This window comes from Anas acuta, chromosome 13 (assembly GCF_963932015.1).
Source record: "Anas acuta chromosome 13, bAnaAcu1.1, whole genome shotgun sequence".
NCBI classification, from domain to species: Eukaryota; Metazoa; Chordata; class Aves; order Anseriformes; family Anatidae; genus Anas; species Anas acuta.
Genome location: NC_088991.1, coordinates 2,258,967 through 2,403,145, shown reverse-complemented (window position 1 = coordinate 2,403,145; position 144,179 = coordinate 2,258,967). Strand labels below are relative to the sequence as shown.

Here is a 144,179-nt window from a genome sequence, read left to right as displayed (position 1 = left end):
TTCCCAATATGCCTATACATATTCATAACCTGTCCTTGCTTCATATTAAAATTAGTTCTAAGGAGTCATTTCCATAAACTCCTCCCATCTGCGCTTGCGCAGTGTATTCTGGTGGTGGTCGTTGGGGGTCGTGGGGATGAAGGCTGATGACTCTTCCTCGTCACTGCTAGTTGACCTCTTGTCTGCACAGACTGTCGCTCCTGGGCTCTTGTCCAAACGCAGGACTAGGACCAGTTTCTGCCAGTTTCTTAAGACAGGCTCACACTCTTATTAGGAGACTGACCTTGGTAAGGGGCCCAAGGCTTCTTGCTTTAGTTAATTTGCACAATGCACCATAGTTAGCAAAGACACTAAGTAGCATCCTAGTTTAATGCCATCAGCACTTTATCTCTATTTGATAAGATTCTCCTGACTCCCTCTCTCACATAAACATAGTAAAGTTTTCTGAATAAAGTATTATTATTAAAGTATTACATATATAATATTAAAGTATTATTATATTATTCCTAATAAGTATTCTGAATTTCTGAGAATAAGCTGTAAGGTTACCAGGACAGTCTTTGTTTCTAAGGATGTATGATTCCCCATAATGCGTAACTGCTTACCAGTGAGGGGCAGTTGCGTGCGCAGTTCTGCTTCTCTCAGCTTGAGCTTCTTCCCAGCTCCGGTGTGCCTATCTATTTCCAGCGACTTTCAGTACAAGCTTCTCTGAGCGGTTTGCTGAGTCTGGCTGAACCTATCTTCATGAGGCAATCAATGTACCTGTTCCCATCCTGGTCTCCCTTCTGCTAGCCTGTCCCTACTCATCTATTCATTCCTTTTTTTTTTTTTTTTGTCCCAGTTCTTTTAGTCTGTCCCTGTTCCTGTTCTTTTGTTCTTCATGTCCCTGTTTGTTTGTCATGTCCCTTGTTTGTCAAGTCGCTGCTCAGGGCACCATTTGTGGCATAATGACGACACGGACACCAGGGTTCTTTTAGTAACTGCTGCTCCTTTATTGATGACACAACTTCATTATGTATCTCCCTTATTGAGGACAGACTCCCTTCTTATACCCTTCTCTCCACAGCAGTTCTTTTCCACTAACTATTCATTGGTCACGAACTCTGCCTGGCTACCGCAAACACCCAGCAACTTCCATGCCTTAACGGCTGGAGAACAAGCAACCCCAGTTGTCAGGGCGTCTCCTCAGTCACCCTTCTTTGTTCCCTCTAAACTCTTTATATTCTTGATGGCCTCATCATTAAGAGTCCAATGTTATCACCAACCATGAGGCTTGTCGACCCTCACGGCCACACTCCCACAAGTGACAACTTGTTTTTGTGTTTGGAGTCTGAGGGTGGGAAGTGATGGGAGGGGAAGTAGCCTGCCAAAGCTGCAACCTGGGGAGAAGCACTGGTAGGGGTCCCATGGTTCAGAGCAAGCAACAGGCTGCAGTTACTAGAGCTTCCTTTCCTTTTTGGAGGCTTTCCTGATTTTCCTCAAATTGCTGGTATCAGACGGGAAACTGATTTAGGGCCATCTCTGAGGGTCTGTCACAGACCTTGGGTGAGAGAGTGTGTGGGTACTGCTGTCTCTTTTGTCTTTGGGTTATTGGAAGTACAAACATGGTACCAGCATAACCTGATCTAGTGGGTGGAATCACTGCATGCTACAGGGAGTAGAACTAGATGGTCTTCAATGCCCCTTCTGACAGCTTCTACATTGGCATGATGGGGAAAAACAATCCTCTTATCTGACTGTAGTTGCTTAACTAGATGCTTTGAGCCCATACTTTGCCCATCCTCACATTAATTTTCACTGATAAGAGGAGCAAAAGGGTTGGGTCTGGCCTGGGCCCATGTTGTAAGTATGCAGGCTTGCTGCAGTGTGCTTATATTAGGTTCCTTGCAGTGCTGTTAGCAAAATTATCCCATGGGCATATATTTTTTTTCTTGCATAAACAACTATTCCTTCCTTTGATTTACCCACTAATACAAAGGTTTTATTGTTGATTTTCTCCTGGAAAAGTAGCCCTTTTATTTTCCTTTTACATTGCAAAAATATTCATATTGCAGCTCTGTGTCCCCTTCACCTGGGGGACAATCCCTGCTACCAATTTCCGCTACCTTGCTGGCATTTGATATAAATAGATTCTGAAGTGAGGCAGCTTCAGCAGCTGGAGATAAGGACAAGGAAGGGAACTCAGCCAGCATGAAATGATGTTACATGGCTGAGAATTTCTTGGTGAAGCAGTTATTGAATATGAAATGGTGAGAGTTGACAGGTACTGCATGACATCTCTTATAGAGGAGATTTCCTAGAGATCTTTGGGCAGGTTTGAGACTTTGCACTTTGCTTTTCACTACCTGTTTAGGTAAAGAGAACTTGAAAATGGAGAAATGGAATAACTAAACTGATAGTTTAACTTTTTACTGAGTACTGTAGATGAACTGTTACATTCATTTCACTGGGAGGAGAAATAGGCAATTGTTTTGGGCCAGTGTGCGGCTTTAATACTATTTTCTGATGTTAATACTATTTTCTGATGTTTACCTTGTAGTCTTAAATTTTCATTTAGGTTTATATGAATATGTGGCAATTCCTTCTTGATTGCTTTGCATGGAAAATACAGCATCTATGCACGTATTGGAAGGATAAAATGAAGGAAGGTGCACCTTCTAGTTACAGGGGAGTAGTAATAAAAGTGAGCATACCAAATGCTACCTTTATTTTCAGATCCATGGTGGGGCATAAATATTTCCATGCCAGTCTTATTTTCCATTGAGCACAGTAGTTTATCTCTAGGTATCTTCTTTTGGGCACTGTCAGAGAAAGAATAAACAGAATAAAGCAAATATGCTCCAGTCTTTTGCCTACATCAAATACTCTCAGGAATCGGTAGTTTAAGATTTTTGACCCTCTGGGAAAGCAGAGATTCCTTAATATATCTTAAGGAACCTGACAGGTTAAATCATGCTTTGGTTCCCTGTCAGATGATTATGCTGGGGAGTGAGCTATTTAATTAGAAAATGGGCTCTCAGAAGCAATATTAGGAGTTGCAAAACTCTCAGTCAAAGCCGAGGGTGCAAACTAGTATTTTGGCAGATGAGGATGACAGATAAACACTAGCTGAGATCTTTAGAAATGAAAAATTTAGAAGCACCTATCAAGAGACTGGGTGGCTTGGGCTGGTAATAAATAATGTGCCATTTGCCTGTTCAGATTCAGTATAGACTTGCAAGAACACTGCTTTCTCTGCTGACAACTGTAATACATGTATATCTGATAATGCTACTGGACTCTGGTACTGTGTATAGCTGTGCTGCATATTCATTTGTTTTGTGTATGAATGAGTCTTCTACTTTGTTAGAATGATGGATTATACTCGGTGCAGATGGGACTGGTGTTGGCTGGAGTCTCCTCTCATTAACTTAGTGAGGAAATTCCTCTCGATTGCAGTGGGAGCACACTTATGCCAGTGCTGGAGGGCTTTTGAAAGCTGGCTTTGGCCCATGGCCACTCGCAGAGCAAAGGTAGACTTTTGTGGCAAGGCAGCAACATGTTAAATATTTGTACTGTTTGTTTGCAGATGAGGCATGGGTGCAAAGATACAAACCCTCAGTTCTTGTTAAATGTAATTTTTCACCCATGACACCAGAATTTGACACTCTTTCATCCTCTTCAAATGCTCTTGCAAGTGCATGGCATTGCACAGACTGGGAAGTTAGTTACTCCTGGTAGTGTAAAGAATATTGGTGACAGTAAGCTCTGTTTTTTAATTCATTTAAAAAAATAAAAATCTTTGCTGTAGAACAGTTTCTGGATAGCATTGCTTGAAAACATCTTAAAACATTCTAAAAAGAGAAGAGGAGCTGAATTTCTGGGGAATTTGCTAATGAGCACTGTGGTCTTTATCTGTTTTGTGCTCTGTGCAGCTACCCTTTACTAAATCTGTGCAGCTAAAACAGCCAAGATCTGCATCAACTTCCCCAAACCAAATTAAGGTCTTGATTTAGCTGTTTAAGTACTTAGGAATGAGCCGTGAACTTCCCAGATACTGGTTTATGATGTGTGAAGCTTTAATTTGAGCCCCCAGTCATGTTAGAATCATCAAGTTAGAGTACTTGAATATTTCATGTGCGTTTTTTCCATGGAGGTACAGTCAGATGTTCTCTTCTCGCTCAGGTGCCTGGGGAGTCAGCCTCTTTGGACTCTCACTACAAATCCCAAGCACTTCCTTCCTGACATTCACTGAGAATCGATTTTGTAAGTCTTTGGTAGATGATAAACATATTTTGAAGGCTCACAGCTGAGATCAAGACAGTAAGATTCCTTCCCCATCTGATTTCAGTCTTCTCCACTTCATGTCAGCTTGTGGAGTCCCTGGCTGAGTTCCTGGCTGAGACTAACATTCTCTCCTATACAAGTAAGTGTACAAAAAAACCTGGAAGAGGACAGAAAATGTATTCAGATCTTGCCTTCTGCTCCTCTCCCTGCTCTGTACTGTTTCAAGAGGTGCATGCAACCCAGTACTGTTGTCTAGAAGCATGTGAATTCTTTTTGCTATATTCTTTCTACTTTCAGCCAACACTTTTGGGGGTCAGGTGAATCTCAGTGTGGTGAGTATTCTTGAAATGACAGGTATTTCATTTAGGTGGCAGGCCAACTGGTTCTTTACATGCTTGTAGAAGCTTGTCAGCAGTGATTTTGCTCTTGGTTTTGTTCCCAAGCGTTTGGCTCATCTGAGATTTAAGTGGGCATGCAATCCTGAGTGGCAGCCACCAGTTCCTCACAGCTTGGAGTGGACTGTGTTAAACGAAGAATCGAGTTTCTTTCAGTGATGAAAGGATTGATTTTTCTGTAGAAGATGAAATGTCACTGCAGAACTTGGTTTGCATATCCCAGTATGTCAGATGTTTGTGTAGCAACACATAAGGAAAAGAAGTATTTCTATAGGTTGCTGAAGTTATTCTCTAAGTTGTTTCTGGAGAAGGAAAATACTTGGTGGAATATGGGGCATGCTGAGTTGGTAAAGAACCAAAAGCTCATATCTCTATTTCCTAGCCTTTTGCATTCCAGATACCTGAGCTTGGTCTGAATAGATGAATCTCAGAGCTTATGACTCAACACCATCGTTTCAGCTTCAAAGAAGCATGTTCCAAAAATACATTGAAAAATAAAGCTGTTTGCCTGGTCTTTTCTAGCAGTAGAAAATGAAGCTTCATGTGATATAGCACAAGTTATTGTATAGTGATTTAGTAAGCATTTTAAGAATCCATTTATTCAGGGCTAGAGTTACACATTTATGTCCTGAGCAGCATCTTATTTCGTTAAATCGAGGTGCTGCTGACAGCAGGAAGGTACTTAAAAGTGGGATGACTAATTCAGAGGTTTTATGTTAACAGTAAACATTTTTGCTTCAGCATTCGTAGGGAAGGTCATATAGATGTATATTGCTAATTCTAGTAATAATTTTTATTCATTAGCTGGTCAGCAGTGATCTATGTCTCTCCCAATTTACCTGAGCCTTTTACGAGCAGCTCTGACTGACATCTGTGGCTCTTGCCTACCCAGGGCTGAGCTTCTTTGTCACTTGCTGTGTTTTAGTGAATCACTCTGCTGAGGAGCTTTCTGCAGACCTCTGCTTCTTAGCAAATTGCCTTCTGAGCCATGGCACTGAAACGCAATTGGTTATGCTTCATTATCTCATTCAATAGAAATTCAGTCTCCTGAAGACTGCAATTAAGTTTCCTCTTTGTCTGAAAGACACAGAATTTAACTGCAATCTCATTGGTCTTCTCTGAAGCAGGGAATGGAAGACAAGGCAGAAAAATACAGAACCAAACCAGAGGCAAAATGCTTTGGCAGACTATTTGGTAGCTTCTCTCCACTGTATAACTTACATGTGGAAGCTGTAAGGGCTCTGAGTGAGACAGCTTGCAGCCAGAAGGTGTTGGTGGTGGCTTTAGGCCATGCCGTTATCTTCAAGGCCTGATGCTCATGCCACCTCCAAATTCTCTGTTTGAGAAGATCCCTTGTATTTATCATGCATTAACTTTATTAGAAGAGCTACAGGTTCTATGTTCTCTGCTCAGCAAGGATAGTTGTAAACTAGTTGTAAACTACAAAAGTAGGTCAGCTGGTCATAACTGGAGGTAGTTGTTGCCCAAATTGAGGGTAAATAGTTTACTGACAGCAAAAGGAATCCCTACTCCACTGTCCTTAATCCCTGTTCCTGTCTTAAGGGGAGCTTGTGGGAATAGAAATGTTGTTTTTACAGAGTTACAGAGGAACAGGCAGGAGACACTCTGCTCGGCTGCAGGATCGACTGCGGAGTGGACGCCCCTAGGTGCACCCCAAGTATTTTGCTTGGAGGAGACTCCACTCTCAGCCGCTCACTGCAGGAGCGGACACGGACCTCCTGAAGCTGCAGACAAATGGTATGTTTTACAGTACAGGAAGGGCCTGTAAGTCATACGCATCTCCAGGGCAGCTGGTAAATGGCACAGAGACATCTGGCGTGCAGCATAGTCCCTGTAAGGGAGGAGGGTACCCTACAGGCTGACCGACAGAGCAGTCAAGGGGGATTTACTGGCTGATTTGTGGCTGCTAGCGATCTTGGGAGCAGATCGAGCAAATCTGAGGTTACTGCTGCATCCCGGTTTCGGGTGCCAGGATGGACCTGCTAATGACTATAAGAATCAGGAGAAGGGTAAGTGGGCCTCTCGCAATTGTGACAAGGTTACCTGGGAAATATTTTCAGCTGCTGGAGGGATACTAACTGGAGTGTTAATAATTGTATGTCTTATTCTTAAATGTCCAGGTATTTTGTGTTGAAAGTATTTGTGTGAGTGTATGTGTTGAAACAAAGTGGAATGAATCACTCCATGAAGAACACAGTCAGAGACAATGCTTGTTTGGTTGGTTATCATTCTAATTTATATATCTTGTGGTATTGTAAGGAAGGTTCCAGCATTTCGTGTCAATAGCGGGTTTGAAGGGTAAACCTTGAGTCTCTGATATCCGGGGATAAAAGAACAAAGGGGTTTCAGTATAACTGCTAACTATTGTGACTATTGCACTGGATGCTGTGCAAGTCTCTGATATCTGGCCAAGAGATTAAGGAGAAAAGGGAAGCTGAAGGACAAAGCCTGGGAGGAAGACTACGAGCCTTCAGCACGAGTAACCTCCAGAAGGACCACTGGAGACTGATACACATGTGCCAGTTGGAGGGTTTGGATTCCGGGAATTAATTATAATAACCCTGCCTTTTCTAGAAGTAGTAATGAATATGTATTGGCCTAGGAGCATAAAAAACAGCTGCCTGATGTAATGTGTGTGCGTGTTGGAGGAGCCCAGACTCCCTGCACACCCAGTGTTGTTTACTTGCCTTTTATTAACTCCATAAATAAACCTTATAAAGCTAAATTGAATCAGAATTTATAACAGTACTAATGAGATGTGCTAGGGGCTTCTCTGTGTGATTGCGTGATTGTGCCGTGTGAGTGAGACGCAGCATCCCTGCAAACCGAGCACGCAGTTCCAATCCGCGGTTCCGTATTCTCCGTGAGGGGAGTGCCGGAGAGGAATGAAATGCATGACAGACCAAAAAGAAGTGCTGTTTTATCAAGTTTTGATTGGTGGTGCCCAATATATGGGCCTGGCGGAGTATCTTGTCATCCTATTTTTGATCTTAAATGCTTTGAGTGTGTCAATGTTAAATATGGAGTGGTAATTTGTGTCGAGAAAATGGTTGACATTAATAAAGAAGGGGGAGATTTGAGAGTGTGGACATGGGGGTCAGCAAGCCCCATGGTTGATGATAACATCACACTCTTAACGATGAGGCCATCAGCAATGTAAAAGAGTTTAGAGGGAACAAGGAAGGGTGATTCAGGAGATTCCATGCAGTCTCATAGCTTGTTCTCCAGCCATTAAGGCATGGAAGTTTCTGGGTGTTTGCCGTTGCTGTTAGTTGCAAAGTTGTGTGACCAATGAAAAGTTGTTTTTTGAAAAGGACTGCTGTGGGGAGAACGGTATAAGAGGGGAGCCTGCCCTCGAGATAAAAAAGGCAGCACGATGAAGTTACGTCATCAATAAAGAAGCAGTAAAAAGGAGTGAAGAGGAACAGCTGGCAGAATGGAGACCAGGACAGGAACAGGCACTCTGATCTCTTAATGAAGATGGGTTTGGCCAAACTCAGCAAACTGCTCAGAGAAGCTCATACAGAAAGTCGCTGGAAATGGGCACACTGGAGCTGGAGAGAAGCTCGAGCTGAGAAAAACGGACCAGCGCACACAACTGCCCCTCGCTGGTAAGCAGTTGCACATTATGGGGACTCATACGTCCTTGGAAACAAAGACTGTCCTGGTAACCTTACAGCTCATTCTCCTTATTAACAATTGGCCAGTTTATGAGCCTGAAATATGGGACCAAACTGAGGTCAAGGTGTGGGACTCTGCGACTAAAAATGACAAGGTTGCAGTGGGATTGCTCGGCACCTGGTGAGCAATCTCTGAGGCCTTAAAGAGCCATGTGGGACCACAGTCAGAAAAGTGTGGTTTGCCAGACAGTGAGGTGACTGCGGGCTCCTTTACTGATCCGACTGCTACGCCATGGACCCCTCTGCTGCTACAGCCATCGAAGGCTTTTGCTGTTACGTTCCCTGCTGACCTGGACATGCCTTTTGACCCAGGCCTATATGCCTTGAAAAGGAGATGGATATGCTTTTCTTTGATCCTTCGATCCGGGAAGAATGGGATACAGAAGACAAAGTTGATGACTTAAAGCGAGACATATTGTTCAAAAGGAATGGAAAATGGAGACTTGTTTGTAATCAAGAAAAGGAATGGAAAATGGAGACTGTTAAGTCATGGAACTTTAAGGATTGTTTGTTACCTTTCCTGATTGTATGTATGTATAGGCATACTCGGGTTTATTATGTAAAAGCAATGTTCTATATATTTAGAATGTTTAATGTTTGTGTGTGAGTGTTGGTGGAGCATAGACTCCCTGCACACCCAGCACTGTTTACTTGACTTTTATACCTTTTATACGTTTTATAAATATTCTTTTATGAATATTACAAAATTCACATTGAGTTGAGAGTTCATTTATAACAATACTGATATGTTGTTTCAGTATCTTGGAGGGAAAAGACATGGAACTAAGTTGGCCCCTCACTGAGCCTTTGGTGCTGGCATTAGAAAAGTACAGGCTGGAGAAAGATAAGGGAAGTGTTAAAAGGGTTGTTGAAGGTGCTAAAGGTGTGGCATGTAGTATTTGACAAAGCTGTTTGAAGCTGAATGGGCAGGGAAAGAGGATGTAATTAATAATAGTTAATAGTTCCACCTCAACCTGAGGCTGAGATCTCAAAATCACGGGTGTGGGTGTGAGCCCTTGGCAGAGGGGCCATGATGGGTCTGAGAGAGTTGTCATGGAAACAAAAAAGCAGCTAACTCTTAAAACAACCTGAGTTCATGTGTGAAGCTCAGATTGCCAATGGAACCCCTAAGGGAACTGTAAAGGATTGCATTCCCCTGACCAACCCCTCTCTAATTTCTAACCTCATGTTTCAGAAGCAACAATACAGATGGATGGTTTTACAGGGGTTTACAGGGCCACCAATTTATTTGGGCAAGTTCTAGAGCAGATTTTGGAGCAATTCCAACCTCCTGAGGAGGTTTTACTGTTACAAATATGTGGATGATTTTTATTGTCAGAACAGGAGAAAACAGTTGTGAAGGAAGCTACTAACAAGCTATTCAACTTTCTGGGAAGGCAGGGCTTGGGAGTATTAAAAGATAAATTACAATATGTAGAAATAGAAGTAACGTATTTAAGGCATTTAATATCTGAAGGAAAACGATGAATAAATCCAGAGAGGATACAGGGAATTGTTGAAAACTAAGAAAGAACTAAAAAGTTTTAAGAGAAAGATTTTTTTAAGGAATCAGGAGCCATGAAGTCTGAAGGAAAATGGATACTTCCTGATAGGAGAGAAATGCTGAATAAAGCACCAATGAGGCAAATAGTAATTGTTTTACATCAAAAGAGTATTTGGGAGGTGCAAGCAATGTGTGATGTTGTGCTAAGGAAGTATGTCTGTGTAGGAATATACACTTAAGCAAAGCAAATATGCAGAGGATGTACCATAAGTCAAAAGGTAAATAAAAAGGTCATTAGTAACCCACCTAGAGGGGGACAGGAGCCAGGAATTTGACTTTCTCAAAGTATTGATATAGTATAAACTCACTTTAGGATAGAATAAAACTTGTGGTTAAAAGTTAGCAAGGACAAAGTAAACGACATCTTGTTATCTGTAGACCTTTTGTTATGTTTAAGCATCTTGTTATTTGAAAACATCCCAGTATCTGTTAACCTTTAGTCAGGCTGAGACTTGAGATAACTTGAGTCAATTGTCTTGTCTTGTTAACTGAGACTTCCTGTTATCTGCGGACCCTCAGTTAAACTGAAAGCCAACTCAGCATTTTTACAGCTTGGAAAACAACTGATTAAGCAAAGGTGAAAAGTGCATTACGAGGAAGACCTACGGCCTTCCTCCCAAAGACCACTGCCCACATCCTGGAGACCCCGGCCCACAATTCTTGGAAGGCTTTGCGCAAGTGCATGGACTGATAAGCTAATTAGCATACGAAGCGAGGGTGGGAGGGGTTAGGTAATGAATATGTATGGGTGCTAATTGAATATTAATTGCTTCGCTGTATAAATATGAGATATTTTGTCACTTCGAACATGCACGATAGGCGGAAGGATCCCCCGTGCATCCAGCACTGCAATAAAGAATATACCACTTAAGGAAATTTCGTCTTTGATCTTTAAATCAGTATACTGGTAGTCTTTACTGAATTACTTGTTTGCGCTAATTGACCATGTGACTGGATGGGTGTAAGCTTTACTGCAAGGGTTAAAGCAGGCCTTAGAGATTGAGTGGGATTTTCACACCCCCTGGCACCCCTCCTCCTCTGGGAAGGTGGAACGAATGAACCAGATATTAAAGAAACAATTAACTAAATCAGTGTTAGAAACCCAAGTTTCTTGGGCAAAATGCTTACTCCTTGAGGTTAAAACAGCACCAAGAAAGGATATAGGAATTTCACCATATGAAATGCTGTTCAGATTGCCCTATCTGGGCAGAAGGGATGAGATACCACAATTCCAAACGAGAGCGTTTTCTTCAGAACTGTATTCTGGGGTTGTCTTCTTCTTTGTCATCTCTCAGGACCCGTGGACTGTTGGCTCAAACCCCACCTTTGGAATTCCCCATTCACAACCATCACCCAAGGAAATTGGGTCCTGATTCAGACCTAGAAAGAATCAACTCCGGCCTTGTTGAGGGATTTCTTGAAACAGCAAAAATCCTATGGCTTGCTGTAGCTGAGCAAACCAAGCTACCAGGGCAACTATGAGAAGTTCCCATGACAGTGTTCCCACATCGCCCAATTGAGGAATTCAGAAAAATATTGTTACCAGTAGCTGGCTTCAAGGGCAAGGTCTATGTGACTGCTAATAACAAGGGGGTTGTTTTCTTGCAGGTGGGGTTGTTTTCTTGCAGTTGTTTGTCTGAGTGCTTTTGACCAATAATCTTGTGTGAAACACTGTCCACCCCTGTTAAGTTCTCTATAAAAGTTAGGCTATTCGGGCAATAAAATGGAGCATGATCTGACTCTACTGGGTGTCTGTCGTGCTTTTGGCCGTGTTTCCTGCAACATATGGCGCCCGAACAGGCTGAGACCTGAACAGGGCCTGAACAGGACATCGCAGCGGAAGACCTGAACAGGACCTGAACAGACATCGCACCGGAGCAGGACATCGCAGCACCGGAGCAGACATCGCAGCCGAGCACGGACATCGCAGCGGCGCCGGGGCACACATCGCAGCGCAGCGGGACACCAGCGGCGCCGGCACATCCGAACGCAGGTAGACCAGGAGACCAGCGGCGCCGGGACCGGCGGCGCCGGGACCAGCGGCGCCGCGATCTCGCCGCGCCGTCGGGACTTCGGAGCGCCCATCCGACCGGCGCTTGAGCAGACCGGACACCGGCCCGGAAACACGGTACACAGGCCTCACGGTGAGACGCGGTACTCCCGTTGAGAGACGCGGAAAACGGTGGGAAACGGGGTTTCGCGGCGGGACGTGGAATTGCGGAGGGCCGCGGGAAACGGAGTTGCGGCGGGACGTGGAATTGCGGAGGGCCGCGGGAAATAGAGTTGTGGCGGGACGTGGAATTGCGGAGGGCCGCGGGAAATAGAGTTGCGGCGGGACGTGGAATTGCGGAGGGCCGCGGGAAACGGAGTTGCGGCGAGACGTGGAATTGCGGAGGGCCGCGGGAAACGGAGTTGCGGCGGGACGTGGAATTGCGGAGGGCCGCGGGAAATAGAGTTGCGGCGGGACGTGGAATTGCGGAGGGCCGCGGGAAATAGAGTTGCGGCGGGACGTGGAATTGCGGAGGGCCGCGGGAAATAGAGTTGCGGCGAGACGTGGAATTGCGGAGGGCCGCGGGTAAACGGAGTCGCGGCGGGACGTGGAATTGCGGAGGGCCGCGGGAAACGGAGTTGCGGCGGGACGTGGAATTGCGGAGGGCCGCGGGAAATTGACGTGATCACGGTGCGATGCGGGACATCCGAGATCGAGCTGCTACGGGAGACCAGAGGCATCAGTGGACAACGGCAGCCGACTCTCACCGTGTGGCGAGTTGGCACAGAGCAGAGGGGCGGACATCAGGACCCTGCAGCCTGTCTGACGTAACCATGGAGGCAGCAGCAGCGGCTGTGCTGCTTCTCTTTGGCATTCTTTTTATAAGAGGTTTATCTTGCAATGCAAAAAAGACTATTCGTCCCCAGATCGGTGTTATAACTTGGTTTCTGGATAACATTCCGTGGGGTTGCCTCATTCTACGGACTATTAATGACGATTTAGCTCTAATGCAGGGCAGGAGTGCAGAGACGCAGATTACACTGCCAAATGACCACCGGCAGGCTCGTTCACAAACAGCTTCTAGGATTGCAGCTGGCACTGCCTGCAGCCGTATAGCAGACGTTACACTCTCTTTCCTAACTAGTAATCATGTGTCTTATCCATTTGTGGTGAATGGTCAGTGGCAAAAAGAAAAGGGGGAGAGTAAGGGGCGGCAAAGACAGAAACGGTACCAGGAGGATGCCACTGACACTACTAGCACGGGTAATAGGAGTAGTATAAGTGACATAGGTGCAGGGCGGCGGCAGGCACTGCCGCGCTGTGGGGCATTCTGCCTGCTGCTCGCCCTCACCTGCCTGTGCACTGCTGCCGACAGTGCTAGAGCAAAATGTGAAGACTGCTCAGACGGCAGTGATGAGAGTGCTTGTGTGAAGAAGACGTGTGCTGAATCTGACTTTGTGTGCAACAGTGGTCAGTGTGTGCCAAATAGATGGCCGTGTGATGGGGATCCGGACTGTGAAAATGGGTCTGATGAGAATGCTGATCTGTGTTATATGAGAACATGCCAGGTAAATGAAATCAGCTGTGGTCCTCAGTCAACCCAGTGTATCCTGGTGTCCTGGAAATGTGATGGTGAAAAAGACTGTAACAGAGATCCTGATTGCAAGGATGGAAGTGATGAAATTAACTGCCCTTCTCAGACCTGCAGGCCAGACCAGTTCAGATGTGTAGATGGGAACTGTGTCCACGGAAGAAGGCAGTGCAGTGGTGTGAGAGACTGTCTGGATGGCACTGATGAAGCAAACTGTAACAATGTTATTCAGTGCTCAGGACCTGGCAAATTCAAGTGCAGAAGTGGAGAATGCATAGATACCAATAAAGTGTGTAACCAGCAGAGAGACTGCAAGGACTGGGGTGATGAGCCCCTGAAGGAATGCAACATAAATGAATGTGACTGTCCAGCTGGGTTTGACTTTGTAGAAAAGAGAAACTGTGGAACTGATGAATGTCAAAACCCTGGTATCTGTAGTCAAATCTGTATCAACCTGAAAGGTGGCTACAAATGTGAACGTAGCCGTGGCTATCAGATGAATCCTGCTACAGGAACTGGGAAAGGGCCATACCGGTACAAAAACACAAATAACACCTGTGATTACAATGACGCTGCTAAGCAGGGTTTAGGAGTTTATAGCATGGAGACAAAGGGTAACAACTACAGTGTTTGGAACAATTGTACAGCTTTGGCCTTACCTCCTGATGTGCTTCTGATTTGTGGGGATGGGGCCTGGCATGGTATCCCTGCAAATGCTGTCAGATGTCCATGTTACTTAGATAAACTCATTGTATTTGCTCCTAGCTTGCTACAGTTGCGTGAGATCACCAGACATAAATGGGCATTGCTTGCATCGGATTGCAATGATAATGTTGAATTGTGTGGGGTTGCAGCTAGAGCGGCATTAGCAATTTCAGGGCCTGGAGTGGCATCTGCGGCCGCACGTAACAACTTAGAAAAATTGGAATGCTGGGCCGAGAGGCAAGCCTATGCCACGACAGAGATACTTGAGGAGATGTTACCAGATCAAAATAGTCTGAGACATCTGCTTTTACAGGATCAAGCTGCTATTGACATCTTGCTTTTGGCTCAAAGGAATGGGTGTGAGGACTTTAAGGGAATGTACTGTTTAAACCGTTCTGATCATAATGAGTCAATTCACAAATCCATTACTTTCCTGAAAGAGCATATGAGAAAAATTCAGTATGGTATCAATCCTTTCAATCAATGGTTCACTGACTTGTTTGAAACAAGGTCTAGATGGTTGCTGGGTTTAGTCACAAGGGGATTAAGGATTTGGGTTATGGTGGTGGTAATCATCGTTGTGTGTTGTAAGTATAGCTAAAGAGTCACTTGTAAAACTGCTGTGTCGGGCTTGGTTTGCTCAAAAGAAGAAGGGGGAATTGTTGAGGGATTTCTTGAAACAGCAAAAATCCTATGGCTTGCTGTAGCTGAGCAAACCAAGCTACCAGGGCAACTATGAGAAGTTCCCATGACAGTGTTCCCACATCGCCCAATTGAGGAATTCAGAAAAATATTGTTACCAGTAGCTGGCTTCAAGGGCAAGGTCTATGTGACTGCTAATAACAAGGGGGTTGTTTTCTTGCAGGTGGGGTTGTTTTCTTGCAGTTGTTTGTCTGAGTGCTTTTGACCAATAATCTTGTGTGAAACACTGTCCACCCCTGTTAAGTTCTCTATAAAAGTTAGGCTATTCGGGCAATAAAATGGAGCATGATCTGACTCTACTGGGTGTCTGTCGTGCTTTCGGCCGTGTTTCCTGCAACACGGCCTGAATGGGAAGGACCATTCCACGTAATACTAACCACTGAAGCAGCTGTAAGAACTGCAGAAAAAGGTTGGACTCACTATATTGGAGCGAAGGCATCTGTCGACTGTAGTACCTGGGAAGTTGTACCTACAGAAGACTTGCTGGAAGTTGAAATTGAAGAGAAAAATCTCATAGTGGACTCTGAGCAGGATAAGAGCTTACAATTGTAAACTAACCTTTTATTTTCACAGGTAACTAATGAGTGTGGCTTGCGAGTGAGAGAAAGGACTGGCCTATAGCAAATTGAAGTGCTCCCAAGGGGTTTTTGTTCTAGTAGTACATATATCTTATTCTTTGTATTGATAGTTATTTGGAAACCTACAGGTTAAAAATAATGACAGGGAAAATTCAACTCTTAATTTTGTTTTTAGTAATTATAGGCCTTAGAGAAGGCCTGGGTAAATTGGGAACTTGGAAAAGGCATGACCAGATAACAGGAGGATGGGATACCCCATCAAAATATGGGTGACTGTAACAGAGGGTTATGTACCACAATCTGTCACGTTTGATGCTTGTGAGGTGTTAGCTTGTGGAGATTAAAATGCCCAACGACAATTGAGCAGAGAGAACAAATAACTGGGAGAGACCCAACAGCCAGATTGAGAATAGCTGTATGGAAACAATACTCTGCCATCAGATAAAGAGAGAAACTCAAGGAGAAATCAGGAGGCCCTCTTTGAAATGCAGTAGTTCAAACATTTGAGATTGAAACAGGGTATGGAGATGTGAATGCCTGGATAGAATGGGTCAAATCTACTGTCCAGAGTCTCAACCATTGCTATTGCTATGCTTGTGCTTTGGGAGGACCGATTGCCCAGATAGTGCCCTTCCCATGGGGATGGACCAAGGATTCCCAGGAGATGTGATGTATGATTGCCGTGTACCAAGAAAAGACTGCCTGGGGAAATGAGGCCTGTAAGTCTCTCTCTTTGCTGTTCCTTGTGTAATAGCAATATCACGGTTCCCCCTGTATTCTCTACAGCTATAGGTAACCATACAGCTTGCCTCTCACGGCAGGGTGTGAGTGCTACCCAGCATCTAGGAGAATTTGCCTTGTGCTACCAAGGACTTGATGGGAAACTGCTCAAGACTTGGGATCCCCAGGGTAGATCTCTGGTGGTACTGTGAAGATTTTACAGTCCACCCTACCATCTAATTGGGGATGCACTTGTGCACTTGTTCAATTAGCTATACCCTTCACCCTGGCATTTGAAAGAGAAACATCACAAATACCCAGACGAAGTAAAAGAAGCTTAGGAGTATCATTCAATGATAGAGTATACATAGATTCTATTGGGGTGCCTAGAGGAGTTCCTGATGAACATAAAGCCAGGAATCAAATTGCTGCAGGGTTTGAGTCTCTGTTCTGGTAACAATCAATAGAAATGTGGATTGGATTAATTATATCTATTATGATCAGCAAAGATTCATAAACTATACAAGGGATGGAATAAGAGGAATCGCTGAACAACTAGATGGCACCAGCAAAATGGCTTGGGAAAACAGAATAGCATTATATATTGTGCTCGTGGAGAAAGGCAGTGTGTGCATGATGCTGGGCAACCATTGTTGTACTTTTATCCCTAACAATACTGCCCTGGATGGCACAGTAATTAGAGCATTGCAAGGGCTTACCACCCGTGCTAGTGAATTGGCAGAAAACTTAGGAACAGACGCTTCCACCACCAGACAGTTGAAATCTTGGCTTGGTAAATGGAAAGGGAAGGTAGTGTCCATATTTACATCCTTGATCGTAGTTGTAGGAGTTTTGACAGCCATTGGTTGTTGCATTATCCCCCGTGTAAGGGGACGGACTAGAACAATGGTTAATTGAAACTGCACTACTGAAACAAATGACCATGGAGCCACCACCTTACTCAGATAAAACAATGATATAAGATGAAATGGAAAGCAAAGAAAGTGAAGAAGAGGAAGATATCTACCAAATTACACCTTAGAGAAAAGTTTTGCAAAAATCAAGTTAAAGAAGAAAAGGGGGGAATTGTGGAAATAGAAATGTTGTTTTTGCAGAGTTATTGTTTAAGGGTAAGGAATCTGGTATTGAGATATGCTTGCAGTGATAAGAAAACTTAGCAGGTGACCTTGTAAAATGCAGACAACCAGTCTCCTTTAAGTAATTAGGTGAAAATCAAGGTGTCAAGTCAAGTCAGATAAGTGAAGAAACATTACCACTTCAAGCAGTAAAAATGTCAAAAGAAATTTGAAATTTAACAGGCCAGCAACTGAAGGCCATGCATTGTCTGTGAAGCACCAGATAGATTGTGAACCTGGATTACCCACTCAGTGGTGAAACAGGGGAGGGTCCTGTCATCAAAAGATATATAAACTGTGTTTTAGAACTAGTAGGCGCACTCTCCTGTTTGTGGGGCACCCACCATTGCAATCACGAAAAATTACTACTTCACTGAGATCCTCACCTGAGCCTAAGTTATTGGCTACAGAGTGTTTCTCACAAGCTGAATGCATGAGAGACTTTTAGCCTAAATTTCTGGAGCTCGAACTCCTGCTGAGACTAGGGATATGATTTGACGAAATATTAGGCTAATTTTTTTTTTTTTTTCCCTGTGTGGAAGAGGAGGAGGTGTGGTGCTTTGTTCTGTGTAAACCCAGTGTTGCTGTTCTGCACAACTCCTAGATCCCAGGCCTGTAAGTTTTAGCTGCTCCCAGTCCAAACCACTGTCCTCTCCTTGTTCTCCTCTTTTCAGGCCTGCCTCTTTCTGCCTGCTGTCCTCAGTCTTGCTGAGTTTTTCCATGCCATTGTTGTAAACTCAGAGGATTTTTCAAAATGATGGCTTTATTCTTCTCTGCTCTTCGTAGTCCTGCCAGACTGCCCTGCAGCAAAATGCATTTCAAGTATGAGCTCTCACCAGTCCCTCTAGGAATAAGTCACTGCTTCATTTCTCATCCATAAAAGGGAAGCGATTGCTTCTACTATCTCATGTGATATAACAATAGAAAGTTCATTTGTAGGTATGGGATGTTGGGACTCTGTAGACACGAGGCTGTTCAAGCTTTTAGGGGAGTTGTAGATGTTTTTCAAGGCTTTTCCCTTCCCTTTTGCTTTATTTATGTAGGAAAGTACTGTAAAAAATCATTCATTAGCATACTATTTTGGATCAGAAGAAACACATTGTTCTTCAGAGAAGATAAGCAGTGTTATAAATGAAGATACAACTCAATCTGAGTTTAGTAATATTTATAAAAGACAAGTAAACAGTGCTGGGTGTGCAGGGAGTCTATGCTCCACCAACACGCACACACAAACATTAAACATTCTAAATATATAGAACATTGCTTTTACATAATAAACCCGAGTATGCCTATACATACATACAATCAGGAAAGGTAACAAACAATCCTTAAAGTTCCATGACTTAACAGTCTCCATTTTCCATTCCTTTTCTTGATTACAAACAAGTCTCCATTTTCCATTCCTTTTGAACAATATGTCTCGCTTTAAGTTGTCAAGCAACTTGGCCTTCGGGCCTTATTTATCCCGTCCTTCCTGGATCAAAGAAAAGCATATCCATCTCCTTTTCAAGGCATATAGGCCTGGGTCAAAAGGCATGTCCAGGTCAGCAGGGAACGTAACAGCAAAAGCCTTCGATGGCTGTAGCAGCAGAGGGGTCCACGGCGTAGCAGTCGGATCAGTAAAGGAGCCCGCAGTCACCTCACTGTCTGGCAAACCACACTTTTCTGACTGTGGTCCCACATGGCTCTTTAAGGCCTCAGAGATTGCTCACCAGGTGCCGAGCAATCCCACTGCAACCTTGTCATTTTTAGTCGCAGAGTCCCACACCTTGACCTCAGTTTGGTCCCATATTTCAGGCTCATAAACTGGCCAATTGTTAATAAGGAGAATGAGCTGTAAGGTTACCAGGACAGTCTTTGTTTCCAAGGACGTATGAGTCCCCATAATGTGCAACTGCTTACCAGCGAGGGGCAGTTGTGTGCGCTGGTCCGTTTTTCTCAGCTCGAGCTTCTCTCCAGCTCCAGTGTGCCCATTTCCAGCGACTTTTTGTATGAGCTTCTCTGAGCAGTTTGCTGAGTTTGGCCAAACCCATCTTCATTAAGAGATCAAAGTGCCTGTTCCTGTCCTGGTCTCCATTCTGCCAGCCTGTTCCTCTTCACTCCTTTTTACTGCTTCTTTATTGATGATGTAACTTTTTTTTTTTTTTTTTTTTTTTTTTTTTATCTTGAAGGCAGGTTCCCCTCTTATACCCTTCTCCCCAAAGCATTTTTTTCAAAACAGCTTTTTATTGGTCAAACACCCAGAAACATCCATGCCTTAATGGCTAGAGAACAAGAAACCAGTTGGAGAACAAGAAACCGGAGACTGCATGGAGTCTCCTGAATCACCCTTCTTTGTTCCCTCTAAGCTCTTTTATATTCCTGATGGCCTCATCATTAAGAGTCTAATGTTATCTCAACCATGGGGCTTTCCAACCCCCATGTCCATGTTCCCAAATCTCCCCCTTCTTTATTAATACCATCCATTTTCTTGACATGAATTACCACTCCATATATAACATTAACAAACAATCCTTTTTGGGGCTCTGCTACTAAAAACGACAAGGTTGTGTTTTGATTGCTTGGCACCTGGCGAGCAGTCTCTGAGGCTTTGAAGAGCCATGTGGGACCATAGAAAAATGTGGTTTGCCAGACAGTGAGGGAGCTGTGGGCTCATCCACTGATCCTTCTGCTACACCATCGTCCCCCCCACCGCTACTGCCATCACAGGCCTTTGCTGTCTTTCCCCCTGGTGACCTAGACGTTCCTTTTGACCCAGGCCCTATTGGCCTTGAAAAGGAGACAGAATCACAGAATCACAGAATTTCTAGGTTGGAGGAGACCTCAAGATCGTCAAGTCCAACCTCTAACCTAACACTAACAGTCCCCACTAAACCATATCCCTAAGCTCTACATCTAAACGTCTTTTGAAGACTTCCAGGGATGGTGACTCCACCACTTCCCTGGGCAGCCTGTTCCAGTGTCTAACAACCCTTTCAGTAAAGAAGTTCTTCCTAACACCTAACCTAAAACTCCCCTGGTGCAACTTAAGCCCATTCCCCCTCATCCTGTCACCAGGCACGTGGGAGAACAGGCCAACGCCCACCTCACTACAGCCTCCTTTAAGGTATCTGTAGAGAGCGATAAGGTCGCCCCTGAGCCTCCTCTTCTCCAGGCTGAACAAGCCCAGCTCCTTCAGCCGCTCCTCGTAGGACTTGTTCTCCAGGCCCCTCACCAGCTTCGTCGCCCTTCTCTGGACCCACTCAAGCACCTCGATGTCCTTCTTGTAGCGAGGGGCCCAAAACTGAACACAGTACTTTGGGGTGCGGCCTCACCAGAGCCGAGTACAGGGGGACGATCACCTCCCTAGCCCTGCTGGTCACACTGTTTCTGATACAAGCCAGGATGCCGTTGGCTTTCTTGGCCCCCTGAGCACACTGCTGGCTCATATTCAGCCGACTGTCCACCATCACTCCCAGGTCCTTCTCTGCCTGGCAGCTCTCCAACCACTCATCTCCCAGCCTGTAGCTCTGCTTGGGGTTATTGCGCCCCAGGTGCAGGACCCGGCACTTGGCCTTGTTGAACTTCATGCAGTTGACTCAGCCCATCGGTGCAGCATACCCAGATCCTCCTGCAGAGCTTTCCTACCCTCGAGCAGATCGACACATGCGCATAGCCTGGTGTCATCTGCAAACTTACTGAGGGTGCACTCAATGCCCTCGTCCAGATCATTGATGAAGATATTTTCCTTCGATCCAGGAAGAATGGGATTTATAAGGCCCAAAGGCCGAGTTGCTTGACAGCTTAAAGCGAGATGTATTGTTCCCACAACTAGCCCTGGAATTCTCCGGTGCTTGTAATCAAGAAAAGGAATGGAAAATTGAGACTGTTATATGATCTGAGAAAAATTAATGAAGTCATGGAAGATATGGGAGCACTCCAACCAGGATTACCAACTCCAACTATGCTCCCCCAGTCATGGACATTTATAGTAATAGACTTGAAGGATTGTTCGTTAAACACTTGCCTTTTAAAACTTTGCCATGTTTATGTTTCAACTGATACATTTTGTGATTGTACATATGTATAGATGCACTTGGGTTTAATATGTAAAAGCAATGTTATGTTTTTTTAGAAAGTTCATTGTTCATGTGTGTGCATTGGCAGAGCGTAGACTCCATGTGCACTCAGCGCTGTTTACTTGCCTTTTATAAATATTATTAAATCAGATTGAGTTGAGACTTCATTTATAACTTGACTGTAACTGACAACAGTAATATCACCTGACAGGTTTCATCACTGCTAAGTGGTTCCCTTTAGACTTGGCTTTTGTAGCCACCTCGGGTTGTGACATACCTTTGGGTGGGTCCCTGGGGAAAAAAAAAATCTCAACTGTAGTAAACCATCTTGTCTCTTATGTGGCTTGTTTCCACTGCCAGAAGTATCATCTCCCTGAAGACAGAACATCACAGATCTGAATTTCTTAATTCAGACATCTTGAAGTGAAACAACAAATCGGTTTTAATTGGCAGAATGCTTATGTATGCCAGCATCAAGTGGTATCTCTTGCCTTTCTTAGTTTATTTTCCAAAGCTTCTCCCATTGTTAAGTGACTGTTGGTGAAGAACATAGGAAAGCCCATCTTTTGAACCTTGGAGCCCTGAATGCATAGTAAGCCTCAGTCATCTGTTACTGTTTGTCTGAACACCCTCACCCTTTCTGCAGTCTCTCCATATTACCTGACCCTTTCATAGAGAAGGGTATGAATATAGAGAGAATTTGTGAGGCACTCAAGGCCTCCATTTCAGGAGATTTGAAAGGGACTTAGATGTCTGAATCCAATGCAAGACTGTTCTGAGATGACTTCAGTGCTTTGCAGAGATCTGTGTTGGTGCAGGGCATTAAACAAGTCCATACTGGTAGCGTCATGGTGGATCATCCTCCCTGATAAAGATAAGACTACTCAGTCATGCAGGCTGTCTCTGGCCCTTGATGAGCTGCCTTCTATATTGACTTTGCTTCTTCTTGCCAAGCCAATTTTTGAGTCTCTGGTAATAAAGCTTTTGTTACTGCCTGCCCTCTGCCCTGGTTAAATTGCTGATGCATCAGGCTTATGGAAGGGGTTGGAAAGCTCTTCTGTCCCATTGTGTTATGCTGTGATATAGAATGGACTACTTCCAGTTACAGATAGCTGATTGTAGACATTATTCTTGCATGCGCATTAAATGGTTGAGTTTGCATGTAGAGGAGAGCTGGGTTAAAGGGAGTTCACCTTTAAGAGTAGTGATAACTCAGGATGTTTTCTTGCAATATTTTCCTTGCTTTTCTGTTAGATTCCTCTGGATTTCTGTCAGTAACAGCATGCCCCTGGTTCTCATTGTCTGCTTTCATTAATGTATCTTTATTCATTTTTCTAGATTACACCTTACCCCAGTGTGCTCTTCCTCAATAGATCGGGCCTTTATCTTGTGATGCTATCTTTTTTAATAATGTTACAAAAAAACTGTTGATAATCTAATGTCCCAGCTGTTCTTGGTTTTGAGAGTAAAATTTGAGAGATATTATGCAGAAAGCAAATATATTCCAGCTGTTTTTGTAATAATAAACAAGTACTTTTGTGAATAGCAGAACTAATGAAAACTGGTTTACTGTGGCTTTGTGCCTCATGGTTGATTGGCTTTTTAACTAAATTATTCTAAAGCTATAGTAGTGAGGTGGAGCTTTATAAGCCATTAGAGAATTCACAACAAATGGAGATGAGTTCAGGGGAGAGAATATTTTGGTCAGTGGAAGAGCTTTAACAAAGTTTATAACTAAGAGTGAGCTCTGGAGGATTCGTGGTAGTGTACAAAAAAAATAAAAGGTGGAATTTCTCACATCTAATACCTGAAAAATTTGAGAGGAATTTTCTGCAATTAGTGCACACAAAATGAGTTTTTGCCATGAAGGTTTCTTGATTATTGGTAAGGGTTGAGCTCACAATGAGGTCTTAAAATTATGTTCACCATAACATTTTTTCTCCTTTACCTGTCTATTTTTCTTGAAGTTTGAAGGATGTAATACCCTTGAAGACCTCTATCCAAATGTAATGCCATGAGCAAATAGGTTTGCATGTGACCATCACAGCAGGCAGAGAGAGTTTCATGGACAAAGATGGAACTGTCAAATAAAGCCCCAAACCAACCTGGCATAATTTAAAGGAAGTTTCCATGGTCTTTCCTAGAAATGCAACAAAGCAGGCTTTTCTGGGAAGTATATGTGTCAGGTTACTCAAGACCTGCATCTGTCCTGACACCCTGATGATCTCAGCATTTGCTGTTGAGACAGGGAGTCAGGAGAATCTTATCAAATAGAGATAAAGCGCTGATGGCATTAAACTAGGATGCTACTTAGTGTCTTTGCTAACTATGGTGCATTGTGCAAATTAACTAAAGCAAGAAGCCTTGGGCCCCTTACCAAGGTCAGTCTCCTAATAAGAGTGTGAGCCTATCTTAAGAAACTGGAAGAAGCTGGTCCTGCGTTTGGACAAGAGCCAAGGAGCAACTGAGTCTGCGCAGAGACAAGAGGTCAACTAGCAGTGACAAGGAAGAGTCATCAATCTTCATCCCCACAATCCCCAATGACCACCACCAGAATACACTGCTTAAGCATAGGTGGGAGGAGTTTATGGAAATGACTCCTTGGAACTAATTTTAATATGAAGCAGGGACATGTTATGAATATGCATAGGCATAGTGTGAAACTTCATGCATATGTAACTCTTTACTGCATATAACCATGGCAAGTTGCCACGTCAGGTGTGCATGACTTTGGTGGGACTACCCCCTGTGCTGCCCAGCACTGAATAAACAGACCTACTTTACAATCTTACTGAGTATGGAGTCCGTTTTCCACAAGTCACTGTTACTTTTCAATGGTTACTCTGCTTGTCTTTCCAAACTTCTGCTTGGGCACTGTTTCCTTATTCTTTGTACAATCCTTCCATTTCAGCTCCTCCACTCACATTATAGCTGTTTGGAATAAGTATGTGCTAGTTGTGAATGTAGTTAGAAAGGTTGTTCAGTGGTACTGTATCCTGTGGACTGAGGTTCCATGTAAAAGTTGTATTATGAGGAGGTCTTTGGTTTACTGAAATACTGGGGCATTAACTGAACACTTCATATTTCAGGTATAAAATGAAGTCCACAACTAGGTTTTTGTTGGCTTTTTTCACCATTTTTTAGTATATTTGTCTAATACTTCACACTTCAAGACCATTTTTTTCCAAATACCTTTTGTTTTAGTTTTCCTTGGCTTTTCAGTGATATGTCAGCAGTGACATATGTGAAGAATTTTCTAGCTGAACTGCTATGAGTGATGAAAAGCATACTGGTTTGGTGAAAGAGCAGCTTAAGAAAAAAAAAAAAAAAGTGAAAATAGCGACGTAAAACATCTCAAAATCCTATCTGCTCCAGGAAGTGAAATGCTTTGAAATCCCAGGGAGAGGTAAAGTGCAGCACAAAATGTGTGAGAATTTTTTTTTTTTTTAACAGTAGGCAAGCTACTGACCAGTGATGCTGGCATTATTTTTATTCCCTCCAGCATTTTTTTTTTTCGTGTTCATCTTCTGAAAAGCATTAGTACTGGCTTTTTCTCCTACTACAAGACAGTGTGAAGTGTTGTATAAACATGTTGGAGTGCCTCTCTAGTATCTTCCTGAAAGGATTCTGGGATCCCTGGCAGACCTGCTTTAGAAGTCCAGCAGCACTTATTCAAGATAAAGAAATAGTTTCATGCAGTGTCCATTAAAACTTTTTTTTCCCGAATTATCATTATGTTATGCTTAGCCAGGTGAAAGCAGTAACTTTTTACAAAGCTATAGACAGTTACAGATGGATATGATGTTTCTAATATTGAACCAGACTATGGATAGTATGAGGAAGACTGTAGGCTGAGTCTCTGGCATTTCCAGCAGGATTTGGGCTGTTTAATGACATTACAGATAAAGCTTATACCTATATTTAAATGACTGATGGATACATTCTGTGATCTGTGCAGCCTTTAACTTAAAGTTGAATTATGTGGAGTCAGCCTCTCATAAATACCTGGAACTGCAAAGAGCACCAAAGCGATGCATTAAGCATTCAGCTCCACAGCTTAGCTCTTCAAAATCCCTGTCCAGCTCCTGCCTAACTGGGGAGGTTGCAGTGTTTTCTCACAAAGTTATTTTGGCTCTTAGTTTCTGATTTCCTACTGCCTGGGCTGGAATTAAGAACGTCTTGACACTGCTGCATGGTTAGGAACCCAACTGGCGTCTTAGTATGTGACAATCCAACCCAGGCTGGCTTGTATTTAGAGCTCAGGCTTCCCCCTACTTGCTAATACAGCTTCTTGTGCAGCAATGCTCCCTCTGTTGATGTCTCACTGTCCTGGTGATTATCTAATTATTGCATACAAAGTGGGACAGCTTTAGCACCTCAGATTGAGTGAGAGCGTGTCATATGGGCATTGCTATCAGAACTGTTCTGTGTCTACACACATCTTATTTTTAAGTTTGTTTTTAATCTGGTACCCTAGGTCACAGTAAGCAATCTGCTTTGGAACAAGAGGAGCTCCATCTTTAGAAAGTTTGTGGTCTTATTCCTAACTCTTTTTCTTCCTGGCAGCCTTCCAGCTCCTCTCCTACACTGCATTGCCTTGAGCTTGTCTTGTCTTGTCTCTGTACCTGTGTAAACCTCAGTGTGGTTTATTTTCAACAGTTGCCACCTGTTTGTATGAGTGCTTCCAAAGGCATCCTTTTTCTGATGACTGCTGGTGGTGAGTTCACATCTGATCTGTCAGCTTTGAGCCTCCCCCACTCAAAAACTCCTATGTGGATCTCTTCAGATGTCCTGGATATAATTACTCCTCAAGAGCTGTACCACCAGCCTCTTCTAGAGGAAATCGTTGTTGTCCTTTGTGGTAAGGAACATCTCTTCCTCTTGAGATATAAACAAGAAAGGGTCTCATAGATCATTAATGTCCACTGTCTTTCCTTACTTGTTTTGTTCCATGTCATACTGCCTGGATTCGCCAGGTATCAAAAAGATACCATGACAAAATGACTTGCTTCTTTGTAAGGGATTTCTGCTGCTTTTTCAGTCTTCAGAAGTACCTGGCTGACTTCACCACCTTCCTCATTTACCCGCTATATCCCCACAATGTCAAAGGACTGCAGTCAGTTCAGAGGTGGAGACTTGACCTATAAGACATACACACAGTTCTGTTCAATGCACTCATACTTTCCTATATGCACCAGTCAAATAGATCAATTTAACTCTTCCTTACTCCATCTTAATGTGGAAGACTGTGGAACAGTTTCAAGCAAAGCTTGCCAAATTAGGGGGTGGAATACTCCTCTTCTAGGTAATGTTGCCACGTTTTGGGAGCTAACACAGGCTTTAAGAAGAGCTGCTTTGTTCCTTAGATAATGAGATTTTTAACGGAAGCAAGTACTAGCTAATATCTTTATGGTACCCTCTCCAATGCTTGGTTTGTTCTTTATCTGTAGTGAAAATAGCTTTGTGAAGGGTGTTTAGTCATCAGTTACAGTGCTGAATCATGAATGATGAAGTTTTTGGCAAGCTGGAATGAGGGGCAACATCTGATACAGAGGAAGTGTTGTCATGGAACAGAACAGACATGTTAATTTTTGATTTACTCATAACCTGGGGGGGAGGGGGGAGGGGGAAAGGGGGGAGAGTAAATCTTTGCCAAATGGAAAGAATTCAATCAATAGGAAAAGACACTTGCTTTTCAAGCTAGTGAGAGGGTATTAAAACTGAGTTAAAAAAAAAATAATTAAAAATTAAAAGCCATAAAAATGTCTTGATGGTGTAATTTTAATCTTAAAATTGCCAAAGCATACAAGTGGATTATAACGTTTTGCAATAATGAAGAAATGATTGATGACTTGGATTTGGAGTGACTTTTTGATATAAAGCATAGAGAATAAGGTAAATACATTTTACAGTGGCAAAACATTACTTTCCTTTTTTATTTTCTTTATATTATAGCTGTACGGGATGTTTTTCTCCAAGGGAGAAAGACAGGTCAATGTTAGGCAAAGAGATAGAAAGAGCTTCATCAAAAGAATTTAAGCCCAGGGAAGCCAGAGAGAGAGGTTTATGTGAGGTTGAGAGAGACCCAGCAGAGCAGAAGAAAAAAAAAAAGATGAAGAGTCTATTCCAACAATCTGTGTTGTATGAAAAGTATTCCCGGTGGCTAATTTATCAATTTAATTATTGTATGCTAGGAGGTGGTCTAGAGGTATGTGGGCTATCCCGCATTATTCAGAGTCATAAGAAGTCTCTTCCTTTCTTGGAATCAGATCTCCTCAAAGAGAACAACAGAAAAAAGCTCTTTTTAGCAGCTTTGTGCTCATTTCCCTCCAGTATTCAGCACAGTACATGTGCTTTACAAGGGTTTGGATATACTGCTTCTTAATATCCCCGTGGATACTGTTCTGGGTTAGTTTCCCTTCTTCAATGTTTTTCCCTGCTGGCTACTAGAGGTAGTACTTAGAATTCCATTCCTCATACTCAGACATAATTTCTTGTGAAGTGTTCCTTAATTTTGAGGTACTAAATCGATTTATCCCTGGGTTCTTTATCAAGGGCACACCTAATTATGGAAAACAGACTAAATCCATCCCCTTGGTATGAGTTTGAAAAGAAAGAAATCTTTTCTTGCAAGATTTTCAGCTGTTTTCATATGGGCACAGCCTGGAAACACTTGGGCTATGTGGATGTTTCACCTGTTTCCTGCTGAGAGTCAATAAGCAATAGTCCTGCTGGCAGTAGCATCACCTGGTCTGCAGGAAGAAGGTACTAATGGTAGCCACCCCTCAAAAACCTGGGTAGAGCAGATGGATGTGATAGCCATTCATGTTTCAGGCTGAATGGATGAAGCCATCTCACCCTGCATGTGGTGGTGGAAATGGCAGGAAATCACTGTTTCAGGCCTTGGGATGTGTATGTGGCAAGACCAATTAAATTAAACAGCAGACTGATGGCAGCAGCCTAGGGACTGACTTGTGTAAAGTGTAAAACTGAAAAGATGAGGGGGCTCAGTGGGGTGAGCACAGACCTGGGAAGAAGTAGATACGGAGTTTCTCTAGGGCACTGGCTTGTGGCAAAGACCAAGTGAGACATCTGAGTTACGAGGGAGGTGGTTTCTCTTGTTTTTTGTCCAGGCAAATGGAATGTTGTAGGCTTTTTAATTGCAATGGTACTGAACGAAGCTTCTCATTCACATAATCTCTTTTCACACTGAAAAAGAGCACTCAAGAGTCTTAAGAGTTTTACCTAACTAATCAATTTCTTAGCTATTTGCATCTTGGAAATGATTTTACAGTCTAGGGCTCTCCATCTTTTTTTCAAGTACATAATGCTTTTTAAAGCTGCGTAGTGCATTCAGTGAAGAAAGGGGAGCTTGTGGTTGAGCTGGGAGGTATTTTTTATTTATTTTTTATCTTTTTACTTGGAGATATGGATAAGAGGAGGAAGGGGAAACTGTTCCATATAGGGGCTGAAAAATCACTATAATTACCTTCTTCTGGAGGTCTAAGTCCCACAGAGGTCTCTGCCTCTGGAAAGGAGAACAGACTTTCTCATATTCTTATATCTGTCTTTGCTGCCTCTCAAGCATCTTGGAATGGAGATTCAGGTCTTCAATGAGTTTGTAAAGCATCGCTTGTGTCTGGTGCTGCCCAGGTAAAACTAGCTGTGTGAATCACTATGAAATGAGCTTATCTCTGTTCTAGTGCTGAAAATTACTCAAATAACTTTTTATGTTTGATCCAAAGACCTAGAATGCTAATGGAAGTAGTAAGCTCCTGTAGGGGTTACAGTCTGTCCCCTGGAACCAATGTTTTCTGGATGAAATAAAACATTACATCCCATCTTTTTTCTCTTGTATACTATGATTTCCAAATGGATGGATAATTGCCAAAACTAGGGAGCCAGAAGATCAATAAGAAGCATGTGGTGAAAGTGCAAATAGAAAAATCTTGTATCATTACAATTTTATGTAGTTCTAGCGTTGATAGTCAGGTGACCTTTTAACACAGACTAGCTTTAAAAGCTTTTAATAATTTTAATCAATTTAATTTCTAAAGAGCACCATAGTCAAGAATAAGACTTTGCAGAGGATTGAAGCTGTTCAGAAGGTTTTGTCTTCCTTTAATTACTCTTGATAATGAGGCCTTATTTTAGAGGAAAGCTTAATTTAATGGTCTTGGTATTGAATGACCTTGATGTGGTTACGATGCTTGTCTATATGTGTGTGGGAAATGCAAATAATGGAGGCTCTTTTGGCTCCCAGCCCACGAGCCTCAATAAGGTACTGGATGTTACTTTCAATTTGTTTTGCAGGTCAGATTGAAGGATGCCTGAGATGAGCAGTAATTTTTTTTTTCCTGCTGTTGGTAGTTTGAACCTGCTGATTAATGTACCTCTCACTTTTTTTTTTTTTTTTTTTTTTTCCAATTGGTTGAATTTACCCTTCCTTTGAATTTCCTTTGTAGTGCTAAAGGCTTCCAAGATATTTTATTTTTGTAAATGCGTGCTAAATGAAGGCTCTGACTCATCAGGATCTGTAAGTGAATCCAAACTTGTAATTTATTTTAATTACAATAAGTTTGAATGTGCTGCGCAGAATTTCTGTAGCTGGTTGATCCTGCAAGTGCAATTCTGCTTGAAACAGGAAGGGCACTTGTTTGTCACCCTGCTTCATCCAGAGACCTGTATATATTACAGTATATAATATATAGGTACTTTTTATTACACCTTGAGCTCAAGATGTTTATTTTTGTACCTTTTTTTTTCTCTTAGATTTAAGATTTCAACTCACTTATTTTAGCATCTGTTATTTTTATATTATTTTATATTTTATATATATCTTAGTTTTTGGCCCTAAACTAGATCTTAAACAACATACATGAATTGCTTTCTCAAAGTTAGTGGAAGCCCAGGCTGGAGCATACAACAGCAGTGACTGGAACAAGTTTGAGTTGTAGAGGAAACTCATTATTGCTTTCTGACAGTTGGCTAAGTTGTGAGAACAGAAAGCAAGCTGCAGCTTTCCTGGGAGAACAGCGTGAGACCTAGTACATGGGGCACTGGGAACACCAGGCTTCTGTATCTAGTCTTGCTATTAGTTTGCTGGATGGTGCATGAGTCACTTTATTCTCCAGAATCTGTTTTCTCTTCTCTAAAAAAGGAGATGATGCAGATTGCCATGCTAAGTTTGGTGATCTACTGATGGAAAACTTTCTGTAAAAGCTATTATTACTGTATAAGTTAATTAGGTGTTATAATGCAAATGATAGGAAGGAAAATGTAAGTGACCTCCTAAAACTGAGCAAGAATAGTGATGATGTGGGTGTCTGCGTGGGAGTGAGATGGAAGAAGAGGAAGAAAACAAGTGGAACTCTAGATTGTTTCCCTAAAAGGCTGGATTACCAATTGGGGCCTTTTCTGTGTGACTGTGTGATGTGGCAATGTCTCAGATGCCTCTGATATCTGAGCCCTTACCATAATTCACTGCATCTTCCAAGTGCCTAATCATACATGTCACCCCAGAAGTTGCTGGGCAATGTAGTGTTAAATTTTGCCTGTTAGGATTAGTATCATGTCCCACTTCCTTAGATAGAAGGTGCTTTTCTGCCCCACTGAAGCATGGCTGATGTAGCTCTCAGCTGCTGGCACCCTGAGATGCTGTGCATAGACAGATGTAGCTGAGGAGCAGGGATGAAGTTTGGTTTAAAAAAAAAAAAAAAAAAAGTGATTTAAAATTGTGTCTAGGTTGTAGATGTTTTTTATTATGATTTTTTTTTTCTTTTTCTTTTTTTTTCTCCACACTGGTGTTGCTCTGTCTGCTTCTGTGCTTCCTGGCTGTGGATGAATGCTGATTAAGCTTTGGTCATGTATTTGAACATCATGTGTCTTGACAAGCTGTTGAGAAATGTACAGTTATGAAGGATATAATGTTGGCTTTTCACCAGCTGTGAATCAGGATAGGATCCTACATGTGCATTCATTCTTCCTGATTGTTCTTGAGGGGAAGAAGGGAGGAGGAAAAAAAACACAGAACAAGCCTTATGTAATGATCAACCAAATCAGAGCATGTGCTAGGCACTGCATATGTGCTGTGTGTCTGTTCTTGCAGCATCTCTCTTATTGATATGCACTAGGATGTTTAGATCACTGTCTTTGAACTTGTGCAGTGAAGCAACAGTAGTAAAATATTTTTACTTAGTGCTATTTTAGCATGCCATATATTTACTTCTGCTGTGGCGTGTTTTTGCTTATATTCTAAATATTGCAAAGTTAAATTAAATCTGTGTCCATGAATTATAGTGCTTAAATATTCAAAATTTTGGTCCCTGCATATCCATAGCCTTAAATTTACAAACCCATAAAACAATAGCTATATTCTTTGTGATTTGTATCTGACTGTGTTTTTTCAGACTTTATGCATAAATGGAGTACATTGTTCCCAAATGATTTCTCTGGAAACCCATAAAATCATCTTGTGTTTAACTGACAATTAACATCATTGACCTGTTTAAAACTAGAATTTTATGAAGATGACTAGGAAATGTATAGATTACATAAGGATTACATTACGCTGCTTTGGAGCTGCAGTGCAAGCTGTTTACAGCAGAAATGCAAATAGGTTGACAATCTTGAGCCTTCCAGTCTGCTCTTTGCTCTGTGGGTTACTGTGATGGTTCATTTATATTTACTTTGACAATGCTACCTGCCACTGATAGAGGTGAGTCTAGATTTGAGGGGAACCATTTAAATAACAGCATTATTGTATTTATAAAAATTGTCCCTTGGGGGCAGAGCGTGGCTACAAATGAGCAAAACCCATTTTCTTTCATGTAATCCATTACTGTTAATTTGTTACTCTGTTTAAGAGCCTTCAGCTGGCCAAGTGGGAAATTATTTCTTGCCTGTGTACAGAGCCCTCTGAACTCAGAAATGTCAAAGGAAAGAGTAAAAATGGAAGAGGGGGATGAAGAATCCAACCTTGCTTTTGTGAACTCTGCAGCTCAGCCTGGGTTTCAGAAGGGCAGATCTGGAGCTCCCACCTCCTGTCCATCTCAGTTAAGGAAAAATAATCTGTTAAAATGAAGCCATGACAAGATGTTAAGAATTCTCCTAAGCTTATGAGACAGTGAGACAGAGGAAGCCTTGATGAAGCTGATCATAGTGGAAGGCTCTGTCATAGGTCAGAGAGCTCAATCTAGAGGAAAGTAGGACAGTAAAGCTGGGGGAATGGATCGTGTAGCATTAGCAATAGCCCAGTCACAGTAATTGCTGCAAAGAAGGGAATTCAGAGTGCAGGAAATGGGAGAAAGAAAAACAGTCCATAAAAATCAAGGAGAAACCCTTAGTGGACGTATTGAATGTACAATAAACATGGCCTATACTTTGAAGATGATGGCTTCCCTCAGAATAGCAAAATAGGATTTGTGTTCATGATACCTTCATTCTCCTAAAACAAATATTCTGCTTGCACAGGAACTGATTAAAGGCTGCATTCCTAGTCATTTGGGACATAAGAGAAAAGTTAACCATCGTCCCGTGCACCCTGTCCATATACAGTCCATCTGGATAAAGCTGATTGCTCTCTTCAACCTACCTTGAGCTGATGCAGATGTCTTTACAGGACCATGATCCCGATGCTTCCTTACTGATTTCTTTCCTCTTGCATCTCCCTTCCAGTAACATGCTCCTTAGAGCAGGGGTCTGTAACCTTTGATGTTCTCCACTAAATGTCAACAGCTGATGTGTATAGAAGGGAGGCTGCATGCTGAGAAACTGGGAGATGATGGCAACATGATTTGCAGTAAAAAACAGCCATGGTAGAGCCCTCATGGGTTTATGGCTGTTAGCTTCTTACTGTCAGTAGTGTGGGTGGTCCAGGTCAACTGGGTTAGTAACAAGAACGTTGCTTGCTCTGTCTGATATGCAGTGCAAGGGGGGGAATAGAGCATAATACAGCTGTTAAAAGTTATGGGAGAATTAGTGTAGTGCCAGGACTTTGGAAAATAAGTTTGCTTGAAGCCAATTCTAGTGACTCATTTCCTGTCTCTTCAGCCTCCTGTAAGAGGCATGCTTACCTTGAACATGTGTTTTCCAACCACAACTGGCTTCCTCTGTAATGCTCTTAAAGCTTCACAAGTGTTTGATATTGTTTCTTTCAAGGATTCTGGCATATTTCAAAGTACTTTGTGGAGGTGAGATGAAAGCTTGCAGGATTTATTACCTTGTTTTACACGCGCTTGGGAAGAGCAGTACTTCCCTTCATGAAGGGATTCTTAGGCTGAGTGAGCCAGTGACAGATGGAATAGAAGCAAGATGATCTCTGTCACTTTTGGTATGTTTTAAACCACACACTATATAATATATAATTGCTTGGGACCATCTGATTGAACATCTTCTGTTGGTCCATCTGGTCTCTCTCTGCCTCATGATGGCCTGGTTGACACAGTCCTTAGATCAGTCCTTGCAGTGATCTCCTTATGTTCTGAGCACTTAAAAAGAACAACTATGTTGGTTTTATTTTTGATAATTTCGCACAACATTCAGCGTACATTCTTTTAGTCTGTAGTCTCTAATCTGAATTTCCTCTGCTTCATTTTAAGCCTATTTGTTTTTCTGAAATGATGGATAAACTGTTCATTATAGATTTTTCTTCTATGGAGTGATATTGTACCCATGACGTGACTGCTATTTTGTAGTTGCATAGGAATTAGAAAGTAAGTCATTTTTGCATTTCATGAGAAGGTTTAAATTCATAGTTTTTTTCCCCCATCTTTAACAAATGTTTTGTCATGAATTTGGTGATGCATTAAACAGCACATGCCCCTACCCTGACTGCAGGGTAGGCTGCAGTTTTCAAGGTTTCTTCTTGTGTGAATTCCTCTTTAAGTTCTCAAGTCTGAGAAGTCCTTGACTCATTTCCTTTGTATCTTGTTCTGCTGTAGGTGGGAGGCATCTGGTTAGAATGTGAGGCTTTCCAGATCAAGCAATGGGAGGCTGATGCAGGTGCGACACTTTGCGTGCTACGTGGATAGTCTTTCATGTTTAATTTATTGGAAAAGTGAAAACTGTGCAGGAGTGGAGTTTCCTCCTGCTGCATTTGCAGCAGTACAGGAGAGCAGGATCTCTGGTGGTGAGTTATCATAGTGGAGGGCAATTGTGTAGGTCAGGCACATGGGTTTGAGAATGATTTCAACCTTCCTCCCTAAACCCTAACACTTTCTTTTTAAGGAATTGCATCATAAGGAGACCAATGTGAACATAAGTATTTCAAAAACCAAAAATAAAGTCCACAAAAAACCTGTAGAAACTTGGGGTTAAGGCTTTTTGTTGATGACCTCTTCTCATTGATGCATGGGCATAACATGTTATAAATACAAATGCAGTGGTGTTTCACAAATAACATAGCTTTGTACTTTTGGGTTTCTGTTTGTTCTAGGTGCTTCGCCAATTCCATAAGAGTCATTTATATCTGCAGTGCGTAGAACTTGCCATCAATTAAACTGAACAAAGTATTTGCTGCCTTCTGCAAGGATAAAGCAAGCGTCTTGTGTTCTCAGCCAAATTAGCTTTAGAGTTTAACTTCCTTTTTTGGATTGAACCTTGCAAGCTGGCAAAATGAGTCAACAGAAAAAAAAAAAAAAGTGAGGTGTTCAGTGAGGTCTCTTCTTGGTATAATGGTTACAACTCTATCGTTAGTCAGCAGCACAGCCTTTAATCACCGAGCGTGCTCCGCTCATAGCCTGGCTGGGAGAGGGGTGCTGCATCTGAGTGCAATGGCACAATCTGTCACCATCGGCTGCTGCTTGCAAAGCTCTGCAGATGGTGTTTGTTTTCCCTGTCCCTCCCTTGTCTCACAGGGCTGGTAAGGAATGCTTAGAGTTGAGTGATGTTGAAAGAAGATGTCCTGTACCTCCTCAGGTAGGCATTTCTTCTTCATCTGTGTAAATAAAACAAGTGTTATTTTTTTTTTTCTTTTTTTTCCCCACTTCTGTCTGTCTATGGCAAGGCACAATGAGGTTCCTCAACTCCAAGGCTCCTCTGTTTCTGCTGTCAGGTAACAGCTACCACCATCAACAACTTCAGGTGCTCTTAGGTATGACCAAACTCTTACCTCAGGTGTGGGCTGGGCAAACACGTCCACTTGGGAGGACAGGAAAAACACTGTTACTAAATACCTATGTCAGGATCTGTAAGACTGGGACAGTCCTGGAGGAAGTGTTACCAATTTTTGTCCTGTTCTAACTTCACTGTGGCCTCTCCTTAGGGCTGCTGTTAGGACACAGGATTAATATTTTCCCTAACCCCATATGGCTGATCTCATGTAACTTCAAGTCTGAATCTGGCAGCAGGAAGCCTTGTCTGTTCCAGAAATCCAGGCATCCAGTGTGTTGTGGTGGCTTTTATTTCTCTCTTGGCTCTGTGTATGAGACCAACAGATTTATAGTAAGTGTGAGGTTGTAGACTGTTTGGAGTCTTGATAGCTGAATCAGCCCTGAAACAACACCTCTCAACAGACTTTTTCCTTCTGACTTCCTAGCCTGGTGCTGAATGAGTTCAGCAGACCCTCCTTGCCATTCATCAGTGCATTTCCTTTGGGAAGGAGCAGTGGTGCCTTGCTTTCATCTCTGTTTTTTTAGCTGAGCCCTCCCCAAATCTTCCTCTGCAAGTCTCAATGCACCTAGGCACCAAAACCTCCCAAAGCTGCTAAGGTCAGGTGTGACAGACCTCTCTGAGTCCTGACTGCCGGTAACAGAGATGAGCTGTCCTTGGTACTGCAGTGTCAATCTTTTTCAAATAAAAAGAATAGACTTTTAATTTTAATTAATTAATTATTTTTTTTCCTGCAGACAGAAATGTCCACGCTCTCCCCAGGGAGCTGCTCTTTTCCTGCAGGCTCCTCCCACCCCTAAAAGGTTTTGGCTGGTGCTTTTTCTCTGGGAGAGGAAGGCGCTTGTTCAAATAATCCTGCCTCTCCGGTGTGGTGTGGGCATTGTGGCCACTGTCGCAGGCTATTCTCCTCTGCAGTCCTAGCAGCAATAATGAGGGGCATGTGCTGTTTAATGCATTTTATCCCTCCTGTCTGCCCTGCCTGGGAGGCCATTTGTTGTGTTGCAGTGCCACTTTTACACAAGATATTGCATCAGGCAGCACAAGGGATGTGGTGCTGCATTTAAGCAGCTGGAGGTCATGCTGTGTGCTTTTCAGGGAGAGTGGAAATAGCCACTGGTTCTTTCCTCTTTTTCACTACAATTTTGTGCATCTGAAGTGTTATGGCTATTGTATATTTCCAGAGCAGGTTGCTGAGTTAGTAGCCAGGGTTTTTGGTGTGGTAGTTCACCTGTAAGCCTATCAGAGGTGTTTTTTGTCACCATGACAGCTCAATGCAGCTTTCAGTGGGACATATTTTACTCATTTGACATACTTGAACAGTCTGGTCATAGCTAGTTTTGATTGTTTTGCAAAGTCTGATAGAGAGCAAAGAAAAGTAGTGTAGGTTTTCTGCCTTTGGTGCACCACAGCCACACAGGGCAAGATTATGGTGTCATTTTCCTCTGCCCTCTGGAGGGAAGCAATGTTATGCCTTGTCACACTGGCAGAGCAGGGTTCACAGATGATTTCTCTGAGCTAACTTCCCCAGTGTGAGCCTGTGGAAGGAATCTTGGTGGACTACTGACTAGTGTGTGCAGGCATCATGTGTATCCCAGGTTTCTGAGGAAGTGAGGGATTGCCAGGGCTTTGCACAGATGGCTCTGCACGCCAAACAGTGGAACCAGCTTGTGTTGTAGCTCATCCCTTTCTAATGACTACTTGAAGCTTGTCTCAAAGCTGTTTGTTAGCATGCCCTTGTGTCTGGCATTTATACATATTTATCTCTTATCCTGTCAAATTCTTTTTTTTTTTTTTCTTCTTTTTTTTTTTTTTTTTTCTTGGTGGGCTGCTCTTCTTTTTTATTTCATAGCATATTTATTTTAAATTTTGTTTTACAGTCGATAGAGATGGTTTGCTTTAAAGTGACATGAATTGTGTTATCCTTATGCAGCAGGTTTACTTTCATACTAGATGTTTTTGGTGATGTTTGTAAACAAAATGAACCTAGAGGGTAAAAAATGCATATCTGATAAGTTATCATTTAGAACAGTTGGTTGCTGGTGTTGCTAATATGAAAGTAAGTAATTCTAAGGCAGACTTAGTATTTGAATATGTCAAAAGATGGAAATTAATTGTCCTGAACTACATGGTTACTGATCTGCATCAGGTCATATTTACAGACATTATTTTCTGTCTTGCAGCTGCATTGTTTTTGCTTTCTGGACTGTGAGAGAAAGGACTTGGCAGGACCTCTATCAACCAAGAATATTTTAAAACACAAGTGGATATTACCTTTTCTGCATGTCCATTTTACTTGTGAAAAGTAAACATGTGGATTGAGGTAGGCAGCAGGAAAGAGCTTTAATCTTCACAGTGACACAGAGCTGCTTTTGTTGCAGACTCTGCAGCGAGTAGCTGATTGAAGAACAGAGATGAAGAGCAAAGTGCAGCATGTGGGTCGTGAGGCCATCAGAAGTGAGAGGTGTACTGGGCAGTTTCACTGATTCCCAGTGCCCTTATCTCTTAAGAACTACAGAATCAATTTCTAGCACATATCCACTTCATCTTACTGGTTTTGGTCACAGCTTGTTCCATAGACAATAATGCTATTTCTCCAAACCTTAAGTATCCAATTATAATTATGATAAAGTAGATTCCATAATACAAATTACACAGATAAAACAGTCTGTGAAGATAACGTTACTTTGGGCAAATTCACTGAAGAAACAGATTTATTACACAACTTCCTCAACACTGTCAGGGAGCTTGCCCTCCCCTTGTACCTTTAGCTCAGTCCAGAGGACTCTGATACTCCTAGGGAAAAAATTGAGGCAATTGCTAGTATACATAATTATTTCAGGGAACATGAAGGAAAAAAAAGTCTGAAAGCAGAAGAGAAGTCACTGAAGTTTGTGTGAAAAATACATGATCACTGTAGGGTAGAGTTGAGCTCTGCAGAAGTATCCCAGTGACCAGATTTTGCTCGCTGGGGTGGTACTGCCTCCCTCCCCTGGCCTGTGCCCCTTCTGTCTGGGTGTATTTCAGTATTTCAGTGCATGCAGCTCTGACAGTAGCTGGATTCCAAGAAAATTTGTCTGCCAGTACAGTCCTTTGGTTCATGGTTCATAATCCTTTGGTTCATAGTGGTGTGGATTGAGTAGTTTCTAAGAGCAATATATGGGGAAGCTTACTCTGAGTCTGCTGTTTTGTATGAATTTCTCATCCTTTGGTTTTCCTTGGGACTGAGGATTTCTATCCAAGGAGCAGTATTTGTAAAAGGGAAAAATATTTAAAATGCCTGTGAATACATGCATAAGTCTCTGTCCAAGGGAAGATTTTTGGCCTACAAGGCAGAAAATGTTTCAAGCTTCCCAAGTGTGTCAAGGGCCATTTTACACCCTAATCTTGATATATGCAGGGTGTCTTGTCTGGTTCGCTTACATTTGTGATGGTCCTTTATAATACCTTGTTTAAGGTATACATCAGGCTGTTCAGTTACATGTGGTGTGTGAGAAGGACCATCGCAAATATAAGCTCATCCACCGATCCTTCTGCTACACCATCAGTTCCCCACCGCTACTGCCATTGTTCCTCACAATAGTTTTTAGCTGCAGCAAAAAGTTTGTGTCTCTGCTAGTGTGGTGTACTCCAAAGAAGAGTATTTATCCTGTAAATGTGATTCAGTGACTTATAGGAACTGTTTTTGCAGACTGCTTTCTATGTCATTGGTAATGGAAAAATAAATGCAGAGCAAATAAAATTTCATACTGGCTACAGTTAAGAGGAAAATGATTTCTAATACATTATGAGAAAGTTTTGTTATATATATATATATAGTAATAAACTGTGGAATGGGCTTTTCCTTTTTTCCATCTGTATCTGTCCTGCATCTTACATAACTATAACCAAATTTCTTACTTCTTTTTAAATTTTTGGTCAAATTCTGCTGAAAAATTCTTAGTGACACACAGAAGTGTTTTACAAAAAGTGAGAACACCTGTTATATATGGAGTGGTAATTCATGTCGAGAAAATGGATGGTATTAATAAAGAAGGGGGAGATTTGGGAACATGGCCATGGGGGTTGGAAAGCCCCATGGTTGAGATAACATTAGACTCTTAATGATGAGGCCATCAAGAATATAAAAGAGCTTAGAGGGAACAAAGAAGGGTGATTCAGGAGACTCCATGCAGTCTCAGGTTCCTTGTTCTCCAACTGGTTTCTTGTTCTTCAGCCATTAAGGCATGGAAGCTTCTGGGTGTTTGCTGTTGTTGTTACATTCAAAGTTGTTTGACCAATGAAAAGTTGTTTTGAAAAGAATTGCTGTGGAGAGAAGGGTATAAGAGGGGAGCCTGCCCTCAAGACAAAAAAAGGCAACACAGTGAAGTTACATCAAAAAAGAAGCAGTAAAAAGGAGTGAAGAGGAACAGGCTAGCAGAACAGAGACCAGGACGGGAACAGGAACATTGATCACCTCATGAAGATAGGTTCGGCCAAACTCAGCAAACTGCTCAGAGAAGCTTGTACTGAAAGTCGCTGGAAATAGGGGCACTGGAGCTGGAGAGAAGCTCGAGCTGAGAAAAACGGACCAGCGCACACAACTGCTTCTCGCTGGTAAGCAGCTGCACATTATGGGGACTCATACGTCCTTGGAAACAAAGACTGTCCTGGTAACCTTACAGCTCATTCTCCTTATTAACAATTGGCCAGTTTATGAGCCTGAAATATGGGACCAAACTGAGGTCAAGGTGTGGGACTTTGCGACTAAAAATGACAAGGTTGCAGTGGGATTGCTCCGGCACCTGGTGAGCAATCTCTGAGGCCTTAAAGAGCCATGTGGAGCCACAGTCAGAAAAGTGTGGTTTGCCAGACAGTGAGGGAACTGCGGGCTCCTTTACTGATCCGACCGCTACGCCATGGGCCCCTCTACTGCTACAGCCATCGAAGGCCTTTGCTGTTACGCCCCCTGCTGACCTGAACATGCCTTTTGACCCAGGCCTATTGGTCTTGAAAAGGAGATGGGAATGCTTTTCTTCGATCCTTCGATCCGGGAAGAACGGGATACAGAAGACAAAGTTGATGACTTAAAGCGAGACATATTGTTCAAAAGGAATGGAAAATGGAGACTTGTTTGTAATCAAGAAAAGGAATGGAAAATGGAGACTGTTAAGTCATGGAACTTTAAGGATTGTTTGTTACCTTTCCTGATTATACGTATGTATAGGCATACTCGAGTTTAGTATGTAAAGCAATGTTGTGTATATTTAGAATGTTTGATGTTCGTGTGTGCGTGTTGGTGGAGCGTAGACTCCCTGCACACCCAGCGCCGTTTACTTGCCTTTTATACCTTTTATAAATATTTGTTTTATAAATATTACAAAATTCACATTGAGTTGAGACCTCATTTATAACAGACCTAAGAAAGGTGAACTCAACTGATTTTATTGATGTAAATATTTCACTGCAATCTATTTTCAGAGTGATTTCTTATTTGTGATTTCTTATTTAAACAGGCAAAGGTACTCTTTTTTTTTTGTTTTGTTTTGTTTTTTTCCCTATAAAACTTCAGCTAGAGCTGAGGGAAAGCCTTGTGGTGAATGTTTTTTCTTCTCAAAAATGCTGATTGAACAATGCGTAAAACTTGCCCAGAAGTTTTTTTAGAAGAAGTCTTTTTGTTTGGTTGGTTGGTTGTTTTTTTTTTTGTTTGTTTGTTTTTAAGACATTTTTAAATTAATAAGAGGTGCTGTTACCAAATTCATGATGAAGTTTTGAAGTTGGAACATTGTACCCTACATCAGCAACAGGGGCAGCCCTTGAATGGGCATCATGGCTGTGGTTCAAGGCTCCCTGGGGGGTTTGGTCTCAGCCTCTGCTGTTGGAGCTGCTCTTCATTGTGTAAATTACATCCTAGTGGGAAGCATACTTAAACTTGTGGTCTATGGTACTCATTATATGTCATGACTTCTTTGTTTCTTGTCTGCAGTAAACATTTATTTATAAAAAGTAGTTAATCTCTAAAGCAGTCCAGTCTCTCTCTGGCAGTGATAACTAGTGATTGTATCGCTTACTGGATTGTGCAAGACAAATATTCAGGAGATTTTTCACTGTCTTGTGAAGCAATTATTCTGGGACCTCATTGTCTTCCCCCTGGAAATTTCTTTTAAGTTCCTCTTCTTCCTCCTTTCCCTTGCTGCATGGCACTGCCCTGATAATCAGCCTGACACATGGGCTGCCTACATGACCTTCCTCAAAACCCAGTCTCTAAATGGGCAGTGATGGCAGGAGTCCTTTGCCAGGGGAGAGGGCTGGTCAGCACCTTGTTTTTTCCTGCTGTGCTGTTATTGAAGGTTAGGAGAGAGCTGGATCAAAGCCACAGGTAGCAGGCTCAGCCCCCTGACTAGAGCAGCACTGCACACACCATCCCATCTCTTTGCAGCCTCAATTCCCCAGCAGTTGCTTAGGCATGCTTATTTATCATTTTGTTTCTGCATGCAGCAGTCTGATTCTGTAGCTCTGGTGACTTAATGAGCACCTTTGGGATCTGGGCACTGTCATTTCAGCCAAAGAAATGCACTTGCTTGAGCTGGCTGATACCAGCTTACTGTGGGTGAAAGGAACAAATCCCCCTGGCTTGAAAAGCATTGGGTAGAGAAATAACCATTAAACTTTCTGATGTGGCAGCACCATTCCTGTTTGCCACTGAGAAGTTTTTAGCGTCTAGACAAAGAACAGAGTAAAATATGTATATTTACACACACCTTATTGAGAAGGAACTGTTACAAATGCAAACAGCCAGTTGTGCATGTTAAGATAACTGAAGCCCAGTCTCACCAGCTAGCTTTTAAGATGATCCCTATGGGAGTTGGACAGGAACTTTCCATTAGTTGCATCGTTTCACATGTAGTAGGTGTATGGTGGGGATTTTTTTTCCTGACACAGCCATTAGCTGGTGTTGTGAGGTGCAAAATACAGCATGACTCTATTGACCTGCCTTCTTTAGCCCAATATGGACAATCTCATTGTCCTGTGGGTGAGCCAGTTTCCATAAGTGAGCTTTGAGGAAGATGATTACTCACTTCTACCACGCACAACAAAGGCAGGATGCTTCCCGTCCTCAAAAACTGATTTGAAAGAGAACAATAGCAGATGCACAGAAACTATTTAATTCCCTTGCTTTTTGCCTGCAGCTGCATTGAAAACAAGGCAATGAAATGATCTTGCTTTGATGCAGAATTCAATAAAAGCTGCTCAAACTTGTTTTCTGAACTTCTTTTCTTTGTGGGCTTTTGTGTGTGTGTGTATGTCTTTAAAAAAGGGCAAAAACTTAGTCCCCTTAGTCTTCCTTTGTGTCCATTGTCCTTTGTTTTGTTTGCAGTATTGCTCTTGCTGGAGATATCACAATGGTAGTGAGCCATTGAGAAGGATAGCTCATGTCTCAGTCTTGCAGCTCCAGAGAAGAGTGGTGATTACTGTTGGGACTTAGAGGATGTCTGTGACTTATGGTTGATATCAAAGCCATAGTTACAGTGAATGCAATACCATCCCTTACTCCTGCTAAAATTAGGAAAAGGAAAAGGCAGATTTAAAGTGACTGGAAAAAACAAAAAACCAACAAAACAAAACAACAACAAACTTTGTGCCAAGGCTGTCTTTTTTTCATAAAGTAAAACAAACCAAACCACAGACCTACAGTTTTAAAGCAAGATCAGTTTGTGGTGTTTCCCCTTTCTTTTTTCATTTTATGAAAAGTGTTAAGATGTGTTTTTACTGCTGTATTTGGATATTGTTGTGAAGCTCCCTGCCACAAATTTACCAATCCTTTTAAAAATAAAAAAATTGCATTTTATGTTTGTGTTTATGGATCATGAAAGTTCGAAACGTATTGATGGTTCACTGTCTCCATCTAAAACTCTTTTAGGCATACCTACTCACCGTCAGCTGTTCTAGGGCAGTTGTGCACCTTTCCAAGTCATTGGGGTATCCATCTGAAATGGGCTTTCAGGCTGAATGGGTCTTTGATCTTTCTGTCATGTCTTGTTCTGAAGTACTATCTTATTTCTAAAAACTTTGTTGGAAAGATACAGATTCCATAAGATTTTGAAATTCCAGGTCAGTGGCCATAAGTGGGAGATGAGGTTGCTGAACAGAATAGGGGCCAGAGACTTGCCTAGAAAGGTGCCAGTGGGTGACCAGCTAATGAGTTACTTTAATTCAGCGGAGTGTTGAATTGCCTTTAAGTGCATTCTTACAGCTCAGACCATGAGTAGCCCCATGGTATGAGTGGTTTCTTGTATAACTGAAAGTGGTCTTGTTAAATTGGGGTCAGCGTCTGCAACATTGTGCAGGAAAGGAGTCCAAAAATTATAATTAAAATTACAATCAGGAAAATACCTGCTGGCTGGACAGCATTAAAGTCACATCAGCATTGCTAAGTACAGTTAGGGAGCAGCTGCAGCTGGAGAAATGAATGTCCTGCTGGGAGCATGCTGGTACAGTGATGGTGCATGCCCTTTATTAGCAAGGGTCTATATCAAAGCCAAGGGCACGTGTTCCCTGTCTGCAGGCAGTACACCAGGCCCTGCTTCCTGAGACTACAAATGCTGAGCTGAAGATGGTTGGTAGTGCTGGGTCAGAGAGGAGAACTTAATTCATTGTTTCTGCCTGAGCCCAAACTGTCTGCTGCATCCCTCACTGTGCTGGAGCAGGGATTTGGGTGGGCTGTTGGGTTGAGCACCTCTGCTTCCCTCCTGTCTCAGTAATAGAAGAGTGATGTTAACTCTGCAGTTACGCTGCTAACAGCAATAAATTCTGGTAATTTCTGTTCCAGTTTGATTATAATGACATTATCTCATTATAGTAGTGTTAATCTTTCAAAGCCATCTTCAATGGGAAATTAAATTAGAAGAAAGTTGTAGAAGTACAGTAAACGGTTGTCCTTGTGGACCTCAATAGTGCATGCAATATTAACAGGGCCAGAGAGTCCAGTTTGCACCGAAGATTTCCCTGCAATGTGGAAGTTGATATCTATACCTACAAAGACTTATTTAAATGTTTCTAGCTGAAGTGGAAAAAATATAGCAATACAGTGATGTCTGAATGGTAATGCAAAGGCAACCAGTTTGGGCAAAGGTGGAAAATTACCAATTACCATTCCTGAGTTCTACAGAATAATGAAGTTAATAATGTTTCAGATTACTCTCCTACCCCCCAGAAAATGTGGATATAAAAGTGACTTGTATTGTAAAAGAGCTATTTCTCAACTAAACTGTCCTTTTAACTGGTGGAAGGTGTTTCTGCCTTGAAAAGAACTTGAAATAGCTTAGCTCTGCTGATACGTAGTGTTGTCTTTCTGGTATAATATAAAGCACTTCTGTTTTTATTAATTTCTTAAGATGGGCAGCTTCTGTGTAAAGGGTGAGTTTGGATGAACTCTCATTTTTGAAGTTGTCTGTGGAATCATATATCCTGTTTGAGAGAGAAAACAATGCTGTGGAAATGAAAAATGAGTTTGTGCAAAAAGTTATCTTTCCTCCAAGATACTACGGAAATAGTGTTTCACAGCAGGGTTTATTACTTTTCCCTAAGATATATAGACATGTGTTATCAGTTTAATGCAGCTATTGGATTCATAGAGGAGTAACATCACTTCCAAAGTTGCAGATAATATTGAGTAGATACTCTTAGAGAGTCAAAGAACTTTGATGCCTTAGTTCAGCTTTGGCCTTTGTTTGCATCCCTTGGCATCTCAAGAGATTTTCTGTAATTATTGTACTAATTCTAATTTTCTTTTCATGCAAATATAAATAATACAATACAGTTATTTCACTGGAGAGAAAGTTATGCTTGAAAAGATACACTAGAATATTTAAATGGAAATGGCAAATGGGAGAAGGAAGAATCTTCTCATTGGATATTTGGATTATCTGTGTTGAGTGGATGTTGCACAGATACTTCTTTAGCCCAGGAATCATGCTTCTTGAAAGAAGCAGATCAATTTTAATTCACTGAAGAGATTTAAAAGCTGAAGATAAACTTAGTCTGTCCCCCTCCCCATAAATATGTATGTAAATATGTGCTTTGGAAATTTATGGGAAGTAAAACTTTAGACTCTCTCCCTACCAGAATTACAATAAAAATAATTTCGTTCTACTTTTTGTATGAAAAGGATAAGTGCTCAACCCATTTTCTTTCCTTGTTCTTGATATTAGTATTGCCTCATTATATTTAATGAATGTCATCTTCCTGGGTGTAATAATTTCTGAGAGGGAGAGTAATCTTTCGAAAGCATAAGAGAAAAAAAACACGAAGGGAACAAGATAATTACAAGGACTACTACTATCTGATGATACAGGAGTGCATATGTTCTCTGCTCGAAGTGAAAAACCTGTATATAATCAGAGCTCATGTGTAAACTCACATGCATCTGCATAAAGTCAGAATTGAGCCTATTGTTGCAAATGGTGGTGGTTATTCAGGGTAGAAAGTTATTCCCCCCAGTCGTGCTAGAAGCCTCTCTGCTAAAAGTCATAATGCCATCCTTTATATTTTGATTTGAATGCAGTGAATTGCAAATGTCAACTTCAAAAAACATCATCAGTAAATTGAGCTTCTCATTTGTAACTGTAAGGAAGAATATTACTGCTTCAAACATGCAAATTGATAAGTGTGAAAACAGGCTTTTTTTTTTTTTTTCATCTACCTTGAAATTGTTGATCTGTGTCTGCATGGTTGTTGCCCTTGAGAAGTGTAAATTATTAGACCAGTAACATTTGTCTAGATCACTCTATATTTAGTAGTAAGAGTCTCTTGGGTATTCAACCACTTGTCTGAGTGCAAATTGTGAATCCTAGATATACAGTACAGGAAGGCAATCAAAATGCGGTATCTATCTACTTTCTAACTGTAATGTAAATAATGTTCCTGTGCCAGCTCAAGGAAGCGTGCCTTAAGGTATTAGGAGCAAAAAATGAAATTGTCAGGTGCGCCTTGCAGGGCTTTCATTGTATGAGTTACTACTCAACACTAATAAGAGATGGGACAGCTATTAGTCCAAAATTGCTCATATGAAGTGAAACAGCAAAAACTCATTTTAAACCTTGACTCTTCTGGTGCTAATCACTGCTGCAGGGCAGGAGTTACCACTGCCCTCTGGAGTCTGATCATTCAGTTATCCTGCCCATGTGAGCACTATGCCGTGATAGTACCTGTGAAGTGGTGAGGAACTTGTGATGGATGCCATTAAATAAAACTGCCTCAGAAATTGGTAACAGTTGTTATAATGATTTCAAGGCACAATGGACAGATCACTACTGTGCTCCCCTTGTCTCAGGCTAAGTTATGAAATTATTTTCAAGCCACCTGCCTAAAAGCAAAATATCCCTTATAGGAAATTTGTACAGAATTTAATAGATGCTTAAGAATATCTGATGCCTATAGGATTCTTGGGGCATTTCTCTATGTCCTACTGAATACTAGCAGGCTTGTTCACAGAGGGCACTATGCAAAATCAGTATGCCAACTGATTTGGTGAAAACACCTTCACACTTATTCTTTGTTTTATTTATGATGAAAGTATCAGAATATGTTTTGTGCTGCTTGGGGAAGAAAACATAAGGCTGGTGATGTCCCCATGAGCTGGACTGAGGCACTGCACTTCTGTGATTGAGTGGAGTAACTCCTGGTAAAGCTGACTTGGGCTCAAGCTTGGAGTCAGAAAGTCAGAAAGTTTTCAATCTTTTGGAGAAAACTTTAGAGAGAAATTTCTACTTGTTTTCCATCATCAGTTTCCATGGAACTGAAAGGTTCCATGTTGTACCTTTAACAAGAACTATAAATGGATGCCCAGGTTTTCTATGACATTGTCTTCTATCCTAGACCATTCTAAGGGTTATAGACCTTGTCAAACTGGATAAGAAATTGCTCAAAGGGCTGGTGGCAGTCAGTCTTTTTTGAAGAGATGTCTCTTTTTGAAGAGACTGCTCTTCATAGTATCTTTGGCAGGATCTCTCCTATTGGAAAGAGTAATGCCTTGTCTCTACTTCTAACAGACTGATACCTTTCTTCTTCTTCATAAAGAGGAAAACTATAGTTTATTGTCAATCACAAATAGATTGCATAAATAATATCGCCGTTCCTTTTTTAAAGACTGCAGCTAACCATGTATTTCTTCATTAATGAAGTAATTTCCCAAGAATCTGACTTAATTTGACCTCTGATCACTCCCCATTTTTGTCCTGCCTCATTAAAATAGGTTTTTCACTCATTTCTGAATCCATCCTTTTGCAGTTTTGGTGAGGGAGAGTAACAACCTTTATTTCAAAAGGAATGAGAACCTCCAGAGTATACTACCAACTTTATTCCCAGAGAAGACGTAAAACTTTCCCTGGCTTCCTCAGAAGATGAGTGCTAATTGGCATCTTCATGTTGATGATCTGTCAACTCTGCTCTACCAAGGCTTCAAAATGCAGCATTAATGTGGCTGGAGTTGAATTAACATGTTTTCCCCCAGCCAGCAGTGGTCACAGGAAGCAGTATTTGGTCTAAGCATGCAATTTTAGCGTTCAGTAGGAAGTCCAAGCTATTTGTACCAAGGGAACTTTTTATAAAAATAAGGGAGATACTTTCTAAGTTTCATTTTTATCTGTTCACATTGAAGAGGTGCCCCTACTCCTTGTATAAGTGTGAGGAGATGGTCAGGTCACAGTCCTCCTAATTGTGCCCGTGCTTTGTGTAGGAATAGAACTGATGGGTTGAATCTGGTGATATATTTTAGAGTTCCTAAAGTTTCTGTTAGGGTGTACTAGTTGCAGTGTAGACTTTTGTCTGCTGGGACCAGGACCAAGAAAACTAATCTCATCTCAGGCGCTGCTTTCCAAATGCTTCTTGGTTACTACTGATGTGGACCTTGGTAGAACAGGTGACTAGCTCATCTGGCCAAATATGAGTGGCCAGATATGAGCAGCCAGATAGCAAAACTGCAAGTGGGTTGGCAAGCTCCATGGCTAGGGTGCCTGTTAGCAGTGTCCTCCTTACTGAAGCCCATCCTGTGGCTGCTTGGTAAGAGCAACTTTGGGCACTGCATGCATGGCATCTGCTCTTTCCACCAGGGGCAACCTGGGCCATGGGGTATCTTGTGGCCTTGTTCTGCAGGGTGCTAACATGCTCCACTGTTGTGTGTGTGTGTGTGTGTGTGTGTGTGTCTCCAGGTCATTTACTACAAAGGCTGCCTAAAGATTTTTATTTCAAACACAAGAAATAGACAAGTAATCATTGGGCTTGCATGTTGTATTGCTGCCATAGTATTTGTTGTACATTTTTCTCTAAACCTTGAAGGTACGTTAAGTCTTTTAGCTTTGGTTTCCTTTTCTATAAACTTTTGTTTTATCTGGATAAGCTCAAGTTCTTTTATGTGGTCTCTAATTGATTACATTTTTACTGAGGTTGGTACAGACAGAAAACAACTGGTTGATGGTTAACTTCTCAGGTTGTTGTCATGTATTGATGGTTATGTGAAAAATCAGTGTATGAGAGAGGTGAAAGATAAGCATTAAACCATGCCAAGTGGAGAGAGCACAACATAGGTGATAACCTTCAAAAATATTAATGAGGGCATGTAAGTATTTAGCTTCATTTATGAATAAAGAGATAAAGTAAAACGCAGTATTTTCTTAAAATTGTATAGCTCAGCTTTGGTGTTTCTAGCTGAGGCTGTCTGATCTCTTCAGTAGCTGGCAAACCCATGGGGCCAGAGCATCATTGGTTTAGGTTGGCAGCCTGTTTGGATTGCAGTTTTATTTATTTTTGAAGAGGGCTTATCCAATTTGGTGGCATGAAAAAGTTTAATTTTGCTGTTCAGCTAGAACACACAGCATTTTCAGGCTGGCATGGAAGAAGGTGGGTGGTTTCTGTGGGAAGTGTGCAGGATAAGCAGTACAAGTGAAGCTGCATGAAGAAGAAAAAAAGTAATGTACTATTCAAAGACATTCAAAAATTAGAGCTATAGATCTAAGGACTTGAATAGAACAATTTGCAAAGCATTTTACTGGCATTCAGTATCTTGCAAAGTTAAAATACTTCCAGCAGTGCCTTTCTTTTGCCTTTTGCTAGGAAATCCTGGGATAAATAGCCAATTCATCTGCAAAGTGGCAAGAAAATATGTATTGATTAGATGGGAAGAGGTTGGACATAGCCATCAGCAATCCAGAGATACAATACAAGTGCCCAAGAATGTTTTAGCTGAATTTAAATGACTTTTATAGGGTAATGTTCATACAGCTTCAGAGTTGTTTAACTATCTAGCTAGCTTTAGAATATGGTAATGAACATTAACATCTGTTATATCAGTGATTTTTATTGCTAGGTAATTAATTTCTGATTTTGTGAAGCTTCCTGTGGTGATAATGAAGCCTGGGGTATGAAGAAATTCTTCAATGTGTTTTTTGTGCATCATCCTATTCAGTAGCCTTCTTTCCTTTGTGTCTATCTTTCCCCCCCCCCCCCCCCCCCTCCTTTTAGGATTACATTTTTTGTATCTTGCTATGTTGCAGCAGAAAAGACACGACTGAAGCTTTGGGATTGGCAGGAAACACATGGGTCTCTGATTCCAGTCTGCTGCAGTCACAGGCAGCTGTACAGCAGGTGCTGGATGTTGCTGTGAAATTGTCTCAATTCATTCTTGCACATCTCCTGAGCCACTGCGAGGAGATCACTTAACAGCCTACATATTTATTCAGAAAGTGGGGTTGTTTAGGACAAAGAACAAAAAGTTTCCCCTGCTGTATGTCAAATGCTGCAGTGGAAGAGAGCAGGAGGAAGCAACCCCAACTCCACAGTGCTGACATCCATGGGAAGACCTCGTTTTCCTGAGCAATCCAGATTGCCTTTGTTAGCATCCAGCTATAAGTCTGCCAATTGCCTTTAGATACTGGAACTGAAAAGCCCATGAGGGAGACAAGCTATTTGTACAATGGGTTGAGAGGGTTTGGGTGCCAAGACTTCAGCTTAATATTTTACAGCCTCTTTTATCCTTTTAAGTCTACTGAGGTCACTGAAGTCAGAAAAGGGATGAGGTTGCCCCATTCTCTTTTACTGCTGCTGAAAACAGTTTGATGCATATAGAGCTACCCTTAGTTTCTTTTCCTCCCTCCAAAGTCTCTTTTTTTTATTATTCCTCCCTGCTCCTCTACTTCCTTCTCAGTTTCCAAATTGCTACATTCATCACTGTTGGCTTCCCCTTCTTTTGTAAACTCCTTCAGCTTATCTTCACTTCAGATAAATGGTTTTAATTTAATATTTTAGATGCTTCCAGGTTTCTTCTGAGTTTTTTCTTATGTGTCATCTTTGGCATTTATTTTTTTTACACAGATATAAATATTAATTAGATTAGTTTTTTTTTTTTTGTTTTGTTTTTTTTTTTTTAATTTAATGTAGAGGGTTGTGAAGTCTATTTTGCATGCTGATCCACATTTCATGTGCCAAATTTCATGCAATCAGCAGAGCTCAATATAAGGAGGATCATAGAGGCAAAACTTTACTTTACTTGCAATAGTAGAAGAAACTTGTAGTTTAGGAAGAGGCAGAGAAAAGCATGGGTGGAATATGGCATCAGAGCAATGTGTACCAAGAGGAGTTGGTTATTTTTGGTTTAATGTACTCAGGCTGACTTTGATGAAATACACAGATTTATACTAATGTCAGTCTGTTATTGCTAAACTTGATCCCATGAAGATATCAGATATGGAAAAGATGAAAGATCCAGAAAAAAACAGTCTTAGAGCGATCTTACATGTGGGCTCTTAGACCTGCCCAGCTTTCTCTGTGAGCTGGATGTAAGTGAACCTGATGGAAAAGAGCCATCAGAATCCACCAGAATCCTCCATTCTGCTTCTTTTCTGTGGCTTTTGCAAAAGGGACATCCGTTTTCACAGAAAACTGAAATATTATCAGCTCTCAAAAATAGTTTGTGAGATGCTGGCAAAGTCCTTAAGAAAACAAAGATGAGGCTATTAGACAAGATAGAATATTACAGGCTTTTGAATTCCTTTTGGAGAATGATATACAAAAGTTTTCAGCTTCTCAAACTCCCTCTCTTCCTGTCCTTAGGAAAATTCAGTTGAAATGTAGGTGCTAGAACTGAAACTCTTTCAAATTCCCTGACTGTGCAGGCTGCCATCTGCTGAAGTGTCATGCTTACCTTATTATTGCTGTTGTTTTGAAGCCTGATTTGTATAGGTTTCCTGTAGCACTTTTGTGGTCTATGAGCTATGCACTGACAGTGCTCCAGAATAAAGCCTGACAAGGCTAATGTGAATAACAAATTGTTCTCACAAGCCACAGTATGGGGTTTGGGAGAGAGATCAGGATTGTTTTATTTGAAGGTTACAGGGAGAATCACAGAATCACAGAACTGTAGGGGTTGGAAATGACCTTGAAAGATCCAACCCCCCTGCCAAAGCAGGTTCCTCAGAGCAGGCTGCCCAGGTAGGCATCCAGATGGGCCTTGAATATCTCCAGAGAAGGAGACTCCACAACCTCCCTAGGCAGCCTGTTCCAGTGCTCCGTCACCCTCACCGTGAAGAAGTTCTTTTGCATGTCAGTGTGGAACTTCCTGTGTTGTAACTTGCAGCCATTGCCCCTTATCCTATCCCCACAAACCACTGAGAAGAGGTTGGCTACATCTTTCTGTCCCCCACCCCTCAGATATTTATATACATTGAGGAGATCCCCTCTCAGTCTTCTCTTCTCCAGGCTGAACAGACCCAGGTTTCTCAGCCTTTCTTCATAGGGAAGATGCTCCAGGCCCCATATCTTCTTTGTGGCCCTCCGCTGGACTCTTTCCAGGAGATCCCTGTCTATCTTGTACCAGTGAGCCCAGAACTGGACACAGTACTCCAGGTGAGGCCTGACCAGGGCAGAGTAGAAGGGGAGGATCACCACCCTTGACCTGCTGGCCACGCTCCTTTGAATGCATGCCAGGGTCCCATTAGCCCTCTTGGCCGCAAGGGCACAGTGCTGGCTCATGGTCAACCTGTTGTCCATCAGGAACCCCAGGTCGTTCTCCTCAGAGCTCCTCTCCAGCAGGTCGTCCCACAGCCTGTACTGATACATGCGGTTGAGGGGGGAAGAAAATCTTAGTTTTGAAATTTATCACTCTGTTTTGTTCTCTTTTTATTTGATCATGTCACAGTCCTCTTTGTCTTCCCCATGCCTCAGATTTAAGCTTCTTGTTACAGCTCTTCCAGCACATCTGCAGCTTGACTCCTCACGGCATGTATTTCCTACACAAATTTCTTGATGTGTTGCTGGGTTTTCTTCACATTCAAAAGTTGCTTTGTCAACTCTGGTTCCCCTTTAAGGTGTCACAAATTAACCTGTTGTTCATCAAAACTTTTCCTCTGGCTGCCCCTCTATGTCTCAACAAATGATGCTTGAGCTGTGCAGCCTGCGGTGAATCTGGCTGATAATTTTGGGTGTTTGCTTGCTTTTTTCCTTTCTCCTTTGTAAGAGGCTGACCAAGAGTTTTCTTTTACTTTTTGCATACTGAGGAGAATTTACAAATCTATAATAACAATCTTGAGTTTACTAGCAAAACTTCTTTCTGCATCAACCCTTTTTGTGATTTCTGTAGTCTAGACTGACATGTTTTTCTGTTTTCAGGATCTTCTGTCCAAAACAGTGACTATAGCTATAGAACTGACAAATTGAGAGTTTAAATGAAGAGATTTAGAAAAAAACTGGATGTGGTTAAAATGGCAGGGAGAAGGGAGTTGACATGATATTAAAGAATGCTAAATGTTAAGTAGAATACTTTAAAAAATACATGGCCTGTTGCTGGCAGGCTAAAACAATATTATGTTTTTAGTGTTTCATCTGAAAGCTTATGTATAATAAATGTCATTGATGTGAATTTGAGTGAAAATATCACCAACTTTGTAGTAAAGCTGTTGCAGTGTAATGTTTTTTTTTTTGTTTGTTTGTTTGTTTTTTTTTTGTTTTGTTTTTTTTTTTTTATTCCCCTACTAAAAAAATAAGTAGTTTTTGGATACTTTTTTTTTTTTTTTAATTGCTGCATTTCCCTCAAAGGACCCAAACAGAAGCTCTAATTTATGGTCTTCATAACCATGGGCAATGCAGGGAGTTTAGACTTTCACTTTTGTTATTGTGGCCTTATTAAATATGAATGTACTCTTGCCACATAAGGGAAAACTAAATCAGACCAAATTTGTTGCACTTTACATAATTATCCTTTGAGAACAATGCATAATTAATAAAGTAATTGTAGATTCAGGGTATGGAGTGCTATTACCACTTAAATCTTTTTTTTTTTTTTTTTTTTTTTTTAAAGGTGAGAGATTCCTGTGTATTTCTGGGGAAAACAAGCAAAACAAACTACAAATAGAGATGTCACCCTAATAAATGAAATCACTGGACTGATAAATTCCTCTGTCCTATACAAGGAAATGGTTTTAGGCTCAGGTGTACCCAGATGATCTCCCTTCCCCCATTTTCTTAATTTGAATTTTTCTTGTAGTTATGAAGTTGCTTAGTTAAATTTAAATTGATATTGAATTAATACTTTATAGCTCAGTTTTTAATGTGCCAAACAAAAAGTACTTCTGGACTCTTTCCCAGTGTAATAAGGCAGGAAGAATATACCTAAAGACTAATAAGGAAGATAGGAATTTGTCAAAGCTTGTGAAACTTAACAGTGGATCTCCTTTACCTAAAGGGAATGGAAGAACACTTTACTGTTATATTTTTTTTTGGTTTTGTATTGTTTTGTTTTAAATAGGCTTGGGGTTTCTATTTCTAATGTTTTTCTTTTCTTCTATTGCTGTATTTTAGAGAACTGAACATATTAAATCTTGCTCAAGCAAATATGCTGAAAATATGCAAAGGAAAATAGAGTGGCACCACATCAGCTGTGCATCCTAGTTCTGCTGAGGCTCTTTGTTTTCCTTGGCTGGAGGAAAGCCTGTGAAAATCAATGCTTAGGACCTAAAGACATCTGCATGGCAGATGGCTGGCATCAATTCTCCTCTTGCTTGTGCTTGGCACTACTATTTCCTTATTTTGAAAAAAAAAAACAAAACAAAACAAAAAACAAAAAACAATACCCAAGTATCTCTAGTGTAATAAGCCAGAAACCATACTTCTGTGTTCATCCATGCTGTGTTCCTCTTCTCCAGGAGGAACCTGGGTAATGTTTCCAGGACCTTCTGTACATTTTGGCTGGGGTTAATGAGATCCCAGCTTGAGTGTCCCATGGTAGAGTCTGGGTGCCAGTGTCATGATTAACAAGGCTGGAGGACAGTGCTCATTGGTGTTCACTGCATCCAGGAAAGCAAAATCAAAATGCATTTCTTTCCTTGACAGCAGGGGAAGAGTTGACTGAATGTACCTCAACTACTAATAAATTTAGGATCTTTCACATAGTTATAAGGCTGCTTAAATTAGTTCTCTCCTCTATTTTTTAAACAGAACAGATGCAACTTCTATTCAAGTGCCTCTTTGTTCTGCTGTTAAGAACTGTTCTGCTGCAGTTCTTAAAAGCAGCTGTGAAGACATTTCTCATTTGAAACACCATGGATAGAAAGAGCTTTAGGTTGTGTTTCTCCAGTCTGACACATGATCTTATTTATCTTTTCTCTTGTTACACCACAGTAATGAGCCATGTCTTTGTTTGGGAATCAGTATTGGAATACATTCTTCTCAGCAACTGAATTTTGGAGCAGTCCTGAGTGAAGGTTTAGGGGGGTAGCCTGATTCCCTCTATAACTGTACTTGCCTTATATATAGCTACTGCTGGTTTATGCTGTGGGCGGTAGATGGAAGAAAAACAATACAGACAGAAGCAGAATCCAAATGGAAAAGTGTCCAGGCAAGAGTTATTTCTTTAGGGTGGTTATGAGTGGACTATTTGGTGGTGGCATTTCAGTGGGGCTACGTTGGGGCAATTACTTAAACATAGAGCTGATTTATTTCCTTTGAACCAGTATTAACAGGCATATAGCTTTTCTAGCTAGCTGAAACTGGTGGCATCACTTTTAGAGGGGAAAAGTAGATTTCAATCATAAAGATGGCTTGTCTTTTTCACAGATTACGAGAGAAAGATGAAACCAAAATTGACCACTTTTTGTCCTACAGTCCTGATTTCCATGTAACACTACTCCTGTTCTAACTCTGCTCAATCTGTGCTGTCAGGGCAGGGGGGTAATCAATAAAATGGTCACTTGAAGTTTCCACATTAGATGGGTTCAAAAGAAGTAAATTGGCTGAGACAGTAGAGATGATGTTTGACAGCTACAAACAGGGAAGAGATTCCGCTGAAATTCTGTTGAATCAACAGTGTTCACCAGCTCCTCTGCCAGTTTCAATATATACTGTGTGAATAGTTCTTTTCCGTAAGCTTTTCCCACAAAAATAACTTCATGTTGGATAACCATTGGCTGCCTGTTCAAAGCTAGCATATGCAAATCGCAAAGAATGTTTCTCTTGTGCTTACACAGAAGATAATAAAAGGTTAGGGCAGGAGTTCACAGTATTTTTTTTTTCTCCCTTTCTCTATTTCCTTAGACCAAGAGTCAAAGCTTGCCTATAGTTGAATCCATTTCCAGATACTGGATTTCAATGTGAGAGAAACTGAATAAAATTTCAAGGTTGTTTTCAGGCTGGACAAGACCCAGTGTTAATTCCTGCCTTAATATCTTCCTGCCTTAATATGTAAGAAGGAAAAAAACAAAGTCAGAAAGGAACAGGATCAATAGCATCTCTAAATACATTCTCTTATAGCAAGATATTTTAGATTCATTTCTGTTCCACAGGAGCCTACTAAAATTGGATGGAATTTTAAGGATGAAAATTATAAATGTAAAAACTATCTCTGAATAGAACCTGGAAAGTTGTAAGGTAGAGGAAACGTCAGGGAATTAGTGTAATAATTCTTATGACTCTACAAAATAAGCAGCCAGCCACTTTGTTTATTTGTTAAAGCTTCTGAGTAGCCTTCAAGGTTGTAATATATTGAAGTGTGAAACAATTACAGCTTTTACTTACAATTCTTTCATCTATTATTGCAGCCTGTGAGACCCTCTGCATCCTAAAAAAAAAACACAACAAGCCACACCAAAACAAACAAAAAACCCACAAATGAATATAAAAATATTAACATATTGCTAAAAAGTAGGCATGTTATTTCCCATATTATCATCTATTTGTATCACACCTGTCACCATGGAGTGTGGTTAAATCCAGCTTTAGGAGCAACTCTGGATATTCTGTAGTACACAATTCAAAAGCAAAAATGTGTGTGAATCACTTCAAAATTATTTCAACTATTTTGGCTGGAGATTGAGGAAAAGTCTGTTTCTAATTCCATTTGTCTCCCTGCAGTATACCCTTGTAAGACTGATGTGTTTCAGATGTTTTTTCCTTACTTAATACTCCCGACCCTTGCGTAACCTGGACTGTGTAGCTGGGTAGAGCTGGCCAGTGACACATTACACCTGCTGCTCATCTCCAGCATGGGCTCTGGGGCTTCTCACTGATTTATCAGCCAGTGCAGAAAAAGCTCCAGGCTGCCACATCTACACACCTTTGCCCTGATGAAATAACCTTGCATCTGATAAAACAATAGTGTGGGACTAAATGGCAGGTAGCATGCAGTCCTGACATTTACACTGCAGGATGAAGGATTCTTTCCCTTATCTGGCCAGACAGCAGACCACACGCACTCTCTGAGGATGCATTCAGGAACAGCCAACGAATAATTACTGCCCTTCCTAAACCAGCCAGTTTATCAGCTCGGAGAGAGTATTTCTGTACTTTTTTATTTTCCTTCCTTGTCTGGCTTGGTTTCTTCGCCTCCCTCCCCCCCCCCCCCCTTTTTTTTTTTTTTTTTCCAGCGGGGTCTGCCATAACACCAGACCAGCTATGACTATCTCAGTGACAGATGCTTTCTTTGTGCTCAGTTTCACTTCCAGGCCATCACCACAGGCATAACACACTCTCTAAGTTGGATTTTTCACTTCCAGAACTAGAGGCCAGATTCTAAAAAAAAAAAATAATCCCAAACTCCACTTTCTTTCCTTCAAACCAAGTATAGGTGCCAAAGTCTATTGGAGTGATCTGCAAAACAGCAACTAGTTGCTCAAATGTTTAACAGCCCACCAGCTGCTCCTGGTCTGTCACATGTTGCTTTAGGCCTAACATTGTGTTTCTGTGCATGGCTGCAGCAGCACATCTGTAGTCTGTAACAAGGAACATCTCTCTGGAATGTGCAGGTGAGATAAAGATAAAGGGCCTGGATGTCACAAGCATGCTGTGGCCTCTTATAACTCATCAATGTGGTGTTCAGCACAAGGCACCCTGTGCACTTCTGTGTGACAGCTCGGGCCTTGCATGTGGCTCACTGCCTTTCACTTGCTGGTTAAAGCACCTTCTGAGGATCAGGGGCTCTGGGTCCTGGACCCTTGAACCCACATCCCATGTCTTCCAGGAGCATGCGAACTTTGCCATTTTCTTGATGTTTTCTGTGGTGCTAGTGGGTGCAGAGCCTTCTGGCCTGGGAGGGCACAATGAGGCTGTGGCTCTGCAGGGCACTCGCCTGTTGGGAGGAGGCCTAGCTTCCAGTGCCTCCTTCACCAGTGTTATTTCCTCACCTTAAAAGCAAACACATGAGAAAAACAAATCCCTGAACCCTTGGCTACTAAAGGTACCGTGCTCCAGAAATCCCATGTTGCAAATCTTGGCATGCTTAATGAAAAGTAATCAAATAGAATGATAACTTTGAAGCAGAAGATGTGGAGTTTTTAAGGGAACTGTCCCTCTTTTCCTTGATTTCACAGGCATGTATTTTCTAAAGGGAACCTTTCAAGTTATTTCCTAATACTAAGTATCTTTATTTGCTTTTTCTTTCCATTTAACCAAGTGTTGGAATTTGGATAAACAACCTTTCATATACAAAGCCTTTGTGTATAACAAATGATACAGGGAAGTCATAAAGAAGAGAGAAGATGGGAAAAATACTGTTTTTCTTGCCCTGTCTTCACACCCTGCAGGCAAGATCCAACATACAAAGTGGCCACTGATATACTGTTTCTTATCTAAATGGAATTTGCTATCATTTTTTTGTTGTTGTTGTTTGTTTTCATTCTAATTCTTTTAACTTTACACTTACCTGGCTTCTGGGGAGGCAAACACCTCAGTTCCTTTCTCTCACTTTGTTTCCTTGTATTGCAATATGTTGGAAATAGGGCTGTGAAATGAAAATACTGTTACAAAACAGTGAATAATACTATGGCAGCTATAGTAACCAGGAGAAGATTTAGTATCTTTTCCATGCTTCAGGTCAATTAATTTATAAATGAGAACATCTTGTACAAGGACCAAGATAAGTTGAAATTTGAGACTTAAGATCAGTTGTATGCCACATTTAATTAGGCAAATATAATAAATTGCAGATAGTGATTATGGAAGAAAGAAAGAAGACTAGAGGAAGGCCACATATTGGGAAGGTTTTCTGCAAGATTCTTAGGAGTAAATGAGCCCTTTCTTTAATGATCTGTGCTGCTAGTCTTTGAAATGAGAATATCTGACTAAAACAGTTCAGAACAGCTAAATTAAAAAATGTGAGGAAAATCCAGTTGTGCTTAGGAAGTGTTTGCCAAGATGACTTTGTGGTCTACAATGGCAAAAACTGAAGTGAAATGTGGGTAGCAGAAATCCCATGCTGGGCTCATCCCTCTTGTCTTTCAGAAAAGAGATGGAATTTTGAGGATAGTGATGAGCAAAGCCAAGGGGTCTTGATCCCTAATGACACAGTTAGTGGATTTAGGATACTAAAACAGAGAGAAGATGCCATACTGAAAGATTGCTTCTGGATTTTTGGATATTTGAGTGGTAATAGCCTATAACCACTCTTGGGCTGTTAACTGATAATGTTTAATAGAATGAAGTGAGGAGCATAAAGGAGGTGGTAGTGGTGATGGGGAGGTACTGAGAGAAGATCAACTGTTGCTGCTTTTTATATAGTGTAAAATAACAGCACTGAGACAGAGCAGTTCTGCCGAAAGCTTGCTCTTCCTTGGAAACAGACGGTTTCTCCAGTTCCCAGTGTTAACAGGACTTTGGAAATGCAGCATCTTCCCTTGAGGCAGTATTTAGTGGTATCTAACAATGTTATTTTGACTGATGGGGTGGTTTGAGAGATCTTTAATTCCCACAGAAATTTGTTGCTGCTGGAGAATGATAATGAGGACCTTGCACAGTAAAGAGGCTTGTAAGAAATGGCCATTTGTCTCGTACTGCATTTGTAGCCTTTCATTAAACCCTTAGCCTAACTCGTAAGCAGAAGATTGTCAGTGATGTGGAGTTTTTCAAGTCAATACTTTGATCCATGATACATTTTTTTCCCATCCTGTCATGTGTTGGACAAATACACCTAATGCAACTAGAAGCAGTTGAAAGAATATTAGGAATGAGCAGGAGGAGAGGAAGGAAAGACAGATGGACTAGACATTTTAAATGCATCTACAAATGGTATATAATTAACACCAATTACAAATGAGTCACTTTTTGATTGTACAGGTAGTGCTTACATATATTTGCATCTCTTGCTGAACTATCATTTTCAAAGGCAAAGTTCTGTCAATGTATGAAAGATGATTTTACATAGAATGGAGATAAATTAATTGAAACCACCCCAGAGTGATCCGAAACCTTGGATAAACTAAAGAAGATCTGAAGGGTTGCGTATTAATCAAACTGTGACACGCTGCTCCTGAGTATTTGTGCTGCTGCCACTTAACTGTATGGAAAGTCGTTTTAACATTTAACATTCTCAACAACTGCCTTTCCTAAGACTTGTTAGAATCAAAGGTGCCATCAATCCTCATCGGATTTTGGAAAGTAATATAAAATCTTTTTGCTTCTCAGTTTGACATGATGCACAGTTGTGTGTGAGGGAACACTTCTCAATATTTTAAACCTTAATTTACTGTTGCAAATACAAAATTTAAAATAAACTGGAAAAAAAAAAACAACAAACAAACAACAAACATTTGTTCTGCAAGGTAGCTCCCAGTCTGCTTATGAAGAGGGAGTTTTATTAGTTTTTAGGTCTCACTCAGTTAAGCAGTCTTTCTGAAATTGGTAAAGGCATCATTAAGTTCTGCATGAAGATGATCTGTATTATGGTAACAAGAATTATCATCCCCATCTCTAGCCAAGCTGAGGTTGGCCAGGAAGTTCTTTGAAATTCACTTAGTTTTGCTGTTCTTTCTCCTTTGTTCCTATTTATCATGCAGTAACTCAGCCTACTGTTTTTTTCCTCCTGTGACAGGAGGCATAAGTGTTAAAATGCTTATTAACATAAGCCAAAGTTACAAATTTAAATACACCCACATTCAAACTGGAAACTTGCCATCTGGGCCCATCTCTGTGTACAACCTGTCTCTGGTGCTGTTTTCAGACTGTTTGGAATGAAGCACTGGAAAGATCAAGATGTGCTCCCAGAGGTCTGTGAATGCATTTTGGAGAGCTCTATATAAATGCCTTTTTCTTTAAAACCAAACAAAATAAAACAAAACAAAAAACAAACCCACAAATTTAACAATCTCTAATTTCTGTAGCTGTCACTTCTTTCATCTTCAACACAGATGCAACTGCATTAATGCTGTCTTGTAGAGATTTTCATTTGCTATAATGTAATATAGCACACATAACATGTAGGCTCAATCACAGTTGGTTGTTTAAGTGGTTTTCATTTGATTAAATATGTAATGGTTTATTTGGCAAGCCCACTAGTTTGATTGCTTCACTCCTGGCAACTCCATTTCTGTTTAATTTGCTGGGTTTGTGTTTTTCAGGAAGAGGCTGGAGTAAGGAAAAATGTTGAATGATTACTGACAGTGCTGCCTTAAATGCAAAGAGAAATAAAGTGTGATAGAAAGGTGGTGCTGCTTAAAGATGCTGTGCTGGCACCGGATAGAATATTTTAAGATTTGTTTTCATCTAGCATGAGTTAAGTTGAAGGCTGGATTCATGAGATAAAATGACATCCAGAGCTAGGTTATGCTGTTCCTACAGGTCTTGCATGGAAATCACGATGCAGACCTCAACATATGAATGGTAGCCAAGTTCTTGTAAATGCAAATTCTTTATAAGAAAAAGTTAGCTAAGATTTCTACTTTGTTGGATGATGAGAAGCAAGGTTTGCAGGAGGTTATCATCAAGCAATACAAGTTCATAGTGAGGGGGAAGCTTAATATTGTAGCGTTACAATCTTATGTGTTCACTACATTTATTTTGTATGTCTCTATTTTGTATATTCCTTTTCCATTCAGTTACAATACCCCTCATCAAAATAATGTTCATCAAAATAACTCTACTAGGAAAAATTTGAATACAGGATTTCACTGATCATTGCTTTGCTTGTGATGCTAGACAAACCCCTGTGGTGAGACAGAATTAAGGATGACATGCTTGTAATCATCTGAGACCAAAAAATCATGACAGAGGACATTAGCTTTCCCCCAAACAAGTAAAACACATCAGAAAAGTCATAATTTACCATTAAAGTAAATCTTAATATTTCAAAACATAGAAATATAAAGACCCAAGTAACATTGTGACAATAATAAACCTGCTCAGTAGTAAAACTGATTTTCAATAGAAGTATTTGGTATCAAATTAGGCTTTAGAAAAAGTGAGAACCTTTTTATATTCGTTTCTCTCTTCTCGTCTTGGAAAAAAGCACTTGATTTAAGAAATGAATTGCTATATTCTTGAGCTAGTGAGCTGTTGTGGTTTAACCTGGCCGGCAGCTAAACACCACACAGCCATTCGCGCACCCTTCCACTGGCCTCTCTGGGATGGGGTGAGAAAAACAGGAAAGTGAAGCCCATGAGTGGAGATAAAGACAGTTTATTAAGACAGGAAAATAATAATAACAATAATAATAATAATAATAATAATAACAATAATGATGATAATAGTACTACTAATAATAATATGTACAAACAAGTGATGCACAATGCAATTGCTCTCCACCTGCTGACCGATGCCCAGCCTAACCCCGAGGAGTCTGGCCCCCCTCCCCTGGCTAGCCACCCCTATATATTGTTTAGCATGACGTCAGATGGTATAGAATACCCCTTTGGCTAGTTTGGGTCAGCTGTCCTGGGTCTGTCCCCTCCCAGCTCCTGCTTCACCCCCAGCCTGCCCGTTGGCAGGACAGAGCAAGAAGCAGAGACGTCCTTGGCTTGGTGTAAGCACTGCTCTGCAACAATTAAAACATTGGGGTGTTATCAGCACTCTTCTCATCCTAAGCCAAAACATAGCATTCTACCAGCTACTAAGAAGAAAATTAACTCTGTCCTAACTGAAACCAGGACATGAGCATTGTTAACTTTGTGTGTAAATGTGTTTGAGATGTTTGTACTATCCCATTGGCATGGGATTGTTTAATATATTAAGCCTTGGTAAGGAACAATATTAACTTATTGATATGTCTCTATCATCTCTATCTATCAAGATGGAGATGGGTTAGTAGGGGTGCAAGTGGATCAGACAGCAGGGTTGGTGCAGCTACATCAAAACATTTAGTGGACAGATTTGCTAGTGTACAGAATGCCAAAGTCTTCCAGTGCCTAGTTCCTCAAGTAGTCAGCAGCTTCTGAATCTTCAGAAGGCAGTCTCAGCTGAGCCAAGAACAGCCAACCAACAATAAAACTTACCTTGTCAGTGCTAGGGCAGATAACTGTAACATCATGTGTTCTACAAAGTTGCAGCAGGATAGACTAGCTACAAAGGGTTATTCATTTAAGCATTACATGTCTAAATTTTCTGGGAAGAAGCCCAATGCACCCCAGACTGTCTTGTGTAATGCTGGTGAATTTGTGTTCCTAATCCATTTAAAATAATTTTCATGTATCTTTATTTTTTGATTTTGTTTCCTCATCATACCTGTTTTGTATGCTTGTTCATGAGCACAGAGACACATAGTTTCTCTGCTAATGTCTGCAAGCTTCTTGTCATACAGCCCTTCAGGAATATACTGGGCAGAATGACTGTGAGGTCCCTTCCAGCCCTGCATCATTCTGTACTTGGACATAATATACACGACATTTTAATGAATTTTGATGATGATTATAAGCATCTCTTATTTATTGAAATATAGAAAAGTCCAACACATGCTAAATTTCTTTAATTACCACAAATAAAATTAAAATTAAATTAAAATTTAAAATTAAACTTGAGTAATTTAACTCAGTTTAACTAATAGTTTTACTTATGGTCTCTGATCATGTAAGCCTCTCCTCCCCAGACATGCGCTATACTTCTCATACCTGAAAAAGCTTATATTCTTATTAAAATAGAAAGGAAGGAGCAGAATACACTATTTCTTTGGGTTGTGTTTTTTGTTTTGATAAGGTATAAGAAATACCAGACTATTTGTAATGTTTTTCAGGAAAAAATGATTTATATCTAGAAAACCTATTTGACTTCCCAGCACAGAGTTATACAGTTGATTCATTTCCTTCCTTCCTGTTTCAACACGTGCTGAAAAATAAACACATTTCATGTCCTGGCAATGATCATGAACTACTTCAATTTGTTGAGACTCTTGAGGCCTGTATTTAAACAAACAAACAAACAAACAAAAGGACAGAATCGGCAAGTGAGCATTTCCCTAAATGGAGAAATAATTGCCTAATTTGTGGCAGGGGAATGGTGGCTACCTGACAATTACAATTTAGTACAGAATGAGACTTTCTAATGCTTATTTGCATTGTTCAAGAAGACAGGAGAAAAAAACGATCCTCTTCCCTCTCCCACATGCTCAGAAGTCATGCATCCCATGGGAAGCAAAACCAGCTCCCTGCTGGATGCCTCTCAAGGAGCATAATGGGTTTGGCACTGCTGCCACAGCAGTCTGAGCACAGGCTGGGAGAGCACTTATTTCTGTCTTGTTTCTTGGCTTTTTTTTTTTTCCCTATCATTTTGTGAATAAAGGAGTAAATATGAACTTCAGGGTAGATTTCCTTAATAAAAGGTTGGACAAGTCTTCTCATTGCCCCCACTTTCATTCACGGAAGTGCAGAAGTTTGCTCCTAGACCTACGCAGATTCACTGAGATATAAGCATTTGTGGTAATCTTGGGAAGTCACTGGACTCTCACAGGTGTTAATACTTGTAAAAATACTGCCAAATCCAACTGTTGCAGCAGTCCTGTATCATGCCCAAAAAAATCACATCGTTTGCTTAGGCTTTATGTGAATGTTATTTATTTTTAAATTATTTTCAATCTTGAATGGCTTAGTGGTGAGCTTTAGTGGCTTTATAGGAAGAAGTTAAAAGGACCTGTAAAAAACAAACAAACAACAACAACAACAACAAAAAAACAACACACAAAACAACCACTGAAACTTAAGAATCTCTCAGGAGCTTGAGCACGGAGAAAACATAAAATGCCACAAGTTAAAGTGTCATCCTAAATGTAAGCATCTCATTGTTCAGCACTAAAACAACTAACTAAATTGAGGGGTAGGTCCTGCCTAACAAATGTGATTTCCTTTTATGATAAGATCACCCATCTAGTCGATGAAGGGAAACCAGATGATGTGATTCTTTTTGGACTTCAGCAAGGTTTTTGACATGGTTTCCCATAGGATCCTATTGGAAAAAATGTCCAGCATACAACTTAACAAAAACATCATACAATGGGTGAGCAATTGGCTGACAGGCAGGGCTCAAAGGGTTGTGGTAAATGGGGCCACATCCGGCTGGCGGATGGTCACCAGTAGGGTCCCTCAAGGCTCCATTTTAGGGCAGTCCTCTTCATTGTTTTTATAAATGATATGGATGTAGGACTAGAAGGTGTTTTAAGCAAATTGCCGACAACACCAAACTTGGGGGAGTTGTGGACTCGAATGAGAGTGGAAAGGCCTCGCAGAGAGATCTGGACAGATTGGAGAGCTGGGCGATCACCAACCACATGAAGTTTAAAAAAAGCTAGTGCTGGGTCCTGCACCTGGGACAGGGCAACCCTGGCTTTTTGTACAGACTGGATGACAAGACGCTGGAGAGCAGCCCCGCAGAGAGGAATCTGGAGATTGTGGTAGACAGCAAGTTGAATATGAGCCAGCAGTGTGCCCTGGCAGCCAGGAGGGCCAACCGTATCCTGGGGTGCATCAAGCACGGCATTGCTAGTTGGTCGAGGGAGGTGATTGTCCCGCTCTGCTCTGTGCTGGTCTGGCCTCACCTCAAGTACTGTGTGCAGTTCTGGGCACCACAGCACAAGAAGGACGTTAAACTGTTGGAGAGTGTCCAGAGGAGGGTGATGAAGATGGTGTCAGGGCCTAGAGGGGAAGACGTATGAGGAGCGGCTGAGGGCACTGGGCCTGTTCAGCCTGGAGAAGAGGAGGCTGAGGGGGGACCTCATCGTGGTCTACAATTTCCTCACGAGGGGGAGTGGAGAAGCAGGTGACCTATTCTCTGTAAACACCAGTGCTAGGAACTGCGGGAACGGTGTTAAGCTGAGGCAGGGGAAGTTTAGACTTGACATCAGAAAGAAGTTCTTCACCAAGAGGGTGGTTGCACGCTATAACAGGCTCCCCAGTGAATCAGTCACTGCACCAAGCCTGTCTGAATTTAAAACACGTTTGGACTGTGCACATGGTCTAAACTTTTGGGTAGACCTGTGCGGTGCCAGGAGTTGGACTTGATGATCCTCATGGGTCCCTTCCAACTCAGGATATTCTATGAATTTTCTTTGGTCTGGGAATCATGTGATGTTATCTGAACTCAGCAGTGTGATCTGAGTGAGCTAGATTATCCAAACTCTTAAAAATAATGAAACAAACAACTGTGCACTTCATTTAGCAGTCAAAAGCTGCTTCTAGTTTCACCAACCTCCGATTTCTTCTAGGATATATCACTAAAACCAAATTCAACTCCAGCATGTATGTCAAGGGAAAGCCTCTAAAGAACAAACCTCCTCATTTTAATATTTTCTATATTTAATATAGGAGTGCTTTGTTATGTAAAAACAGTTCAAGGATATTCTGTTAATCTGGCATGGAGAAAGTGGTGAAAATCAGTGCAGTCAAGGAAGCTGAAAAATTTTTAATTAAAAATGCCAGGCTAATTTGTTTCACTCCGAGCTGTTGCTATTGTGCTATTGTACAGTCTTGTCAGCTATTTGTCTGAATATAAATAACTGTAATTTTCACACTTGTCTCTTCCTACAGTTTCTCAAAATGTTTGGTTATAGCATCAAATTAATTTCATATCTGCTGAGCAGGTTTTTATAGAAAAAGTTTTCAACAGCAAATTATTTTATCTTTCATAAAAAACAAATAAATGGACTATCTGAGTAAAAGAGTATTGTTTGCAGGCAGCTTGAACAAAGCTCTTTCTGTAGGCTCATGACTCCCAGGCAAAGCTGCTCTTGCACCACTAGGGCTGGATGGGAGCCCAATCCTCTGGGCTGCTTGCAAACAGCAATGGAAGTGAACACTTGTGACAATGAAGGGAACAGGTGTTCCGAGTCATGCTGTCAGTCTCCAGCAGCTTGTGGGCTTCCGAAGCTGGAGGTAGTATCTGTATGTATATCTGCAAAATATCCCTGCATGTTTTAACTGGTTCTTAGCGCTCACTTTCCACCTCAGGCACGGGAAGAAGATGGGACTGGGTGCAGTGTAATTCTTCCTTGGTGACAGTGGAAAAATGTTACACTGGATATCTGCATGCCAGTGCTTCAATTTTTCAATGGTCAGTGTTTTGGATTAGTCAATCAGCTGACCAAAACAGCAAGATGTCTCTTCAAGCAGCCTGATTTCAGAAGGCCTTAAATTATGGCTATTTTGGGAGCTACAGCTGCTTTTTTGTATTCATGCAGCTGGTGAGAGACTGGTAATTGGGCTCCCATGTAAAAGTTTCCAGGTGCGTAATGAGAAGGAGCAGGTACCATTATACCAGATGTCTGAAAATGTTCAGAGTAAAGGGTTGAGTTTTGTGAAGTTCAAAGGTTTTTATTTATTTATTTATTTATTTGTGAACGAGTACAATGACAGAAAAACCTTTAGCAATAGCTTGTGTAATCTCCTTTCTCCAAATAGGATGCAATTAAAAGGAAAAATGTTGGGTTCACATTTGTCCCAGTTATTTGGGGAAAAGGATGTATGTACACACTGGAAAAGCAGCAGTACTCTGACTTCCATTACTGACTGTAAAAATAGCTAGAAAGAAAAGTCAGCTGACTAGATACCAGCAGTCTCTGAGTGCTGCTTTTCCCCCTTGGAAAGGTATGGCTTGGCTCTTGCCTTCAGGCAAATTAGCACCTATGGCACCACTGTCAGATAATACAAGCTACCTGTGTGGGAATCAGCTGAAAGAGTGAAAAAAAAAAACAACAGAAAAGTAGTAACCCACATTACTCCCTTAGCTGTTCCCTTCCTAGGAAGAGAAGAGGTCCTCCGTTGGCAGGAGCTGTATGGCCCTAGTGGGAAATGAAAGGCTTTAAAAAAAATAATAAATAATAAAAAAGAGGCTCTACAAAGAGCTGCTGAAATCCCAGGTGTGCAAGATAATGAGGCAGTAATTACCTAGCAGGAGAATAACAGGTTTTCTTGTATATGGGTGATCTTAACTCAGCTTAAAAGGTCTAAAGTAGAAGGTTGTTGACAACTGCTGTTCTTACTGCTTTCTGTATTTACAGGCTGTCCAATATCTGTAAGTAGTGGTCATAAGCAAGAAGCTTAGTGATGAGAGAGCTGAGCAGTCTGGTTCTTATCCACAAAGTTTCCGGTGATGGTGTCTCAACTTGAGGAAACAATGGGGTTTACTTTTTAAAAACAAACAATAAGGTTAGAATTTTATTTGTATTCTTTCAAAACATTGGTAATATGCCAAGAATTACTTTATCCAATATGAATATCAAAAGCATGATTTGCCATATCACGGTAAAACTGTTGTTCTCTTTAATGTCTACTTTAGTAATACCCTTGTACTACATGTTGCAGGCAAAATGTTTTGTCCCATTCCAGTTTTCTATTTATTTCTAGAAACTTAGTTTGATTCCCAAAATGATTAGTAATGGTTTAGAATGAAGTGACATTTCAGAGGCTTGCAAAGGCCATTTAAAAGAGTCCTCAAACCAGCTTCTTCTCACAGAGCTTGTGCTGTAGTTACCCTCAGTCCTTCAAACCCTGCCCAGTGTTCTGGACTCCAGGCTTTAGTAAACAGTTCTGAACAAATTATGAGCAGCTCCAAAGCTATTGATGTCTAACTGGATCTTTAATGTTGCTTTTTGCTGCAGACACTCAGACACGCTGTAACTGCTAAAAGAGGCTAGCAGGCATACTTCTGTAAGCATTCTTTAGAGACACATTGAAAAGCTGATGTTGTGGTCTGTGAAGTAGAAATATATTAATGCGGAGGAATGGGATGAGATCCCCCACAGCATGAATCCCATTAATCTCTGTGGGTAATGCTATTTTACCCACGAGATCCTCGAAGCATTAATCCCAGCTGTGGCTAGGGCTTGTGTCTTGGTGGTGATGCTTGGTCCTAGATCGCTGTGGGGCACTCTCAGGGCATAAAGTCCCATGTGGCGGGAGAAGCAGTGTTGCTCTGTTATACTTCTGAGCAGTGCATGGGCCTGCATCTTCTTTCTCCTTGGCTCCAGGTGATGTGCCTTCATTGTTTTTTTTCAGTCCCAGAAGTCCCTGTTGTGATAGAGACAGGGTCAGGCCCTGGGAAGCCACAGTGATGGTGGCTTCAGTACCTCCTGCCATGAGCACAGCTCTGCCTGCCTTTGTGTGGGAAGGAATTTGAGGGAGAAGGGGCAGGGATAAAAGAGCAGCAAGCTCTGTTCTTATCAGTTTTCCTTTACTCCAGTGAAGTGAGATTGAAGATGCAGGTTAATTGAAGAGCACTGGGAAATCTTGTATCCTGCAAGGAATCCAGGAATGTCTTAATGATGGATAATCATGTGAAATCATGTTGGTGTAGCTTAACTGCATGCATTGAGGTGCCTCTGCACTTTCCATGAATTGTAAAGATTTATGAAGCTTCTGCTTGTGACAAGTGCTTACTTTCCTTCCTTGTGCATTTCCATATTCCTCTGTCGCATCTATCCCGTGAACCAACTGCTGCTCTCCCTGGGCTGCACACGCTGAGCGCCCAGCGTTACATGTATTTGCAGGTACTCACAGGGTGATTGTTTACAATGAAGAAAGATGAAACGCTTAGTCACTGCGTGAAGAATAAGTGAAGATACTAGTATTTAGCAAAACGCATTTGCGATTTGCGATCTGTGTCTGAAATACTCATTCCAAATTTATTGCGAATATCGGATCATTTACAGGAATGGATGTTTTATGGTATGACTGCTTGGTGGCAGAGCATATGAAAATTCACAACCTGTTTGTTCTTATTTAGTTGTAAGTCGCATTTACTTCAAGGCTTCCTGGATCACACCTGAATCACCTTTTTACTAATACAGTGACATCTCTTTATGAAGCAGAAGGCTTATGGCCTTAGCTCATGCTCTTTTTATTTTCCATCCATCTAAACAACCCATGACTATTACTAGATAAGTATCTGAATGTTTTCCATCAAATGTGCAGTATCACAAATTATTGTTCAACTGAAAAGTTTTTCTGGTGTTTTTCAATTTTTGGTATGAATGTATAACCCTAGGAGGTATTACAGGCATTCCTCCTCCTCTCTCCCTCTTTCTGTCCCAATCCATAAACTCCATTCAATTCACTTCGGAGCATGGATGGTAAATTACTGTAATGCAGAAACCTAATACGAGTCAGCGTGTGTTTATGATGTTTGGAATCCAGTACCTGAAAAATGTCTTTGAATCTGGCCCAGAGCAGTGACAACATGAGGACTGTACATAGTGCTGGAAATAAGGAAGTGGGGTACTTCTGTGGAAATATTGGAGCTTTGGTTTATTCTGGCTGTGGTTAATGCCATCATACACCCAGTCCACCATCAGTACCTGCTGTATGTTAGTGCATGACCATTTTTATTAGTGTCCTTGGTGGACTAGAGATCCAGGAATTACATGTTGAGAGAGGCACTTGTTCATTGATTTTATTAAAATGAAAAGAAATAATACCCTGGGAACATTTTGATTGTCTTAGCTTTTGCTAAAGCTTTTTATAAACCCCAATTTTGGGTTTAATATAACTTGGCCGAATGCGTCTAACTTCTCACCTTTCTGTGGCTGTCAAAAACCACTATTTATTAGTGCTTACAGTGTAGCTGTTTCTGCATTTTAGAGTTAAATATGATCTTTAAAAGTGGCAACCAATATCCAATATAACACTGGGTGTCAGCAGCACATCCATCATGTCAGAGCACTGTCTAGGAAGACAAAACAGATGAGATGTTATTCTAGCAATATTTACATGTCTCCTTTCTTATTCTTCATTTCTATAAAAAACATTTGTGTTTAGGGTATGTTTAGATCTCTGCTTTGTGCAGGTGGAAACAGGTGCAGTGTTCAAATTATATCTTGGTGCCAGGCACCTCAAGGACACTGCTTTTCTGCAAAGGGAATTTTTGCAGGTTTTAATCGTGACAAGAGATTTTTTTTTTTTTTTTTTTTTTTTTGGGGGGGGGGGGGGGTATTAAACAGTATGACAGCATTTAAAAGTCAAATGAAAGTCCTTAATGTGAAATCTGTTCCCAAATCTGTTTTCACTTAAAGCTTTGATCAGGATTTCATTCCTCTGATGTATCAAATCAGTTTATTAGGTATCACTTGAAATCCTTTCTCCCTCCCTGTGTAACACGTAAGTCCAAGGTAGGAGTTCTCCACTTGCCTGTGAATGTGTACTTTTTATTCAAGGAGCCATCTGATGACTCATTCTTTCATTCTTCTGATGGTAATCAATTTCCTATTGTCTTTTTTCTGGCATATTTTCTTCTCCCAGGATCTGGGATAAAAAGGATGATAAAATTCTATCTCAGATCTGTACGCTCTTAAAGACAAATTCCCTTGGGAAAGAACTTATTACAGGTAATGATTTTGTTTACTAGCCCTGTAATACAGCAATAACTACATATACTAGAGCTCTTTTAAATATTCTGGCTATGTTTTTTCATCAAAGACCAAACTCAAATCCCATCAAAGTCAGTGGGAATTTACTGACTTCTTCAGACTTCCATTAGAGGTACAGGGACTACAGAGCACTTCAAGGAAGTGCTTATATTCAAACACTCTTCATCAGAGCATCTCTTTACATTTTTTTTTCCTGTTAGCAGAGACAACATTATGGACATCTTCATCCCTAGGAAAAAAAGTTATTTCTTTAGGTGGGAATTCAGAAGCATTGGCCCAGTTTGGTGTTGTAGCACAACTCATGCCCAGCAGACAACTCAGGGGAAGCAGGGAGAGGTGATGATGTGCCCTCCATCAAGGCACTCATTGTGTTCACAGCAAGCTGGACCTGAGTGCTAGGTTGCGAGGAAGGGCTGAGTGGTTTCTGCTGAATCACTGCAGTGAGTTTATTGTGAGTAGAGCAGCCTGCATGGTGCCCTGGCAGAGCCTTGCAGGGACCTCCTGGTCCAATATGCATGGTCCTGTCTATGTGCAGGTGTTTCTCTGCCTGACACTGGCCACTGAACTGCAATTCTTCCGCACAGGGCTGTGCCTTATAGCACATAAATGGCTTAGAAGTTTCATTGGAGTTTGTGAATTTCTGTGGAAAAATAAAGACTATACCACTGGTATTCTTTTAACACTTCTGAAATTCACATCTTTCTAAAACTGAATCTTCAACAGATTTGCTTTCCTGTACAGTTCTGTTCCTAAAGTATGTGCTTCGAAAGGAATATTTTGAATATTTGTATCTCAAAACATGAAACAAAAGCAAGTATATTCTTTATGAGTTACCTCATTTATTCTGTTTTCCTTCCAAGTACGTGTGCCTGGAATGTTCCCAGTTGGTTCCCCAGTTCCAGGCGGTTTCTTCAATTGTAGGTTTCCCCAGTGCAGAGACAGAACTTCAGCTTTAATTACCTTTCTAGTAGTGCATAAGGATTTTTGGTTGGCTGATCTCAACTGCTTCATCTGTTGCAGTCAGATGAGCATTTTGCCATTAACATGCTGGTTGGAAAGCTGCCAGGCGGAGAAGGACCTGGGAGTATTGGTTGATAGCCGGCTGAATATGAGCCAGCAGTGTGCACAGGTGGCCAAGAAGGCCAATGGCATTCTGGTTTGTATCAGAAGCAGTGTGGCCAGCAGGGCTAGGGAAGTGATTGCCTGTACTCGGCTCTGGTGAGGCTGCACCTCGAGTGCTGTGTTCAGTTTTGGGCCCCTCGCTACAAGAAGGACATGGAGGTGACAGGACGAGGGGGAATGGGCTAAAGTTGTGCCAGGGGAGTTTTAGGTTGGATGTTAGGAAGAACATCTTTACCGAAAGGGTTGTTAGGCATTGGAACGGGCTGCCCAGGGAAGTGGTTGAGTCACCATCCCTGGAGGTCTTTTAAAGACATTTAGATGTAGAGCTTAGGGATATGGTTTAGTGGAGGACTTGTTAGTGTTAGGTCAGAGGTTGGACTCGATAATCTTGAGGTCTCTTCCAACCTAGAAATTCTGTGATTCTGTGGTAAGACAAGAACAGCTCATGTGCTCATATATAATGAGTATCTTTTTTTTCGTAGCTGGTATTTATCCATGATGACTTTTATGAGTACCTCCTAACTGGTTTTGTATGTATCCCTGTATTTTGCAGGATCTGGTTTTAGGGACTGTATGAGGCAGCAGAACAAGCCCTGGGATATGCAGGCAGGTGGAAGAAGTAAGGAAGGGCTTTAACAGGAAAGAGCCTATAAGGGTAAACTGCTTTCAAGGAGAATTTTATTAAAACATTTATTTATTTAACACCAGTACCTGGAAAACTATTTTGATCAGTACGACTTTATTTAGATTAAGTTACCCTAAAACCATAATAACTATTAAAAAAAAAAAAGTGATCATTCCCATCCTAAGAGTTTGGGAGTAATTGGATTTGTCTGGGCTGCTGTTAGCAAAGCTCTCACCTACAAACACCTGGGATGAGGAGCCTCAGCTGGTGTGGTGGAGCCCTGCTTCCCTATGGCTGCAGGGGTGGGAGCGAGCTGGTGTTTGCAGATTGATTAGCTGTCACTGTTCCAGTTAATGATTTTCCCTTTACAGCTATTTCTTGGAGTCTGTGATACTGTAAATGAGCTGCATAAGAAAAAAATCAAACAACAAACACAACGCCAACAAACATGCCATCATGTTTTAGCAAGAGGAGAACCTGGGTTTGGACACTCAGTGTTTCTTCTTGATGTGCAAACACACAAGGTCATAATATGGACCTCAGATACCAAGATTTGGCCTTAAGAAGCCTTTCCTGAGGGGGGTCATAAATCTCTGAAGGGAGATAATGACAGAATTGCTGATGCAACCTGATTATATCAGGCTGAATTGAACTGCCAAAATACAATTAAAGAAACAGCTTATATTCTCTGTCTCCTAAGCAGGATACGATTGTTCAGGTCATTACCACGCTTATTTTCTTGGTGACGATTTAATGTACTGTTTGGAAAACGTATGTGCTTATTCTCTCAGTGCTGATTTATGGTGTGATAAGAAAGTGCCAATTTTTTTAGCAATAAAGCAGATCTTGTGCAGTGTGGTATATGGTCAGCATTTTGTCCTCTAGTCCCTGAAGACTAATGGATAGATTGAGAGAATTACACTTGGCTGCTGTTAGTATGGTTGCATTTAATGTAGGTGATGTGTGGCACTAGTCTGCAGGGTTCTGCTGTTGTGCCTAGAGTTTTGGAAAGCAGAATTGCTAACTGCAGCTCTGCTGTGCTCCAGAAAGGCTCAAACTTCACACAGCTTGTGGGCATGAGCACTGGCTTTGCTGGGAAAAGTGGTGGTTCTTCCATGTAGTTCTTTCACCCCCGCCCTATGTCTGCTCAGGGGATAAATTCTCTTGTTATCTTCTGTGGGCATGCTAAAGTAGGGAGGGTCTGACCAGAACTCATGACAGTCAATGGCAAAGGGAGCTCAGGTTTAAGGAGGTTGTACTGGTGCGTTTTGGTGCTCATCAGGTAAGTCTAGAGAGCATTGGTGGAAATGGGTGATCTCAATCAGCAATCAAACACCTTGCCACATTATACCAGTAGCATTCTTGTCTTTTATTTATATTCTTAAAGATTATTTTTCTGAAGGGAGGTTTGTACTGATTAACTGGTAAACAATTAAAATGTGGATTTTCAATGGAGTAAAGTCATTATCCAAGATCTAGCACTTAGTTTTACAGAGTCAAATGATGTATCTGCTGTATCACGTGAAAAGATGCATAGCTCAAACACATTAGGTTGGCTCCTAAATTTTACAGTTGGTTCTGCTGTCCAGGTTGTAGTAATGTATTCATTTACTAGACTCATTTTGACTCTTCTTTGCTGTGACTCTTGAACAGAAGCTGGAATTAAACTTAGGCAGAAAAATGGTGCTTTAAAATAAATTAACAGTAAATTTGCTGAGTAATGAATAAAAATGTAATCAAAATATATTTCCTATTTTCATTTGAAGTGTCATCTAGCACAGATTTATAAAATGAAATGTTTTCAGCACTTGGTGAAGTGAACTGATTTCTGGTCAAAAATATTTTTCTCTTGATTTTGGATTGTCCAAGCTAGTTTTTATTAATAGATTATAAAAGGGAAAAAATCTGAACGTTTGAATCCTAGCTGTTCTTTTACTTCGGGGGAAAAAAAATATATTGAACTGAACTGGATTGAAGGAAAGAAAAAAGCAAAACTAAAGAGGATATATTCTTGAAATCTATTGGAGAGGTAGCTAAAATGTCAAGGCTTGGTTTGTTACATAATAAGACTCCAGCTCAAATGTGACTCTCTCACCTCATTTTTTCAGAAACTTTGTTGATAACATATAATTGCAAAGATTAGCACTTAATGTGTTAATTTGATTTGTTTCAGTAGGGACCCAGTAACTTTAGACTTTGATGAATATTTTCATAATACATTGAAACTGATGTCTAAAGAAAAATGCATGCTTGAAATTTAAACTATTTTGAATATAACCAGTGCTTATTAACTGTTGAAAAAGATGAAAAAAATCTCTTGAATCAATAAGTTCCAATCATTAGATCACCAAATACCAGTCATGATTTGCTTAGCTCCAGGGCATCAAGATGCCCTGCTGTCCCTTAAAAAAGGGTATTTATGTGCATATATAGTGGGTGCCCGCGTGCTCTGCTGTACTGCAGAACTGATGTTTTCTGAAGTTATTGCTTTCTATGTTGGTGATCTGGGAACAGCTATCAGTAGGGCACAGAACAGAGCAACAATCGGCTAAGAGGCATTGGACATCCCAGGAACTGGGTGGGAATCTTAAATTTGGCCACCAAAAGGGATGGTGCAGGGGGTTTGAGACAGGCTCTTCTTGGAGGTGCTCCATGAAAGGGCAAGAGGCAGCAGACACTTAAGGCAGAGCATTAAGGGCCCTTTCTACCTGAATTATTATTATTTCAACCTTTTGGGGTCTTTGCTTCCTCCAGCTGTGGGTTTGCAACTAGCTGATGATGCTGTGCCCTCCTGCCATGCCACCCTGAACTTCTGCAGGTGCATATTCCATATTTTTCAATCTTTCTGTTGTGGCAACGTGTATTCTCTCTACGTGCTGTTGAGTTATGCTGAAAGTATTATTAATGCATAAGGATTTATTTAAAACTATTCTCTCTGAGGCCTGAAGGAAATTTTCTCATTGTTTACCAAGCTGTATGTATAATAAGCACTTGCATTACTTGCTGAATTCTTAATGATATGGGAAATACCCATGTATTTCCCAATGGGTTGGTGAATATTGTTGCCAATCAGCTTGCTTTATGAATGGCTTTGTGTTGACTGTCGGTTTTAATTTTGCTGGTTTTGTTTGAGTGTTGCACAGATAATGGGTTTTGCCTCAGGTGGCTCAGAGTAATGGAGATTTCTTTAATGAGGATCATTATTATCTGTAATGCACTGACCTGATCGTGAATCAGGTTTCCATTGTGCCCTATAAAACCACAGGGCAAAAACATTTTCAGTTTTAAAGAATATCCAACCAAAGCATAGGTCAAATGTCAGCAAAGCTGACTATTAAAAAAGAAAAAAAAAAAAAAAAGTAAAAGTCATGTTAATAAAATACCTTTTGAGGAACAAGAAGGAAGACAAATGTTCATCATTTAATTAAAGCTGCTAAGAAATCAGATGCCTTGAAGTTGTGTGTTAATGTTCCTTTCTTGTATGGAACCTACATTTGACCTTTCAATAGAATAGAGTACCTCATTGAAGAGAAAATGACTCATTAAAACTGAATGTGATAGATAGCATCTATTAATCAATGATATGGAAATTCTTTAGGCTTCAGACTAGGTGTTTAGATGCATCTCTTGGGAATCAATATTGCTTCCAAGTAACTAAAACAAAATCAATAGGAGACATTGATTTCATTTTGGTTACAAATCATTAATTTCCAGTGTTTCTGAACTTTAAACTACAAACAAAATCTTTATAAAAGATTTTGCCTTTTAAAGAATAAAAGGTACTCAGGAGATTCTGACAAGTTATGTCATTTGAGGTATAGCATCTTGCTAGCATCTAATTCACTATTCCTGTGGTCTTCCAATGTATTGGTACTACAAATTAGCTGTGAGCAAGATCCTGATTGCAAATACTCCATCAGTGCATTAAGGGTCTGTAGTAAAAACGGAGATTTTTTTCTCATTCCTTTCTATGTTATCTTATCTTTATACTCTTTTTTGGATTATGCTCCCGTAGAAAATGTTGATATGATATGGAAATGCTGTAGCTTGGAAGAAATTTTCTCATTTTTTTCTCTCTTTTAAAGAAACAAAACTGAAAACACCCTTGAGCCATAGGGATGTAAAAAGCTAAAGCAATAACAGCCTTTAGGTTACTGCTGAAGACTTAAGATGAGACAATAGTTAAATCCTAAAACAAAGTGGTAAAAGAAGAGGTTGGGGGAGCAGAGCATGAGCTTCTCTTCTGGGAACAAAGAAGCCAGAAAGTCATCTCTCCTTATTCAAGGGGCAGGGACAGAAATGAGATTTTTATCCCACAAATACAAGGAAGTGAATTTTGGGGCATTGCCTGTACTGCACTGCAGCATTACATAGTCACTACCTTATGCTTTTTCATTGAATTTTTTTGTGCAAGAAAGTTAGCAACTCCCACACTGAGCACCTGACCTGTAATACTGGTGCTCAGGAAAGAATAGGTCTATTGTGAAATTCTAATTTCTAATTCTAATAGGCCTCATTAGCTTTAGCCTGCAGAAATTCATCCTGCTTCCCATCACTTAAAGCCTAATCAGTGTCCTTGCTTTTATTTTGTTAGATGATTCATACAGAGAAGAAGGCATTGCTGTTCTGTCTTGGTAATGCTTTGTACAGTTCCACCTCCCCACCCCTTTTCTGAAGCTAGGTTTGTTTGAACAAATATGATACTAGGAAAAAGAAAAATTAAAAGTGGGCTACAGAACTTTCACTTTTCTGCTACAAAAGGTCAGGAGTGCTTAACATAGACTTGAATCTCAAGGTGTAATGGAATGTTATTGGAAATTCTTATTGGATTCATATTTGCACTCTTTTGTTCTTTGATGGTTTCAAGATGTGAATTCTCCCTACTCCTTGGTGGTGCTTTGCAGTGAAGATTATTAGAAAAAGAGAAATGCAGTTTAACTTCCTCTAGCTGTTACTCTGTTGATACGTTAAGTGTGCGATTAACACAAAACCAGATTTAATACAAAACATAGCAGACTTGCAGCAGGAGTGAAACTTCAAGAAATCTGGTAAAAGCTGCCAAGAGGAGGAGAGGTTGCTGCAAGAAAGAAGTAGAGCTAAAGGAGCTCTGATTGGAGTTGAATGAATGCAATAATGAAGTATTTGAGAATGTTCTTGTGAATAAAACCTGCTGATTTGATTTGTTGATATTACATGCGATTTTATCACTTATTTGCAAGCATCTGATTGAGCTAATTCTTATTCACATGAACAAAACATAGAAGACAAAAGTGCCATGAGTAGTTGCTTAGATTTCTGATGTATTCCCACTAGAAGTGACTTAGTCCTTTTGCAAAGCTTTTTTTTTTTCTTTTAATTTGCACAAGAGACTATCAAAATTATATGTGTAGTGAGGGAACTCTTGAAAATCAGCATGTTTGTTGGCCATAAGTTAAAAGTGGAAGAGCTCTGGCAGCATAGATCATAAAGAAGAGGAAGGGGTGACTCAGTGTGATTGTCCTGAAGATGTGAGTAATATGGGGCTACCATCTTATGGACAGAAATGGCCTGGGGTGGTTATTACTGCTCTCAATTTAAATATTAATCCAAGTTCTTCTAGAGTTAACCAATTAATGATAAATCTTTGGTACCAAAGGCATTATATAAGTATTTAATATGGCACAGTTTATAAGACAGTAAATTCCACTTCTGAGAAGCCTTTGAGAAGCTCCATGGATTTGTGGTGTGCAACATTAATCTACAGTGGCTTGGCCACTTCAGAGGTGTTCCAGGTGTTTTGGTGGGTTATCTGAGAGTGATCAGCTTTGCGCAGGCTCAAGTTTTGTATCTTCTGCTCTCTTAATTTTATGCCAGATCAGATATCATTCACCCTTGCATAGCAGGCACTATACTGTAATGCATATTATAGCAATGTAATAATATGTGTCCTCAACAACTGAGCCCTTTCTGTACTCAGAACCACATATTCTTCTGGTCTTAGGCAGAAACATCATGTTGTTATTTTTAATTTTGTCCTTTTTTCAGACACACACTGTGTGGTCTTTAACATCCACCTGAGTGACTGTGAGACTCAGTTCAGAGGGAGAGTCTTTATTAGGTCAAGATTTTGCATCTTCTCTTGCCAGTTTTAAAATTCTCTGTGTGAGATGTCATCTACCCTCTCCCCCCTGAGGTGTGTGAACCCCATGTCCCATAGCAAGGGAAGAACACAAACAACCTCAAGGGGCTATGTGGTGGGAAGGAGACTGAGTCGTTGTCCTGTATGCCCCTTATCCAGGATGATATTTGAGATCACTATATGGGATTTGCTCTGTTAAGTAGGATATCCAACTTCTCTGACTATTTCACACTTCCGTTTTTTTCTTGTGCACAAGTAGATGAGGAAAGGTGTAGAGTCCACACACTCTTCTAAGGCTTTTTTTTTTTTTTTTTAAAAATTGTTACAGCTTTGTCAATTGGGTCTGTCAATCCCACCCCATCCCTTCATGGCATAGGAACAATTACAGCAGAAGCAAGTCCCCTTGCTTGGATGGTTCATGGACCTCAAAGAACTGTTTTATACCTATATTATCCGAAGAGTTGCTGACTGGAGTAGTTTGGCTCTTCTCATAGCTGAGCACTGAGAACAGTAGCAAGGTCTTGGGCATCTCTTTGGGCTCCCTTTGTTCTTATATTCAGCTCTGTGCTCTGCTGTCCTCCCTTATGTCTGTTGTAGCATGCTGAGGTTTGTCACTGTCTTTGAGGCTTTTTCAGGTGTGTGCTGTCCCTGATAAAATCAACACTGAGTTTTACTACAATAAAATATCGATACACTTAAAATGAATCCCAAGTCCAGATTCTGCTAATACTTTTGTATGTGTTTAACTATTTGTGGTGGGTGTCTTCTCTGTCTTTATGGAGTTGAATAAATGTATGTATGCATGCAGGTGGGAGATGGCTATGATTTTGTCATTCAGGTTTGTGTTTGTGTGTGTTTTTATTTATAAGTAAAAAGAGCTAAAGAAATTCAGTGGAGGAAAATATTCTCCCCCCTCCCCCCCCACATTGTTAGTCTGAGTCACAGCAGTGGTTTTTTTGTTTTTTCTTACAGGTTTCTTTGCCCTACTCTCATCACTAAATTATTTTTGCTATAGCTTCATATTTCAGTACGCAGATGTACAAAAGAGGCTACCTTCAACCCATACTCTGTACGAGCTGAGATTTGATTTTGGAATTGTTATATATGGAGTGGTAATTCGTGTTGAGAAAATGGTTAATATTAATAAAGAAGGGGGAGATTTGGGAATGTGGCCATGGGGGTTGGAAAGCCCCATGGTTGAGATAACATTAGACTCTTAACGATGAGGCCATCAGGAATGTAAAAGAGTTTAGAGGGAACAAAGAAGTGATTCAGGAGACTCCATGCAGTCTCTGGTTCCTTGTTCTCCAGCCATTAAGGCATGGAAAAGTTTCTGGGTGTTTGCTGTTGTTGTTATACTCAAAGTTGTTTGATCAATGAAAAGTTGTTTTGAAAAGAACTGCTTTGGGGAGAAGGGTATAAGAGGGGAGCCTGCCCTCAAAAAAAACAAAAAACAAAGGCGATGTGATGAAGTTATGTCATCATGATGAAGTTATGTCATCAATAAAGAAGCAGAAAGAAGGAAAGAAAAGGAACAGGCTGGCAGAATGGAGACCATGACTGGAACAGGCACATAAGCCGAACCTATCTTCATGAGGTCATCAGACTCAGCAAATGCCCAGAGAAGCTTGTACAGAAAGTCACTGGAAATGGGCACACTGGAGCTGGAAAGAAGCTCGAGCTGAGAGAAGAGGACCAGCGCACACAACTGCCCCTCGCTGGTAAGCAGTTGCACATTATGGGGAATCATACATCCTTAGAAACAAAGACTGTCCTGGTAACCTTACAGTTTATTCTCCTTCTTAACAATCAGACAGTATACGATCCTGAAATATTGGGACGAACTTGAAGTCAAGTTTTGGGACTCTGCAACTAAAAACAACAAGGTTGCAGTGGGATTGCTCCGGCACCTGGTGAGCAGTCTCTGAGGCCTTAAAGAGCCATGTGGAGCCACAGTCAGAAACGTGTGGTTTGCCAGACAGTGAGGGAACTGCGGGCTCCTTTACTGATCCGACTGCTACGCCGTGGACCCCTCTGCTGCTACAGCCATCGAAGGCCTTTGCTGTTATGCCCCCTGTTGACCTGAACATGCCTTTTGACCCAGGCCTATATGCCTTGACAAGGAGATGGGAATGCTTTTCTTCTATCTGGGAAGAATGGGGTATGTAAGGCCTGAAGACCGAGTTGCTTGACAACTTAAAGCGAGACATATTGTTCAAAAGGAATGGAAAATGGAGACTTCTAAGTCATGGAACTTAAAGGATTGTTTGTTAACTTTCCTGATTGTACGTATGTATAGACATACTCACGTTTATTATGTAAAAGCAATGTTCTATATATTTAGAATGTTTGATGTTCGTGTGTGCGTGTTGGTGGAGCGTAGACTCCCCACACACCCAGCGCTGTTTACTTGCCTTTTATACCTTTTATAGCTTTAATAGCTTTTATACCTTTTATAACTATAAATATTACAAAATTCAGATTGAGTTGAGACTTCATTTATAACAGAATGACCCCATTCTCTTAAAGACTAAAGACGGTACTTTGTAAATTAATCTCTTCTCAAGGCCCAGTCCAATCTGCCAATTAAGATTGAAGTAATCTCTTATAAAAATCTTATGATAAAGTCCAAATGAGACCACTGTGAATTTCACCATGTACTTCAAACAAAGAGAAATCACAGAACTGTAGGGGTTGGAAGTGTGGGAATAGAAATGTTGTTTTTGCAGAGTTACATTGTTTAGAAGGAGGGAATGTGGTACTGAGATATGCTTACAGTGATAAGAAAGTTTAGCAGGCGACCTAGTGAAATGCAGACAACCAGACTCCTTAGGACAATTAGGTGAAAATCACGGTGTCAAGTCAAGTCAGATAAGTGAAGAAACATTACCACTTCAAACAGTAAAAATGTCAAAAGAAATTTGAAATCTAACAGGCCGGCAACTGAAGGCCATGCATTGTTTGTGAAGCATCAGATAGATTGTGAACCTGGATTACCCACTCAGTGGGGAAACAGGGGAGGGTCCTGCCATCAAAAGGTATATAAACTGTGTTTTGGAACTAGTAGATGCGCTCTCTCCTGCTTGTGGGGCGCCCGCCATTGCAATCGCGAATAAATTACTACTTCACTGAGATCCTTGCCTGAGCCTAAGTTATTGGCTACGGAGTGTTTCTCACAGAAGGGACCCGGAAAGATCATCAGGTCCAAACCCCCTGATTCAAAAATATTTATTCAATCTCTTCTTTGAGATCAAAGGTACCAATTAACTAGGCCTTGCTGCAAGTTGAGTTCTTTTTGCTGTCAATAACCGTCATGCAAGATGTATTATTTCTCTTACAGGCACTTACCACAGGAATTTTATGCCTACCATAAATTCAAACATGAGTTATTGAGAGAGAAACATACAAGGGCTTCTACTAAATTATATGCATCACAGTTAATACAACCATTTCTTTTATGACCTGGTGAAACAAATGACAAATAAATGGTAGGTCATTTTGCTGATAACAATGCAAATATGTTGTTAAATGGCTTTGTAGCCAGATAGAAAACATCATTACCTTTGACCTAATGTCCATCTCTACATTGCCACTTTCTATCTTAATCCTGAATTGATCCCAATTAAAATCAGTTTAGTTGAGGAACATTTTAGGACAAGTTTGCATTCATCTGCTTAATTATATTTTCCTAATCAGGTAAACTTTAGTATCTGTCATCACTGATTCCTGAGGCTGGAAGTTGAATATGTCCACATGTGGATGCAAATTTCAGCTGATAGGGCTTTCATAGCCTTCATTATTGCTCTCACAAAAACTGACAAAAAGCTTTAATCAGAAGCTGCTAGAAGCAAGTTAGTCAAATAAGAAGTCTAAAATGAAAAAAAAAAAAAAAAAGTATTTAAGGTTACTGTTGCAACAATATGGATTTAAACAACATCTTCCTTTCCTTACTATAGTAACAAATGGAAAATAAATTAAGTTTCATATCTCATGATGAATGTGTGTCTGGAAATGGTTTATTTAGGAGACTAAATACAAGTTTATCACTTACACTGATACTGCACTAAGGAGCTGTAAGGGGCATTGTCTGGTGTCTCTGCTTGTCTATTCAGTGTTTATGAAGAGTGCTTTTTTGTTCCAAGGGTTTTAGTGTCTGATGCATGAACTGAGGCGCTCAGGCAAGCTCAACTCACCTCTAGCAAGTTATTTTTGCTACCAATAATAAACTCTATAGCACTTTAGGGAGCTGTAGATTTTATCAGCTGCCATGATTAAGCACTAATGCCATCAAAACTTAAACTTGCTATTGTCCTATGGACTTTGTCATGCTGGACTGGGTAATTCAGTGGGAACACTTAAGCAAGAAGAGGAAGAGTAGTTTCACACCTTGACTTAACAGAAGTAACTCAGTCTGTAGATGTTTAACCTGATTGATGTCTTCTGACGGGAAACCTCAAGGTTCATTTTGTATAAATTAGGGCTGGGCATGAGATTCTTAGTTGTCACTCTTCTGGTCTGGAGTGGTGGGAAAGATAGCAAATTTTCAAGACTAAAGAAGGCAGAATAATGGCTTTATAGCCATAGTTAAAGTTATATAGGCTCTTCTCTAGACTACTGGTTGGGGATAATTTGGTCTGAAGTGGAACACCCAGTTTTAGCTGCACCAGTGGCTATTCAGTATTAGTTGCTTATAGTTTTGGTATGTACTGCTTGCAAGCATATACTAAAGCTGGAGATGCCTAATGGCTCTGCTATTATTGTTTATGCTAGATAGATCTAGACAGCATCCTCCCAAATGTGATTTTGTTGCTGTGAGAGAGGAAGCAGGCAGTTATGCTGTAGATCATGCAGGATTATTGATTTCAAATTCAATGTACATGGACTTTGATAAACTCCAAGAGTTTAGGAGGATTTCCTTTGCTTCAAATCTCTTGTCAGGTTTAATCAGTCTTGAAACAATTTTGAAGAATATTTTTAGGCTATTCTTGAACCCAGGAAGGAAGTGGGGAAAAAAATCCTCAAAAAAGCCCTATTCACTATGTTTTTATAGTAGTTTTTATTTTTTTATTTTTTTTTATTTTTTTATTGACAACAAGTGTATTGAATCTAATATTAAACCACAGTTACACAGGCTCCCATGCTGCTGTGGCTGCTTTCCCAGGTTGGATGTGTTATCACAAGTAGAGATGCCTTAGGTGCCATATAAAAAATAAATATGTCCTGGTAACTTGTTGGGGCTACCACTGAGTCTGCAATACATGAACAGGAATGAATGAGTCTTGTCTCCCAAAGCTTTTTAAGAAAGCTTTAATTTTGAAATAAAAGAGCAGGCAAAGATGGGAAGAAGAATTGAGGTAAAGAGAGTTGTTTAAAACCATGTGGGAGATCATTAGTGAGGACATAGCTTCTGTCACCTGGATCCCAGATTCCTGTCACATGTCTCAGTAAGGAGACAGTTTTGTTAGCAAGGCTTTTCCTGCATGTTATTTATTGCTTCAATCTCTCCTGGCCTTCTGCAAGGTTTTTGGGAAGCAATTGGAATGGATATTTGAAAATCCTTAGTATTCTTCCCTCAGTTCTCTCTCTTTTTTTTTTTTTTTTTTTTTTAACATATTTTCTTTTTATTTTTTGTGGGACTGTGTTCTTCTCCAAACATTTAGAGGCTTCCCGGTCTGTGGCAGACTTTGTAGTTTTCATGACTGAATTACATTACATTACTGTTCCACACAGACATTGTAGTGATCGATAGCATAAAAATAAGACATGGCTACAATTCCCACTGAAGAAAGATTAACTGCCTCTATAAATTTCAAAGAACAGAAGGATATGAATGGAGAAGGGAAAATAACCTACTTTTTCCCCGAATGCATTGGATATACAGAGGGCATCCCTTATGCCAAATTCCCTGTTGTGCATGTGAGAGAAAGGTTGGAAGTATCAGGTGAGTTGTAAGGGCACAGGTCAGCTCTCTGCAAACACCGATTTGCTACGAATGGGTGTTTATGCTGATCCCAGGAGGTGGTTCATGACAAAAGGATGGATGTTTTTGGCTCAGTTCTGAGTGCTCTTGACAAGTAGGAAGATTAATGAGTTGAATAAACGAAAAATGTATCAGGAGGATATTTGTTCTTTGGAAAGATGAAGAATATAGAATGAGAACGCTTTGGGTATAGGTGTGCCAAGACACTTGCAGAATGCAAAGGTGTGGTAGGGTCACTGAGGCTGCAGAATGAGAAGCAGCTGCAAGGAAGTTCCTGAGGTTCCCTGTGGTGGGTACCACTGCTCTGAGCACTGCCATGGCGCTGTGTACCTACCCAGAGGTCAAAGCTTTGCACGCTTTACTGACCCCTACAATTTTGTGAGGCTGATGAAATGAAAATGGGAATTCTTTCCCTCTCAAGAAGCATGAGCCTTGGTGACGGCCAAATGATGCACTGAATGCTAAACATGGGCTAATCTGTGGGGCCGGGGGGGCTGTTACTGAGTCAAAGTGCAGTGGAAGGGAAAGTAGGCACTAAGCTGCCAGCTCTATGTGGATTCGAGTGGTTGAGAAATTCTTTCTGCAAGGGTGGGATCTGTAAGGGCCCTAGTATATCAATAGGGTTTGCACGTCCCAGCCTACCCGGGGGTTTGGCTGCTGAAGCTGAAGTCTGATCCCCTGACTGCTCAGAAGAACTGAGAGAAACCTCATCCACCCAGAGCCCCTGCCCCTTGGTCCATGAGGTCTTTGTAAGCTCAAACACCTCTCCTTTGGCCCTTGCCTGAGCCGTGCAGTAGGTAGACCCCTGCCTTGCTGGTCTTGACCTCGTTTGGCTGACTTCTTGGCTGGACCTGGGACCTGCCTCTGGTGGTCACGGTGGCTGCTGTCAAGGAACTGCTCTGCTTCAAGTTCCAGAAGGTCACACTGTGTGAATTCAGGGCCTGTGTCCTCACTTCATTTGAGTGAGTCACTGTCAAGTCCTATGTAGCTTGACTTGGAGAGTCTGAAAGAGAGAAGCAAAGCTTCAAATCTGATTTGGGTGGCCATGGGTCACCTGGAAGTGCAGGCTGTGGTCTGCTGTTACCTATCACTTAGGGTCTGCTAGGAATTCCCTGCAGCAAGGCTGGGAGACTTGCCTGCCCCGTGCAGTAGTGTGGGTGAGAAGGGTGGAAAGGTGGTGGAGGAGCAGTAAGCACCTGTCTTACTGCAACTATATTAATCTGGTCCGTGTAGCACTTACCTGGGTTTCTGTGAGGATTTCTTTTCCACCAACTGACCTTAACGATGATAATGCTGCCATTTGCTGTAATTTGTTATTTTTCATTGCAAACCCGAAGTGTGTAAATGCTGAAGGTTCTGTGTTTGATCTTGCTAATGACCTGCAGAAAATCTGTTCTGTTTGCCCTTGCACTTCTCATTCTTCAGTTTGTTGAAAGTCCTGTGTTTAATTGCGGTCAAACAGCTGCTGTTTCTCTAGAAACATGCACGCTAGGGACATGAACACTTAAAATTATTAAATGTAGTGTGATGAACCATTTAGTGTGCATATGATTTTTATTCTGTCTGATGCACATAACCGAGCAAACATGCATCACTTGTTTTGCACCTTCCAAGAATGAGCAGAAGCTCCATTTTCTCTATGCTTTGTGAACAAAATTCTCTCTTTGCTAGCTTTCTTTGATGTGAGCAGCACCAAAGCTGGGTTTTGTGGTAGCCTTGTTATGTGTGTCTCAGTGTGGGAATAGGGATGTTGTTTTTGCAGAGTTACATTGTTTAGAAGGAGGGAATGTGGTACTGAGATATGCTTACAGTGCTAAGAAAGTTTAGCAGGTGACCTAGTAAAATGCAGACAACCAGACTCCTTAGGACAATTAGGTGAAAATCACGGTGTCAAGTCAGATAAGTGAAGTTACCACTTCAAGCAGTAAAAACGTCAAAAGAAATTTGAAATTTAACAGGCCAGCAACTGAAGGCCATGCATTGTTTGTGAAGCATCAGATGGATTGTGAACCTGGATTACCCACTCAGTGGGGAAACAGGGGAGGGTCCTGCCATCAAAAGGTATATAAACTGTGTTTTGGAACTAGTAGATGCGCTCTCTCCTGCTTGTGGGGCGCCCGCCATTGCAATCGCGAATAAATTACTACTTCACTGAGATCCTTGCCTGAGCCTAAGTTATTGGCTACGGAGTGTTTCTCACAATTTGGGGGCTCGTCCGGGATCCAGTCACCTACTGGGGAGCCCCACCGCCGCAGCAGCAGGAAGGCATGCCTCGCTGATATCAGCAGTCCTGTGCATCGACGGTGGCAGTTCTGCGGAAAGCTGACAGAGGGCCCAAGACTGGTTAAAGAGGCAGGATCCGTGAAGTAGTGGGGAAAGGAAGAAGGTAGGCACTCCGGGTTTTTAAGAATCGATCCGGTAACTCTGTGCACAGACCAAGGTAAGAAATATTAAGTATTGCCTTGGGGGTCGGGTGATCTGGTGTGTGGTAAGCCCTTGCACGGGGAAGTGCTGGCACTACACCAGGGGAATCTGGTGTACGGTAATCCTTGCACAGGGAAGTGCTTGGAAGTTGTAACGCTGGCATGGGGAAGTGCTTGGCGGTACACCACCGTTTTTTTCAGTATGTTGGTGTGTGGTACACTGCAGAAGGGAGATTTCTGTAGCACATACTGGCGAGGGTTAGGAAAAAATGGGAAATATGAGTTCCAGGGGACAGGGAGATATCCCTGGGGGAGTGCCTACTAATAGTTCTTCCTGAAGTATGATAAGAAATTGGAAACATAATCCCAAAATTAGAGGGATTGTAAAAGAAAAATAATTTAAAAAGGTTAAATATTGTGTATCAGTCTGGACAAAAGAACCAATTAAGGAAACAGCAGTATTTTAGCCAAAATACGGGTCTGATGAAAATTCAGGCTTTAAATTTATGTGTAAACAAGAAGATTCCTTTTTCAGAGAAGGAGCCAAGTTATGTTCCCTATAATCTTAATATTGAACTGGTGGCAGCAGCAGTCACTCCAGGAAGGGAGACAGGGACTGTAATTAACACTGTCCCTAAAGAAGGATCGTACTCTAGGCTCTGGCAAGAATTAGAACAAGGTAGAAGAGATATTGAGAATTTTGCCTTCCCTGATATTAACAGTACTAACACTAACTGTGTATCCTCTTAGGTGAACTACTCCCCCCCCCCTTACCAGCAGAGAGGTTAGGACTTTTAAGAAGGAGAGGAAGTCTTTATTCGAGGACCCCAACAGCCTAGTTGAACAATTAGACCAGTTCCTACGACCTGATTTATACTCTTGGGGGAGGGAATTATGTCTATAAGTATGTTGTTTACAGGGAAAGAAATGGGAATGATCAGGAGGAGAGCTGCTATACAAGAATGGGAAAGAGCTCATCCTCCAGGACCAGGGGTAATACCAGCAGGGCAGAAATACCCACCTGCCAATCCTGGCTGAAATAATAATAGTGTGCAGCACAGAAATCATATGAGATACTTGGGGTCAGAATGAGGAAGTACTCAAGGATGAGTCCCAAGGACCCGGTATCCCAAGGGCTCTTGAAAGTTCATTGTGTGATTAAAGCCTGGCAAGATATGCAGAAAATGCTTCAGAAGGTGGGGGGATGTAATGAACAGTCACTGGGGGACCCTCCTGTGGGAGGCTCTGGAGGTGTGTGTCTGGAGGGGAGATGAGAAGGAAAAGCAGAGAGAGAAACTAATGGTATTGACAGTGCAGTGGGTAGTGAGGCAGAGGGTTGGAGAAAGAGGAAGAAAATCTTCAGGGGGAGTCAGGGCCAGGATGAAAAGGAGAGGAAGAGAGATGAAGGAATGGCAGGCAAAGAAGGCTGCCTGTGTTGTGGCCTGAGTCCTAGCAGGGACAGGCTTTGATAAGATGTTTTAAGTGTGGCCAGGCTGGCCACTTTGAATAGGAATATCCAGAGTGGAAGAAGGAGGAAAGAAGGAAAATGGGATGAAATGTGGTATACTGATATGTTGTTTTAGCATCCTGGAGGGAGAAAGGAATGGAATTAAGTTGGCCCTTGACTGAGACTGTGGTGAAAGTACAGGCTGTAAAAAGAAAGATAGAAAGAAGTGTTAAAAAGGTTACTGAAGGTGTTAAAGGTGTGGTATGTAGCATTTGACAGAGCTGTTTGAAGTTGAATGAGCAGGGAAAGGGGATGTAGGCATTATCTAAGTAACAGTCTAGAAGTTTTGGTATATTTGCATATTTGCTGTGGTGTTTGGTCAGTTTCCCAAACATCGGGGAGGGGGACGGTCGGGGGGAACAGCCTGCTCCACGGCCTCTACAGCGGCCGCAGGGGGGCTTCGGCTCCAGCGCCTGGAGCGCCTTCTCCCCCTCCTTCTGCACTGACTTTGGTGTCTGCGGGGGGGTTTCTCACTCTCCCAACTGCTGTTGAGCAGCAGGTTTTTGTTTGTTTGTTTGTTTGTTTTCGTGGATGTGCTCTCACAGAGGCACGGATTGTGTTGCTCATGGCTTGGCTCTGGGCAGCAGTGGGCACCTTTGGGGCCAGATGAAATTGTCCCTTATCTGCCACGGGGAGGCTTCTGGGTTTTTCTCACGGGGGCTGCTACTGCAGTTTCCCACCCCCCCACTCACAGCCCCCAAACCTTGCCATCAAACCCAATACTCTGGGGAACAACTAGGTCATTACAGACTTGTAAAGTAACAGTGATTAAATTAACTAATGAAACCCTAAAAAGTGATGGGGGTAGAAGGGGCTGGGATAACAGTGCCACTTTTGGGGGATACCAAGCTGAGACTAGGGGATAAAATGATCATTGGGTAATTATTGTATGTACCCAAGGCAGGGACTAACTTGTTGGGAAGGGATTTGATGATTAAATTGGGCATTCAAATAGTAAATTGTTAGACTGGAATAACAGTGTTATTAATGGAGTGCTATCTGGCCCTGAGAGCAAACATACATGTATATTCACCTCTGACTGGAAAGACCCTGAAATGGGGGTGGAACCAACAATATAGGTGGACAATTTTACCTCAGGGGTTTACAGGGCCACCTATCTATTTGGGTAAATTCTAAAAAAAAAAAAAAAAAAAAAAAAAAAAATGATTTTGGAGCAATTACAACCTCCCAAGGAGGTATTAATGTTAACAAATATGTGGATCGTTTTCTATTGTCAGGACAGGAGAAAAGAGTTGTGAAGAAAGCTACTAACAAGCTATTCAACTTTCTGGGAAAGCAGGGCTTGGGAGTATTGAAAAATAAATTACAACATGGAGAAAGAGAAGTCAGGTATTTAAGGCATCTAATGTCTGAAGGAAAACAGAATAAATGCAGAGAGGATTCAGAGAATTGTTGAAAATTAAGAAAGAACTAAAAAGTTTTAAAAGAAAGATTTTTTTAAGGAATCAGGAGCCATGAAGTCTGAAGGAAAATCAATACTCCCTGATGGGAGAGAAATGCTGAATAAAGTGATAATGAGGCAAATATTAACTGTTTTACATCAGAAGAGTCATTGGGAGGTGCAAGCAATGTGTGATGTTGTGCTAAGAAAGTATGCCTGTGTAGGAATATACACTTTAGGGAAGCACATATGCAGAGGATGTACCATATGTCAAAAGGTAAATAAAAAGGTCTTCTGTAACCCATCTAGAGGGGGATGGGAGCCAGGGGTTTGACCTTTCCAAAGTATACAGGTAAACTTTACTGAGTTACTTGTTTGTCCTAATTGACCATGTGACTAGATGGGTGTAAGCTTTACTGCAAGGGTTAAAGCAGGCCTTAGAGATTGAGTGGGATTTTCACAGCCCCTGGCACCCCTCCTCTTCTGGGAAGGTGGAGCAAATGAATCAGACATTAAAGAAGCAATTAACTAAACTAGTGTTAGAAACCCAGCTTCCTTGGGTAAAATGCTTACTCCTACAGGTTTAAACAGCACCAAGAAAGGATATAGGAATTTCACCATATGAGATGCTGTTCAGATTGCCCTATCTGGGCAGAAGGGATGAGATACCACAATTCAAAACAAGAGAGTTTTCTTAAGAACTGTATTCTGGGGTTGTCTTCTTCTTTGTCATCTCTCAGGACCTGTGGGTTGTTGGCTCAAACCCCACCTTTGGAATTTCCCATTCACAACCATCACCCAGGAAACCGGGTTCTGATTCAGACCTGGAAAGAGTCAACTCCGGCCTGAATGGGAAGGACAATTACTAACCACTGAAACAGCCTAAGAACTGTGGAAAAAGGTTGGACTCACTATACTCGAGTGAAGGCATCCGTCGACGCTAGTACCTGGGAAGCTGTTCCTACAAAAGACTTGTTGGAAGTTGAAATTGAAGAGAAAAATCTCATAGTGGACTCTGAGCAGGATAAGAGCTTACAATTGTAAACTAACCTTTTATTTTCACAGGTAACTAACGACTGTGACTTGTGCTTGAGAGAAAGAACAGACCTATAGCGAATTGCAGTGCTCCCAAGGGGGGGTTGTTATAGTAGTAGTGTACATCTTATTTTTTGTATCGATAATTATTTGGAAACCTAAGGTTTAAAAATAATGACAGGGAAAAATTGATTACTAATTTTGTTTTTAGTGATTCTGGGCCTCAGAGAAGGCCTTGGTCAATTGGCAACTTGGAAAAGGCATGACCAGATAATAGCAAAAACAGGATACCCCATCAAAATATGGGTGACTGTGACAGAGGGTTATGTACCGCAATCTGTCATGTCTGATGTTTGTGAGGTGTTAGCTTGTGGAGATTTAAATGCCCAACGACAATTGAGCAGAGAGAACAAATAACTGGGAGAGACCCAACAGCCAGATTGAGAATAGCTGTATGGAAACAATACTCTGCCATCAGATAAAGAGAGAAACTCAAGGAGAAATCAGGAGGCCCTCTTTGAAATGCGGTAGTTCAAACATTTGAGATTGAAACAGGGTATGGAGATGTGAATGCCTGGATAGAATGGGTCAAATCTACTGTCCAGAGTCTCAACCATTGCTATTGCTATGCTTGTGCTTTGGGAGGACCGATTGCCCAGATAGTGCCCTTCCCATGGGGGTGGACCAAGGATTCCCAGGAGATGTGATGTATGATTTGCCTTGTGCTACCAAGGACTTGATGGGAAACTGCTCAAGACTAGAGATCCCCAGGGCAGATCTCTGGTGGTATGGTGGAGGGAAGATCTTACGGTCCACCCTATCATCTAATTGGGAAGGCACTTGTGCACTTGTTCAATTAGCTATACCCTTCACCCTGGCATTTGAAAGAGAAACATCACAAATACACAGAAGAAGTAAAAGAGGCTTAGGAATATCATTTGATGATAGAGTATACATAGATTCTATTGGGGTGCCTAGAGGAGTTCCAGATGAACATAAAGTCAGAAATCAAATTGCTGCAGGGTTTGAGTCACTGTTCTGGTGGGTAACAATAAATAAAAATGTGGATTAGATTAATTATATCTATTATAATCAGCAGAGATTCATCAAATATACCAGGGATGCAATGAGAGGAATTGCTGAACAACTAGATGGCACCAGCAAAATGGCTTCGGAAAACAGGATATCATTAGATATGATGCTCGCGGAGGAAGGAGGTGTGTGTGTGATACTGAGCAACCATTGTTGTACTTTTATCCCTAACAATACTGCCCCGGATGGCACAGTGACAAGAGCATTGCAAGGGCTTACCACCCTTGCCAATGAATTGGCAGAAAATTCAGGAGCAGACACTTCCATCACAGGATGGTTGGAATCTTGGTTTGGTAAATGGAAAGGGATGGTAATGTCCATATTTACATCCTTGATCGTAGTTGTAGGAGTTTTGACAGCCATTGGTTGCTGCATTATCCCATGTGTAAGAGGACTAGTACAGTGGTTAACTGAAACCGCACTATTGAAACAAATGACCATGGAGCCACCACCTTACTCAGATAAGGTGATAATGAGGAGATGGAAAGCAAAGAAAGCAAAGAAGAAGAAATCTACCAAATTACACCTTAGAGAAAGGTTTTGCAAAAATCAACAGTTGATAAAAAAAAGAAAAGGGGGGAATTGTGGGAATAGAAATGTTGTTTTTGCAGAGTTACATTGTTTAGAAGGAGGGAATGTGGTACTGAGATATGCTTACAGTGATAAGAAAGTTTAGCAGGTGACCTAGTAAAATGCAGACAACCAGACTCCTTAGGACAATTAGGTGAAAATCACGGTGTCAAGTCAGATAAGTGAAGTTATCACTTCAAGCAGTAAAAATCTCAAAAGAAATTTGAAATTTAACAGGCCAGCAACTGAAGGCCATGCATTGTTTGTGAAGCATCAGATGGATTGTGAACCTGGATTACCCACTCAGTGGGGAAACAGGGGAGGGTCCTGCCATCAAAAGGTATATAAACTGTGTTTTGGAACTAGTAGATGCGCTCTCTCCTGCTTGTGGGGCGCCCACCATTGCAATCGCGAATAAATTACTACTTCACTGAGATCCTCGCCTGAGCCTAAGTTATTGGCTACGGAGTGTTTCTCACATCAGTATGGTCCTTTTGTCTGCTGAGTGAAATTTACTACATTTGTGATGGCTGATTTGTAGGTTTCGTAGTACCTGACATGACACTGAATAGCTAAGAGGGGATTCTGGCATGGCTATATGGATTCTAGGACTTAATTTAGCTTTTGAGAGGTAGCTTGGGTATCTCTGTGCAAGTACTGTGTGCAGTCTTGTAATAAAAATATGACTTACCGCATGCAGGTAAGCAAATAGTGCCAAAACACTCAGGAATTTGCATGCCTGGTTGGCAGCATGAAGGATATTTCTGTTTTATCCTCTGTTCAGGACAATGTGAAGTATGACTGAAATCATTGTAGGATAACAGTTCTGCAGGTGCATGCGTGCTAGATCTTGAATGCTCGGTAGGAGTACCAAAAAAGGAGCTGGTATTGGTGGAGTAGGGAAGGGTAGCAGACAGTGTGGAACGTTGTAGCTCCACACCTTGATTTCACTTCGAGGACTTCTATGTCAGTCTTCCAAGTAAAGCTCACTTGATCCACTAAAGCATGATTTATAGCAAAGTTTAGATCACACTAGGTAGTGTAGAGCCCAAGGCAAGATTATTTCCCCTTTTCTGTGAGCAAATTTACATTGTTCTACAGGATCCTAGTTAAAAGACAAAATATAAAATTTTAGTGGAGGACCATTTGATATTTCCTGTAGTATTTAAACCTGAGCTTTCAGATACAGTTGTATACAGCCATAAAATGAAATGTGGTAATGTTTGGGAGCTTTAATATTGAACCAAGAGGAATTGGAAACTCAACAGCTGGACATCAATTCCACAGCATTAATTCTGTCACAAATCAAATACATCAGAACAAAGGTCCTGTCATCAATTGTTTATTGCCATGTAAAGTATGCAAATAATTCCACACAACTGTGCACTTTCTTTACAGGAGCTATTTTAAACCAGAATCATTAGATGCAGTACTGTGTGTTAATGGCAATTATCTTCTGACTACCACTAAGGGTTCCTCATCTACCATTGACATTAATTATTCTATTTTGGCTCATTGACTTGCAAAATCACTAAATGATTCCTTTGTTACAAAACACCACATTCAAAGAGCGTATCTGATGGAAACACAGGTCTGCTCATCATCTTATTGCTATTGAGAACTTGTCACTTTGGAGAAGAATTGGAGAAAACAGAAATTTTTGCAAATGGTTTTCAAAAGAAATTAAAGTTGTTTTATTTAGATTATGTTTGCTTGTCACTTGTGCTTTAGCTATCTTACAGTAGAGGGCAGAAGTGAATTCTTTTCAATTTGCTATTTTCAGGCTTGTAAATTGAAAAATCCACATCTGCCCTTTCTAGCTTAGGAAGGATTGACAGCAAAAGGTCACATTTTCGAAATGAATATGCGATGTATTACCCCTTATGTTGTATCATTATTTTCAGATTTTATGTTGGCCTGCTGCAATAGTTTTTGAGCACCCAGTAATCTTTAATGTAGTTATACTTGCAACACCCATATGACAGAGGGAAGTCCTATTATCTTTCTGTTTGTAACCAGCAAACCCAATCGCAGCAAGTCTTGTTGACTTGTCTGTGATTGCATGAGAAGTCTGTGATAAAATCTGTTGTCATGTTACTAAACAAGTTGCTCGACCCCTGGTTATGTTGTAGTGTCTTCTGCAAGATGAGACTCCATCTCTGTTTCTAAGGATGGGGATGCAGGTTTTATCTCACTTTTTGTGCTTTCTGATTTATTGCTGTAAAATTTCTGACATATTACCATACATTATCAAAGGCATAAGCGAAACCTGGTGGGATGAGTCCTGTGACTGGGGTATTGCGATAGATGGTTACAGGCTCTTCAGGAGGGACAGGCAGGGTAGGCGAGGTGGTGGGGTGGCGATGTATGTGAAGCAGGGGCTGGACTGTGTGGAACTTCAGGTCGGCGATGGCAAAGTTGAGAGCCTCTGGGTAAGGATCAAGGGACGAACGAATAAAGGGGATGTCGTTGTGGGAGTCTATTACAGACCGCCTGGCCAGGACGATAGCGCCGATAAATTATTCTTTACAGAACTAAGAGAGGCCTCGAGATTAACTCCCCTTGTCCTTATGGGGGACTTCAACTTGCCAGACGTTAACTGGGAGTGCCACACGGCTGACACGAGCAAGTCCAGGAGGTTCATGAAGCACCTAGATGATAACTTCTTGGTGCAGGTGCTAACGGAGCCAACTAGGAAAGGTGCCCTCCTAGACCTGTTGCTAGAAAACAGAGAGGGTCTGGTGGGAGATGTGGTGATTGGTGGCCGCCTCGGTCATAGCGACCATGAAGTGGTTGAGTTCAAAATTTACGGTGACAGAAGGAAAAGCACCACCAAAACCTCATCCCTAGATATGGGGAAAGCGGACTTCAGGCTGCTCAGGGAACTAGTCAGCAACGTCCCCTGGGAAACTGCTCTTGAAGGCCTCGATGTCCACCAGTGCTGGTCATTCTTTAAGCAATGCCTCCTAGAAGCACAAGATCAGGCAATTTCTAAATATCGCAAGTCAGGCAGGCGGGGCAAGAGGCCGGCGTGGCTGACCAGGAACATTCTAATGCAGATTAGGCGGAAACAGAGAGTGTTTCGCTACTGGAAGGGGGGCCAGGTGACATGGAAACAATACAGGGATGCTGTTCGTGTTTGTAGGAAGAAAATTCGTGCGGCTAAAGCACACCTAGAGTTGAAGCTGGCTGTGTCTGTGAGAGAAAATAAAAAAGGTTTTTTTAGATATGTGAATGGAAAAAGGAGAACTAAAGAATACATAGGGCCGCTCCTTGATAGGGAAGGTCTCCTCACAGACAATGACATAGGCAAAGCAGAGACGCTTAACGCCTTCTTTGCCTCTGTCTTCAATGCCGATGATGGGCTTCGGGACCCAGGGTGCCCTGAGCTGGAGGACCAGGACGGTGGGGATGACAAACTCCCAACCGACCCTGAACGTGTGCGGGATTTGCTACTCCACCTGGATCCCTACAAGTCCATGGGTCCGGATGGGATTCATCCCCGGGTGCTGAAAGAGCTGGCGGACATCATCGCGGAACCTCTCTCAATTATTTTTCAACGATCCTGGGAATCTGGAGAGGTCCCGGTAGACTGGAAGCTGGCAAATGTTGTGCCGATTTTCAAGAAGGGTCAGAAAGAAGACCCTAGCAATTACAGGCCTGTCAGTCTCACGTCAGTGCCTGGTAAAATCATGGAGAAGATGGTTCTCGAACTTATTGAGGCGCACCTGGGGGACAAAGCAGTCATTGGTCCCAGCCAGCATGGGTTTGTGAAGGGTAGGTCCTGCCTAACTAACCTGATTTCCTTTTATGATAAGATCACCCGTATGGTGCACCAAGGGAAACCAGCTGATGTGATTTTTTTGGACTTCAGCAAGGCTTTTGACACGGTTTCCCATAGGATCCTACTGGACAAAATGTCCACCATACAGCTAAATAAAAAATCATACGATGGGTGAGCAATTGGCTAACGGGCAGGGCCCAAAGGGTTATGGTAAATGGGGCTGCGTCAGGCTAGCGGGCGGTCACCAGTGGGGTCCCTCAAGGCTCCATTTTAGGGCCGGTACTTTTCAATATTTTTATAAACGATCTGGATGTAGGAATAGAAGGTATTTTGAGCAAGTTTGCTGATGACACCAAACTTGGAGGAGTTGTGGACTCGAATGAGGGTGGAAAGGCCTTGCAGAGGGATCTGGATAGGTTAGAGAGCTGGGCGATCACCAACCGCATGAAGTTCAATAAGAGCAAGTGCCGGGTCCTGCACCTGGGACGGGGAAACCCTGGCTGCACGTACAGACTGGGCGATGAGATGCTGGAGAGCAGCCTAGAAGAGAGGGATCGGGGTCATGGTAGACAGCAAGTTGAATATGAGCCAGCAGTGTGCCCTGGCAGCCAGGAGGGCCAACCGTGTCCTGGGGTGCATCAAGCACGGCATCGCTAGTCAGTCGAGGGAGGTGATTGTCCCGCTCTGCTCTGTGCTGGTCTGGCCTCACCTCGAGTACTGTGTGCAGTTCTGGGCACCACAGCACAAGAAGGACGTTAAACTGTTGGAGAGTGTCCAGAGGAGGGCTACGAAGATGGTGAAAGGCCTGGAGGGGAAGACGTACGAGGAACGGCTGAGGGCACTGGGCCTGTTCAGCCTGGAGAAGAGGAGGCTGAGGGGAGACCTCATCGCAGTCTACAACTTCCTCGTAAGGGGGTGTCGAGAGGCAGGAGACCTTTTCTCCATTAACACCAGTGACAGGACCTGCGGGAACGGGGTTAAGCTGAGGCAGGGGAAGTTTAGGCTTGACATCAGGAGGGGGTTCTTCACAGAGAGAGTGGTTGCACACTGGAACAGGCTCCCCAGGGAAGTGGTCACTGCACTGAGCCTGACTGAATTTAAGAAGAGATTGGACTGTGCACTTAGTCACATGGTCTGAACTTTTGGGTAGACCTGTGCGGTGTCAAGAGTTGGACTTGATGATCCTTAAGGCTCCCTTCCAACTCAGGATATTCTATGATTCTATGATTTGAATGTTTTACAAGGTTTCTGACTTGAGGCACTGATGAACCAAGGAAACAGTCAACAAAGATCAGCAGTCAGCTGGTACGTGACAACAAACATGAGCAGGAATTCCAGAGAGCAGCAGGTAGAGACAGTGCAAATATTTGTTTCTCATCTTTGCAGAGGTCACAAATTTGGGTTGCACAATGTTAATTAGACACCTGCTTCCCTTTGTCTTCAGACAAAGGGAAAAAAAAAAGCTAGCTTTCTCATATGTCATTTTTTGATAGCTTGAAGTAGTGTCAGATTTTTTTTGGTGGACAACACTATTATTACCTGCAGTTAAAATCTTTTTGTGGCATTCATTCCTAGACGGTGACAGTCTAAAAATCAAACCCATTTGGGAATAAAATTCATACTTGGAAGGAGGAAGAGTCTGAGATGTATAATTTAACTAAGTGACAATGAAAGGTCTGACATAATCAGACAACTATTTTAAGAGTATGAGCAGCAAGCAAGGAATAATAACTCAGGATGGAATGAAGGATAAAATTAGGAAAGGTCAGACTATAAAATGGTCTCTAAAAGGAGATTACAGGAGACACTTTAGAAACGCGAGCAGTAGAATTTTACTGTAAGTACTTAAAAATGGGTACCACTAACCTAATAAATAGTGATTTTGCATCTAACGTTTATAATTCATCAGTGTTGGGGAGCTTGGGGTACCTGAGTGGTTTTCCACTAGTGCAGCTGAATGCTGCACACAGCTCAGGTGCACACCATGCACTAAAAGCTGTATAACAGTTGGTTTTTGGAGATGAAGATTACCTCCTACTCTGGAGCAGAGAGAATGTTACAAGGGAGCATGGATGCCCAGGCTTCTGAGGCAATGTCTAGGATGAAAAGTGTGAGTTGTACCAACAGGGATGGGAATGGGAGTGGTGGTGATGTGGCAGTGGAAAAAAAAAAGCAGCATCTGGAGGCATGCAGGAAAGAGGCAGTCTCAGAGCGAGGTCAGTGCAGATGCCTCCTTTAAGCAGAAGCAAATGGAAGTCTTTGGGAAGGCTTGAGTCTGTCAGTTGGAGAATGGGGGAAGAAAATGAGAGATTGCTTTTTAAGGCGGCGGAGGGAATGGCAGGAACAAAAGCCTAGTGCTGGGACTGTGCCTGGACAAAGAATTGAGAAGCTCTGTGCTTCAATTGTTTTTCACATCGTCAAATGATTTGATTTTATTCATGTGTTTTTTTTGGGAATTGAAAGTTTCCTTTCATCTGCAGTCTGCAGTTTCTCATTGGCTATTCAACATATGTTTCTTTTTGGGAAAAAATAGTGACATTTCTGTTGGCATGAAGAGCTACCAGAGGAGTTGCATGAATTTGCATGAGCCACTTTTTATTTGTCAAGTGCTTGAAGATGCTTCTGTGTTTTTAAAATATAAAATTATCACTGAGAGAAAGTATGTGTCTTGGTGTAACCCAGGAGCCTGATTCTCTTCACGTTCACCTCAGTTTCATACCAAGGCAATGTCGTAGACTTGTCTGAGTAGGGGCAGTCTGAGGCTCAATATCTCCTCTATTTGTGATAGGAACCGTGTAACAGTAATAAGTCATGGTCATAGCTTAAAGAAAACAAACAAAAAAAGCTCAACACACCACCACAAACTTGTTTGGATCATAAAATGTTCAGTAATGAAGTAATCATAGATCAGTGGGATCACCTGAAGGTTTTTATATGTCTGTCTCTCTGCCTAATGTGTTTTCCTCTTTGCCTAACCACCCATTCATGCTGTTTCTCCTCTGCAGAGACACAATACACCACTTCTGCTGACTGGACAGAGGGTCAGATCAATACAGGGCAAATTCCTGTTAATGAGATTTTGATTCTTTGACATCTCCAATCAATGTTTACTTGAAACACATGGTGGAAGTCTGCTGTTAGCAATCCAGTTCTCAATTGTTTCTCAAGTAGGCAATCAGAGATACTGGTGTCTTTTATTTATTTATTTATTGTAAATGAAGGTCATAAATTTGTGTTGTTCAGTGTTATTTAGCTTCTTAATATGCCATTGGTCTGCATAACATTGAAAGCTTATTTTTGTGTTGGTGCTAGCTTTTAGAAAGAAAGTTTCAGTTTATTTTACTAGGCAATCCCCATGTCTCTTAATTAGTAACTTTCCCTAATTTAATTCCATGGCAGTGACTATTTGACAGATGAACTAGTCTTGCATGTGCACACGATGCAAACAGCATTTTTATTAAACATCAGAGGTACACAACCAAGCAACACGTCCATCAGTTATGTTGCCATTTGCTGTGTTTTGTCAACATCTAATTTGTGGGGGATTGCACTTTTCAATTACAAAAAATGCATCTCAAAGGTGAAGTCTCTCATTTCATGAGAGAGGATGAGGTAGCTACTTTGATGTTAAAACATCACTTCTTGTAGAGTCTGGGCTGTCCTTTGCCATGAATATGTAACCTGGCTCACTTTATGTCCAGATCCTGCTGTGTGCAGAACAACAGAGATCATCAAATGACTAGTCTCTCTTCTTTTTTGACCAGGCTTGCCTCTATTTAAGTGGAGTAAAGAGAGAACAGGCAGCAGAAGAGCCAGGAACAGGTAGTAATGGTTGGTGTGTGCCCAGTTAGATAATGTTTTATGTCAGAGAGGGCTGGAATGCCATGAGACATTGAGTGAGGACATGCACAATACAGACCACTGGCAGGTTGTAGAGGCATTTGCTGTGATATCAAATATAGATGATATCTTCTGCACTGGTGGTTGCATTTTGAGAATTTCTTTCAAAAACTGTTTATAGATGCATATCCTAAGGAGTGTATCTCTTTTGGATTGAGTGTGTAAACTTATACATATAATACTGTATAGTGCTAGCGCATCCCTAAGATGCTGAACTCTAAGTGTGAGTTTTAATCCTGGCAGTCTAAAAGAGTCTAAATGGTTAAAACTGGAGTACCTGACTTGTATTGACTGTGTCCTGCATTAGATCTCATTTGACAGTCTCCAGTTGTGGGAATTAGGACTGCTGCTGTATTCTCCCCGTTAAACAGGTCATTTTGAGTCATTCATTATAGCTCACCACTTTCTGCAAGTATAAGAAGTTTTTCAGGTATGAAGCAATGTATATTCTGTAGAGCTACTGGTATCCTTCATTTGAGAGGGGCTTGTCACATCATCCTGGCCATGAAAGGCTGCTCCTTAAATGTGTTATTTTAAAATAAAGTGTAGCTCAAGGCCTGGTACGATAACTTCCAGTTAGTTAAAAAGGAACTTGCTGGAGGCCAGCATTTTGAGAACAGACAAACCAGCATTTGAAAATTTTGCCAGACAGAGGTCTACAAAAGGTTGCTCAGAGATGCAAGGAGAGAGTTGTTCTGGATGCTCCCTCTGTGCTCTGTCTCTGAATTTTCTTGACTCTGGGGGCCCTCTGCATAAAAGAATGAAAAGAGCCAGGTTCTAGGAATGTGCTGACCTTCTGGCCAATGCAGATTGGTCAGGCAGCCGCAAAACAGCGGTCAGAATACAGTCCTGTTAAACGTGATGAATCACAACTTCTCTTTCTGAAGAGGGAAAAAAATCCAAATCTACTGAAATTGAAACATAATAAAATAAAATGCCTCTAATGCAGGGTAATCATGTGAATTTGCCTTACACATCATGATTTATAGGGCCTTAAATATACTTCCAATTTCTGTCCCTTTAATTCTGTGCACTCTTGGAAAACTGATCGGTTGAACTTGGATTTGAGAATAACAAAATGCAGCCAGCCTAGCTCTGCTCCCAGACAGAACCATGCTTCTTATTCAGATGAAAATATTTATTAAACTCTTCTTGTGCTGGCTTTGCTATCCTTCAGGATAAATGGAAGTTTCCAGTCCAATTAATAACTAACCAAAAATGAAGAATATTTGTTTGAGATCTTGGTGGATGAAATGAGTCTCAGCAAATGCTGCAAATTACTCCAGTAACACCTTTTCAGAAGCATAATACTGAGTTGCAATTGTAGTAAATTATCAGCTTTTCTCTACAAAGCTTTGATCCTTAGAGCATATTTTTTTTCTTTTGCTAGTATGCATACCCCCAAAAAAGAAATGTAACAAGATGCTTAAATTGCTGACTGTTGTGTGTGATATCGATTGGGCTCATTGATGCTGCATTATCTAAGACTAAATTGGCATCAACTTTTTTTCCCTCTGACTCCTGAAGATTTTGTGTTCTTTTTAATTGTTGGAGGAAGGTCAGCACGAAGTGTACCCTCTGGCTTTTAATCTTAGAAATGTCCTAAATGAATAGAAAACTGCACGTCAGCGAAATGAACTCTTGCTGAAAGCAATGTGTAGGCTTCTCATGTTTTGCGTTTGTGATGACACAAGCTTTGACCTTGGCATGTATCTTTTTGAAAGAAGAATCACATTTGTTCCCTTCAGCCTAATAGCAATGTTGATGGCAGAAACTGTGCACTTGCATGAACAGCAGCTCCTGACCTACTGCAATTAGTAGCCCTGGTTGAAGAAAGGCTTTAATATTGAAGTGCTGTTCTCTTGTAATATCTCAGCATAAGGTTCCCAGCTTCTGTCTTTCTGCAGTCAAAATGGAAGTGGTAAGAGACATGGATGATTAGGGCTTGATCTACTAAATTATTTCTTTGTCCTTTTGGCTGAGCCTGGAGTCTGACAGATGGAGAGCTAAACTTGTGGACTGGACTGTTCCTACAGCCTGAGGGAATTTCTGAGCTCATCCTTTATCTTTTTTTCCAGCTGTGACAGGCAGGAAACAGGAGTCATCTGCAATATCTCAGCCTTTGGCCCCAAAGAGCAGCAGTGTGGTGTGTGGGTGGATATGGATGCTGTGGGGCAAGGAGTCCCATTTATTTCCCCCGAGCATTCAACTCAGCCTCCATGGTGTCCCACAACACAGACTTGAGAAATGGGAGGAAATATAGGTCGAAGTTTTAACTTCGAAAAAAAAACTGTCAGGCTGGAGGTGCCAGCACAGGTTACAGTGGCCTTCATGCAAGAAGGGCAGCAAGCCCAGAGAGATCCATGTCTTAGTGCTGGTTGATCCTGTGCTGCTGCACTGGGAGGAGATTAATTTCAGCACTTACTTCTGAAGTTATTATCAGGGCATTTGCATCAAGTGCTGTGGCTGAATGCAACCAGGTTGAATGCACAGGGAGAGAAGTTTATTTTCTATCTAACTGAGCTTGCCCAAAACTAGGAAAAAAAAAACCTCAAGCCCATTTCCCTCAGGGTTTTGGCTCATATTTCTTTGTTGAGACAGGAGATTCATCAGGAGAAGAATAGCTTCCCATCTGTTAGGGATGCAGAAGAAAAGAAATCAATTTAGTACTCTGATTCCCCCCACCTAAGTTTTGCTCTCCCTGAGGAGAAACAAATTTGGTTTACCCCCGAAGGCTAATGAGGGCAAGAAGAAAGTGGAACAGCTGAAAAACTTCTCAGCATTTTAAATAATACTTGGAGGATAAAGCAGGCCTGGAGGCATCATAGTGACTTTGAACAAAGCTGGAAGCATTATTGGCCTCTGTTTGCAGAGGTCTGTGTAAACAATTTCCAGTTGGGTGAATTTAGAGGCTTCCCTGGCTTGATTTGAAATTTCACTTAAATTGTCCCCAGTGTGTCAGGGACACTCTCAGGCAATGACAGTTGGGAGATTTTTCATGTCACCAATTTGACCATCTGCCTTTGACAATAAAACGTGTGCAGTAGTTGATGAGATGTTGCAAGAAAAAACAGAACGCACTGAGAAAAATGCTGTGAGCAATTTGTGTCGCATTTCTCTCTGAGCCTACAGCCAGGGAAAGCTGTGGAGCAGATGCAAGCCCAAAAGGAGGGGATTTTGTGCACTAAATAACTGAAAGTGAAATACCAATCTTCAGATGTGAACCAGCTATGAGAAACATCAGATGCTTGTACAATGCTTATGGGAGTCTGTACAAAATCTGTGTGTGAAATCTCTATACAGTAAGCTGAATATAATGCTTTTGTATATGGTTCTACTGAGTGCTGTTTTGTCAGCAAGAAGATGCTGAAGAGTTTGTGATTTCTGCATGCGATTTAGTTTAGGATATCCAGATGGAGTTTGAGACACCTCATCCATGGATTCCTGGAGACAGCTGATGCTGAGGAGTGCTTTGTATCCAGCAAACCTGGAAAATGTGTGACTGCCAGCTCTGGCTTGGAGCAAGGGCTGGGGGATGCAGAAAACCCTCTGGCTCCAGCTCTCTGTCCCGCCAAAGTGGGCCAGGTCTCTTTTTGTCTCCCTTCCCTTTCCTGATTCTGTGGTTTCCATCGAAAAGTATGCTTCAGCCTGACTGCACATGACCTATCTTCCAGCAGGAGAGGCTGGAGAAGAGATTAGAAAAAGAACTAGGTTCCAATTTCCATTCAAATATTCCCAATATTGTCCCAAGGGCTCTGCTGTCCATGTGTCAAGCTGCTTACATGTGTTACTGTTTGTGTATGTAATGTGTCCTCTTGGTTGCTAAAAATATGATAGCGTAAAGGGAATATTTAGTTGTTAATCAAATGCCTTAATGGCAAGAACTGTTTTTTTTTTTTTTTTTTTTTTTTTTTTTTTTGTTTTTTGTTTTTTGTTTTTTGTTTTTTTTTCAGAGATTTTTCAGAGCTGAGCCTTATTCATGCATAGAAAGAATTTCCTTTGATTTATGCCGAACTACATTTGTAGGATGCATTTCTCTGGTGGTTAGTATGGTTTTGTTAATCTTTTGTTGTGCTGTGTTAAATGCAGTTGTTTTCTGATGGGAAGAGAACTAAAAAGCAGAATTCTTCAGGAGACCCAGCTGAGGGTGTAAAGAATGACCTTGCAGAACCTTCCATTAACAGGAACCTCTGACTGAAACTGCACATAGGAGCTTTGTTCATCTCTGATCTTTCTCCCTGCCATTTTTTTCCAGCAGCAGCAGTATGCTCCTCTCTTTCTCAGTCACTGAGATGGCCATGCCTGTTTCCCTGGAAATAGCACTAAAGCTGAGGCCCTGCAGATCAGCTCCTGTGTGCTCTGATCTGAACCTGCCGACCCCAGCCAGAATTCACCGTGCCAGATCTTTGGTCACATCACCTGACACCAGGCTCCTCAGGTATTCATAGCTTTGCTGTGTTGAGGTCTGATGTGAGGCATGGCCCTCTTCTTCCCTCTTCTTCTCTTTGAGACCATGTTTAGGAGACCTGGATTTATTTTTGCTGTTCTGCAGAGCTGTAAATATTGAGGGGCTCTACATAGTTATTAGTGTTTTCCTGCCCTGTAGGCTTCAGGAGGTAAGATTTTTTAGCATATGGGAAGATCAGACTTTTAGAGAGACTGCTGTGAAGTGTTATGTGAAGCACTTTGATTTCTTTTCTTGCAGAGCACGTTATGGGTCATGTTGCCCTGAACTGTTCTTCTTACACCCACCTGCTGTCTTGAGCTCATTTCCTTACATTGAGAAAGTACCTGGGAAAGAACTGACTCAGAAAATATTTAATGGTGGTATAATCCCATCAGAGTTTAGAAAAGTAGGTAAAAGAGATGTTTAAAATGAAATAGTTCATCATTTTGGGCACTGGAACCTGCACCTGTAGATGTTTTCTCAATGGTAGGGGAGATCTGTCTTTTGCCATGCTTATTTACTGTAAGCTTTTCAGAGCTCTTTGAGGAATCTTGGACATAGATGCTAGGATGTAAGGTCACATATCTACATCAGTTATACTTATGTAGTTATGTAGAACATACATGATATTATTTCATCAGTTATTCTAGGATGCAAGGTCACCCTACATTTATTGTGTGAAGTAATGGAGAGCCAGCAAAAGCTGTTTATAAATTGGTTTTCTAAGCACTGTTGGGCTGTTCTAGAATTTGTGCTTTGTATTTCCTAGCATTTCATCTGCATATTCAGCAATCTCAAGATCACTTTTCAGTTTTTCATTGTCAGTTCTTGGCCTGCCAAAAGAGTGAATTACTTTTCTACCTGATCATCTGCTTATGCAGACACAGAAGAGAACTTTTAGATCATGTTTCTGCTCTGTATTGTAAAACCCAGTGTTACTATAGGCAAGCATTTTATTTTAACACAGTAAATCTCTCAGATTTCCAGAACAAATTCCATATATAGCTCTGTTCCTTTCAGTAGAACCCCCTAACAACAGATATCTGGTCTTTTCCTGTACACATTAATTTTGCCTCAATAGCCAATAAATGTTTGATGTGCACATAGTAATAACACAAAGGAAAAAGTGATTTTCTGCTGTGTTGTATTTACTTTCGTTAGATATTTCAAAGAAGATGTAATGTTCGTAGTGTTCCCAGATGCTTCATGAAAACAAATACTAATACCTAATTACTGCTTTATAAACACTTTATTGTATGTGGCAGTAATTTATACTTGAATAGTATTAATGAGACCAGAGACTCGGTCCTGACCTAAGAGGTATTTGCCTTTCTGATTCCAATTTTCCCCCCTTTAGCACATACATCTTTGTCATTCTCATTTTGTAATAGAGAAAAAAGAAGTAGAATCTTTGTTAAAAATAGATTCTTACTTATGATTTTGTCAAAATTTTACTTGAGTTTCTAGAAAACGAGAAACAGTAAATGAAGTCAACAAGTTGTCCCTTTCTCTACGTTATCATGTGTCGTCATGGTAGCTTGAGGACTGGCAATGGGTTAATGTCCTAATTAAAATCAGTTATTTCAGAGAGTAGTATCTGTAATCGAATCAGAAACTGTTCATGGAAAAGAAACCAAGCACAAGACAAAGAGTTCAGACATAGGAAACACTGTATATCAGCACAAATCCAATAAAAGTAAAATCAAACCGACAGTGACATTTTCCTAGTGACAGAGAAAAGTGGTACATCCAGCAATGAACTCACTTGCCTGGGGACTCATGGTGACCATCAGCCTCCAGGCATGATGTATGATGCTAAGTGTTCAACTTGCAAGTGTGCTGCTAGAGATCCTTTTTGCTGTTCCTGACTGAAGACAAAAAGTTGTTTTAAGAACAATTTACAACAATGTATTCTGGTTGATGCATCTATATCCTGTAGTGTCTTCTTTCTGTGAAACTCAGACCATGCGTTTTATGGAATACAGGACTCATTAAAGCCAAGCATTGTCAGTTAAGAAACTGTTCTCCTTGCACAAAATAGTAAAATGGGCTTTTGGTGCAAGTGAATTCATATATAGGCTTGGTTGCTATAAACTGAGCCTTGTATATGCAAACTACTAAAAATTTCATACAAATGCTCGAGAATGTACCATCCAGTTATGTTTGGACTCTATAGATATCCATATTTAGCTTTCTATTGTGAATATGTTTCTTGACAACCTAGTAAAATACAAGATAATAAAGAGACACAAAATGTAGCTAATGTTCATTGGCAACATATCTCTACATATGTTATTGTCACAACTGAATTAAATTATATTAAAAAAACAAACTTGCTAGTAGGTTTAAATTATTACTTAAATCATAGATTATGTCTGTTAAAAAGTCTAATCAGACTTTTCAGAAAATCTATATTCTATTTGCAGATGGATTGGCTGCAATGGTAATCAAGAGAAGAAAACCATAATATTGTCCACATGAAATCTGGGGAAAGAGAAAAGGTAAAAGATTTTGAATTTACTAGTTGCAACTTTTTGGTTGTTTCTTTGGAAGACTGTGTCATTACTGATGAATGGATTCTCTGATACTGTTGAATAATCAATTCCTATTTCTTATAAACCCACAAGGAAAGAAAATAATTTCTTTTAATCAAAAAGAAAAAATGAGATGGTATAATACACCATTCAAAGAGGCTAGTAAATACTATAGCTGAGTTAAACTACTTGTTATGATTGACAATAATGGCTTTTATTCCTGAGACAAGGCTAACATTACCTTGGCTGAAATGTGTGTTAGGATTATATGGTAGAAATTTGTTTATTATTAAAACATAATTAGGTATGAGAACCATTTATTGGTGAATTTGGATGGCAAATTTTGGCCTTGGTAACTTCCGATTTTTGGGTTTTCCAGTGGGTTTCTGTCCCATGCACTCAAGGAGCAGGTAAGGACCAGATGTGGGTCAGGAATGGGAGTCTTGGTGACCCACTAGGCTCTCCTCAGGGTCTTTCTGGGTTTTAAGATCACTTGCTTATGTGTTACCTTTTTGGTTACTTGTTCATGCTGTGGTAGTCACTGGACTCTTTGTTGCCGAGGTCTTGTTTTTTCTAGGTGTGTTTTGGAAACCTGGTATCCTTATAAATTTATTGAAGATGGATTGAAAAGCAAGGAAAGAAGAAACAAAAAATATTATTTAGAGGCAATATTCTTAGCTGGTGATGCCATTCCTAGCCCAGCTAACGAGGGAATTACACTGTCCTTAGGTTTCTGCCATGTGTTGCTCTTGTGTTTTGCTCATACATATGTAAACTTAGCAAATAGCGCAGAAATTTCAGTGGAAGCTGTAACAACTCTGCAGTGCTTCTTGGACTGGTTCAAGGCTTCTCAACAGAGCAGACAAAATTGTATTTTCTGATCCAAGCCTGAGGGCTGGAACCACAAGTGGGACAGCGGGTAGGTCTGAAAAACTGGGTCATGGACTCACTCCCTGTGGAGGCTGGAGGGAGCCAGGAGTCTGTGACTGCTCTCCAGCGTCAGAGAAACCTGTGTTTGTCCACTTCATTTGGGCCAGGAGCCGCCCTTTTGTAAGTAGGTGAGAACAATCTGTCCACCATTAAAGTTCAGTCTTGATTGCTATTATCTGCAGGGTGACTGAAGTCAGGCAGCTTCTGTAGAGATGCTTGTCTTTTCCCATTTTTTAGCAGCTGTATCTAGTGTTTTGTTGTGTGTGCCCGGTCTCTGAACTGTTCCACCTATTTTCAGCCTTTTTGAGTTGAAGCATCTTTTCTTCATAGTATTTATTGTCTTGCTGAGATAGGGAACATCCCTTAAGAGGTTTAGGATGATAGACGTGCATGATGGTAAATCTTCCTGCTGCTGTGGAATGGTAGTTGTGCAGTGGTGGATGCTGGCTGATATGTAGTGTTGCTGCCCACAGCCAGGAAAAAGAACATCCAAAAGGTAACAAAAACATTCTTCTTTTCTCAAGTGATTTCACGAAGGTCTGAAAATGATCACTTTTTAATGTTCTTCTACATTGGACATGTACTCTTCCCAGGGCTTGCATTCAAATTTTAATTCTTGCAACATAGTTATAAGTGAAAATGATTATTTCCATACCTTCTATCTCTGAGCAGGTGAATATGTTAGCCTCTTTAGGAATATTTTACATATTTTTCTCTTTCTGAATCATGTTTATAATGCACTTCAATGAGCAAGGTTTCCCAGTGTTAGCTGCATAGGGATTTATGCAGAATTTAAGATTTAAATGTATTTATTTTATTTTCCTCTTGTTGCTCTCATGACTTGGTATGTAATGGCTCACAAAGGAGACCAGGTGCAAAGTGTCCATAGACAGCAGGTGGCGTTTGGGCTCTCAAATCCACAGGGAAATGTTCTGTTACCCCCTGTTAGCATAAGTTGTTTCATGGCTGATGTAAAGTAACACAAAGGTTCAGATGACAATCAGATTCACAGATGCTGTTTCTAGAAAGACAAATTGCAAAGGACTCTTGAAGATGCTAAACTTGCATAGTAGTTGTCTATAATGTGATTTGGAAACTTTAGTGAAGAGAATAGCAGAGCGAGCTATTAAAATTCAGTTTTACAGCCAACAGGAAAGGTATCATGAGCTGGCATTTGATTCTGCTCTCTTTTGTTCTTGTTTTGCTTAATTAAAGAGCACAAAACTAACCTGAAAATGTCTGTACAAGTACAACATACATCTATTTCCAGGGTTTATCTGCAGTAATGTTAAGATAGAAGATTTTTTCTTTATTATTATCTTTTTGCAGACGACTTTTATCTAATAAATATAATGAAGGCAGCAAGGCAGCTGTGTGTTTCAGTTTTCAGATGGTGCTGGGCATGATTAGCATAGAAGCAGGCAGTAAGGATTAAACGACAGACTCAGATCACTTTCAGGCTCTTCCTCAGGGTACTGTTTCTTTTTTGTTGTTGTTGTTTGAATTAATAAACTCACAAGGCAACACAAAATGAAGCATAATTCCTCAACCAACACAGCTACTGGCTGCCTCCCTCGCTTGCCTGGGGCTGGTTCCAGGAGTCACCTTCCCCTGCTCACCCTGGCAAAGTAGGAAAGACCAAAAATGGGCTGGAAGAAGGGTTGCTGAGTTTTGTAAAAGTCAGGCCGTGTTACGTACACAGATAATATGAGGGTTGGTGGAAGGTGGGGATTCAGGGTTGGGTGCTCAGGAACACACCCTGCATTGCTCTCAAGGGCAGGTGTCTTTCCATTTACCCTTGAAGCAATGTAGGACAGCTGCTCTCTGAGCTTAGGCAGTAATCTATATCTCAGAGGCAAGGCCATGTAGGTGACTCTTCGAATTTCCTTTTACATGGTGGAGTTGGTTCTGTATCAAATCTTCCGCATTCTGTAGATGAATATCATGAATTTGGCCAGTGAACGTTAATCATGACTGTATCCCTTTAACAAATGTAATGATGTATAACTAGGCCCACAGTAAGTAATTACTTGGACTCTCTTACTAATTAATTACCTGAGGATATTTATGGTCTGTTCAGCACAAGAACAACTGGCGTTATCCATTAAAAAAAAAAAGAAGAGCATTTGCAGAAATGTTCCTAGTGTAAAGTGTGTTAACTTAATGCTTGATTTCAAGAACAAATGTTAATACATTTTTTTTTCTACTGAAATAACTGAATTCCAGCCCCTCTAGTTCATAAACAAGTCATTCATTTACTCCAAGTAAATATTCCAAAGTCTTCCATTATGAAATTGTAGAAATTAGAGGTGAAAATGATGTGTTTATTTCTGCAGCCCAGTCCTTTTCCTTCACAGAGTTGGGTCCCCTAGAATACATGCTGATTTTGTGTACTACAGAATAGCCTCCCCCTGGGAGTTACACACAATGGGTTAATTTCCAACATTACTGAAATCAGAACTTTTGTTTTTATTGAGTGATGATTTCATATAACAGATTTCAACTCTACTATTAAGTGTGGCAAGCAGAAGAACTGGAAATTCTCCTTACTTTGACTTAGTGATGCAGTGGGATGGATGATCAGATCTTCCCAGTGGAAATTCCTCTAGGTGTGGAAATGCAGTACAATTTTATGTCTGTGTGTCCTGCTGTTGTAACATCCATGGCAATAAGTCGATCCTCTGAGCCACAGAATCTGCTCTCTATATCAGTGCTTAAAAAAAAAAAATAAAAAATATATATTTACTAGTCATATTTCCTAGATGAACAATGGAGTAAAGGATTGCTCAAAAATACTATTTTTGTTTGTTTTCTGTTTTCTGTTGGTTTTGCTCTCCCAAAGTCTGGGATGATGAATGCCTGTGCCTTAACTGAGGCATGAGGCTTCATGAGTTACAGTGACCCAAGCTCACAGGGAAGAAGGAGGGAGGATAAATGAAGGGATGAAATGAATGGTGGTGATAAAACAATAAGTAAGTGTCCTTTCATTTAACAAGTGCCAAGGTACTGTGGGGGCTGGGGCAAGTGCTTGTTGGGTACTTTCTGGAGAGCTGTGGCTTGGGAGTTTGTGTGGGGTGCTCAGGAAGGGCTGGAGTAGGGTAGCAGGAACACAAATGGGTACCACCAAAGTTCATGGGTTGCTTGGACCTCAGTCTAACAATCCTTGCAGGGATTTTCTTGTGTCACCTCTCCCCCAGTTGCTACATAATTCCAGAAGTGCTTTTATTTTGAGTGCACTGTGCCACAAAATCTGATTTTAATGGGTGAAGTGCTACCAGCTGTCACTCCATTACCTCCCATGTGCTGACAGTGGCTCTGAACATGGCTGGCTGGTTAGTGGGTCTTTGCATGAGGTCATTCACATATTCCGAAGGTTAACGGGAAAATTTTCTGGGTCATTCAAGCCTTTGTTTGTTTGAATGTGTCTGCCTGGACTTGATAAAATAACAGCAATTAGTATCATCTTTCTGAGAAACAGGAGCGATCTTATCAGATTTTTGGAGGAGGTTAATGCTAATGCATGATATTTATATGGCTTTGTATTGAAGAACTTCAATTTGCAGCATGAATAGTTCAATTTCTATTTAGGGTACAACTCCAAAGGAAGTATAATTACAGTTAAAGGGTGTCACAGAACTGGTGAAGCATGAGGTTAAGAAAACACAGGAGATATTTTGTGAACACATTTTAGGCTTATGCCTTGTAAACATAGAGGAGACGTAACTAAATAAGAAACAACTTACCAATTGGTTTGGGCATTTCACCTCTTAAAAATGAATTAATAAATAATGCTGCTCACTTTGTTCACTTGATTTTTGAAATATCCACCTCTGCTAGAGCCAGAATATATGAGACTATCCACTCTCCCCAAAATATACATAATTAGTTGCACCTATATCAGAATTTCTTCAGAAATCTCAGAGTGTCTCATGGGCTAGGTTGCTAGAAGGCAAGGGTGCTTGTGAGAGCTGGGTAACATTTAAACATCACTTCTTCCAAGCTCAGGATCTGTGCATCCCTAATAGTAGGAAATGGGGGAAGGGAGACAGGAAACCTGTGTGGATGGTCAAGGAGCTCATTGATAAGATCAAAAGGGAGAGGAAGGTCTACGAAATATGGAAAAAAGGCCTGTCCTCTTGGGAGGAGTATAGAAATGTTGTCAGGGCTTGCAGGGGCATGACAAGGAAGGCTAAAGCCTACCTAAAGATGAGGTTTGCAAAAGAAATAAAAGATAATAAGAAGTGTTTGTTTGTTTGTTTGTTTTTTAAGTATGTAAACAGTAAAAGGATGACTAAGGATAATGTGGGTCCCTTGCTGAACGAGGGGGGGTGTCCTGGTAACAGGAGACACTGAGAAGGCGGAGATACTGAATGCTTTCTTTGCTTCAGTCTTTGTTTCAAGGACCCACCCCCTGGGACTCCTCGACCCTGGTGGCAGGAGAAAGGTCTGGGAAATGGAGGACTCCCCCCTGGTTGATGAGAGAGTGGTTTGGGAGTGTCTGAGTGAGCTCAGTGCACACAAATCCATGGGTCCTGATGGGATGCGTCCACGTGTGCTAAGGGAGTTGGCAGAGGTGATCACCAAACTGCTCTCTATCATCTGTGAAAGGTCCTGGAGAACAGGAGAGGTGCCTGAAGACTGGAAGATACCCAACTCTGGTCTTCAAGAAGGGCAAGAAGGAGGATCTGGGAAGCTACAGGCCAGTCAGTCTCATCTCTTTCCTGGAAAGGTGTTGGAACAGCTTGTTCTGGATGCCATCTCCAAGCAATTGGAAGAGAAGAATGTTGAGTTGTAGTCACAATGGATTCACCAAGGGCAAGTCGTGTTTGACCGATCTTGTTGCCTTCTGTGATGGCATCATCAGCTGGGTGGATGGAGGGAGAGCAGTGGATGTAATCTACCTTGACTTTAGCAAGGCTTTTGATACTATCTCCCATGACATCCTGGTAGCAAAGCTGAGAAAGTGTGGGATAGAGGAGTGGACAGTAAGGTGGGTTGAGAACTGGCTGACTGGCTGAGCTCAGAGGGTGTTGATCAGCAGCACAGAGTCTGGCTGGAGGCCTGTGACTAGCGGTGTTCCCCAGGGGTTGGTGCTGGGTCCAGTCTTGTTCAACATCTTCATCAACAACCTTGATGAGGGAATAGTGTCTGCCCTCAGCAAGTACGCCAATGACACAAAGCTGGGAGGAGTGGCTGACATGTCAGAAGGCTGTGCTGCCATTCAATGAGACCTGAACCAGCTGGAGAGATGAGTAGGAAGAAACCAAATGAGGTTTGAGAAGAGCAAGTGTGGAGTCCTGCACCTGGGAAGGAATAACCACATGCATCAGTACAGGCTGGGGGATGACCTGCTGGAGAGGAGCTCTGAGGAGAACGACCTGGGGGTCCTGGTGTATGACAGGCCTCCAAGAGGGCCAATGTGTACCTGGCGTGGATTAAAAGGAGCGTGGCCAGGAGGTTAAGGGAGGTGATCCTCCCCTTCTACTCTGCCCTGGTCAGGAGTCACCTGGAGTACTGTGTCCAGTTCTGGGCTCTCTGGTACAAAAAGACAGGGATCTCCTGGAAAGAGTCCAGCGGAGGGCCACAAAGAAGATACGGGGCCTAGAGCATCTTCCCTATGAAGAAAGGCTGAGAGACCTGTGTCTGTTCAGCCTGGAGAAAAGAAGACAGAGGGGATCTCATCAATGTGTATAAATACGTGAGTTGTGGGAGACAGAGGGATTTGACCAACCTCTTTTCAGTGGTTTGTGGGGACAGGACAAGGGGTAATGGCCACAAGACAGAGCACAGGAAGTTCCACCAATATGAGAAAGAACTTCTTCATGGTGAGGGTGATGAACCACTGGAACAGGCTGCCCAGGGAGGTTGTGGAGTCTCCTTCTCTGGAGATATTCAAGGCCCGTCTGGACGCCTATGTGGGCAGCCTGCTCTAAGAAATGTGCTTTGGCAGGGGGGTTGGGCCCAATGATCTTTTGAGGTCTCTTCCAACCCCTACAATTCCTTGATTAAAGAATCAAAGAATCACAGATTTGTAGGGGTTGGAAAAGACCTCAAAAGATCATCGGGCCCAACCCCCCTGCCAAAGCAAGTTTCTTACATCTGTCATGTTTGAACTATTTTTGTTAATGAGAAGGTTATTCAGTACCTTGTCAAAGCATACATAAATCTGCTCAGTGGCAGTACTTATAATTCATTTGAAGTGGATACAATTGATATTCATTTATTGTAGATAAAATTTGAAGATGCCCATTTCTCTTCACCTTTCCAGTTTATTTTCCCTTGCACAGCATAAATAGTTCGTAGTGCATGTGATTGTCCCCCATACACACCTGTTTAATCATACTTTTTCTTCTTTAATCAACCCATTTATAGCAATCTTTGCTTTTAGCAAAATATTGAGATGCAATCAGGCAAAGCTGTCAGATTGTTCTGTGTCTGAATGCAAGATGCTGATTACTGTTGCCACTGTTAGCTGAATAACACTATTAAAGGCTTTTATGAAGTATTTGCATTGCTTGTTCATACAAATACAAAATCATGGCAACACCATGGTGAGAAAGGAAACAATGCTCATTTTGTGACACATTTCTTCCAACACAAGACAGCAACAATAATCTGTGGAAAGTATCTGTATACACAGCACATTTGACAGTGTCTTTTGGTTTGTTAATTGCTAAATTATTTAAACAGCAGCTCTCTCTATTGCATACAGATTGTTGAACAGCTCTCAGCAAAGAGGGCAGAGTTGGTAGGGATGTGCAGATCCTTGCCTCTGTGAGATGTCCACACTGTGCTGGAGCTGTCCTGGAGGATAGGGAAGGAAATTGGGCCTACAAATATGAGGTGGGAACTAGAATAGTGGATTGTGTCATTGCAGAAGGTTTGTCTGTGGGACGGTATGCCTACTGTTCTGTTAAGCTTTATTACCACTGGATAAAGCTGCAAGGAAGACAATGCAATGTTAGCTTAGAAAATACAGTTGTTGGAGGTGCTGAGTGAAGGAGCGATTCCAGAGATCTCACCAAGCTAGGAGTTTTTCCACCTGAGGTAAAGAAGAAGGGTCTTGGTTTGTCTTGCAAGGCAGTAACACCTCAAGCTCTCCTTGCTGTCAGCTGCAGCTGTAAACGTAATGTAAATAAAAACTTACAAATGGGCAGGAAGCCTGTGTAGTGGTGCTGAGGCACATCTGCTTGCTTCCTCTGTCACTTTGGTATTGTTGTATTGTTTCTTGTATTCCCCCATAGCAATTATGCTACTATTACAAAAGAGAGTATCCCATTGTTTTAGTAAGAGTCATTCATGACAAGCTTGATTACAAAGCCATGCAGCAGCCAGAACTCAGCAGAGCACAGAAATTTCTTGTTGCAGCCTTATCCATGGCAGCAGGGAATGCCACAGCAGTATGGCCAAGGTCTGCAGTGGCAACACACATGAAGAGAAACTGCATGAAATAGAGATGTTAGAAATGGCACAAAACCAGAATCCTTGTAGTGACCTGCTGATGCCCCTTGGCACCTGTCTAAAAAGTGTCTCTGTGTTACAGTAATGCACTTGGGAGAAAATTGTCTGCCTTGTTTGTTGTGCTTTATTGCTTGCAAATGCCATTCTGGAATACTTGCTGGTGCATTTCTATTGTTTAATAGCCATTTAATAAGATCGGATAAAGATTTTACATTTTGGCTTTTGCTTTCAATTTAACGGGCACTGTGCAGAGCAGTAATGGCTCTGGTAATCAGTTTTCAGTGTCACATGACTGAGAGTACTGTGAGTGTGTCTGCTCTTGTCCAGCCATGATCTGAAGTTATAAACACTTCTTCCCATACAATTCAAGAAATTGTATTTCTCACTTTAATTTGTGCTGGTTACAGATGTAGGACTTTCAAGGAACCGTGTTGACCAACAGGACAAACAGATGTCAAGAGTAATTTAATACCTGGTTATTTTTGCAAGCTTTATAATATAGTGATTTATCCTATGCTTTAATACTACCTGTTTTCATTCTTACTACTTTGTGTCTTTTGGCTGATAAAATTTAGAATAGAATAGAAATAATTTTGATCTAGCACCCAGTTATATCTTCTATGCTCTAATAAGAGCTGAAAATATGACAAAATAAATTCAACTGACCTGAAAGCAAATATAATGAGAATATGGAATGAAATAATTTCATTGTCAATGCAGGGCAACCCATAGTAGATGTGTTTCCCTTTGAAAAGTGTTAGAGCCACTGAGTTCACTTTATAAAGGATCTGCTCCTTTTGAAGTTCCCAATCTAGAGCAAAAGATGCAGACCTGAGGGTCCTGGCTTCTGCTTTGGAATCTGCCATGAAAACCTGATGCCTGTGCTGTGCATATACACCTTTTCCACTTAGCCCCTGATTCCCATGCATCACCTATTTGATGATAATTAAAGCTGAATGAAACATTCTCACAAAAATTCCATAAAAATTACATATACTTGAATTGGCCAAATATTCAGTAATTTCACTCTGGTTAGGCCATATCAGCCCATTTCTATCTGCCACTTTCAATTAATCCATTGCTGAAATGCTTAACAGCATCCAAATGTCTCTGCTGCCTCCTGTCTCTCTACTTAGCACATGAGAATGTGATGGGCTGAAGACTCTTGTCATCCCCTTCTCATGTGGTTTGCCAACAGATGGCAACAGGTCTTTGAGGAGAACCCTGTTGTTGCTACTTTCAGCATCAACATGAAATTTCAGAAATTTGTCTGGGAGGGGGATGTGACACGTACCTGAGCTGCTTTCCATCCTCAGACATTCTTTTATCAGTTAGCAAAACTTCTGATGGATTTGACACAGCCTTGGGAGTGTCTGTGTCCTAAAGGATGCGATCTTCTGTGCATACTGATGATGATCAGCTCCACAGGATGTTGGGGGATATAGAAGTCGAATTTACAGTACATTTTTTTCCTATCGGGTAGGTAGTTTTTCCTTTATTCTGGGAAGGATGGAGGGCAAAGCCTGATGCTTTCAGGAGGCACAATTATGCATAGTATATTACGTAAACATCTCAAGTAGAAACAAACCTTGTCAAACCTTCACCCAGGCAACATTTACTGAGTAGAGAGTCTTCAGTTCTGTGTAAGTGCTGGTTGGTAACCCAATGATGGTTTGTGGGAGTGCTGCTTTAATTAATGTGATCAGTATTTCCCAGTGTAAGATATAGAACCCCTGCTGCTAAATGGAGCAAGTGCCAACACTGCTGTTGGTCAGGACTTGGCATCCCAGGTGTGTCAGTGATTCACTTCCCCACCACTGACCCCATCACATTTGCCTTTCTCACTGAGAGGGCAGTGGGGGCCTGTCATGAGCCCCAAGATGAATAAATTATATGATTCATTGAAGGAGAGATAGTAGCAGTGCACAGTGCAAGACTGAGGGTTGTCAGCTGAGGTCATTGCTCTTGTAAACAGTCAGGAGTGAGGAAAGAGTAAGGAATCACAGAATCATCTAGGTTGGAAAAGACCTCCAAGATCACCTAGTCCAACCTCTGACCTAACACTAACAAGTCCTCCACTAAACCATATCACTAAGCTCTACATCTAAACATCTTTTAAAGACCCAGGGATGGTGACTCCACCACTTCCCTGGGCAGCCCATTCCAATGCCTCACAACCCTTTCGGTAAAGAAATTCTTCCTAATGTCCAACCTAAACCTTCCTGGTGCAACTTTAGCCCATTCCCCCTTGTCCTGTTGCCAGGCACGTGGGAAAATAGACCAACCCCCACCTCGCTACAGCCTCCTTTAAGGTATCTGTAGAGAGTGATAAGGTCGCCCCTGAGCCTCCTTTTCTCCAGGCTGAACAAGCCCAGCTCCCTCAGCTGCTCCTCGTAAGACTTGTTCTCCAGACCTCTCACCAGCTTCGTTGCCCTTCTCTGGACTCTCTCGAGCACCTCGATGTCCTTCTTGTAGTGAGGGGCCCAAAACTGAACACAGTACTTTGGGGTGCAGCCTCATCAGAGCCGAGTACAGGGGGACAATCGCTTCCAGAAGAAATAGTCTTGTTAAAATAAACTGTTTGGAGAGTGCTGAGACAAGAGGTGTACTGAAGCTTGGCTTGATGCAAGCTCCATCACAAGATGGATATGTCAGTATTTGTCTGTTTTGCACAACCTTGGCTTGTGGCTCTCAGCTGCGTCCAAATGGTGAGAAACACACAACACTTCAAGAGTGGTATCCTGGCTGTAAAGGAGCTGGAAACAAATCCATTGGTGCTCAGACTGACATTTTAAAACAGATTCAGAGCCTCAGTGTTGGGCTTTATCATCCTCCTCTTCAGCACACATACGTGTTCACCAGTCTTAGAGTCATGTCTGGCCATATTCTTATACCCTGTAGATACCTTCAGCAGCCCCTGGTAGGAAGCATGCTTCAGTGTTTTGGCCACCTTTATTCCCCTGTTCACCATATGCTATGACAGATTTATGAAGGATTACATCTGTATAATCTCCAACCTGCTTTATTTCTTCAGCTGTTCCAGTTGGCAGCACCAGGTGCTTTCCCCAGTCTTTCTGCTTTTTTCCCTTTTAGTTTTTGATCACAGCCTACAAAACAAATGGTCCTCCTCTGACCACCTAAATGGCTGCCATTTTCTTATTACCATATGGCTTATCCCTCAGTGGATTGTACAGTGTTCTCATATCGCCTAGCCAACAAGCTTTGCTGCCTAAGGTTTCTCACAGATTCAGGGCTGTTTGTGGCCATTGTGTGACTTCTTATAAGACAAAGTGAGCTCGGTGTTGTGCCCTTCCCTGAGACTTCTGCATGCTTCATCTTCACATAAATAAGCCTTTTATTAGTCCATACATCTATCCTCTTAGTGAAATGGGATGGGGCTTGCAAACAAATGAGGAAAAGCTGGGTTTACTTTTTTAAATTAACATTTCTGCCTTCAAAATAAAATGTTAACTCGATGACCTGTTGACTGTCTCTTAGTAGAAAGAAGCTTTTGTTAATACCCAGGTAGTGGTCATGTAACGATTGCAATAATAGCCCCAATCTGAATTTATATCACAGATTTTGATGTGTTTTGGGATTGCTTTTTTTTTTTTTTTTTTTTTCTTTATTTAGAATGTAAGGTCCATGGAAGTCATCTGGGACCTACTGTGTTGTTTACCATAGAGATAATACAGTAATACATTTTAAACTGCTTTTTAATGTGTTTTCTGGCAAATTGTCTGTTGCTGTGCTAGGTGTGAAATCATCTTAAGGGGGACAAGTGGTATTGGCATTTGTGCAGGCTTGTTGATTCTAACTAACATTTGCATTAGATTATAACGGTAAATGCTGTCTTCAGTGAAGAAACATTTTGCATGTTCTCTATGGTATTTTAAAATGGAGTATTGCTAGTCTGAATATGAGTCAGCTGAAATTACAGAAAATGTTTCTTTTAAAATACCATCTGAATGGAAACAGCTGTCATGTCATACATAACCCGAAACAAAGCATAGCATGAAACTTGCTTGGCATGTAATAACCCTAGTATTAGAATCTATAATGTTTTAATTTCTTCCTTGGACTATCTTTTGTGCACTTGGCATGGTGTATTTGCATATGAATGGAAAAAGCAAAATTATATTCCTAGGTTCACGCAAAGAAGCTAATTTCTAACACTATCAATAGGGGAACTTCATTTTTATTTCTAGCATCATTGCATCAGGCTAAAACTCTTCTTACTGCCATCAGTATGTTTGTCAGATGAAGTTCTGAGATCATCTAAATATTTTATGAAGTTCAATGAACAGTGAAAACAATCTTGTTAAGACCTGTTTCACTAGTAGATTAATCAGTACTATAGTTTCTCTTTCTTATAGGAAGTTATTACTATTCAACTTAGCTTATGCTCATCTTTATATATATATAAACTAAATATGAAGAATCATTTTCTATATGTATAGAGTCTGTATGTATTTATTTTTATGTGGCAAACAAATGTGGGGGGAAAAGGTCAGAAATGGTATCTTACATTGGTCCATTTTGATGCTGTGGAATAATATGAAATACCATTTTCAGAAGGGCAATTGAAATGAAATCTTGAGTGTATTTGAAATCAAAATGATCTGAAGGCACAGCAAACACACAAGACATTTTATTTATTGCAAAGAAGTTTCACAAAGAGGGAAGATAAGAGTGACTGGGTAAGCAAGCAGCTTTTAGATAGCAGAAAACTGTAAAATGAAAGCAGTGATGGACAGAAAATATTATACGTCTATTCTCTGAGTTACATTATCCATTTCATGAACAGTGAAGCAGCAGGCTGACTTCCTCACCTCTCCTGCTGGCAATGTAAAATGGCAGCTACTGTATTTAGTCAAATTGTCACTTTAGATTAAAGATTTCAAGAAACTCAGCACTGAAATATAATCAACATGCTGAAACCCTTTCCTGAAAGGGGAGAGATGGCTTATAGTAAAAACTGAGTGGAATATTCAGAGCAACCCTTACTTCATAACGTGTAGGGATGGCATAAGAGGTAGATGAAGAGGATCATAACCTCATGCTGCTCTTGCTGGAGGCCTCATTCTGGTCAAAATGAGGCTGTGTTTGGGTCTTTAAAAACGTTTGAATGATGAGCTGCACTAAAGGCAACTTTTCCCTAATATTTTTGTGCTTTCCTTTCAGCATGGTGTGGATTTCAAAATTCAAAACCCAAGGGTAAAATGCTGCCTAAAGAAAGAGGGAATGCAGATTAGATGTAATCCATTACTCTGTGCTCATTGCCATTAAAAAAGTTCAGAAAAACGTGCTTTGAAGCCTGTATAGATCTTTTTGCACTAAAGCAGTTGGGCTTTACTAGGCTTTATTAAGCAGTCAGGATGAGCCACATGCTTCTAAACTTGGCATGCAAATTGAAAACTTGGTTTGGGGTTAAAAGAATGAATACAATGAAAAAATAGTTCTGGGAAATAATAGGGATTTTTTTTAAGAATTTTTCTTATTCCTGACTTACTGCATGGTACCTGTGTGGTGCAGAGGATTGTGGTCATCATGTAACCTGATATAGTGCATTAGTTCAAGAGCTACAGTCAATACAAAGAAAAAGCATGCATCAAAGATGGAGGGGGAGCCTTTCCGTATTGACTCTCTTGTTTCTGATGGCCCAAGTGTCGGAGTCGATTCTGGAAGAAGTTTAATATCCTTTGCCCTCTAGGTATTCTCTTAAATAAATAAAGAAAATAGTGTAGCAGGAATTGCATCAAGACCAGTGAAGATTCCCCAGGTACTTTTGTCTTGTAAAATCTCAGGAAGATTTGTGGATGTGGTCTACCTTGACTTCAGCAAGGCTTTTGACACCGTCTCCCACAACATTCTCCTCAAGAAACTGGCTGCTCTTGGCTTGGACTGGCGCACGCTTCGTTGGGTTAGAAACTGGCTGGATAGCCGGGCCCAAAGAGTTGTGGTAAATGGAGCCAAGTCCAGTTGGAGGCCAGTCACTAGTGGCGTCCCCCAGGGCTCGGTGCTGGGGCCGGTCCTCTTTAACATATTCATCAATGATCTGGATGACGGCATTGAGTGCACCCTCAGTAAGTTTGCAGATGACACCAAGCTAGGTGCATGTGTCGATCTGCTCTAGGGTAGGAAGGCTCTGCAGGTGGATCTGGATAGGCTGCACCGATGGGCTGAGGACAACTGTATGAAGTTCAACAAGGCCAAGTGCCGGGTCCTGCACCTGGGACGCAATAACCCCAAGCAGAACTACAGGCTGGGAGAGGAATGGTTGGAGAGCTGCCAGGCAGAGAAGGACCTGGGAGTGATGGTGGACAGTCGGCTGAATATGAGCCAGCAGTGTGCTCAGGTGGCCAAGAAGGCCAACGGCATCCTGGCTTGTATCAGAAACAGCGTGACCAGCAGGGCTAGGGAGGTGATCGTCCCCCTGTACTCGGCTCTGGTGAGGCCGCACCTCGAGTACTGTGTTCAGTTTTGGGCCCCTCGCTACAAGAAGGACATCGAGGTGCTTGAGCGGGTCCAAAGAAGGGCGACGAAGCTGGTGAGGGGCCTGGAGAGCAAGTCCTATGAGGAGCGGCTGAAGGAGCTGGGCTTGTTCAGCCTAGAGAAGAGGAGGCTCAGGGGTGACCTTATTGCTCTGTATAAATACATTAAAGGAGGCTGTAGCGAGGTGGGGGTTGGCCTGTTCTCCCATGTGCCTGGTGACAGGACGAGGGGGAATGGGCTAAAGTTACGCCAGGGGAGTTTTAGGTTAAATGTTAGGAAGAATTTCTTTACTGAAAGGGTTGTTAGGCACTGGAACGGGCTGCCCAGGGAGGTGGTGGAGTCACCATCCCTGGAAGTCTTCAAAAGACGTTTAGATGTAGAGCTTAGGGATATGGTTTAGTGGGGACTGTTAGTGTTAGGTCAGAGGCTGGACTCGATGATCTTGAGGTCTCTTCCAACCTAGAAATTCTGTGATTCTGTGATTTTACACAAGATTTTGGGCTATGTAACAGGTTTTGGGCTATGTAACAGGTTCTGAGCTGTATAATAAGCATACTAATCTGTGGCCATTGCAGTAACTCTAAGATGTCCTATTTGTCAGCAGCTACCTGGAGTAGAGGGAGAAGGATACCCAGGTGGAGGTGCACAACATGAATAACATGAGGACTGGGAGTGCTTCCGATGTAGGATAGGATTCAATTAATGCTGATTAAAACATTTGGGAATCTTTCCAGATACAGGGATCCTCATTCATACGAAAACTAGACATAAAAGAGTAAAAACAAAAGCAAAAAATGACAACAAAACAAACAGGTGTAGCATAATTTAAATACACTGAAGTAAGGGAAATGAAAGTGTAAGTACCAGTTTATTTGTCCTCAGTGTCTGATAGCACAGCTGTTTCTGAAAGACATGGAAATTGCAGTATTGCTGTGCCTACTAATAGTGGGGTGCACAATGTTGGAACCTAGTTGTGGCATCTTTGAATTCCCATCAAATTGTTAGAATTACTTAAACATCCATTCTCATGACTGCATTTATTGTCCAGTGGTGGCTTGCTTGCCTTTCACTGTGTGAGAATCTCAGTCCTAAAATCAAATCATGCTTACATTTTTTTTTTTTTCTCCTTGGTCAAGGATCACAACCCTTTTCATAGTGAGTATTTTGGTTCTTAACCAATTAAAACTCCCCTTCTCTGTCTAGTAATCTACCCTCCTGTCCTTTCAGTCCACTGCACAAATATTACAGATCTAGAAGACTTTAAAGGTTTTATATTACTTCCTTTATACTTTCCCAGAACCGCCTAGATGTTTGTTTGTTTGTTTTTTAATTTTATTATTTTTATTTTATTTTAAATATTCTTCCCTGTACAAGACCTCTTGTGATAGTACCAGCCCAAGGATATTGCTTGCTGTTGAGTTGTAACACCCCAGGCTTAAAGATGCTGATCATGTTTTTGCTGCTCATGCTGTTGTTACAGAAAGGGCAGTTTGTGCCTCCTGCACCAAAATGATACATTTGAATCTGAAATCAGGGATTTTGCAGTACCAGAGAAACTTGGATCTCCTTTGGTTTTCATATTTATTTTAAATTCATTTCAAAAGCATAGAATAGTTAGTGGGCCATATCTGTAGAGTAGTAACCATGTATGTTGATTAAAGGGTTGTTGTTTGATCAAAAACATTCTTAACAATTACAATCAAGATAACAGCTTTAATTCCTCAAACACCTTGTAGGCAGAAGGTTCCTCGAGCCCATGGCAAAAATATACACTGTACAAAAGAATTGTTTTATCTTCACTGACTTCCTATTGCCTCAGGGATATGATGCAGCAGTTGTTTCAAGTGAGTATGAGTTAAGCAATGCTGTGCTGTAGATAGGTTTTATTTGGATTTTTCCCAGGATGTGTGTTAACAGTATTTTTTTCATTTGTATAAAAGGCTTCAGCAGCACAAGAAGCAGATTGATCTTGCCTGAGCTTTCACTTGGGAAGGGAGCATCCTGTTGCCCCTTATTGTGGCATTGTCTCTTAGTTGTCAATATACCTTCATCTACTGTGCTCCTTTCCTCGTTCTTTCAGTCTGGCTGGCATGTCAGCTATGTGGGTACTAATCTATACATGTAGGGACAATATATTACAGATGGAAGAATTATCTGTATACACTAACAAAAATCTGTTCAGTTCATGAAGTTTTTTTTTTAGTAGTGTAGCTGTTTATTTCATCCTAAATAAATAAATAAATGAATAAAAATGTTGCATTTAAACAACATTTAAAATAATTAAAAGCAATATTGGATCTCTTCCACTAAGATTTTAGCAGGAAAAAAATAATTTAAAAGCATGTAGAAAGGAAGAGGAATTTGTGCTTAAGTGGCATTTGCTAAGGGGTTGCTATTGTTCTCTGACATATCCTATTGTTATACAAAGATAACACCTTCATCAAGTACATGATCTTTCCATGAATATTGTGATTCAGAATCAGACTTTTGTTAAAGAAGATAGGAATAAATGTATCAACAGAGAGGGATTTTCCCATGCTCAAGCAGACCTGGAATTTATAATTCTGTAGTGTAGTAATGGCTTGTGGTTCAGGTTAGTGCTCAACAGCTATGAAATGAAAATGGACATGTGGGGTCCATTCAGTGCCATCAGAAACATAATGGAAAAGAGGAATAAATTCCTAGTGGATCACCACTTCATGTATGAGGAAAGAGCAGCCTCATGTGCTGCTGCAGAGTTTATACTAAATGGAGAAGTAAAAAAAAAAAAAAAAAAAAAAAAAAGTATCACCTACACTTGTAGGTGATGAGAACTTCATAGTTTAGAAATATGCACTTGAACAAATGATCTGTTCATGCTAGTCATGGGTTAGTCTTGCATCCCAAAATTAATGACATCCAGAGTGAATAATATTATCTAGCCTAAAATAATTCCATACTCTATCAAAAACAGCTGTCTTCTCATTTCTTGAAAGTTGAAAACACCTTAGCTTGATTCTTTTATTTCAAGTTTTAGTTTTTATTTCAGGTTTCAGCTTTTATTTCCATGCGTTTCAGATGCTTATGTTCCAGGAGTTAAAGAAACAGAGCTGGAAACTCTTCTGTACAAACTAACATATTATAGGCACTTCCAGTGCCCGTTCATTGATCTCAACAGCAATCATGTAAGCACATTTTCTGTTCAAATAAGAAGTGTTGTAATTCACATACTTTGTGGATTAATTCAGCTTCTATAAGCAGAAATTGCTAAATGGTGTCAAGTTATGAGCAGAAGTTTTATGAAGCAAGAGCTTTCCCCCTATAGATGAGGCTAACAAGTTATCTGGTCTATTTCAAGGAAAAATAGATAAAACCTGGTAGGCCTCATAAGACTTTGTATTCACAAAATCATCTTATCATTGTCTAATTTTCACATCAGAACCAAAGTATGGTAAGCATGTCTCAAAATTATACTGTCATGCAGTAAATTTTGCAAAACACATTTTTAGTTTTATACTTGCTGCTACATTGATTTGTTACTTGCATACCGGGTAAATGTCCTTTTCTATATAATAAGGATTTCAAAAAGCAGTCAGTCCTCATTTTAGTATGATGATACCATACAAATGTCTGGCTTTCCATTTTTTTGGTGCATGGCTTCAGAGAACATATAACTTCTTGTCTTTTCTCCAGTTGCAATGCAATCAGTTGTGTAGTTGTAACAAGTTTCAGTTGTGTACATGACTGATTTTAGTTAATAAAATCCTTATCCTTACCTTTTCCTGTAAGGGACTGTTGGACATAGTCAGAATTTTATCATCAGAGCTGCACGTATTTTTATAATGGATTCCATTATGGAGAACAACTAACACAATGCAATGCAAATCCTGATCAGTGCTCTCCTCTGGTGTCACCACCAGAACAGTTTGTTAGAAATGGGGATGAGGACAGGCTGATTTTGTCTTGTGTTAAAAACAAAATAGGGCACTGTCCTTGTTGAATTATCTGAACTTTGTCTTTCTTTTTCAGCTCTTCAGCTCATTTCCATTTCATTTACTTGCTTTAGCACTCTGATTTATTTTCCAGTGCTTCCCATATTGACCACTTCCCTCCTGCCTCCTCTGACCTCATTCTTCTACACAGAGCCTTTTACAGATAGATGAGGTTTTTGAGTACCTCAAAGATAGCTTTTTAAGAACTGATTGTGATCTGACTGTGTATCTAAGTTGAAGGAGCTTGTACACAAGCTGTCCCGAAAGATGCATTGGATAATGTTGCTTATATAAAAGAAAGTAGAAAGCAAGGTGAGGAAATCAGTGGTTCAAGCCAATAAATGCTTTCTATTGTGTTTGTTGTTGTACTTTAGGGTTAGGAACTCCATAGGTCTTCAGTGAAATACTGGAAAGGAATACAGCATCCAGATAAGGAAGTTCTGTAAAACTCCATCATTACAAACTCTGATTCACAGAGATTTTTGTTTATGGTTAGTTGTCTAAGAAGAAATGAGCCCTAGGTAAAACAGACCATTAATTTCATCAGCTTACCACAAATTTGCACTAGTCCTAATATGGTAGATGGAAAAATCAGTAATATGACTATGGCTTTGCACAGAGACTGCTTATGAGCTCCCAAGAGGCTGCTTGAACCACCTTTGCCATACAGCAGAATCTCCCAGCAATCGTATTTTCACTTTATTTCTGTCGACAGAAAATCTGAGTCCCTCTAAATTCATCTGAGGACATAGCTTATTCAGTTGTCTGGCCACCATATGTATTTGTTGTCTCTTTTATTTTCTTCTCTTTTTATCTTTTGTAAACCTTTTTTTTGGAATGATAAATGGCTGCTGTAATTAGCTATTCAGCAAAGGTAAGAAATTGAGCTCTAGCAGCTACTGAGATTCTTTAATACATGTACATTTAGGCTGAATGTGATTTATGTACCATAGAATGGTTACTAAAAAACCTCCTATTTCATGAGAAAGGAAACATTCTTTTTACTTCAATTGAAAACATTTTTTCCTGTGTTTTGCAAAATGTAACTAATTTCTTTTACACTTTCATTGATTGGATTTTGCAATTCAAAACATCCTTTACCCGTACATATTACAGTGAAACAATTCATCTGAAATGAGATGCTTTACACTCAATTATATCTAAATTTCTCATCTACAACTCCTGATTTCAATCTTTGGTGTCTGTACAGCTATTGAGGCTGAAACAATGTAGAAAGGACACACTGTTATTTTCAATTTGTAGCAATTATACTCAGAGTGAGGCAGATGTGTTTTTCAGCTTTTGCGTGTGGAAAAAGGCAGGCGACATGTGGAAAGGTTGGCTGATTTCTGTCATACCTGCCACTATTCCCCTGAGTATGCACAGAAGGTCTTAAAAACAACTCCTGTGGAAGACAGCAGTGCTCAAAGATGCTGAATATCACTTAAGCATTACCATAGCTAGGCCTTGAGGCTGCACTTAGGATGAAAGATTAATTGGGAGAGCTTTCTTGAATTGGGGCCATAAGTAGGTGCCTAAATTTTTTTTTGTTTTAATTTAAATGTAGTGAAGTCAGTGGTATTTACATGTATCCTTTGAGGTAGATTAGCAGGATATCAAGAGCATTAGTGCAGCCTGGATGCCCTTACTCCCAGGACACGCCCGTGCCCAAGAAGAGTAAAACACCATACCCAGATCTTATTAATACAGAATCTGGAATTAAGCACCCACCAAAATCCTCTCTACCATTGAATAGTTGTACACTAGAGCTGAAATCCTCAGAACAACATTGGGAAGTTATAAGGGTATGTTTGCCTGAATTGGAAGGTGTGTAGCCAAAACCTAATTAATTGTTTCAATAAATAATATAGATTTTTCATCATTTTAGAGCTTCTCATGGAATGCTGTTTTAGCACCCATCCTGGGCATCCCTAGAGTCCTGAACCCTAGAGACAGTGAAAATGCAAACCCAGATCCAGGTCTTTTTTATTCCTAGCTCCTCTTGGGATGGCTAATGAAGGCTTGTAGCACCTTGTGAAGAAAGCTGATAGTCTGCACTTCAAAGATGAGTGCTCATACAATCTCTGATTTGTTCTGTTTCATTGTTATGCCTAAGGAGGTAGTAGGAGCTCAGGACATTCTACAGAATATTTTGTTATGGTTTGGAATAGCTGTGCCCCTTAAAGAGTGTGTTTAAAAGTGTCCTAAACTTTAATTTGTGTTTTCTGTGGTTGTAACATAAAAACTGCATGGGAATTTAAAAGATGATGAAAGCAACCTAGACTGGATCTAATGAGCTAGACTCTGGAATAAGACAGAGGACACTACATAAACCATAGTGTGCCTGGTATTATGCCTATTCTAAAGCAGTTGTTCCACTGTTGACTTTTTTATTATAACTGGTATTCTAGTTAGGATCTGGAGGACTTAATAAAGTTCTGGAGCACATTATATGGATTTATTTTTTTTTTTCCCACAAGATATAACAAGAATGTTATTTTGTCCAAATAGCATTTAATGTGACATTTGTAAATGACCTTGGAACAGGGCCTAGAAACTACAACCTTCTGCACTTAGTGATGTCAGTCTGCAGAGCTGTGCTCCATGCTGTTCTCTCGGGCTCTGTGAACATTTCTAGTCTAAGAAGTAGAACAGCTCTGAGAGAAGAAACAGAAAGCAAATGTCATCATTGGATGTTATGGCCTCACAGTTGGAATGTGTGCTTGCAAAATAAAGGTGATAGAGAGATTATTTAGAGCATAGGAGAAAGGCCAAAATGACAAGACTGACTGCAAAGTTCAGGACTTCTTTAGGTACCACCTTACACCTAGGGTCCTTTCTGGGAGGAATATATGTCTGAGTTGGCATCAGGAGCTGGAGCTGGATACAATTCACCATCTCCTGGGTGAGTGCTCTGGCTACTGTGTTCCTGGAGAGGGGGCAGGGAGGCTCTGACCTTCACAACTCCTTTGTGAGTCTGTGCCCAGTGTCTGGGAGAGTTGATAAAAGAGCTCAGGCCATGCCTTTAGCAGAATGCTAGCCTGTATTGGACAGTCTGGTCAAATCCATGCTCCAGGAATAATCTCTTGCCTGCTTTAAAGCAGAGCTATTCAAAAACAGATTCTGCAGCAAATTACTCCTTGTTGGGGTCTGTAGAGAGACGGTGCTAGAGACAATACAAGACATTGAGCTACTTTGACCTTCACACAACTCATATGTACATGGGCTGAGGGTGAAGGCCCCTGAAAGGCCAAGGACAAGACAGCCTTTTCCAATTTGTGGTGTTTTTCCTCCCTTTTCCCCAGACACCTGGAGTCTTGCCTGGCTGCTTTTGCTGCAGGTCAGCTTACCTTTCTATGAAGAGACTCCTTGATTTATAATGCTGAATTTCTTTTCTCATGTGTCTACTCCTCCTGCCTTCTCATCTTTTGTTTGGCCAGCTGGTTTTTATTTTGGTTCCCACACACACAGAACTTAAATTTGAAACAAACAAACAAAAAAAAATCAGCAAACAGAATTGCCTATGATAAGAGACATCCAAGTGTGTGTCCTTTAAAATAGAAAGTTACCTAATTCTGTCATCTCTGTGCTGTTAATCCTCTCCTGTCACCCTTGTAAACTGTAGTTCAGGATGGGAGATGGCAAAGATGAGCTGTGCAGTCAAAACATAGTTTGCAGACTGACACAGATTTATGAAGAGTTCATATATTGTGCACTGGTTCCCAAGGCATGGAAACTGAACAATCAATTTTTGCTAGTTATTTGGATGCTCATTATGAAGACAACTGTGACCATCTATAAATCATTTTGTGATTACATTTCTTTTTGAATATAACCATAATGTAACATAGACTATTAAATTAAGCACTGCTAATAGTAGAGTTAGCTATGTTTAGATTTAATTCATACATTTAGTGGTTTAAAATCAGAGTTTCACAGAAGTAAAGTCCTGCTGAGCACAGTTAAGCTGCATTCTGTTAAAGGATGCTGTCAGCAAAATAAAATGCAGGCTAAGATAAAGTATACAGAACCTGCAATGTACTAATAAATTGAAAACCTGCTAGTTTACCTGCAGCTTATTTTTGCATCAGTTATTCTGAAGATAAATGGGTAGAGGAATTAGGCTAGGAAAAATACATTATTAACTTCGTTTTCTGATGCTCAGGCTTTGTGTCTATTTGTAAAGCTAGCACTTCAACTCCATGTGGTGTGAAAGGCAACTGTACTATCTAATACCTGTAAAATGCAGAGAGGAATCAAGTTTTAAATTGCATTACAGAAATACTAATAGAGAGTTTTCAGGTTTTTTAATCATGGTATTTGGAGGAAGATAAATGCTGAGAATGTATAGACCAAGTCTTTTTAAAGGGATTGGCTTTCTGCAGAATTTCCGTTTTGGATGTTGCAGATTCCCCAGTAGTCAACACGTTTTCTGGCTGTTAAAAAAAAAAAAAAAAAAAAGAAAAAAAGAATTAAAAAGAATTAAAAAGAAATCTTGCACAGTTGCATCATATATGAGATGCTCCAAATTAAAAAAAAAAAATCCAAATTTTATATGTGTTATTTAAAGTTTGAAATTTTCAGGGGCATTCCCACACAATAGATTTATGCCTGTCTGAGTCCTGGGAGGACAGATTTTTGCATGTTAATAGGATGCAATGGCTGGGTTTTGTGGGGAATGTGGAGTATATTCTAAATATTTAATTATTCAGATGTTCAATTCTGATAACATTTCATTGCTATAAATAAGTTCATGAACATTGTGGGTGACCTAGCATTGCACAAAACAAACATGTAAGTTTTCATAAATATAATTTGCAGATCCCCCAAATTCAAAGTGCAATTTCTGCCACACATTATTAAAAAAAGCCACACAACACACTCAAAAACAACAAACAAATGAAAACACTAAGTTGTTTAGGCTCATAATTTACTGGGACTTGTCCTAGTAAAGGCTGAAGTAGAAGTAAAGTAGTTTACTCCATTGTTGCATCTTATTCTTGGATGTATTTATATATACTCCTGTGCTTGGTCTTATTTAAAGATCTGCAGGCTAGCAGAAGGCTATGAGAAGATATTCCGTTAAGGTCTATCTCATCTCCAGCAATACTCACAAAAATAAGGGTTGTGAAGGAAACAAGCATTTCATGTGCTTGCTTCAAATTCCTTCATTTTTGATGAACGTGTTTTTCTTGGGACATGCTTTGCTGTCACAGATGGAATGCAGAATACAATATTATTGCATCCATCATAAAATCAAAAATTTTGCACTATTTTAAAATCATAAGTCTCATGAATATTGGCAAATTTTGAATGGGAAATTAAATCTCACTCAAAGTGGGAAAATGTTAAGATACTCCTCACTTCATTAATGAAAGGTCTTAGGTGCAAAGGTTAAAATGATAACTCAGCAAACTGTACAAATATTTTTTATGCATAGAAATATGTTTTTCAGACACGCTTATTAAAATGAAAGCTTATATGCTTGCTTAGTAAAATAAGGGTGTTTTTCTGAATAAAAGTTAAAATAAGAAAGGAAACTCAACAGCCAGCCTGCACTGAGGCTTCCACCAGATCTCCTATCACCTGGCATTATGAGAAAGAAAATTATGAAAACAAAAGCTGTCATGTTTTTATTATGAATTTAAGGTGTGACCGGGCATTGCTGGTACTTTGATGAAAACATCTGGTTCCTGAGTGCCTGATTACATGCGTGTCTTTGAAGAGTAGGTGTTGTGACTGTTGGGTCTCACGTTTGTTGTGGAGTAGTGCTCTGCTCTGTCACATGCCATGCAACAAAAACCTAAAGGGTTAATCTTTACATGTTATTATTTTTTTTTAGCATCTTTGTGCTTTTTCAAAACAGAAAAAAGATTTCCCCCTCACAGCACCAGTAAACTGTATTGATCCAAGTGCAGTAAAAAGCGGGGTCTGGAATAAACAAGGTGGTGCCAAATGGCCACTGCATGAGTCTTGACAACGGGGGAAGCGATGTGGAGGGAAGCAAAGCAAAAGGCTTTTCCTCCTTCAGCTGAATGAGGCATTGGTGTCCTCCTTGTCTCTCCCAAGCCCAGAGCTCTGGGGCTGGGACAAAGTGAGGTAGCCTCCCCAGAGGGCTGGCAGAACAGCAGGTGGCCAAATTTGCTTGAGAGGCACGTGGACAAAAGGAAAGGGAAGAGGCTCCAGGACAGAGAGCCCACCTGTGATGAGGAAAGGCTGCAAGGAGGCAGACTAGGAACACCCCTAGGTGTTTGTTATCTTGGGCACACACTGAGAAGGGAGAAGAGTTGCTGAATTAGGACTAAAACAGCTCTGGAGACGTGTGGTGACAGGAAGAAATAAATCATGAGGTAAATGTTGCCCTTGTAGATGACTTTGAGTTCTCCTTAAAAGGCTTTTCCAGAAAGTGACAAAGCTGGACCTCGTGATATGGGTCCCAGGTCCTGATCTTGGTAGCTGCTTTTTAGGGCATTCGGTGTCATATATTTGCATTGTTAGAGACTAATATGTCCTTAGGTTTATGTGCATGAGAAGTTGAAACCACCTGGATGCAAAGCATAAGACCTTGCTGAAGGTCTGTGACAGTACCAGAATCCATTTTCTGTCTGAAGAAGGCCACCAGGCATGGGAACAACACAGTTAGCCTTGCCTCATGTGGTAGCAGATTTATGTTGTATGTGATTTGCAGTGTCCAATTAAGAAAGTATAACTTCTATGCTGCATAAAAACGGAAAGCTGCTGATTCTTATGTGTAAACTGTGACGGTGTCTGTCAGACTTTAAAAAACATCACACTGCAAATTAGAATTTACCAAACTAGCAAAATGCCTTCAGGGGAATTTTGATGAGCCTTTAGAAGAAAGGGCACTGTCAGATAATTTAAGCAACTCTGAGAAAAGATGCTGCAAATGCTTTTTTTCTTTGTGCCTCTCAGAGGGTGTGAGGACAGGGGCCATTTTCCTGCCACCAGGACCGCAGCTGCCAGTGCAGCACCACTGAGGCTGGTGCTCCTGGCTGCTGTGGGAGAGGACAGTTGATCTACACAGCAACCCTGAGGTGTTTTTTGCTGTTTTATCAATCCTGCCCCACAGCATCTTCCCTTTTGCCCCTTTGCCTCACATATATGGCCCCAAAACACCAACTTTGTTCTATTGATCTCATTCCCACACCCCAATCATGGGGTAGCTGCCTACACTGTATGGCCCTCAGGGTGAGGCTGATCTTGGGGCTGCAGATCCTTGTGCTGCAGCTTCTGCAACTCCAAGCTGTGATGGTCCGTTCCCACACGGTGCTGGGACATGCCTCACCTTCCTTTCCAGCTCCAGTTTGCAGGTCCCTGGCAGAAGCTGTCTTCTACTGATGTTTAAGCCAACATCCATGTGGGCAGTGCAGGCACTGGAGTCAGTAAGTTAAACCCAGTGCAGGGTTTTCAGCTGCAGAGATGGTGGTGGATATAATTTTTGTTGTGCCCATTGGGAACACAATTTTACTAGAAATACAACTGATACTTTGCAATATTTAGTGCCGGTTTTAACAAAGAGTTATGTGCAAGTTGAAATAAAACCTATAGTTTATATGTTCCTATTTAACAGAAAATACATACAAGCTGCTTTTATATTTGGACATATACCTTTCACTGGCATCACACCTTATCTAACAAAGTACAATTTCTTACATTTTTATGAACTAAAGATTACTGCTACTATCAGGAGAAACTGAAATCTGAAACAGTGAAATCTTTTTGCTATTATCATAAAATCCAAGGTGTCTGAATAAAAGAAATCTGCTGGCTCTTTTGTCCTTTGGTTTCAGTGGACCTTAAAAACAAACATTTAAGACCTTGAAGCAGAGAAAGGCTTACTACCAACATTTTATTTTCCCCACCCTTAAAACAAACCTACACACACACACACACACACACACACACACAAAAAAAAAAAAAAAAAAAAAAAAAAGTATTTTTAGGGACTAATATTAGATTGAGTAGACACTAATAGTATATTTCAGGTTTTAATTTTCCTTTTTTTCCTCATGATCACTGCCATAATTTGTTTTATTTCTTCAGTTTCTCAAAGTTTTGAAGGAGATCCCTGAACTGTTTGGTACTTCCAAACTATTTAATGTTTTATTGCTGTGTATCACTGATATTTAATGATCTGCATATGGCCATGTTGAAGAGTTTATTCCCATGAGTTTTAGCAATGATTGTATTCCAATATATCCATGAATTCTTAATTTTCAATATTTTCCTAATTTTCCTTTTTGAAATACCAATATTTACAATTAAATAAATACTACTGTTTCATTAAGATATATGTATATATTTCTTTGGATATTTCTGTCTCTGCTGGTAAACCTGGAAATATTTTCTTATTCCTCTTAAAACTAATCATTCTTTCATTCTGCATTCTTTCTATTACAAGCCTGTAACCAAGTGCATAGGCTGCCTAAGGAACAGACTGCTCTCATATAACCCACTTGACTGCTCATAGTAAATGAGATTTTTAATGGTCTGGTTACTTGTCATTAATTGGCTCAGACAGACTTGAATTTTGTCACACATCTTGACCTTTATTGAACCAACAACTTTCACAAATATAAAAGTCAACAAATTCTGGCCTTAGCACGTCTTTATAAAATCACTTTGATCACATATGCCAAAATCCAAATCTTTGGTCCCTGAAAGAGCTTCCATAAATACACCTAATCTAGCACCTGAATGGAGCTGAAACATTAAAATGTACTTTACATTACAGTTTACATACGGTTTCAGTAATTCAAGCTTCTCTGACACCAGTCTGCTTCAGTCTTAGGAGGGAAAAAACAATCCACAAAACTTAAAACCAACCTAATTTCAAGATTTACTACTGTAAAAAAATCAGCCTTTAGCTCCTAATGCCTTTAGGAAGGCTTTTTAAAAGGCTATTTTTGGTGGTTACATCAAGAGTAGTTCAGGGCTGCAGAGAATGGAGGCAAGGAGCAGCATTGCTGTTGCTGGGAGCCACCACCATGCTGCCTAGCCAAAACTTGCCTCTTCATCTTAATGTGTCTTTTTGTCTGTTCACAACCTGAGCATGATGTGACCTGAGTAATGTTTGGTTAACTTGTGTGTCTGTCCTTTAAAGCATGGAATAAAGAGTTAGCAGTGGCCTTATATATAGTAAAAACATTGTATGGACAAGTATGGACTTCCTTTCTGTACAGAATAAGCAATGCTTACTGAATCTTAGAACCATAAAAATATCCTATATAAATCCTTAATCCTCGTCATATATATGAGCAGTTTTCATGGGGCTACCGTGTAACTCAAGATATGAATGAAAAATTATCTGCAGTCTGTAAATCAGTGTCATATATTGATTTTTATATAGTTTCTATATGAAAAACAGTCAGGTTGAGCCTGTGGTTCTAAGTTCCTGTGTTTTTGTCTCTGAGACAACACTTAGCATATTTAGGTTCAATAGAGGAAGAGTTTAAAAAACAATAAAGAAAAAGAGCTCATTTTTATCACAAGAAAGTTAAGAAAGCTTATTTGTGGAGCAGCCCTTCTATTTACAAGTGTGATACATGGCCTGCTTGTGTTCTCTGTAACTTTTTTGTGAATGTAGGGCACTGTTGTCTACCCATGTGTGCTGCTCTCCTGGTCCTGTGGGTCCATAGTTATTAATAGTCCTTATTTCTGAGCTTTCTTGAACTGTGCTTTTCTTTCCCTGTAGTTCATTTGTTCTAGGTGTTTATATCTTGTAGCTTTGGCTTTTGTGAGCTGTAATTGGGGCCAGACACTCCCCTGTGTCAATATTCTCTGAAATCTGCTAGCGTAGGAATAGTGCAATTTTCAGTTGTGCTTGTAAACAGCAGAAGCAAATATACTAATGAACCTGACATATGGCATTACGTGAGAAAATTCTCAGTGGCATTGCCCTTGATTTTAGCTGCAGTCCTTTAAAGCTGCTCAAACTGCATGAATCTTTGGGCATGGCTCATGCTTGTAAATAAGTGAGATATTTTATATAGATAATTTCAGACGTCCCTCTTTAATTTTATGAGTAAAAGTAAGTGATAGTCTGCCCAGAGTAAGCAAGACATTGAAAGTTACAAAATGTTTAAGGTGGAAAGCTAGAGAATGACAGTAATTCAAAACCCCTATCTTTATTAGCACCGCTTCTCTTGTTTTTTGGTGCACTGAACCCCAGGTACAAAGGCTGAAAGACAATACTTGTGAAGTAACCTCAAGGTATATGAGGGACAGTGAGATTTTGTGACAAGTGCAAACAGTCTGCTTCTTTTTGTTATGCATATAAGTACTATGTATCTTAAAAATATTGAAAAGCTAAAACTTTCTATGCTTTTGGTGCAAGATTACAAATCAGAGTTTGGAAGCCCCATGATACCAAATATGGTTGGTCTAGCTGTCAGATTTTTGAGATAAAAATGAATGGGATATTTTTAAGTATGGGATATTTTTAAGAACATAAGATGCCTTATGTTCTTCTATGATGGACAAGAAGATTCAAGAAATAAAGTGTCAGTATTGTGGACTGAGGAACTTTGAAGGACTTGTCAACTTCATGTACTTTTAGACATGGAAAGGCAACACTGAAGTGTCCAGAGAAACTGTGAGTCTAACCTGAACTATTTACTGTTCAGTTTTAATGGTGGAGTGGTTAATTGTCCTGCTTTGTTATTTAGTGCTCTAAACAAGCCATCTAATTTGGACCTTTTTGTCATTGACAGAATCCTTCTAAGGGTCTTTCATTTTAGAGTTTTTACTCTAATACTCAGAATGACTTGAGGCAGCTGCAGGTTTGAGGCAGATTTGAGGCAGGTTTTTTACTGTCTCAGTTATTGATACTTCATGTCTAGTATATTTTCCATTCAATCTCTATTCCCTTAACATCAGAAAACTCTCAAGAATACTTCTGCTTCTGTTGCAGGAAGCACAGCCGAAAGCATGACAGACACTAGTATGGTCAGATCATACTCCATCTTATTGCCCGAACAGCCTAATTTTTATAGTGAACTTAACAGGGGTGGATAGTGTCTCACACAAGATTATTGGTCAAAAGCACTCAGACAAACAACTACAAGAAAACAACCCCACCTGCAAGAAAGCAACCCCCTTGTGGTTAGCAGTCACATAGACCTTGTCCTTGAAGCCAGATGCTGGTAACAATATTTTTCTAAATTCCTCAATTGGGCGATGTGGGAACACTGTCATGGGAACTTCTCATAGTTGCCCTGGTAGCTTGGTTTGCTCAGCTGCAAAAAATCCCTCAACATGCTTCTAAACTGTGTTTTTGTCACACAGGATTATTATACAACCATGAGCTTTACTGATTGCAGGTATTATTATTTTCAGTACTTCTTTTCCCCTTCAGATAATGTTTGTTTGTCTAGTGAAAACAGCTACTGTCTACTTGGTATCTTAACACACCTAATGTAACTGAAGTAAAGCCTGACAAAAGGCCTCTGATTTTTGAAGGTCAGCAGACAAGCCAAAGAAAGGACAGGAACGGTCACCAGCTTAGTTAGAGAAACAATGTGTGTAGATATTTGTTTTTTCATTTAAAACTATCTTTTCAGATGATAAAGAGCTGTCGAAAGGTACTTCAAATGAATTTGCCTGCTGCCCTCCTCCTCTTTTCCCCACTCACTCTGGAAAATTTTTGCCACATGCATTGTATTTAATCACAATTCTGAAATATGTATCGTGTGTGGTTACTTCTGTGTCAGCACAGCTGATGAGTGCAGCATAGATGACTTCTCCTCTGGAGCCTTTGACTGTAGTTTCTCCAGGTCAGAGGAGAATATATTTATAGGGTCATATATATGATACTTAACATAATGAGGCCTAGATCCTAACTAAATTGTGAAGAGCTAGCTAACACAAACAGTACATTATCACTAATCCTAGAAGGAATGTTGGAAAATAGCACATCATGCCTTAGACATCTATCTTGCTATGATTTAAATTATGGTCTCAGTATGAAACAGTGGCTAGAAAGTAAAAATATGTATATATATATAAATACTATTATGTTAAATCTCAGCATTTTATTAGTGTGCACATTGGGATCAGTAATGTTTCGCTTCTTTTAAAGTAATACTTACTGTGCAGAGTAAAAAGGTATTAAAATTTTCTCATAATTTAGGCATAGTCACCCTATCATTTTTATCATTTTAATATCTTTCCTGGAGTCTTAAAAGATTTTAATGTAGTAAATGCTTTTCTTTCACTTATTCTAAGCAATATTGACTTCACTATGACATCTTATTTCAAGATTAGTGTTTCTGTATGGTATAAGGTTGTGGTGAAGTATCCAAAATAATTCTTAGTTTCTTGTTTTTAGAAATCTGATAATTATCTTGCCCCATGGCAGGTAATTTTGCTACCGTTACATTGAAAAATACATTATTATTCTCTTTTCCAATTTTTATTAAGATGGATATTTTTCAACACATTAGAAGATCATTACCAACTTAAAATAGACTTATGAAACTGGTAATTTGCCTGTCAAAAACGGGTCACAGATGTAGCTGAGAGAGGTATACTAATGGAATGGCACTAATGCAATTTCACAAATAACTTAATGAAGCATGTAAAGCATATTTCTTCCATTAAGTACACATAGCATGGAGTTACATCTTTCTTACTGGGTGTGAAAAATATTTTTAATCAGCTTAAAGATGAAGAGACTCTTCAAGGTTATGCTACTGAAAGCTATAAAAAGGAAAAAATCAAACAGAAGACTAGAAAGAAAAAGCAAAGCAACAATTTCTCTTTGGTATGTACATTTCTCGAGGCCCTTAAGCCACAGGAAGGAACAGCCTGATGTAGGTGGCAGTGCTTCAACACACAGGCAGTTGTTCTTAAATTTTCTGCTGCCTTAATCCGAATTGTGAAATGAGGGAAAAAATCAAAGTAGAGATAATGTTTCAGACAGTGTTAAGCCCAAAAGCACTGAGACAAGAGCCTACGCTTAACGCACGTGAGGCTTTGCAGAGCTTCATACTCCTTTATTATCCTGTTGGATGCAGTCCTAGCAACAGAAACCTGTGTGAAATTTGCCCTGCTCTTTAACAGTGGCAAGAATTTGTAGGTATTCCTTGAGAGTATTCATCCATAAAATTCATCACAGATGTAACACCTCTTGAATGGAGCAATGGGATGCATGCAGGCATTTTTTCTTCACCTTTCCTTATTCCTATGCTTAGGTGACAGACTGTGCCATGGAACCATGTGCTGCTGTCACTGCCTCCTCATGCCTCAGCAGAGAGCTCTATCATTATTCAGATGAGTACTGCACCAAATGATAACAGAGAGGAAAACAAGACAGAAGAAATGAAAAAGTAGTACTATAAACTAGGGAGTCCTGCTATGAATTTATTTAAGATGTCATGGCTTAACAAGAATGTGTTCAGAGGAGTTAAATAGTAGACCCAGGGCTATTCCCATATGCTTTCCAAATCTTTCCTTTTCTAAAGGTTGATGTGATGGAGCATGCAGTTGGCTTCTCACGCTGAGATCATGTATTGCTGAAAATCTACACTCCCAATTACACTTTTTTTCAGTCTCCAGAGTGAACTTGGCCTGCCATGCCTGGTTACGTTAGTGTTACTGTGTAATGCCATTAACAATAAATGCACTGAATGCCAATACTGCACCATTCAGAGTGACACAGTTCTTTTACTGCATTTTACTTTTTATAAAAAGAACATAAAATCCTTTTTATTTCCATTTCCTATTATACGTACCAGTAAATTAATCTGTGTATGTTCTTATTTACAGTGCCAAATATCAAGGAAGTAATACTTGCATTGTAATACTGTCCAATGCAGTGCAGACTAGGGGAAAAAGATTTCTCTTTCTCTTTAAGTTATGCTTTCACTAGTAAAGCTTTGAGTCAGCAAAACACTTAAGAAGAAACTTTATTCATCCAAACATTTTAGCTTGTACTCATGTTCTTGACTAATATCGACAGATAGTGTTACTGGATTTCTGTTTTAAGCTCCGATACTTGTGTTAAAGCTACTTGGCTGATGACTACTTGAAATCTTCAAGTCACCAACAACTCAACACAATAGGGCAAATGCAACCTTGAGTTGAACTAAAACCAAAAGCATCCAACACTTTGGATGTCATTAAAAGTAAAATATATCAATCTGTTTTGTTTTGTTTTTTGTTTGTTTGTTTGTTTGTTTGTTTTTTGTTTTTCATGCAAAAGAAAAAAACTCATTTTAATTTTTGAACATTTCATAGAAAAATTGTTTTGGATTAAAATGCTGAATTTCAGTTAGAAAATGTTGAAGGAAAATGTTCAAATTTATTCATAGTTGTAAATCATTCTTCTGGTGCTGAGAAATGAACTTGGATTTTAACCAACATATTAGTTTTCAATCCAATTCTATCTGATGGAGTAGAATAGATAATTGTGGTGTGTGTGTCTCACTAGTTGGATGCAACAACTGTCCTTGTAAGGACTGGCCGATTCCAAATATGGTTGTCAGGGGAAAATTTTTCTTCCAGTATTCCAAATCCTCCAATTCTTTTTTCCCCTCTAGCTGTGAAGGAAAGGGTTATTTTATTCATTCTTTCCTTAACAGACCATTCCTTTTATGTGAAAAACTTCCATACACATCCATAAATGTGAGAACCAGTAAAAGAGAAGAATTGCAGCAGCTCCTTTCATTAAATGACCACAAAACAGGGTGAAGGTTTCACAAATCTTGGTGATTTCTTACGCTGTAGTTCTCTTTAGTCATCCATACCAACGCAAACAATTTGGAATATATAGGACGGAAAAAAAATTTTGGAGTTAGTAAAAGATTTTCTAAAAAAAAAAAATACTATTTGTCATGTTTTGGAACAACTAGCTTTCACATTGTAAGATTATTTGGCATGTCATTGAAAACTTTTGGAATATATACCCCCTAATTACAGCTTTATTGAAGAACACTGCAAAAATCATTCACTGTCTAATACTCTGAGGGAGTTTAATTTATGACATCTGTATTTGTGATTAATACCTGTGCATATGTTTTGTGTGTGGAACTGCTAAAGTCAATGGGAATTTGCAATGGAAACACCGTGGATCTACCCACCTAATTTTTGCCCCCAAGGCAGTCCGTCAAGTGCAAAGTTTTGCAAATCAGATTTATGTTCCACTTCTCAGCTATGAGGCTGATTTCCCTCTGGCCACTATATGATAGAAATCAGGAATTAATATCATTGATTTCAGCTGTTACACTTGTGTTAAGTCAGCTTAATGAAAGTTCACTTATTTAACACACTGCAGTGATGTGGAACAAACAGTGCACTCAGTTGTAGCAGCAGTAGTTTTGCTATTTCTATTTTCTTTCCTATAGGGCAAGCTGAGACAGAAAGATCCTTTCTTTTCCTTCTGGAGTTTAAGTTTTGTCAGGGTTAAATGTGAGTGTTTAGGAAGGAGGAAAGCTCAGTATGTGGTCTGTAAGTGTAAGCTTTTAGTATGGATCCTTTTCTTAAAGATAATAAAATGATGAGCCTAGAAAACATGCAGTGAATATTGCACCTTTTTTAAATATCATAAAATGACAAAGTAATAGGGAGATTAAAAAAAAGCTTGTAGTGTTCTAAAGGGTGCAGAAGAGAGTTAAAAGTGGTTTACTATTTACTGAAGTTGGGGGAAAAAAGATAAAACCATTGAGAGCCAACAGAAGTAGTTGGCTTACTCCAATAATTATCCATGAACAGTTTTTCTAATAATGGATGAAGTCCTGAACTTCTTAATCTTGCAAAAAGCTACTGAAGCCAGAAGCAGGACAGATCACTGTATGCTGTTAGTTATTTTTTCATGAAAGCTTTCTTTCATGTTTGGCTTTCTAGCTCTCTGCCCCTGTTTTTCCTAATATTTCATAGGTACAAGGCAAATCTGATAAAATCTGAATTCCCAGCAAGCATGATGTATGTAGAAAATAAGCTGATATTTACTCACCCGTCCATAATGGTGATTAACCTATGTCTATCTTAAGGGGGTTTTCACAACTGTTCATGGTCCTCATGATGAATTCATAAGCCCTATTCAAAAGGGGAAGGAAATCAAATTAGTGTATAAATGATATGAAATAAAAAACACCAATCAGTAAACAGAATCTATTTCACATAAATTGGAGTCAAAGTGTCTTTTCAGAAATTGAACATTTCTCGTGCTGAATTAAAGAGATCAAGAATGAAATTACTAGTCACTTGTAAACTTTAACACAGAAACATGCCAATAAGGAAAGCATTACTGGGAATTAAAAAATAATAATAATAATAAAAAAAAAATTTCCTTTTTTCCATATTTCAACTGGTTTTAATAAAAAGTTAAATTATAATGCAAAAACAAGTATATGTACATGCAAGTAAACATGAATTGCCAGTTTTCTTCATTATTTCATTTATTTTTTCAAATTTCATCAAAGGCTGCATTCTATAATAAATTTTTTTTCAATTTTGTAGACTCATACAATATCCCAAGTTGGAAAGGACACGTAAGGATCATTGAACCCAACCTCTGGCTCTACACAGGACCACTCAAAAAACAGATCATGTGTCTGAGAGCACTGTCCAAACACTTCTTGAACTCTGGCAGGCTCAGTGCTGTGACCACTGCTCTGTTTCAATGCCCAATTGCTGGATTTTTATATATATGTATATGTGTGTGTGTGTGTGTGTGTGTGTGTAAAACACTCTTCATTTGTATTTTAAGTAATTGATTTACCTTGAAAATACTATGCTTCTATGCTGTTATTTTTCAATTAATAGAAATAAAAAGTTCTTTTTACTTTCTGTATATTAACTCTTTGTAGTAGACTCTGTTACGAAAGAGTTGCTCATAAACCTGTTTCTATTGGAATTCTGACAAGGTAGAGAGAAAATAATGTTTATAAGGTAAATACTGCAGGCAAAGCCTGGCTTCCTGTAAATCATTTTGCTGTCTTTTGGGACTCCCTTTGTTCTACAAAGTGAACATACTTTTTTTTTTTTTTTTTTTTTTCCCTCTCATTTCATACTTATCAGTTCCTAGTGACACTGCTGGTATTATTTGAACAGACTAAACTGGCACTGAAAACTCAGCCAAACTTCATACGTGGCAAATCTGTACTGAATTTTTCTGATGGTGCTCAGTTAAGTCAATGAAGTTGCACTGATGCAAATGAGGGCCCTGGGACTACAGAGTATATTGC

General features: G+C 40.7%; 1 protein-coding gene and 1 long non-coding RNA gene across 4 annotated transcripts; both read left to right on the top strand.

The window, feature by feature from the left end:
• The first annotated feature begins 11,705 nt into the window (after positions 1-11,705).
• On the top strand, positions 11,706-15,208 carry LOC137863797 (uncharacterized). Its single transcript, XM_068697234.1, has 2 exons — positions 11,706-12,337; positions 12,466-15,208. Exon 2 carries the CDS (start codon positions 12,612-12,614, stop codon positions 14,811-14,813), a length of 2,202 nt encoding a protein of 733 aa, XP_068553335.1. The 5' UTR covers positions 11,706-12,337; positions 12,466-12,611; the 3' UTR covers positions 14,814-15,208.
• A 72,164-nt stretch (positions 15,209-87,372) lies between these two features.
• LOC137863764 (uncharacterized) lies at positions 87,373-143,774 on the top strand. 3 transcript variants are annotated; one of them, XR_011101124.1, is made up of 4 exons: positions 87,373-87,807; positions 105,393-105,572; positions 108,008-108,082; positions 143,452-143,774. It is a non-coding gene; the product is annotated as an uncharacterized lncRNA (long non-coding RNA). The 3 variants fall into 3 exon arrangements; XR_011101122.1 differs by having other exon boundaries at positions 105,390-105,572; XR_011101123.1 differs by lacking the exon at positions 143,452-143,774 and adding an exon at positions 108,693-111,843 and having other exon boundaries at positions 105,390-105,572.
• The last annotated feature ends 405 nt before the right edge of the window (positions 143,775-144,179 follow it).

Coding starts and splice junctions, on each gene's coding strand:
- LOC137863797 (XM_068697234.1), top strand. CDS start 12,612: ATGCGGGACATCCGAGATCGAGCTGCTACGGGAGACCAGAGGCATCAG.